This window comes from Oncorhynchus clarkii, chromosome 24 (genome assembly GCF_045791955.1).
Source record: "Oncorhynchus clarkii lewisi isolate Uvic-CL-2024 chromosome 24, UVic_Ocla_1.0, whole genome shotgun sequence".
In the NCBI taxonomy this organism is placed as follows: domain Eukaryota; kingdom Metazoa; phylum Chordata; class Actinopteri; order Salmoniformes; family Salmonidae; genus Oncorhynchus; species Oncorhynchus clarkii.
In genome coordinates, this window is record NC_092170.1 from 28,267,648 (window position 1) to 28,411,826 (window position 144,179).

The 144,179-nt window shown below is 43.7% G+C and overlaps 6 protein-coding genes across 8 annotated transcripts in view; 3 read left to right on the forward strand and 3 right to left on the reverse strand.

Moving 5' to 3' along the window:
- The window catches only part of LOC139382876 (fatty acid CoA ligase Acsl3-like), a 43,758-nt gene extending 37,918 nt beyond the window's left edge, over window positions 1-5,840 (reverse strand). The window contains exon 1 of the mRNA XM_071127119.1: window positions 5,765-5,840. The gene's annotated coding sequence lies outside the window, so the exon portion shown is untranslated. The remainder of the gene's footprint in view (window positions 1-5,764) is intronic.
- A 3,635-nt stretch (window positions 5,841-9,475) lies between these two features.
- Window positions 9,476-19,129, reverse strand: LOC139383037 (2-acylglycerol O-acyltransferase 1-like). Of its 2 annotated transcripts, none has more exons than XM_071127330.1 (6): window positions 18,776-19,082; window positions 18,466-18,644; window positions 15,061-15,265; window positions 14,619-14,793; window positions 13,841-14,040; window positions 9,476-13,213 (listed from the first exon to the last, which is right to left on the reverse strand). In XM_071127330.1, exons 1-6 carry the CDS (start codon window positions 19,011-19,013, stop codon window positions 13,059-13,061), a joined length of 1,152 nt encoding a protein of 383 aa, XP_070983431.1. In that variant the 5' UTR covers window positions 19,014-19,082; the 3' UTR covers window positions 9,476-13,058. The 2 variants fall into 2 exon arrangements, with proteins under 2 accessions (XP_070983431.1, XP_070983432.1); XM_071127331.1 differs by having other exon boundaries at window positions 9,478-13,213; window positions 14,625-14,793; window positions 18,776-19,129.
- Window positions 19,130-28,693: 9,564 nt separating this feature from the next.
- Window positions 28,694-39,021, forward strand: LOC139383138 (phenylalanyl-tRNA synthetase subunit beta). Its single transcript, XM_071127493.1, has 16 exons — window positions 28,694-28,814; window positions 29,307-29,362; window positions 29,470-29,624; window positions 29,766-29,838; window positions 31,265-31,380; window positions 31,866-32,016; window positions 32,139-32,247; window positions 33,789-33,921; window positions 34,115-34,166; window positions 34,308-34,369; window positions 35,358-35,565; window positions 35,687-35,767; window positions 35,898-35,990; window positions 36,237-36,354; window positions 36,581-36,733; window positions 38,522-39,021. Exons 1-16 carry the CDS (start codon window positions 28,757-28,759, stop codon window positions 38,671-38,673), a joined length of 1,770 nt encoding a protein of 589 aa, XP_070983594.1. The 5' UTR covers window positions 28,694-28,756; the 3' UTR covers window positions 38,674-39,021.
- Window positions 39,022-40,221: 1,200 nt separating this feature from the next.
- On the reverse strand, window positions 40,222-57,518 carry LOC139383139 (sphingosine-1-phosphate phosphatase 2). Its single transcript, XM_071127494.1, has 5 exons — window positions 57,182-57,518; window positions 48,709-48,870; window positions 43,156-43,335; window positions 41,292-41,381; window positions 40,222-40,767 (listed from the first exon to the last, which is right to left on the reverse strand). The coding sequence occupies exons 1-5, from the start codon at window positions 57,431-57,433 to the stop codon at window positions 40,222-40,224; spliced, it is 1,230 nt and encodes a 409-aa protein (XP_070983595.1). The 5' UTR covers window positions 57,434-57,518.
- A 2,214-nt stretch (window positions 57,519-59,732) lies between these two features.
- LOC139382737 (RING finger protein 228-like) lies at window positions 59,733-63,033 on the forward strand. The gene has a single exon (XM_071126848.1). It carries the CDS (start codon window positions 60,388-60,390, stop codon window positions 61,147-61,149), a length of 762 nt encoding a protein of 253 aa, XP_070982949.1. The 5' UTR covers window positions 59,733-60,387; the 3' UTR covers window positions 61,150-63,033.
- Window positions 63,034-67,952: 4,919 nt separating this feature from the next.
- Window positions 67,953-113,772, forward strand: LOC139382318 (paired box protein Pax-3-like). Of its 2 annotated transcripts, none has more exons than XM_071126234.1 (9): window positions 67,953-68,430; window positions 69,180-69,415; window positions 69,661-69,790; window positions 70,248-70,391; window positions 96,678-96,877; window positions 105,991-106,156; window positions 106,362-106,573; window positions 109,967-110,249; window positions 111,627-113,772. In XM_071126234.1, the coding sequence occupies exons 1-9, from the start codon at window positions 68,346-68,348 to the stop codon at window positions 111,659-111,661; spliced, it is 1,491 nt and encodes a 496-aa protein (XP_070982335.1). In that variant the 5' UTR covers window positions 67,953-68,345; the 3' UTR covers window positions 111,662-113,772. The 2 variants fall into 2 exon arrangements, with proteins under 2 accessions (XP_070982335.1, XP_070982334.1); XM_071126233.1 differs by having other exon boundaries at window positions 67,957-68,430; window positions 109,967-110,254.
- Window positions 113,773-144,179: the final 30,407 nt, after the last annotated feature.

A 144,179-nucleotide genomic window follows, 5' to 3' on the forward strand; every position in this document is an offset into this window, starting at 1 on the left:
TGAGGAGACCTAGGGAAGGAGGCCATGAGGAGACCTGGTGAAGGAGGCCTTGAGGAGACCTGGTGAAGGAGGCCATGAGGAGACCTGGTGAAGGAGGCCTTGAGGAGACCTGGTGAAGGAGGCCTTGAGGAGACCTGGAGAAGGAGGCCATGAGGAGACCTGGTGAAGGAGGCCATGAGGAGACCTGGTGAAGGAGGCCTTGAGGAGACCTGGTGAAGGAGGCCATAAGGAGACCTGGTGAAGGAGGCCTGACTAACAAGTCAAACCTCTCTCTCTCTCTTCCACTCTATTTCCCCTCTCTCCAGCAGACGGGCGAGGCTGCAGGTCACGAGCCTTGTTTTGGAACTCACACTTGCGATAGGAGCAGGCACGACAGGCTAAAATGACAATTTTGCATGTACTTATCAATTTTGAGATTTGTAGGTATTTTGGTCCATTAATATCAGTATTATCCAAAATGTCAAAATGTCAAAAAGTTATGAAAATGTATATATTCGTTTGTTTATCAAAATGGTGAAAAAGTTATGAAGCGGAACCCCTCGACAACATTCTGCTGAAAAGGCAGTGCGCGAAATTCTAAAATATTTTTTTGAAAAATTTAACTTTCATAAATTCACAAGTGCTATACACCAAATTAAAGATAAACTTCTTTGCAACTGCTGTGTCAGATTTTTTAAAAACTTTACGGAAAAAGCAAACCATGCAACAATCTGAGTACGGCGCTCAGACAACAAATCAAGCCATACAGATATCCACCGTATTGGAGTCAACAGAAGTCAGAAATAGTGTTATAAATACTCACTTACCTTTGATGATCTTCATCAAAATGCACTCCCAGGAAACCCAGTTCCACAATAAATGTTTGATTTGTTCGATAAAGTCCATCATTTATGTCCAAATACCTCCCTTTGTTAGCGCGTTCAGTTCACAAATCCAAACTCACGACGCGCGGGCAGGTCCAGGCGAAAGTTCAGAAAATCATATTACAGTTCATAGAAACATGTCAAACAATGTATAGAATCAATCTTTAGGATGTTTTTATCATAAATCTTCAATAATGTTCCAACCGGAGAATTCCTTTGTCTTCAGAAATGCAATGGAACGCAAGCTAACTCTCACGTGAAGGTGCGTGATCAGCTCATGCCACTCTGGCAGACCTCTGACTCATTCAGCTCCCATTCCCCCCTCCTTCACAGTAGAAGCATCAAACAAGGTTCTAAAGACTGTTGACATCTAGTGGAAGCTAGATAGTTGATAGGCAATGAGATGAATAACTACAAACCTCAGATTTCCCACTTCCTGGTTGGATTTTTCTCAGGTTTTTGCCTGCCATATGTGCTCTGTTATACTCACAGACATCATTCAAACAGTTTTCAAAACTTCAGAGTGTTTTCTATCCAATACTAATAATAATATGCATATATTATCAACTGGGCCTGAGTAGCAGGCAGTTTACTCTGGGCACGCTTTTCATCCAAACGTGAAAATGCTGCCCCTATCCCAAACAGGTTTTAATATCAGTATTTTCCAAAATGTCAAAATGTCAAAAAGTTATGAAAATGTATATATTCGTTAGTTTATCAAAATGGTGAATTGTAACCACTTTAAATGGACATACATCCATAATTTCAAAGCTCACTACATTGAATTACACATAATTTAAAAGGCTATTTCAAAGAGAATGTTGTCCAAATAGATGTTTGTCATTTGTCTTTAACTGCCATTTCCCAACTGTATTTTCAAACTCATTTTTCTCAGCTTCAGAAGCATCTGCATTCACAAGATGTTGTGCGGTTATCCTTAAATGTATTTTCCAGACTTATACATAGGGAACTGTTGACAGGTTGTCAAATGTTTATTCTAGATGACATTTCCTTCTGAAAAATGCACCAAAAATACATTTTACATACCTTTCTTTAGTGTTTTACTGATAGAAAAATATATATATTTCTTCACAATCGGTGAAGTCCTGTCCTGGAGTGTCTTATCAAAATGAAACCAAGATATTTAGGCTGACCTGTTCCTGTGTCCAGAAAAAAGGATTTGATGATATGCTAATATTTAATGAGATATCACATAATTTGCATATTTTAATGAACTATTTCTGGCAGAATTATACAAAAAAATTGTTTTATTTGTGTCCACATTCAAGTTGATTGTGATATGATTAAGGGGGGATACCCTACTAGGGAGTGGTGCCTGGCCTTAAGTCCATTATAAAGCTTCAACCAATAGAACAATCAAAAGAACATCAAGAATGAATCGGGGGGGGGGGGGGGAAACAATTGGTCAATAATTGAGCTTTGTGTAACAGGGCAGAAGCTTTGGAAATGAAGTACGACCATAACACAGTGGATTAATTCAGTAATATCTTGCCATCCCTCCTCCCATAGTTGGTGGACAGGCAGGCAGGCCGCAGTAAGAGTGAATCACTGCTTCCTTAAAGGATTGTGAATGGGGCCTTTTGTGTGACCAACGCCACCCTCTCCTCTCGCCTCCGCAGGCAGTCCTCCTGGAGAAAGCTCAAAGTCACCATTGTGCCAGTAGCCCAGCACACCACACAGTGCCACATCTAGGACCGCCACTGGAGGGGTCAGACTGTGTGTGTGTGTGTGTGTGTGTGTGTGTGTGTGTGTGTGTGTGTGTGTGTGTGCGTGCGTGCGTGCGTGCGTGCGTGCGTGCATGCGTGCGTGCGTGCGTATGCAGACATCTCCAAATAATGGCGTAAGCATACTTGAAAAGCTTTGAGTAAGCATGATTTCACTGAAAGTGATAAGACAACACACAATGGAATGGATATGTGACTCAGACTACAGCCTTTCTTCTTAAGGTCTGAGAGGTAGCAGAAGCAAGCAACCAGACAGTAAACATACCAGACAACCACCAAAACAACTAGCCTAATCTGAAACTAAAGGTTCTCTATGATATCTTCCTTTCTCTGCCATCTCCCACACTGCTGAGTGTAGGATACATTAGCCTGGATGCAGGGGTGCAGACCATGACATTTAGCCTATATATGCCATGCTGACAAACTTCTGGTTCAACCGATAGATATAACCATACCCTCTGGTGAATGATATAGGCCTTTGACCAACCCTCTGAAACATATTACATAAGAAGAATGCTCCACAGAAGAATGCTCCACAGAAGAATGCTCCACAGAAGAATGCTCCACAGAAGAATGCTCCACAGAAGAAAGCTACTGCAGACAGAAACATGGCATAAGAGAGGAGGGCGTAAAACTGTGCATCTGTGTGCACATATCCCATCGGACCATCCCTGGCAGACAATAGACGCTCTGTGTATAAGTACAAGCGCTCTCCAATAGACCAGCCTGATTTGATTGTAGTTGCTACAAGCCAAGTAAATGACTTCAGCAGTACAAACAAGCTTAACAGTGGACAAGATATTCACAACTTGAGTGCACAACATTTGTCAATGGTACAGTTCAAACTCTGTCAACCAAAATGTTGATTATGGTCTCCATACTAGGGTTGGGGATATTACAATATAATCGTAGATCAACGATGTTTGACAGAAATCGTCCATGATATTGTGATGTGACAGACGATAGTTTTCTATGTTTGTATGTTTTTACAGACAATAGTTTATTTGAACATGACTGACACCGCTGGAGTCGGGCAGCGCACAACACTGCACCTCACATGCCAAATGACCTATTCTATTTGCCATAGACTTTCTCAATAGATATGTAGGTAGACTTAGCCTAATAGTAACATAATGCAAGAGCAGGCCTACAATGTACACTCTAATAATTAGGGCTTATACAACGGTTCTTCTAAGATCCTTAAAGTTTTTCAAAGAACCTTAGGGTTCTTAGCACTGAAAATTGCCCCCAAAAAGTTCTTCCAAGAACCCCATAGGAGGTGGGGTTCATCGCGGAACCTCCTTAGTTGGAGGGGGTTCTTACAGGAACCCCTGTAAGGGGTTAAGTGCCCAACTGAAGTGCCCAACTGAAACATTTGGATTTGAATGTGAAAGGACAGCAGGTGCAGGCACTTACTGAAAAATGTAAAGACATCCGCAATTTAAGGTAAGATTTTCCCTTGTATGAACTAAATTGATATTGTTTTATGGTGATACCATCTACTCTTTCATATTTGCGCAGATCTTTCTAAAACAGAAAATGGACACAAATCAATTAATATCAATCTAAAGGTAAGAATATGTAGGCTATTAGAATATGTTGAAGGCTACGGTAGCTGTATTGGGTGCAGATGACTGAACTGCTCACTTTTGTGTCTGTGTCTGCAGGTATACAGACAAGGAGGCATACAAAGGTATGTCAATTGGTATTGGTATGTTATGCAGATCCCATTTACCATCCTCCTCCCTTCCCTTGTCAATGAATATCCCATAGGCTTCTACATTATGGACGAGGTATGTGTATGAAAACCATTATCAAAACAGTTTTTTTTTTCATTCACATTCACCAAAAAAAGGTATGAATACTGTTGTGTGGATATTTTGTTAATCATCTGTATAATGATTATTTTGGGGATTCACAGACTTCACCCTCCCTACACCTCTGATGAATATAACAGGAAACCTGTTTGATCACCATGCACTGCAAAACCATTCTGTCTTTGGGTCAACATGCCAGATGCCCATTGGACTAGGGGCTCTGCTGGGAGTTTCTCATATTTAGATTTTTTTATACTGCTTTGCCACTAAAATCATAATAAACACTGAGAACTAAAATAGTGTGTAATTGTTATTGTTATGAGTATTATTATTAATATTATTACAAATAATAATATTAATAACAGGGGTGGGAGTTTAAAAAAAAGTACCCCAAAAGGTTATTCGAAGATCCATTAAAAGGGGTTCTTTGAAGAATCCTGTTAGATCACATTTATCTCGCTCACCTCTCGAATGTCTGATGATCATGAGCCTTTTGCAGTGGACACTCCGTTGTCTGGCTTGTTTTAAAAGCTTAATTTCCCTTTTTATTTTAACGTCACTTGTTGGTCTAAGCATAGTTTTCATGTTCAAGTTTCAAATGAATCCAGGAGGCCAGTAACATAGATCTATCTCAGATACTTGTTTGTGAATAGCTTAAATAAAAAAAACTTGATATTGTAATAATGAAAGAGAACCAACAATTGCTAAATATAATAATCGAATGGGAAGTTTAAACAAATCTTATACGTTTCTGGCCTCCACTTGACCAAAGCTTTAGGAAAAACAGATTGTGTACACCAGAAAATCCTTGCAAAACAAACATCCAATAATATAATATACACTGAATAAAAATGTAATTCAATACAATTTGCAGTAAACATTTGGATTCTGTTCTATTCTATAATGAACAAAGGCACATCAGCAAGTAATTATTTATGGAATTATTCATTAAAATCAATGTGAAACATATTTGACCATTTGAAGTCAATGGGCTCACTGCTGACAAATGTTATCTGCAAGGTGTGCCATTTTTGTACACTCAACCAGCATGCATGCAACGGGGATAATGAAAATCATTTAAAAATGGGGTGAAATTGGTTGAGCAGAGAAGATACAGGCTGGTCAAAAAGTCATTATCTCCTATCTGGAATATATATCTGTAGCCTACAGATAACAATTTACTCTAGGTGACCGGGACGCTCAGTCTTCCATCCTCTGCTCTGCCCCGTAGCCTACCGCGCGCAGCAACTGGCTGGATGCACAGAATCAAACACATCTGGACCTCGCCGGCTGCCGCTAAGCGCATCACCGAGAAATAATAGTTTATCAAGACACTTACCTTGAATCAAACACCTGGTGTATCAGCGACGAAAGGGAAAGCGTTATTTTATTGCACGAATTGCAATTGAATTCCCTGTCTGATGATATTGGTCGCTGCTCTCAGCCCAGAAGTGACAGACGCGTCGTCATGGTATTATTGCACAGGAGGCATTCCCTGGCTTTTGATTGGACTCGTTGAGGTGGCGCGTGCTGAGGGCCGGTAGATGATGGAAATGAAGGGTTACTCTAAATCAGAACGCACTGAGTGGAAGCTGAGATGTGATTCAGACAGTAGTCTACTGTCATAATAAAACGTATTAGACAAACTACGCATAGGTTTGTCAATGGTTGGGTTTTTGTACCGCAGAGTGGTCATACATATGTGCATGATGCTGCTTTGGGGACACCTGTTGGATTAGATTAACCTTCAAATTCAATCAAACTGGTCAGCAGGGATGTCACCACAGTTTCAGAAAATGTGGTGCTTAGCAACTGAGGTATAGGGCTCAGCCCATTGTCTCATGATAGATGGCTTCACTCCTGCAATAGCTCGTCCCTCAACTGATCTGTCTTGTAGGAGGTGGAATTAATCTCTAAAAATCGCGATTTTGCTAATCTGCCTAAAACTAGTTCCCACTGGCTACTAGTACTATGGCAAAACATGCTCGATCAACTAAGCAAACTTCTGTAGCTAGCAGCCTAGTGCAAGCTTGTTTGAATGGCCATAGAATAGCTTCTGCTAATGGTCTTTACCATTCAGCCATCAGATTTTCCACCAATGCTCCTTATAGGACACATCACTGCACTCTATACTCCTCTGTAAACTGGTCGTCTCTGTATACCCGCTGCAAGACCCACTGATTGATTCTTATTTATAAAACCCTTTTAGGCCTCACTCCCCCCTATCTGAGATACCTACTGCAGCCCCCATCCTCCACATACAACACCCGTTCTGCCAGTCGCATTCTCTTAAAGGTCCCCAAAGCACACACATCCCTGGGTCACTCCTCTTTTCAGTTCGCTGCAGCTAGCGACTGGAACTTGCGGCAACAAACACTCAAACTGGACAGTTTTATCTCAATCTCTTCATTCAAAGACTCAGCCATGGACACTCTTACTGACAGTTGTGGCTGCTTTGTATGATGTATTGTTGTCTCTACCTTCTTGCCCTTTGTGCTTATGTCATGCAATAAAATGCAAATTATTTACTTAAAAATCATAAAATGTGATTTTCTGAATTACCAGACCTCTACATGCTTTGTAAGTAGGAAAACCTGCAAAATCGGCAGTGTATCAAATACTTGTTCTCCCCACTGTAGTTTCGCTCCGCCAGGCTGAGCTTCTTTGAAAAGAAAGCACAGGGGTGGAGCTTTGGTGGCGTGTCCAAGCACTGAGTGAGCACGGCTCCTATCACAGCCTCGGACACGTCCACCTCCACTATGAACGCCAAAGAGGGATCAGGATGAGCCAGCACGGGAGCTGAGGTAAACAGAGCCTTCAAGTGACCAAAAGCCCTGTCCGCCTCAGCCGACCACTGCAGCCTCACCGGTTCCCCCTTCAGCAGTGAGGTAATGGGAGCTGCTTCCTGACCAAAACCCAGGATAAACCGCTGCACTTCCTTTACCATGGTGGGAGTCAGCCAATTACGCAGTGCTGAAATGCGGTAACTCTCCATCTCCACCCCTGACTTGGAAATGCTGTACCCTAGGAAGGAGATGGACTGTTGGAAGAACAGACATTTCTCAGCCTTGATGTACAGGTCATGCTCCAACAGTTGACCAAGCACCCTGCACATCAGGGACACATGCTCGGCGCGTGTAGCGGAGTATACACATGTCGTAGATATACACCACTACACCCTCCCAGAAAATCTCCTCAACAAAGGCCTGGAAGACTGATGGAGCATTCATCAACTCGTTTGGCATGACGAGGTACTCATAGTGCCCTGAGGTGGTACTAAATGCAGTCTTCCACTGGTCCCCCTCCCGGATACGCACCAGGTTGCAAGCGCTCCTGAGATCCAATTTTGTGAAGAAGCGCGCCCCTTCCATTGACTCGATCGCACTGGCGATGAGAGGCAGCGGGTAGCTGTACCTCACAGTGATCTGATTGATACCTTGATAGTCAATACACGGGCGCAGACCCCCATCCTTCTTCTTCACAAAAAATAAACTCGAGGAGGCAGGTGAAGTGGAGGTCCGAATGTATCCCTGCCTCAGGGATTTGGAGACACATGTTTCCATAGCCGCGTCTCCTCCTGTGACAGAGGATACATGTGACACCTGGGAAGTGCTGCGTCTACCAGGAGATTTATCGCACATTCCCCCCGTCGATGGGGTGGTAATTGAGTCGGCTTCTTCTTACAGATTCAGCATATTCTGAGGGGATGCGCACGTGGGGACCTGGTATGGACTTTCCACCGTAGTCTCACCGATGGAAACCCCCACACACCTCCCTGAGCACTCTCCTGACCACCCCTTGAGAGCCCTCTGTTGCCATGAAATAGTGGGATCATGACAGGCCAGCCAGGGTAGGCCCAGCACCACGGGAAACACAGGATAATCAATAAGGAAGAGACTGATTCTCTCCTTGTGACCCTCCTGCGTAACCATGCTTAGTGGAGCGGTGGCCTCCCTAATCAGCCCTGACCCTAATGGTCGACTATCTAGGGCGTGCCCATATCCACAGGAATAAGGGGAATCCCTAAACTATGGGCAAATGAACGGTCAATAAAATTCACAGCTGCGCCTGAATCTACGAGCACCTTATGCTGGGAATGCGGGGAAAACTCAGAACATTTGATAAACACATACATGTGGGCAACAGTATGGGTAAGCTTGGTGCCGACTCACCTAGGGTGACACGATAGTGCCCTGCCTGCTGCCTCGACTCCCTGAGGAACCTCCCCAGCACCGACCAGCAGTGTGCCCTCTGCGGCCACAGATGGTGCAGGGAATGGCCATAAGCGCAGCACCTCCCAGCTCCATGGGCATCGGAGCGGAGGTGCTGGGGGATGGAACTGACAGGCCCCGATCTGGACGTCCGCGGGTAGCCAGCAGGTTGTCCAGCCGGATGGACAGGTCCACCAGCTGGTCCAACGTGAGGGTGGTGTCTCGACAGGCCAACTCCCGACGGACATCCTCGCGTAGACTACACTGGTAGTGATCGATCAGGGCCCTGTCGTTCCATCCCGCGCTGGCAGCCAGGGTCCGGAAGTCCAAAGCGAAATCCTGCTCGCTCCTCATCCCCTGCATCAAGTGAAACAGACATTTCTCTGCATTTCTCTGAACTCTGAGTAATGGTCCAATGCCACGTCTCCTTCACTCCATACGGCGTTGGCCCACCCAAGGGCTTTGCCTGAGAGGCAGGAGACGAGGGCGGACACGCTCTCACGTCCCGAAGGAACCGGGTGGACGGTCGCCAAGTAGAGCTCCAGCTGGCATCCGGCAGCTGTCCCATCATACTCCCTTGGGAGCACGAGCCAAATCCCGCTGGGACCGGGTGAAGGAGAGGTGGACAGTGGGGCCTGCTGTAGTGGGGCTGGTGGAGGCGCTGGACGACCTCCTCCTCTCTCCCAGCAGCACGCGATCCATGGCGGTGCCCAGACATTGCAACATTGCGTGCTGCTGGACGAGCTCCTCTACGTCCTGCTAACTCCATTCTTGATGAGTAATTCTGTAATGTTGTCTGTGTGTAGCTGGTATAGAGGAGTCAGGCGCAGGACAGCAGATATGAGTAAATAAACATACTTTACTCAACATATATGAATGCAATACAAAAAAAGAGGGCCCACATTAACGGATCGTACTACATACAAACAATTACTCACAAACTGACATGGGGGAACAGAGGTTTAAATAATGAACAAGTAATTGGGGAATTGAAACCAGGTGTGTAAGACAAAGACAAAACAAATGGAAAATGAAAAGTGGATCGGCGATGGCTAGAAGGCCGGTGACGTCGACCGCCGAATGTTGCCCGAACAAGGAGAGGGACCGACTTTGGCAGAAGTCATGACACATAGTCAATGATGTGTTGAATCGAATAATGTATTGAAGAGTTGTTAAAGGCCTAATGCAGACATTTTTATATCAATATCAAATCATTTCTGAGTATGAAGTGCCTTACTAAAATAGATTTCCATTAAAATGGGCAAAAATAGCTTTTTAGCAAAAAACTATTTCTCAAGCAAGGATTTTGCTACGACTGTCTGGGAGTGGTCCGAGTGGAGGGGAAACTGAAAATGTACCGGCAGAAGGTTTGGGAAATCATTGTTATTGGTCTATTAACCAATTAACCGAATGGTGATGTCACCATGGAAAGCAGAATCTCCCGCCTTTGCAAACCTGCTGATTAGAAGGTCCTGTGTAGAGTGTATTTTCAACCAGCGACTATCAGGAAATAACACTAATATAAACAAAACCACACTTTTATTGTTAGTTTGTTCAGCTGTTGTATAATGTGATACAAAACACAGGAAAACAGAATTTTGACTTCACTGGGCCTTTAAAGGTTTAAGTAAAGAAAATATGTTATGAGTAAATAGATTACAAGAGGACAACTCAAAATCTGACAACAGTATTTGTGTATTTATACAAAATGAATAACATTTGGACTTTAAAACACAGTTATGCACACATCAGCCCTACATTAGTTTATTCACACATCTAGAAATATATTAGCCAATCCATGTCTTGGGAATTTAGTAATATCTTTGAGAGAGTAACCACCTATGATGTCTACACTTTCCACAGAATTCTGTCCATGTCATGATCCACTGAGTCAAAGATCCCCCCCCCCTACATGTTCTAAATGTCAAATCCAAATCCCATTGCTCAATGTTCAATCCCTTACAATGCAATCCTGACCTGATTCCCTTTCCAATCTGTATTTCATGCCATTAATTAACAAAATCTCGCATTACCTGCGATCTTTCAACCTATATGTGGCACTGTCTATTTATCATACAGGTTTAAGACAATGGCATAGCAGAGGTTCATCTTGGCAGCATCTCTGTGCAGTAGCTCAGACAGTGTGGTCTAAATTGAACGCTAAAGTCATGTGACATGAATGTCTGCTCTATTTTAGAATTGCTGCCTGCTCCCCTCAGGCAGAAAGAAAGAGAGACTGGGAGTAGAGAAAAGCACGACACACTCCCCAGAACCGCAGAGAGACTAGCACGCAAACATCACCTATGAAGCCCTGTATGCATTCCCTTGGTGCAGCAAACACAACCTGACATGCCCCATTTGTGTCTTGAGGTTAGCAGGAGGAAAGAGCTGGTCATGAATAGAGTGGGATATCAAATGATTTTCACCCAACTGTACAATATTTCTCTACACTATATACCTATGCTGACTGTATAAGAGAGCGAAGGATCAGAGTGATGGCCGTTTGACTGTGTTTATATGTGTGCAGACAGTGCATTTGGTATTCAGACCCCTTGACTTTTTCCACATTTTGTTACGGTTGAGTCTTATTCTAAAACTTTAAAAAATCCCCCTCATCAATCTACACACAATACCCAAAAATGACAAAGCAAAAACAGTTTTTTAGCCCTTTACTCAGTACTTTGTTGAAGCACCTTTGGCAGCGACTACAGCCTCGAGTCTTCTTGGGTATGAAGAGCTCTACAAGCTTGGTACACTTGTATTTAGGAAGTTTATTCCATACTTCTCTGCAGATCCTCTCTAGTTCTGTCAGATTAGATGGGGAGCGTCGCTGCACAGCTATTTTCAGGTCTCTCCAGAGATGTTCGATCGGGTTCAACTCCGGTCTCTGGCTGGGCCACTCAAGGACATTCAGGGACTTGACCCGAAGCCACCCCTGTGTTATCTTGGCTGTGTGCTTAGGGTCGTTGTCCTGTTGGAAGGTGAACTTGTGAGGTGTGGAAACACTTTGTTGCTTTTATGGATTTTGTCTTGTTGCTTTTTGTGCTATGTTCTCTGTTTGTCTGCTAAATCTTGCTTGTCCTATGTTGCTCTGCGTGTGCTCACTGATCATTGATTGTCTGTATTGTTAATGTAATTGTTTTTAATAACCTGCCCATGGACCGCGGTTGAAAATTAGTTGGCTGGCTAAAACCAGCACTTTAACTGAAACGTTGGTTAATGTACACTGTCCCTGTACATTTTTTTTTACTAAAACAAACTCAAATTTTCTTTCCCTCGATCCTGACTAGACTCCCAGTCCCTACCGCGGAAAAGCATCCCCACAGCAGGATGCTGCCACCACCATGCTTTACCTTAGGGATGGTGCCAGGTTTCCTCCAGACGTGACGCTTGGCATTCAGGCCAAAGAGTTCAATCTTGGTTTCATCAGACCAGAGAATGTTGTTTCTCATGGTCTGAGAGTCCTTTAGGTGCCTTTTGGCAAACTCCAAGCAGGCTGTCATGTGCCTTTTACTTAGGAGTGGTTTCTGTCTGGCCACTACCATAAAGGTCTGTTTGGTGGAGTGCTGCAGATATGGTTGTACTTCTGGAAGGTTCTCCCATTTCCACAGAGGAACTGGAGCTCTGTCAGGGTGACCATCGGGTTCTTGCTCACCTCCCTGACCAAGGCCCTTCTCCCCCGATTGCTCAGTTTGGCCGGGCAGCCAGCTCTAGGAAGAGTCTTGGTGATTCCAAACATCTTCCATTTAAGAATGATGGAGGCCACTGTATTGTTGGGGACCTTCAATGCTGCAGAAATGTTTTGGTACCTCTCCCCAGATCTGTGCCTCGACACAATCTTGTCTCGGAGCTCTACGGACAATTCCTTCGACCTCATGGCTTGGTTTTTGCTCTGACATGCACTGTCAACTGTGGGACCTTATATAGACAGGTGTGTGCCTATCCAAATCATGTCCAATCAATTAAATTCACCACAGGTGGGCTACAATCAAGATGTTGAAACATCTCATGGATGATCAATGGGAACAGGATGCACCTGAGCTCAATTTCGAGTCTCATAGCAAAGGGTCTGAATAGGTGTGCTTTTATTTTTAATATATTTGCAAATATTTCTAAAAAACTGTTTTCGCTTTGACAATATGGTGTGTTATGTGTAGATTGATGAGGAAAAACACCTATTTAATCAATTTTAGAATAAGGCTGTAAAGTCACAAAATGTGGAAAAGGTCAAGGGGTCTGAGTACTTTCTGAATGCGCTGCACAATATGTGTGTGCAAGTATGCATGTGTCCATTTTCTGTGTGTGCTTATATGCATGTTTGCATTATGTTTGTTTGAATGTCTGTATCAGTGTTTATGGGTCAGGAGCTGGTTGAATGGTCCAATCCTACAGTGCGGTGCTATCTGAGCTTATCTGGTCTGATCAGGTGAAGATGAGGTGCTGGTTCTCTAGGATCCCGTATTCAGCCTTGTGCTGCTCAAACAGCTTAGCCAGCGCCCCCAGGTAACAGCCATGCAGCCTGTCCACCTCATCAGACGAGGGGCTCACGTTCCTTTCCACCACTATGGGCTCTCCCACTGAGATAGAGGGAGGAAGGGAAGGGGGTGAGATGGAGAGAAGTAAGGAGGGAAAGATAGAGTAGAAATAGAGAGGGTATTCAGTGAGAGAAGAAAATGAAAGGCAGAGGAATTATAGAATGTTAAATAAAATGTAGTGACTCAGAGGAGGAACTGGAGAGAAAGGGAGAGGAAGGATAAAGGAAGTGGAACAGAGGGCAAGACTGAGGACAAAACACATGAGGTTACAGCTCTAAGGTAATTTGATTGGCTGTAGCCCAGTGACCCTTCACCGTGGGTGGCTCTGTTCCAGCTGGTCATGATGTCCTGGCTGACTACAGCTGCTGCCACAGTTACTGTTACCCATAACACAGTCACCTATGAACCAGCTTACCAATTTGTCATATGTCGGCTGTTCTCTCAGTGAGCTTTTATTTGACCATCTGGGTGATGACTAGCTGACTAGAGGAATTCATACAATCAGAGCACTGGGACTGCACATTGTTTCTGAATGTTGTTTGTAAATAGTTTCCGGAATATGTTTCCCCATAGACAGAAATGGATCATATTTTAGTCTCTATTCCCTCTCGTCACCCATCTCTTCCCGTCACTTTCCACCCACATTATCCCCCATTCCCCACCACTCACCGATGGTGTAAATGGGTTGTCTGAAGGGCATGAAGCCCAAGCTGTACTGGAAGACCCCCCGGGCATGAAACAGAGGCAAACTGAAGCCCAGGGTCTTCCTCATGCACTCCTGGATGGTACGGACCAGGGAGCCCTTTGGGTTCTTCAGCTGATTAAACAGATCATTCTCCCCAAAGGAGAACACTGGCACCAGATGAGCTCTGCACGCAGGAGAGGGTGAGAGAAGTCGGAATTTTTACCAGCGGCATAATTTCACGTTTGACTACAACCTTGCAATTTTACATTTGTGATTGTTTGCAAAAATCTATGTATTTTAATGTGATCTGATCCTTTTTGGATGTTTTGTTATTAAAAAATATATATGTTCCTGTCATTATTGCGCTAACTCCAAAGTCATCTTCGGCTCACACCAATCTATCTGAAGTGGAATGTGGAGTGCCTACCCATAATCCTCCTGACCCGAGTGTATCTTAGTTCCGTTTTTAACAACTAAATGCCCAGTCAAATGAACGATTCTCTCAATCCTCTGAGCGGAGGCGTAAATCTGTTATTTTAGCAGGTGTGTGTGCTGTAAATATTACAGTGCATTTCCTTTCACCTCAACACATCTGTCATTAAAAGCCCTGAGGTTAAGATTAATGGTTCACTTCATGGCCTACAGTACATTCAGTAATGGCCCTTACGGAGGAGGTTTCAGTCAACATGAACATTTCTAATACTTGATTATAAACGAGACGGTTATAGATGAGGAGTAGTTGATAGGAAATAAGGCACTCACCCACACCTGAGAGCAATCTTGACGAAGCCCTTCCTGTTGAGGGCCTCCAGGACGAGGCTCCCAGGCCTGGCCTCCAGGGACTCTGCCGCCCCACCAATCACTATGATTGACACGTTTCCCCCTCCCTTCTGGCTCAACACGTGGGTAAGACTCTTCTTGGAACAAGAGACAACCCCTTAGGGGAAGTTCAGCACAGTATATTTAGAACAAATGTGGGCCAGGATTTTTTTTTTCACAGGACAGGTTTTATTAGAAAAAACTTCTAATATCCCCAATATGAAGAAAGAATTGTTGACAAACTAAAACTGCACTACAGTGTGCACACACTATGTTTGAACCTTTAAATGTAATTTACCAAACCTTAAAAACCTATTGATAGTGTTTAAATCTGAAAAAAACAGAAGCATTGTGGTGGAATAAATAAATCCCTAATAAGGTTCACCTGAGGACATGAGATACTCCCGGAAGAATGGGAAGCTGAACCAGATGCCGAGGGTATGCAGGTAAGGAGTCATTCCTGGATAGAGCTCCCGGAAGCCTGTGTATTCAGTACAGAAATTCCCAAATGCTCCGGCGACCAGGATTCCGTGAGGATGGAAACCCATCAGGTAGTTCCTCTCTGGGTCTAGGTCACATGTCTTAATCAGCTGACCACAGACAAGACATGAATAGTGAGAGGATAATGGATAAGACACAGGTTGAGTTCCTGCCCGACTAGATGTACAACCAATGGTTGTGTGCCACGTCATCGACTGAGCAGTCGGGCATCAGATGGTTATGTCATATGATGTGGTTAGCTAATATGTTAAATACATAACCAGGCCTTGTAAGATCAGTGGAGGCTCCTCAGAGGAGGAAGGGGAGGACCATCCTCCTCAGTGAATTTCATTTAAGAAAGTGATCGTTTTAGATAAAATTATACTAAATATATTCACTTCACCAAATAATTGATTAAAACACACCGTTTTTCAATGAAGGTCTACAGTAACCCCAACAGCACTCTAGGGGCATTTAGCTTCCGTCCTCTGGGTATATTGACTTCAATACAAAACCTAGGCGGCTCATGGTTTTCACCCTCTCCCATAGACTTAAGCAGTAATTATGACAACTTCCGGAGGACATCTTCCAACCTATCAGAGCTCTTGCATCATGAACTGACATGTTGTCTCCACAATCAAATGATTCAAGAATTAATCTAGTACTGAATGCATAAGCTACAGTTAGCTAGCACTGCAGTGCATACAATGTGGTAACTAGTAGACTCAAAGAGAGAGAAGGAACAAATTAATTTCTTCCAAAATGAGGAAAAGCAAGAGATCCGTTTTTTTTCTCAGTTTCACCTACAGTGCCTTGCGAAAGTATTCGGCCCCCTTGAACTTTGCGACCTTTTGCCACATTTCAGGCTTCAAACATAAAGATATAAAACTGTATTTTTTTGTGAAGAATCAACAACAAGTGAGACACAATCATGAAGTGGAACGACATTTATTGGATATTTCAAACTTTTTTAACAAATCAAAAACTGAAAAATTGTGTGTGCAAAATTATTCAGCCCCTTTACTTTCAGTGCAGCAAACTCTCTCCAGAAGTTCAGTGAGGATCTCTGAATGATCCAATGTTGACCTAAATGACTAATGATGATAAATACAATCCACCTGTGCGTAATCAAGTCTTCGTATGAATGCACCTGCACTGTGATAGTCTCAGAGGTCCGTTAAAAGCGCAGAGAGCATCATGAAGAACAAGGAACACACCAGGCAGGTCCGAGATACTGTTGTGAAGAAGTTTAAAGCCGGATTTGGATACAAAAAGATTTCCCAAGCTTTAAACATCCCAAGGAGCACTGTGCAAGCAATAATATTGAAATGGAAGGAGTATCAGACCTGCAAATCTACCAAGACCTGGCCGTCCCTCTAAACTTTCAGCTCATACAAGGAGAAGACTGATCAGAGATGCAGCCAAGAGGCCCATGATTACTCTGGATGAACTGCAGAGATCTACAGCTGAGGTGGGAGACTCTGTCCATAGGTCAACAATCAGTCGTATATTGTACAAATCTGGCCTTTATGGAAGAGTGGCAAGAAGAAAGCCATTTCTTAAAGATATCCATAAAAAGTGTTGTTTAAAGTTTGCCACAAGCCACCTGGGATACACACCAAACATGTGGAAGAAGGTGCTCTGGTCAGATGAAACCAAAATTGAACTTTTTGGCAACAATGCAAAACGTTATGTTTGGCGTAAAGCAACACACCATCCCCACTGTCAAACATGGTGGTGGCAGCATCATGGTTTGGGCCTGCTTTTTTTCAGCAGGGACAGGGAAGATGGTTAAAATTGATGGGAAGATGGATGGATACAAATACAGGACCATTCTGGAAGAAAACCTGATGGAGTCTGCAAAAGACCTGAGACTGGGACAGAGATTTGTCTTCCAACAAGACAATGATCCAAAACATAAAGCAAAATCTACAATGGAATGGTTCAAAAATAAACATATCCAGGTGTTAGAATGGCCAAGTCAAAGTCCAGACCTGAATCCAATCGAGAATCTGTGGAAAGAACTGAAAACTGCTGTTCACAAATGCTCTCCATCCAACCTCACTGAGCTTGAGCTGTTTTGCAAGGAGGAATGGGAAAAAAATGTCAGTCTCTCGATGTGCAAAACTGATAGAGACATACCCCAAGCGACTTACAGCTGTAATCGCAGCAAAAGGTGGCGCTACAAAGTATTAACTTAAGGGGGCTGAATAATTTTGCACGCCCAATTTTTCAGTTTTTGATTTGTTAAAAAAGTTTGAAATATCCAATAAATGTCGTTCCACTTCATGATTGTGTCCCACTTGTTGTTGATTCTTCACAAAAAAATACAGTTTATATCTTTATGTTTGAAGCCTGAAATGTGGCAAAAGGTCGCAAAGTTCAAGGGGGCAGAATACTTTCGCAAGGCACTGTACTTAGCTATCAAATGCAGCTAGCTAGTTTAGGCTTGGAAAGGTTTTTTCACCTGGTCACATATGCCTGGTCACATCAAATGTTGTGCATTGAAGTCCACAAGTGAACGGAAAGGGTAAGAGGAGGGGAGCGCATAGATGCGAGAAGGAATACAATGTGACTGCTATGAAAGTGAACTGTGTTTACGTGTGATCAGGGGTGTATTCATTCCGCCAATTCTGTTAAAAAACGTTTCTTAAACAGAACGAAACGGGGATAAACATACCTGGTTTTGTCCATTAGAAACTTTCATTTGCAACTGTTGGACTAATGATTACACCCTAGATCAGCTAGGTGCAGGCAAGAGTGTGCAAGGCGGTATTTATTGTGTCACTGTCTGTCCATGTGTCACTGTCAGTCACCTCAAATGTTTTTACACTGCAATGTAGTCAGGCAGGAACTCAACCACAGAATGGCTGGATGTGACAGGGGGCTGGGACTTTAGCCATGGAAATACCATGATGTACTGGCCAATGACCTCTTTACAATGGCTTTGACCTATTTGAGCTATTAATACACCAAAGGGCAGTGGATAAAGAGTAGGTTGGCAGTCATGCTTGCTTTGAGACAAACGTCCTCAATTATATTTTCATCAGTCAGTTAATCGGCATTTGTATACAAGTTGTGTTATTGTTGTATACAAGTTGTGTTATTGTTGTATACAAATTGTGTTATTATTAATCCAACATGGAATTCAATAAGGAATTCTGAGTGTCTTTACACACCGTCTAAATTATGCAAAGAATGGTGTAATAACCTATTACTGTTGATAATAATGAGGCTTTATATTAATTGGCGTCCATGCATCATAAAATGCATAGGCTAAACACCCAGAAAACGTCCTAAGCCTACTTACATGGATGGGGAAATAGTCTCCGAAGTGTTTCCACACGGTCCAGTGGCGTACCCAGTCAGACCTGCGGCCCCCAGCCTGAGGTGTGTCCCAGTCCAGGTAGAGCCACAGGGCATACAGAGCAGCCACGTGCCAGTATCCATTCAACACGATCACAACGTACACACAAAAACAACACTGCGCTAGACAGATGGATGTGCAGAAAAATATGGGCATCACATAAGCAAGCACTGACTTGAATTGACCCCATCCCTGGGCCACTATGGTTATGATTTGCTGAAGGTGAAGAAGTGCGCAGTAGCCTACCAGTTACCTCCAAAGAGAAAGCAGAAGACCCATTGAAGAACTGCAGCTGTCTGGAAACGTCGGTTGAGCGGGATATTCAAGGGTGCAAACTCAATCTTCACCATGTCTGCGGTTCCCACTCCCGGTTCTAAAATGATATCAGGGGAACAGAGCAGAGGAAGGGTCACTATCTTATGCCCCTGTCCTTGCCAAAATCTTTTTATACTTAGCAGCTCTAACAAGGCAGTCGTCCAAGTTCGTGGCATTTTGACGAGACTTCAGGCGCAGGACTATTCAAGTCAAATACAAATGATAGGCTATACTCATTCTTGTGTGCCTGAGTGCTTACAATACACTTTACTTTATCAACTTCCAAAACACTGCTCTAAATGTGATTGCTAGCCTGATCTGGTTTCTTTGTTCTAGCACCATCTTGTGGAAAATGTAAAGTACAAGCAAACAGTTTAATTAAGTACACCCAGAGAGGAAGAGGCGAAGCAAGGTTTTACTCTGCCTAAACTCTGTCTACAAAAATAAGCCCATGAATGTGGAATTTTTGAATGGAGGTCAATGAGAATGTGTCTAATTTGGTCTAGAAAAATGTAATTGCCAATTTGCTAGGGGAGTCTCATTTGATTGAATAGAATGGTTAGGTTGTTACGAATTTGTACCTGTTGTCATCATGGATATAAACCATTTTAGCATGGACAATGCCATTGAGGGCTTCCACCATTTTAAAGTAGTCAATTGGGTGGGGATTCCTATGAGTTGAGCGCATTCAGCCAAGGAAGAAGAAAATTGACTACATTAAAATGGAGGTAGCATCAATGGCGCTGACCATACTGTCACAGATGCTATAATGGCACAGACATAAAGATGAGTGTCAGCGATTAGGTGAATGGATAAGCGGAGTCAGGCGCAGGACACAGGTATGAGTAATAATCTGAATTTACTCTAAATGTAAGCAATGTTCCAACAAGGAAAAACACAAATATCCAGAGCACAAAGAACGAACCCACATGACAATGACAATCACTCACAAAACAGAAAGGGAAGCCAGAGGGTTAAATAAGGAACATTGATTATGGAATGGAAACCAGGTGTGTATAATGTAGACAAAACAAAACTCAAATTAAACATGGATCGGTGGTGACTAGAAAGCCGGCGACGTTGAACGCGGAAAGCCGCCCGCACAAGGAGAAGGACCAACTTTGGAGGAAGTCGTGACAATGAGTCCTCTATCAATTTAATTCAAATGGCTTTATTGGCATGGAAAACGTGTTTACATTGCCACAGCAAATGAAATAGATAATAAACAAAGGTGAAATAAACAATCAAAAATTAACAATCAGAAATTAACATTACACTCACAAAAGTTTCAAAAGATTAGTGACATTTCAAATGTTATATTATGGCTATGTACAGTGTTGCAACAACGTGCAAATAGTTGAAGTACAAAAGGGAAAATAAATAAACATAAATATGGGTTGTATGTACAATGGTGTTCATTGGTTGCCCTTCTCTTGTGGCAACAGGTCACAAATCTTGATGCTGGGATGCCACACGGTGGTATTTCACCTAATAGATATGGAAATTAATCCAAATTGGATTTAGTTTCTAGTCATTTGTGGGTTTGTATAATCTGAGGGAGATCTCTGTCTCTGTCACACCTACTCCCGCTCCCTCTCTCCCCCCATCATTACTCACACCTGGACTTCATCATCACCTTGATTACCTTCATCAGGCAGTATTGGTTTGTTTTCATGTTCAGTACACATCCCCTGTTTTTGTCACGCCTGCTCCTGCTCCCCCTCTCTGGCAGGCTGCCCATCATTACACCCACCTGTCACCATCATTACGCGCATCAGCGCTTCATTGGACTCGCCTGGACTCCACCACTTTAGTGATTGCCCCCTCTATATCTGTCTGTTCCTCAGTTTGATCCCCTTGTCAGCATTATTGTTGTTATGTTTTCCTTGTCCAGATGCTGTCCATGTTTCATTTCATAGCCATTATACATTAAATGTTCACTCCCTGTACTTGCTTCTCAAATCCCAGTGTCTGTCCTCACATTTTTGTTAATTTGCCTTGCATCATTGTCACTAAACTCTCCTTCTGCACCTACTTCCTGACTCCCTGTGTGACAGTCTCTAATATGGTCATACATTTGGCAGGAGGTTAGGAGGTGTAGCTTAGTTTTCCCCTCATTTTGTGGGCAGTGTGCACATAGCCTGTTTTCTCTCGAGAGCCAGATCTGCCTGCGGCGGCCTCTCTCAATGGCGATGCTATGCTCACTGAGTCTGTACATAGTCAAAGCTTTCCTTAATTTTGGGTCAGTCACAGTGGTGGGCAGGTGCAGGTTCCGTACACAGGGCCTGCTGTATGTCGGCATCCATGTCCCACACCACTAGCACGATGATACGGAACGGAGGGATGATGGAGGTCTCCTCTCCCTGCCTCTCCTCTGCATCATAGAGGTGAGACAGGGCGTCCGCCTTCACGTTCTTCGAGCCTGGTCTATAGGAAAGCTTAAATTGGAACCTGGCGAAGAATAGACCCCACCTGGACTGTATCGGGTTTAGCCTCTTTGCTGCCCTGATGTACTCCAGGTTTCGGTGGTCCGTCCACACCAGGAAAGGGTATTTGGACCCCTCCAGCAAGTGCCTCCATGCCTTCAGAGCCTTCTTAAACGACAAGAGTTCCCGGTCCCCTACGTCGTAGTTCCTCTGGGCGGGGCTCAGCTGCTTGGAGTAAAAGGTGCAGGATTGCAGCTTTGGAGGGGTTCTGGTGAGCTGGGACAGCCCTACCCCGACTCCTACCTTGACGATGAAGGGGAGTTAGGGGTCGGGACTTGCCAGCATGGGAGCAATGGAGGCACTTGCTGGAGGGGTCCAAACACCCTTTCCTGGTGTGGACGGACCACCGAAACCTGGAGTACATCAGGGCAGCAAAGAGGCTAAACCCGAGACAATCCAGGTGGGATCTATTCTTCGCCAGCGTCTAGAACGCTCTCTCTGCCTCCGCCGTCCAATGAAGCCACGGGGGACCTCCTCTCAGCAGGGAGGTAAGAGGCACGACCACTGAGCTGAAGCCCTGGATGAACCTCTGGAAATAGTTGGCGAACCCCAGGAAACGCTGGACTGCTTTCACAGAGTTGGGGATGAGCCATGACCTGACTGCGTTGACGGGTTGCTCCTCCATCTCCACTCCCTCCGTGGATATGAGGTAGCCCAAAAAGGACACGGGCCGCTGGAAAAACAAACATTTTTCTTGTTTAACATATGCAGTTGAAGTCTGAAGTTTACGTACACCTTAGCCAAATACATTTCAACTCAGTTTTTCACAATTCATGACATTTAATCCTACTAAAAAAAATCCTGTTTTAGGGAAGTTAGGATCACCACTTTATTTTAAGAATGTGAAATGTCAGAATAATAGTAGAGAGAATGATTTATTTCAGCTTTTATTTCTTTCATCACATTCCCAGTGGGTCAGAAGTTTACATACACTCAATTAGTATTTGGTAGCATTGCCTTTAAATTGTTCAACTTGGGTAAAACGTTGCAGGTAGCCTTCTACAAGCTTCCCACAATAAGTTGGGTGAATTTTGGCCCATTCCTCCTGACAGAGCTGGTGTAACTGAGTCAGGTTTGTAGGCCTCCTTGCTCGCACGCCCTTATTCAGTTCTGCCCACACATTTTCTATATGATTGAGGTCAAGGCTTTGTGATGGCCACTCCAATACCTTGACTTTGTTGTCCTTATGCAAGTTTGCCACAACTTTGGAAGTATGCTTGGGGCCATTGTACATTTGGAAGACCCATTTGCATTTGGTCATTGTCCATTTGCGACCAAGATTTAACTTCCTGACTGATGTCTTGAGATGTTGCTTCAATATATCCACATAATGTTCCTCCTACTGATGCCATCTATTTTGTGAAGTGCACCAGTCCCTCCTGCAGCAAAGCACCCCCACAACATGATGCTGCCACCCCCGTGCTTCACGGTTGGGATGGTGTTCTTTGGCTTGCAAGCCTCCCCCTTTTTCCTCCAAACATAACGATGGTCATTATGGCCAAACAGTTCTATTTTTGATTCATCAGACCAGAGGACATTTCTCCAAAAAGTATGATCTTTGCCCCCATGTGCAGTTGCAAACCGTAGTCTGTCTTTTTATGGAGGTTTTGGAGCAGTGGCTTCTTCCTTGCTGAGCGGCCTTTCAGGTTACGTCGATATAGGACTCGTTTTACTGTGGATATAGATACTTTTGTACCTGTTTCCTCCAGCATCTTCACAAGGTCCTTTGCTGTTGTTCTGGGATTGATTTGCACTTTTCACACCAAAGTACATTCATCTCTAGGAGACAGAACGCATCTCATTCCTGAGCAGTATGACGGCTGCGTGGTCTCATGGTGTTTATACTTGCGTACTATTGTTTGTACAGATGAACGTGGTACCTTCAGGCATTTGGAAATTGCTCCCAAGGATGAGCCAGACTTGTGGAGGTCTTTTCATGAGGGCTTGGCTGATTTCTTTTGATGTTCCCATGATGTCAAGCAAAGAGACACTGAGTTTGAACGTAGGCCTTGAAATACATCCACAGGTACACCTCCAATTGACTCAAATGATGTCAGTTAGCCTATCAGAAGCTTCTAAAGCCATGACATAATTTTCTGGATTTTTCAAAGCTGTTTAAAGACACAGTCAATTTAGTGTATGTAAACTTCTGACCCACTGGAATTGTGATACAGTGAATTCTAAGTGAAATAATCTGTCTGTAAACAATTGTTGGAAAAATTATAAGCTTCTATCTCAAGGCCATCAGACTGTTAAACAGCCACCACTAACATTGAGTGGCTGCTGCCAACACATTGACTCAACTCCAGCCACTTTAATAATGGGAATTGATGTAAAATATATCACTAGCCACTTTAAACAATGCTACTTAATATAATGTTTACATACCCTACATTATTCATCTCATATGTATATGTATATACTGTACTCTATATCATCTACTGCATCTTTATGTAATACATGTATCACTAGCCACTTTAAACTATGCCACTTTGTTTACATACCATCACTCATTCATATCTTTATGTACATATTCTTTATCCCTTTACACTTGTGTGTATAAGGTAGTAGTTTTGGAATTGTTAGGTTAGATTACTAGATTACGTATTACTGCATTGTCGGAACTAGAAGCACAAGCATTTTGCTACACTTGCATTAACATCTGCTAACCATGTGTATGTGACAAATACATTTGATTTGATTTGATTTTAGATGTCCTAACTGACTTGCCAAAACTATAGTTTGTGGTTGAAAAACAAGTTTTAATGACTCTAACCTAAGTGTATGTAAACTTCCGACTACAACTGTAGATTATGCTCCAACATTCTTCCCAGCACAGACCTGACTAAGAGACATGCTGGGCGCGGTCAGCAGAATAGACCAAAATATTCTCTATATAAACCACTATGCCCCATCTCAGCATGTCCCGAAACACTTCGTTAATAAAGGCCTGGAAGACTGAAGGAAGACAGAAGGAGCACTAGACAGGCCAAAGGGCATTAAGAGATACTGGTAATGCCCCGTGGTCGTGGAGAAGGCCGTTTTACATTTGTCGCCTACACAAATGCGCATCAGATTGTTGGCGCCGCTCAAGTCCAGTTTCGTGAAGTGCTGTGCCACATGCATTTGTTTGATGATGGTTGGGATGAGGGGTAAAGGATAGCTGAACTTCACGGTGTCTTCAGTGTTCGATAGGTAATGCAGGGGCGCAGTCCCCCATCTTTCTTCTTAACAAAAAAGAAGCTTGAGGAGGCTGGTGACGTAGAGGGCCGGATAACACCTTTCTGGAGGCTCTCCTGTATGTAGATCTCCATGGCCTCGGTCTCCACATTTGAGAGGGGATAGACGTGTCCTCTTGGGAGGCCTGCGTCAGACAGCAGGTCAATGGCACAGTCCCAGGGGCGATGAGGAGGCAGGGCGTGAAGCCTGGGTCTTAGAGAAAATCCGGTGCAGATCCTGGTGTTCCTCCAGTAAATCCACTTGAGGGGCGTGGTCTGGAATTTCCACCGTAGTGGTGTTGACAGACACCGCAAGACACCTCCCCTGACACTCCTGCGACCAACCCAGCAGTCTCCTCTAGGACCAGGAAATAACAGGGTTATGCCAACTCAACCAGGGGAGACCTAAAACAATGGGGTGTGTGAGGGTGTCTCTAAAGGTGACCTGTTCTAAATGAGTGTCATGGGTCAGCAGAGAAATGGGAACAGTGATGTGATGTACGAGCCCTGCCCCTATTGGACGATTATCCAGGGCTCGAACCGGAATGTTAGACTGTAGGGGAACCAAAGGAATGTGTAATGCAGTGGCCAGTGCGCTGTCTAAAAGATTCCCGGCAGTACTGGAATCAATCAGAGCTAACGAGAGTGAGAGGCTAGGGTATTCAGGGAATTTAATTGGGAAACACACTAGTTTAGTTGACAGAAAAGGAGAGGAGATCTTGCCTCCTATCTGGTTTGGAGTAGGGGAATTCCCTGGTTTGTCACCTCCTCGCCTATTATTGGTTAGAGGGCAGGTAGGGGAGAAATGACCCATTTTTCCACAATAGGAGCAGAGGCCCAGATTCCTCCTTCTCCTACGCTCTACCTCGGGCAAACGTGCAGAGCCCACCTCCATCTGCTTTGACTACAGAGCACGTGTAGCCATGGGCTCCGGATTCCTGTGTAGGTCTTTGTCGGACCGCAGGAGGTTGTCCAACCGGATCACCATGCTGAAGAGCTGGTCAAGTGACACATGGTCATCACGGCAGGCTTACTCCATCTGTACCTCCTCCCGCAGTCCGCTGGGGGAAACGGTGACCAGAGCCGACTCGTTCCTTCCAGTGGAGGCCGCGATTGTCCGGAACTCCAGGGCGAACTCTGAGGCGGTCCTAGATTCCTGGCATAGTCGGAGTAGGCGCTCACCCCCCTCTCGGCCCTCCACAGGATGATCAAACACCGAGCGGAAGAGGAGAGTGAAGCGCTCATAGGACTCAACCTCGGGTCCACCCGTCTTCCAAAACGCGGCATCACAGTCCAGGGCCCGTCCTGTCAGTGCCGAGATGACGGTGGCAACCCTGTCTCTCCTAGAGACAGCCTTAGCGTAGCGAGCGAGGTACAGGTCGCCTTGCAGAAGGAATCCCTTGTATCTCGCTGGCGCGCCGTCAAAGCGCTCAGGGGTATTCCGCAAACCAGCTCAGATGGGACAGGGGCAGGTAGTGGTGGTGTGGAGGTTGGTACCAGAACCAGTGCTGGAGACTAGTGGGACTGTACATTCCCCTCCAAACGCAGGATGGTTGCCAGCACGCTGTCCATATCGCTGCCGAGTCTGGAGAGACAGTCCTCGTGATGCTGGACTGTCCCTACGATGGTCGCCAGCACTGACTTTCCCGCTGTCTCCATTTATAATGGGTCGATTATTCTGTCGCGTTGCATAAGGATGGTAGACAGGCGCAGGAATAAGTTAGTTTTTTAAAAGTCTTTACCTAAAACAAAAGAGCTATGTGTAAACCTCTAAATAATTCACAGAACGAGATCCGTAATAACAAGTGCACAAAATACACGTAACACCAAAAACCCAAATAAAACAGAGCACGGGTACTCACAAGACCAACAGGCATAGGACAATGATCGACAAGGACAATTGGGAACAGAGGGCACATATATACACACACTAATCAGGGGGAATGGGAACCAGGTGTGCATAATGAGACAAGACAGTTCGGGGTTGGTGGTAATGATCAAGTTCAGTGACGCCTAGAAGGCTGATGACGTAGACCTCCGGAGCTGGTGAACGGAATGAACAGCAGTAACGGGGGGATCCATGACAGTTGGGGACAGATGCACCAGATCAGCAAACAGTAGACATTTGACTTCAGATTCTAGTAGGGTGAGGCCAGGTGCTGCAGACTATTCTAGTGCCCTTGCCAATTTGTTGACTTAGCTATATGTTGAAGAGGGTGGGGCTCAAGCTGCATCCCTGTCTCACCCCACGGCCCTGTGGGAAGAAATGTGTGTTTTCCCAATTTTAACTACACACTTGTTTGTGTACATGGATTTTATAATGTTGTATATTTTTCCCCTAACACTGCTTTAAATCAGTTTATATAGCAGACCCCCATGCCAAAGCATGAGAAGAATGAGCTTTTATTTTGGTTTATTTGTTTGTCTATCTATCTCTATGCCCTGTTGTTCACACGTATCTGCCGTCTCATTAGCTAGAATGGTCCCACCTGACCTCACCTCGTCCTGCCTGACTTCCATCTTTGAGGACATGCGTTTCCATTGATAGAGCAGTCACTCAAATATCTTGTCAAAATAATAGACAATCTTTTGTACATCGCACAACTTTTCAGCAAATAGGTGGGGTGTACTATGGTAATAGGGGCCTTGGTCACGCCTACAATCTTTGACACCAGCCTCCACTGGTCTTCAATAGGGCATAATCTAACCGCTTTTACTATCACAGTCTGATGAATTAGGCTAGGCATAATCCAGTGTGATTGTGGATTAAGAAGCCTAACATTTGTTAGCCTATGACAATTGTATAACATCAAATATGTTCAAAATACCCGTAGCAATACTTGGCTTTTGTTATGAACTGTTCGTTGTAACTGTGTTAGCCCTACATTTCCACAGTCGGCCTATTTATAGCCCAGTTTAGAACCTAGTGGGACTCTGATCTATCCTTATAACACCACCTTGAGTTATTTACCGACCCTTGCCTCTGCATGTTTTCCCACCTTCGAAGATATATCTGTCATAAGTAGAAGGTTCTGATTAGGAGGTTGTCAATTACTTCGCTGAGTGGGTGCCCAGCAAATAAATAAATACAATTGTTAGATGCTACCACCTCCCTCCAAATCAAAACCAAACATGGATTCCATGTTGTGTTTTTACTTTGCGTACACACACCTGTCTGTCCTAGCTAATCAGCCTCACAATACGAGCACCATGCTACTGCGGACAGGAAGCAGAGAAGAAGTAGAATGAAGCGTGTGCGTGCAAACATTGACTTCCATGGCTGCTTTCAATATGAAAAAATGTACAGCAATGTTCAACGGAATTAAACGGAAACAGTGCGGTTCTGTACGAACAGTTGAAAAACAGGTAGATTTTGGGAACGCTCTGCTGCCCTTTAAATAGGTTGCTCTGCTGCCCTTTAAATAGGTTGCTCATTGCGTCAAGCTACACCCTACCACATCCATGTTTCTGTCTGTTCAATAATGTTTTTGGGGAAACTTGTCATATGGGGATGATTTCTGTATTTTGAAAGTTACATAACTTGAAAACTTGATTGCTGACAAGCAAAACATTTTGGGACTATGTCAACAATGGACTGATGAAACAAAAACCAAAATATAGTTTTTGGCAGCCCCCACACCTCTCTGATTCAGAGGGGTTTGATTAAATGTGAAAGACATTTCAGTTGAATGCATTCCGTTCTGCAACTGACTAGTGCCACGTTCAAAAGAACTGGGAACTCGGAAATCTTCAACGTCCGACTTGAGTGCATTTAAGACAACTGGAACATCGGAAAAAAACGAGCTCTGACTGGGAAGCATCTTTGAAACGGTCATGTGGCTCGGAATTCCAACTCGGGAAGTCAGGCCTCTTTCTAGAGCTCCGACTTCCCGACCTGAAAATCACTGACGTCATGATTGGACCTATCACCTTACCCTTCCCACCTGGCACTGGCAGACCAACAAAGGTGCGTTCACAATACATCAACGGTTCTACACTGTTATACTTGGTCTTTGATAATCCAGTGTGACTGTGAATTAACTATTTGAAATTGCCATTTAATTCGATACCAAATGTTAATATGAGTCTTTTGGTACGAGTAGTACTTTATACTAATAATTCAGACTGGCATTGTCCCGGACAGCTAAAGCTGGTTTCGGTGGGTCCTTCAGTCTTGGAGGAAAGATTAGTAGCTAATAGTTAGCCGTGGTCAACATGCCGACTGTCAGTGTCAAAAGGGATCTTCTGTTTCATGCCTTGGGCAGAACATACAGTAAGAAATGTTACTTACCTTTTTAAGTAATATATATATTCAGTAAATTGTAGAATTACAAATTTTAACTAGTTTCGGCGTTGTATTTTCAGACAAACGGTGAGATAGCTGCCTAAGTTAGCTACTGTGGCTACCTAGCTAAGACGGTGGCTGATGCCGTGGCAATAACAGCATCTCACGTTTTTTTTTGTGGGTTGTTTAACAACATATCACATATGTTACATACAAAACGGCATATACTCTGTTTCTACTGAATAGTGATTGAAAACATGATTTGATAGTTGACAGAACTGATGATGCTTGTTATTTCACGACGATTGCATCATTTCCCTACCCAGACCTATCCTACCTTGCTAAGTTACTGTACTGAACGCCACATAGCTACGTCCATTTAACTAGTCAAATCTGATTTAAATGAAGAATGGAGGTGGGACCATAATATACGAATTATTCCAACATATTAAAATGCTTTTCTCTTTCCCTTCATTTCAGCTGATGAAGAATTTGATGAGTTGTGTTTTGAGTTTGGGCTGGAGCTCGATGAGATTGTGAGTAGAAGACAGTGAGGATAAACTTCAGCCATATCCACTTGTTTGTGTGATAACCAATGTATTGTTTTTGGGCTAACTATTCTCCCCCTAACCCTGTCCTTCAGACCTCAGAGAAGGACATCATCAGTCGTGAGCAGGGGGACACCAAGGCAGAGGGGGCGTCTGATGTGATTCTGTATAAGATCGATGTCCCAGCTAACCGCTATGACCTTCTGTGTCTGGAAGGGCTGGTCAGGGGCCTGCAGGTCTTCAAGCAGAAGTATGTAAACACATCTATATGGAGAATTGTGTGCTTAAACATTACTTTTACATTGCCAAAGTACTTCAGCTTGTGCTGCTTTATCGTGTGTGTTGTGTCTTCAGCTGTGTATTGACATGTCCATGTGTGTCTGCACTCCAGGATGGAAGCCCCTCGCTACAGGCGTGTGAGTCCAGCCAGCAGTGAGCCTCAGAGGCTGGTCATCACAGAGGAGGTGGGTGGAAAACACGGACCAGAGTCTCTGTTTAATGACCTGGGTTTGGGGCAGAGTGTAGGGTTGGGTCATTTGGTCATCACAGAGGAAGGGAGGGAACATCAAATCAAACTTTATTTGTCACATGCACCGAATGCAAAGCAGTGTGACAAAAACAACACAGAGTTACACATAAACAAACGTACAGTCAATAACACAAAAGAAAATAAAAATATAAAAATCTATGTACAGTGTGTGCAAATATAGAAGATTAGGGAGGTAGGCAAGAATAACAAGGCTATATACAGGGGTTACCGGTACTGAGTCAGTGTGCGGGGGTACAGGCTAGTTGAGGTACTCTGTACATGTAGGTGGTGGCGAAGTGACTATGCATAGGTAACAAACGAACAGCGAGTAGTAGCAGTGTACAAAAGGGGAGGGCGGTCATTGTAAATTGCCCAGGGCGATTTTATGAATTGTTCAGCAGTCTTATGGCTTGGGGGTAGAAGCTGTTGAGGAGCCTTTTGGGCCTAGACTTGGCGTGCGGTAGCAGAGAACACTCTAACTTGGGTGACTGGAGTCTCTGACAATTTTATGGGCTTTCCTCTGACACTGCTTATTATATAGGTCCTGGATGTCAGGAAGCTTGGCCCCAGTGATGTACTAGGCCGCTCACACTACCCTCTGTAGCGCCTTGTGGTCAGATGCCGAGCAGTTGCCATACTAGGTGGTGATGCAACCGGTCAGGATGCTCTTGATGGTGCAGCTGTCGAACCTTTTGAGGATCTGGGGACCCATGCCAAATATTTTCAGTCTCCTGAGGGGGTACTGAAAAGGTTTTGTCGTGCCCTCTTCATGACTGTCTTGGTATGTTTGGACCATGAGAGTTCCTTGGTGATGTGGACACCAAGGAACTTGAAACTCTCGACCCGCTCCACTACAGCCCTGTCAGTGTTAATGGGTGCCTTAATTGCTCACATTGGAGCAGACTCTCTGTTTACTGACCTGGGTTTGGGGCAGAGTGTAGGGTTGGGTTAATTTGGTCGTGGGGGAGGGGGAAACATGGAGCAGACTCTGTTTCCTGGGTTGGGGCAGAGTGTAGGTTTGGTTCATTTGCTCATCACGGAGGAGGGGGAAACATGGAGCGGACTGTTTACTGACCTGGGTTTGGGGCAGAGTGTAGGGTTGGGTTCATTTGGTCGTGGGGGAGGGGGAAACATGGAGCAGACTCTGTTTACTGACCTGGGTTTGGGGCAGAGCGTAAGGTTGGGTCATACATCTTGTCTTTGACAAGTTGATGAATTAAGATATTGAGCTGTTGATTAATTCCTCTACATTTGTTGAGGCTGTGCAAAGGAGGGTTTGTGTTGGAAGCAATATATAGTTTTTAGAGATGAATGAGAGAATCCTGACCGACTGTGGGTGCCCCTGTTTGTGCCTGTCGTAGACAACTGCTGTGCGACCCCACGCTGTGGCTGCAGTCCTGAGGAATATCACCTTCACACAGGAACGCTACGACAGCTTTATCGAACTACAGGAGAAACTCCATCAGAATGTCTGTAGGTTAGTAAGACACCTAACACATCTCTACCTTCACAGAAAAATATATACAACACACACACACAAGTTTGACCAACTCAGTGGCCTTGAGGTTAGTGTCTGCCCTTAGATTGGAATGTTGGTGGTTCGGTCCTTGTTTGAGTCATACCAAAGACTCTGATGGCTCTATGCTTGGATTGTGGGTAAGGCCCTGCGACAGTTTAGCATCCAATTGGTGTACTTGTACATCAAGCTGCCTTGCTCTACAAAAAACAGGAGATAGGCTCCTGGTCCTATGGGCCATTCTGGCTCGGACAAGGCTTACTTATTACACACACAATTTCACCTCTGCATATTTATTGTCAATGTTTTGGTCAGAGACCTTTTTCAATACCATGCCTCATACTTCAGTGATGCCTTTCAATGTGTTCTTCTCTGGTAGTTTGAGATATTGGCTCAGTGGATGTTGTGACTGTGTGTGTGAATTGACTGTAATCTGTGCTCTGTAGGAAAAGGACTCTGGTTGCCATCGGCACCCATGACCTGGACACCATTTCAGGCCCCTTCACCTACACAGCCAAACCACCTGGTGACATCCGCTTCAAACCTCTCAACCAGGCCAAGGAGTACACCGCACAGGAACTCATGAGCCTCTACAAGGTGAGCAGGGATTGGCTACAGAGATCATGAGCCTCTGTAACATGAGTTGTGATTGGGTATGGCTAGAGATCTTTTATTTCTGTCATCCAATCTTTCAATTTGTTTGTATTTCTCCCTCTCAGACAGACAGCCACTTGCGACACTATCTGCACATCATTGAAGACGAGGCTGTATATCCTGTCATCTATGACAGCAACGGCATTGTACTGTCTATGCCTCCAATCATCAATGGTGAGGACACACATACAGGGCATTTGGAAAGTATTCAAACCCCTTGACTTTTTACCCATTTTGTTATGTTATAGCCTTTTTCTAAAATTGATTCAATTGTTTGTTTTCTCACATCAATCTACACACAATACCCCATAATGACAAAGCAAAAACAGATTTTTAGAAATGTTAGCAAATTTATGAAAAATAAAAAACCTAAATCACATTTACATTTACATAAGTATTCAGACCCTTTACTCAGTAGTTTGTTGAAGCACCTTTGGCAGCGACGACAGCCTTGAGTCTTCTTGGGTATGACTCTACAAGCTTGGTACACCTGTATTTGGGGAGTTTCTTCCATACTTCTCTACAGATCCTCTCTAGTTCTGTCAGGTTAGATGGGGAGCGTCGCTACACAGCGATTTTCAGGTGTCTCCAGAGATGCTTGGTCGGGTTCAAGTCCGGGCTCTGGCTGGGCCACTGAAGGACATTCAGAGACTTGTCCCGAAGCCACTCCTGCGTTGTCTTGGCTGTGTGCTTAGGGTCGTTGTCCTGTTGGAAGGTGAACCTTCGCCCCAGTCTGAGGTCCTGAGTGCTCTGGAGCAGGTTTTTATCAAGGATCTCTCTGTACTTAACTCTTTTAGTCTTTCCCTCAATCCTGACTAGTCTCCCAGTCCCTGCCTCTGAAAAACATCCCCACAGCATGATGCTGCCACCACCATGCTTCACCTTAGGGATGGTGCCACGTTTTCTCCAGGCGTGACGCTTGGCATTCAGGCCAAAGAGTTCAATCTTGTTTTCATCAGACCAGAGGATCTTGTTTTTCAATATCTGAGTGCTTTAGGTGCCTTTTGGCAAAGTGAACATTGGGTTTGTTGTCACCTCCCTGACCAAGGCCGTTCTCCCCCGATTGCTCAGTTTGGCTGGGCAGCCATCTCTAGGAAGAGTCTTAGTGGTTCCAAACGTCTTCCATTTAAAAATGATGAAGGCCGCTCTCTTCTTGGACCTTCAATGGTAGCCTTCCCCAGATCTGTGCCTGGACACAATCCTGTCTCTGGGGTCTACAGACAATTCCTTTGACCTCATGGCTTGGTTTTTGCTCTGACATGCACTATCAACTGTGGGACTTTATATAGACAGGTGTGTGCCCTTCTAAACCATGCCCAATTAATTGAATTTACAACAGGTGGACTTCAATCAAGTTGCAGAAACATCTCAAGTATGATCAATGGAGACAGAATGCACTTGAGCTCCATTTTGAGTCTCATACCCAAGGGTCTGAATACTTATGTAAATAAGTTATTTTTGTTTATTTTTAATACATTATCAAAAATGTCTTGACCTGTTTTTGCTTTGTCATTATGGGGTATTGTGTGTAGATTGACGAGGAAAAACAATTGAATAGATTTTAGAATAAAGCTGTAATGTAATAAAATGTGGAAAAGTCAAGGGGTCTGAATACTTTCCGTATGGACTGTATATGCCAAAATTTAACCTCGTGGACTTCCAATATTGATTTACCCATGGTATGCTGTAGATACTGTTCTGTGTCTATTTTTCAGGGGACCATTCCAAAATCTCCTTGAATACAAAGAATGTTTTTATCGAGTGCACAGCCACTGACCTTACCAAGGCAAAAATTGTGTTGGACATGATGGTGACGATGTTCTGCGAGTATTGTGAAGAGCCTTTCACGTGAGTCCAGGCAACAGCTGTTTAGATTTCTATGATTAAAATTAAATGGCTAATAGTTTAACCTAATATGTTAGTGTGTAAAATAAGACCATGGATTAGTAGGAATCTGTCATAGTAATAAGAAGTTCCTTTGCCCTACCCCACTTTAAAAGACTCCTCTTGACCTATCTCACGTTCTGTCGCTCTCTCTCAGGGTAGAGGAGGCTGAGGTGGTGTACCCAGATGGAAGGACCTGTCAGTACCCGGTACTGTATCCCCTCACCATCACCCTGCAGTCTTTCCTTTTGTGGGAAAATATATTAGAACCCACTGGTCAATATGTACATTCTGATTATCCCCATTCTATTTGTAACCCTCAACCTTTCTGCTATACCATGTGACCTCAGGAGCTGGCTTACAGGAAGGAAACTCTGTCAGCCGACTTCATCAACCGTAAAGTTGGCATCAGGTAACAAAGCGGCTTGAAATAATACCCAACCCTGTTCCTGTAGAGCTACCCTCCTGTAGGTTTCAACTCTAACCCTGTCCCTGTAGAGCTACCCTCCTGTAGGTTTCAACTCTAACCCTGTTCCTGTAGAGCTACCCTCCTGTAGGTTTCAACTCTAACCCTGTTCCTGGAGAGCTACCCTCCTGTAGGTTTCAACTCTAACCCTGTTCCTGGAGAGCTACCCTCCTGTAGGTTTCAACTCTAACCCTGTTCCTGTAAAGCTACCCTCTTGTAGGTTTCAACTCTAACCCTGTTCCTGTAGAGCTACCCTCCTGTAGGTTTCAACTCCAACCCTAATCTAGTGCATCTGATTAGCTTGTTGATAAGCTGAATCAGGTTATTTACAACTGGGGTTTGAGTTGAAACCTACAGGAGGGTAGCTCTACAGGAACAGGGTTAGAGTTGAAACCTACAGGAGGGTAGCTCTACAGGAACAGGGTTAGAGTTGAAACCTACAGGAGGGTAGCTCTCCAGGAACAGGGTTAGAGTTAAACCCTACAGGAGGGTAGCTCTACAGGAACAGGGTTAGCGTTATAACCTACAGGAGGGTAACTCTCCAGGAACAGGGTTAGCGTTATAACCTACAGGAGGGTAACTCTAGGAACAGGGTTAGTGTTATAACATACAGGAGGGTAGCTCTACAGGAACTGCGTTAGCGTTGAAACCTACAGGAGGGTAGCTCTCCAGGAACAGGGTTGGAGACCTCTCCTCTATATGCTAAGCAGAATGCTACCAATATCCTTTCATTTACATGACTCTCTTATCCAGAGAGTCAGTCTTACATGAGCAATTAGGGTTAAGTGCTTTCTCAATCATTTTTTAAAATAATCACCAAGTCGGCTTTGGGATTCAAACCATCGACCTTTCAGCTACTGACCCAATGTTCTTAACCGCTAGGCTACCTGCCGATGTTTAACGTTTGTAATGCTTTAATGTTTGTAATCCCCAGTGAGTCGACTGAGCATATCGCTCAACTGTTGACCAAGATGTGCTTGCGCTCAGAGGTCATGAGTGACGGCGAACAGATCGAGGTGGAGATCCCGCCCACGCGCTCTGACGTCATCCACGCCTGTGACATCATGGAGGACGCCGCCATGGCGTACGGTTTCAACAATATTCCCCGCACCACGCCGCGCACATATACCATAGCCAATCAGGTGAGGGTTTCTTCAGCTGGTTATTCATTAATGAAGTTGATTGGTTGTTGACTGGAGCTGCTAGTTGGGTGCTATTAAGTGGTGAGGTATTATATTTCCCTCATGACTGTTGTGTTTTTAGCTCCCACTGAATAAGCTGTCAGAGCTACTGAGACAGGACCTGGCTGCTGCTGGATTCACGGAGGCCCTCACCTTCGCCCTGGTAATGACCACACTCTTTACCTTTGTGGACCCCAAGAAGAGTACCTGCTTCTTCTGCAAAATCTAATGGGGATCCAAATAAATAAACACACACACACATTTTCATGTGTTGTATCTGTCTTCCTGTGCAGTGTTCTCAGGAGGACATAGCTGACAAGCTGTTGAAGAACATCTCAGAGACCAGAGCATGTCGCATCTCCAACCCCAAGACAGCTGAGTTCCAGGTGGACCACCATTACTGTGGATTAATCATGTCTCTCTGATAACATTATGATCTGTCCCCCTTTGGTCTTTGAATGATCTCGTACAGTTGCTTTACACTACAGCAATTTTGAAGTTAAACAGTTGACTGGATTCTTTCACCCTCTATTGATGTGAGGGTTTTTCTCCACTAGAGGGTGCTGTGTGACTGGGTGGGTGTATCAGAGGCTGGTGGTGGTGTTAACAGCAGTGCTCGTCTTTTCCACCAGGTGGCGCGCACCACCCTGCTCTCAGGCCTGCTGAAGACTGTGGCTGCCAACAGGAAGATGCCTCTGCCTCTGAGGCTGTTTGAGATTTCAGACGTGGTGCTCAAGGATGAATCCAAAGGTCTGTTTGTGTGCGGGTGTGACCTCCGTATTCATAATAGACAGTATTCATGGATATGTGATTAAGTAATGTCATTGTATGCCTGCCTTTCCAAATTCTTTATTAGGACAAACATGAATTTACATATTGATTCCCTCATACTCAAGTATACACACAGTCATTATCTGTTTTTAAAGACATCCTACAGTATATCCTGATGCCTACGTTGTCCTCTGCTCTCCCTCAGACGTGGGGGCCAGGAACAACCGTCGCCTGTGTGCTGTCTACTACAACAAGAGTCCGGGGTTTGAGGTGATCCACGGTCTGATGGACAGGGTTATGCAGCTGCTGGAGATCAAACCAGGCCAGGGCAATGGCTACCACATCCAGGCTGCCGACGGTAAGACAACCAGGGAGCCATCTCAGTGGTTTAAACTGGACTCCGTTTCTGTCATTGGCAACTGATTGGTGAAAGCTCTGGATAGGTTTTCAGTTTTCACCATGGTGCTTTCAACTGACGTGTCAAACCGGTCCAACTAGCCTCCCGAGTGGAGCAGCGGTCTAAGGCACTGCATCGCAGTGTTGTGGCGTCACTACAGCCTGGGGTTCGATCTTGTGGCTGGTCATCTGCAAGCTGATTTCGGTCATCAGTTGAACAGCGTTTCCTCAGACACATTGGTGCGGCTGGCTTCCGGGTTAAGCAGACAGGTGTTAAGCAGCGCAGGTGGGTCATGTTTTGAAGGACGCATGACTCGACCTTCACTTCTCCCGAGCCTGTTGGAGAGTTGCAGTGATGAGACGATCGCAATTGGATATCATGAATTTGGGGAGAAAAAAATTCAAGACAAGCTTGTCCAAGTCAGTGGTCATAAAGGAAAGGAAGCAAGGAAAGGAAGTGGTATAAAACTAAAACCCATATCATGGTTTCACAGTTCACACCTATCCTCAACCTACAGTACAGCTGTGGCTGTATTTCCAGTGGAAATGATTTTAGGGGATATTTTGTCCACTAGTGAAGTGAATGTTTTCCCATTGCACTCATGAAACTTGTTCCACAAATCACTGTTTTTATGAGCTGTGGGTTCTGCAGGGCTCAATTAGCTCCAATCCCTCCCATCTCTGTGTCTCTCTCACTCCACCTCACTCACTCACCACAGGATGTGTGTCTCCTGTCACAATCTGTGGGGAAATGGATGGGCTCAAGGACCACAAAGAGGGATGAGGAGGGGGTGAAGAGGGAGTGCAGGGGTGTGGAGGATAGAGAAATGGGGAGGTGGAGGGTAAGCGAGCGTGTCGTCAGCAGTGGGAGTCAGACTGCATGTGAGTCACGTCTGCTGCTGCAGTGCGCCTCCCTGGGTTTACAGGGAGATCCATGGGCATTTAGACTGCCTGAAACACACACACAGCTACAGAAAACACGTAGACTGTCACATTTACACACTATTATGCAGAGAGCGCGAGAGCGGTCAGTTGTCTCACTCATAGCCATGCGGTGTAGGGCTGAGTGGTTAGGGAGTTAGCTGAAGGAGAGCCTCTTAAGTGAAACGTGGGCATCTGCTCCTTAACTGTCAAATTCAGCCCTTCCCATTCACTGTTAAAGGCATGCTGTACCATCCTGACTGTCTGGTTAGTGTTGACCTTGGCTCAGTGAGAATGAATCTGAAGAGGGTTTTCAGGGTTGGTAGAATAGGTTGTCACTTGTCAGGCTGGCTGTCTGGCTATTAGTGTAGCATTTTTAATGACTGGGTGTCATGGTGATGTCCTGGAAGACACACGCAGATCATTCAGAGATTTTTCTGTTGCTAGTTATGAGTAAGTATCTGAACGGTGGCTCAGGAGTACATTAGCTTTTAGGAGCAAAGCAGTGTGGGAAGACCTGAAGCACCATGGAGAAGAGAACAGAACAGTGTAGGAACGTAACATGCCTGTGGAACTGGAGTCATGGCAACCCTGAGCCTAGCTGGTCTCTTCCTTGAACAGGCTCTAGCGGTCAGTGTTTTAAACAAATCAATAAGTTGTCTCATCTGAGAATAGTTCAAGCCAAAATGAGACGGATCTTAGGTGTCTTGTCTGTGTAGAAACATTTATTCAGAGACTACATTTCTTATGTTTATTTTCAGTGGACCACAGATCCTCTTCACCTTCCCTTCCTTCCCAACCCCCCTCTGTTTCCCCTCTTTTCTTTCAGATTCCACCTTCTTCCCTGGTCGCTGTGCTGAGATCTTTGCGTGCGGGAAGAGCATAGGACGCCTCGGGGTCCTTCACCCTGATGTCATCAACCGCTTTGAGCTCACCATGCCATGCTCCGCCCTGGACATCGACATTGAGCACTTCCTGTGATGTCACACGCAGACACATGCCTGAACCTGTAACACCACCAAACTCACCTACTCATGCTCAGTCCATCTCAACACAGGCTTTCCCAGCTCCAGCAGAGTACAGTCCAACCTGCCACAGCTGAGCTCACATTTTCACGCAAATCTCCCATTGACATCACATTGCGAGCTTGAGATATGTGCGAAAGTAAGGATTCGGCCCCAAATAAATTGTTCAGTTTATATCATGCTGGTTTTTCTGTTGACAAATGTACAACAGTGTATGAAGTAACCATAGAAATTGTAGGCTGGTATATACAAAGGATGTGGCTGTATTTTTATCTCTGTGGTAATTAAAGTGAATGAGCTGTCAGCCTGTGACTCAGTCCTGTGTTTCTGAATTAATCTCAGTCCTGCTTCATTTGAGCTTTAACCAATATGCTGTATAATACAATGTAAAGACATTGCTCTGAGCAATTGTATCGATTCAGGTCATTTACATTTTAAAGGTTTGTCATACAGCATATAGGCCTGTATGAGTGTAAATAACAGGAAGCCACAAAGCTGTGGTTAAACAGGTTTCCTTGTGGTGTGTCCAACTGGTATGGTCTTGTTAGGTGAGTTAATGGTCCTGGGTGGAGCTTCATCTACTTGATACAACAGGACATGAACTCGGTGACATACGATACAGTACTGTAACTGCAGGTGTTGCTTAGGTCTGTTTTCGTGTGATGGTGAGGAAGTCAGAAATAACTAAGGCAAGTAAACATTAAATAAGATCATTGAGTCTTTTCATTTGTCTTCAGTCTTTCAAAGATTCACAATGTGTGAAAAATATAGAATCAATGTCGGATGTATGGAAAAAAAATGTAAATGTCAGAACATTCTTACACAACACTTGAATGATGACAGGGTCCTAGAATGTTTTATATTTACACTACTGTTCAACAGTTTGGGGTCACTCTGAAATGTCCTTGTTTTTTAAAGTAGAGCACATTTTTTGTCCATTACAATAACATCAAATTGATCAGAAATACAGTGTAGACATTGTTCATGGTGTAAATGACTATTGTAGATGGAAACGGCAGATTTTTTAAATGGAATATCTACATAGGCGTACAGAGGCCCATTATCAACAACCATCACTCCTGTGTTCCAATGGCACGTTGTGGCAGCTAATCCAAGTTTATCATTTTAAAAAGCTAATTGATCATTATAAAATCATTTTGCAATTATGTTAGCACAGTTCAAAACTGTTGTGCTGATTTAAAGAAGCAATTAAACTGGCCTTTAGACTAGTTGAGTATCTGGAGCATCAGTATTTGTGGGTTTGATTACAGGCTCAAAATTGCTAGAAACAAAGACCTTTCTTCTGAAACTCGTCAGTCTATTCTTGTTCTGAGAAATAAAGGTTATTCCATGTGAGAAATTGCCAAGAAACTGAAGATCTCGTACAACGCTGTGTACTACTCCCTTCACAGAAACTGTGTTTGATACTGTTTTCTAATTTCTAAGTGACCCCAAACTTTTGAATGGTAGTTTATATATTTTAACAGTTCATTAAAGCATTGGGTCATAGCAGTCCCAGTACTATGAACAGTCTATTGACCAGAATAGAGTGGACCAGGCCTATAGAAGTATAGGTGGTGAATTTATATGGCACCTCGATCTCCTTCCTTCTCCTGGCGTCTATGTCGTTGACTGACACTCCATACCAGGAGCACAGCACCCACAGACTGGCTGTCTTCATTATCTGTCGAGTTGCCACCAACGCCACGACACCCACCACAAAGCGGGAGCTGGCCAGGGCTAAGCCACCCAGTGTCAGTGCTGGCAGGGGTATGGGTAGCACCCCCTGGGGCTCAAACGTCTCCCCCAGCCTCTCATTTACCCAGTAGCCCACAGAACAGCCTGCACCCACCCCCAGGATGGTGGTGGTGTCCCCCCGCGTGGTGGTGTAATGGTCCAGCTCAGGGTAGGTGTAGCTCAGGAAGAGAGCCAGTACCAATGCCCCGATGGGGGAGAGTGGGGAGGTGAGCTGGAGCCGGTCGAAGGTTTCCCAGTATGGATAGGTGACCAACATTAATGTGGCTGAGATTAGAGCACCACAGATCACGTCCTGAAACCAGCAGGGAGTGGGAGTATATACATACATGTATGTTATACATTTTTGTAACTGCTTAGACAGATATATTCATAATTGATTGAAGGGTGATGTGGTCTTTATGGTGATGAAGTGCTAGTCTGAGTCAGAGGAGGCTGGTGGGAATAGCAATAAGAGGACAGCCTCATTGTAACGGCTGGAATGGAATTAATGGAACAGAGTCATACATGTGGTTTCTATATGTTTGACACCATTCCATTTCTTTCTTTCCAGACATGTCCTCCTATAGCTCCTCTCACCAGCTTCCTCTGGTCAGAGTGTTGCTCTGGAACCTCCGTTATCTCATATTTACTCCAAAAACTCTTTACAGGTCATAATGAACTACGTATTCTTATGTAAAGGCATGATGAGTGTCAAAGTGAAAGGCAGGTCCCCCTAGCTGAGAGTGCCAGCCAGACATACAGTATGAATAATACATCCTGCATTGGGTCTGAATGTTTTATACAGTACTGTCGGGCAGAGCAGCAGAAGAGACTTACCAGAGCAGAATGCATGCCTGTGTACAGACGACTCAGACACACCAACACAGACAGCACCACCGCCACAAGCAGACCCACTTCAAACTGGAACTGTGGACAGAAAATAGAGGTACACACAAATCACACTCTGACAACAGGAGGTTGGTGGCACCTTAATCAGGGAGGACAGGCTTGTGGTAATGGCTGGAGTGGAATGGTATCAAACACGGTTTCTATGTTTCTGATAATATTCCATTCTCTCCATTCTTCCCCTCAGCAGCCTCCACTGACTCAGACGTGGGTACACACGTGTGAGTGCACACACTCAAACACACACACTACTCCAAAATACACAACATTCTGATAAAAGACATTCTCTGATACTCTGATAAATTATGGATATGATCTGAAAACCTCTTTAGCTTGAGACTGTCAGACTATGATGGTGGAAGCAAGAAACTCCCATCATCCCCCTAAGACAACTACAGTACATCTTCTGTCATCCATCTACATCCCCCTAAGACAACTACATCTTCTATCTGTCATAGATCTACATCCCACCAAAGACAATTACATCTTCTATCTGTCAACCATCTACATCCCCATAAGACAAATACATCTTCTATCTGTCATCCATCTATTCTGCCACTTTGACTTATGGACTGCCTTAAAGACATCCTCTGTTTTTGCTCAACTGTCTCTGTCTATCTCCCCTTCCCTCTCCACCCTTTTAAAAAATTTGCCCCATTTGTGTTTTTGTTTCCCTCCATTTCAATGACAGTGAAGAGAGCCTATGTCATGTATATTCATTGACCTCCTTTTCTCCTTTTCCCCTCCTTCCCTCCCTGCTTCTCTCTCTCTTTCCTGTGTCTGTTCCTTTCCCTTGCAGTTGGGGGGCTTTCAGAAGAAGTTAATGAAGAATGGACTCTGAATGGACACAAAGGATGTTGGGATGGAGGGGCCACTGTGATTGACTGTCCTGACCTTTCACCCCTCAGAACCTAAGAGATCGCCTCAGGCCATTCAGACCACTAAACATCTATAGCTATGTACCCTCTCAGAAACAGAAACTAAGTCACCACATGCATAGCTATGCATGCTCTCTCAGAATCAATGTCACCACTGCAGTACACTACCACTGTATCTGAGGCTGGTGTTGTTTGAGTAGCTGGTTGATTGATTGTTCTGGGTGAGACAGAGAGAGAATAGAGAGAGAGAGAGCAGAAAGAGAGAGAGAGAGTAGAGAGAGAGAGAGCAGAGAGAGTGAAGAGAGTGAAAAGAGATTGACAGTCATTTACTCTAGTCTATCAGAGGAACAAAGCAGCTGTGTGGGTGTGTCTGATGGTGACTGTTGGTGCCTGATGGTGAATGATGGTGACTGTTGGTGCCTGATGGCACCAGCACATTGCCAGGAAGGGCAGTCAGGGTCAGGACTCAGGGACTCAGGAGAGACAAGCCCCCTGAACAGAGATGCGTAAACCTATTTGAGGTCCTTCAAATCTGCATACACTGAAGGTCTAGAGGCAAGTCAGGGTTTTTCCAGACAAGGCTGTACAGAGTCCGGCAAACTACACTGAACAAACATATAAATACAACATTAAAGGTCCCATGTTTTATGAGCTGAAATAAAAAATCCCTGACATTTTCCACACTCACAAAAAGCTTATTTGTCTCAAATATTGTGCACAAATGTGTTTACATCCCTGTTAGTGAGCATTGTAGGGAATAACTATGTTGGCACCAAACTCTCCATATTTATTTTACATCTATAGTTCTGTACAGGCCTTGTCCCAGGGGAGTGAGCAAGTGATGAGTCTCCCCCAAGACTGAGTAGCAGAAGCTTGGCAGGGGACCCAAGAGGCTCAGGGTGCTGCATGGGCCTCACTTGAACCCTGGAAGGGGCGCTGAGGAGTAGGGTGAAGAAGATGGCGGTGGTGGCCATGACGTGGGTGGAGGGAAGGCCATACTCAGCATCCACACGCTTCTCCAGCTTCACCACTGGGGGCGATAGAGGGCGTGGCAGCTTCAGCACATCCTTCAGGGCCTGGCCGATGTACATCACCATCTGGAGGAGAGGAGAGAATGAGAAGAGAGAAGAGGAGGAGAAAATAAGGGCAGAGGACAGGAAAAGAGGAGGCGGAGAGGAGGGTAAATCTTAATAATGGCTTTACAAATACATTTCATTGATTGGATGGAACTCTACACTTTTACTGTGAAATAATACATCAAAAACATTCTAATGTATGAAGCTGATTGTTCAATGCTCCATTAAGAATGGCCACACAGTATCCTATAAATAAGTAATCATTCAGTGTGTAGCAACCAGTTTGCAAGAAGATGCAAGACACACTTCTATAAACGGAGCACAGTCTGCAGTTGCCCAGTAACACAATCTACTTTAAGAATCAAATACAGGCATGTGCTGCTGACAAAGTGTCTTCAGTTGATGGTGACTGTCTCTATACCTACAGGAACACAGACACACTCCACTTAGGCCCTCTACACACTCAGATTCTCTGACAATGGTTGTGAAACAACTGATATTTTAGTGATACAGAGTTTGTGCAGAAAAAAATATGTTGTATTACAACCTTTGTGTGAGAGAGAGACACAGAGACACAGAGAGAGACAGAGAGAGAGAGGGTAGGAAGAGAGAGAGAGAGGGTAGGAAGAGAGAGAGAGAGAGAGAGAGAGAGAGAGAGAGAGAGAGAGGGTAGGAAGAGAGAGAGAGAGGGTAGGAAGAGAGAGAGAGAGAGAGAGAGAGAGAGAGAGAGAGAGAGAGAGAGAGGGTAGGAAGAGAGAGAGAGGGGGTAGGAAGAGAGAGAGAGAGAGAGAGAGAGAGAGAGAGAGAGAGGGTAGGAAGAGAGAGAGAGAGGGTAGGGAGAGAGAGAGAGAGAGAGAGAGAGAGAGGGGTAGGAAGAGAGAGAGAGAGGGTAGGAAGAGAGAGAGAGAGAGAGAGAGAGAGAGAGAGAGAGAGAGAGAGAGAGAGAGAGAGAAGAGAGAGAGAGAGAGAGAGAGAGAGAGAGAGAGAGAGAGAGAGAGAGAGAGAGAGAGAGAGAGAGAGAGAGAGAGAGAGAGAGAGAGAGAGAGAGAGAGAGAGAGAGAGAGAGAGAGAGAAGAGAGAGAGAGAGAGAAAGAGAGAGAAAGAGAGAGGGTAGGAAGGAGTATGCGAGCGACAGAAAGAAAGATATAGAGGTGGTGACTATTCCTATTCACAGGATGGAGACACTATAATCAGTGAGTGTTTCAGTAACCATGGTCTATGAGAGATAAAACTGCCTACAGGCTTCTTATCCGCATGGTTAATATAGCAACCAGAGATTAATACTGAAAGTGAGAGGGAATAGAAGAGGAAGAGGGAGGGAGGGAGGGAAGAGAGTCACTATCACTTTAGCAATCAGCCACTTGTTCCCTCGGAAGAAATACTGTCCCTGATGCTACTGCCTCCAAGACCTGGGCACCATTTACTCTGCCTCCACCCCAATGGACATTTATTTATTCATCACTGCTACAGTTATGAAATGTATAGTGCTATTTCTGTTTATATTGTTGTTGTTTTTTATGACCATTTTTATTATTTGATTTCACTTGGTCCTGCATGTTGGAGCTTGAAGCCTAATATTTTCACTGTACTCTGCAATCACACCTGCAACTCTGCACATGTGACTATTAAACACTCTGAATCTGAATCTGAATAATATCGTACCCTGCCCTTGTTAACAGACCACCGATCATATCAATCTCACTGGTACTGTCCTCAGATCAACCTATACAGTGGGCCAACACATTAGGCTCTTTGTGTGGGCCACATCAAAGGACTGGCAAGGCACCATCACATGAAGAGATGAGTTACAGATGATCCAGGTCATGAACAGATAGTAGCAGTGCAGATTTAGCTGAATGAATGAGAGTATTGATCGGACCCAATGTCACTCTGGACTTTGATCAACATGGGAGGGTCGTGGGAAAGGAGAAATGGGCTGTTTCCCTTCTAAATCTGATATATTATGCATGAAAGTATATACAGTGCCTTGCGAAAGTATTCGGCCCCCTTGAACTTTGCGACCTTTTGCCACATTTCAGGCTTCAAACATAAAGATATAAAACTGTATTTTTTTGTGAAGAATCAACAACAAGTGGGACACAATCATGAAGTGGAACGACATTTATTGGATATTTCAAACTTTTTTAACAAATCAAAAACTGAAAAATTGGGAGTGCAAAATTATTCAGCCCCTTTACTTTCAGTGCAGCAAACTCTCTCCAGAAGTTCAGTGAGGATCTCTGAATGATCCAATGTTGACCTAAATGACTAATGATGATAAATACAATCCACCTGTGTGTAATCAAGTCTCCGTATAAATGCACCTGCACTGTGATAGTCTCAGAGGTCCGTTAAAAGCGCAGAGAGCATCATGAAGAACAAGGAACACACCAGGCAGGTCCGAGATACTGTTGTGAAGAAGTTTAAAGCCGGATTTGGATACAAAAATAATTCCCAAGCTTTAAACATCCCAAGGAGCACTGTGCAAGCGATAATACTGAAATGGAAGGAGTATCAGACCACTGCAAATCTACCAAGACCTGGCCGTCCCTCTAAACTTTCAGCTCATACAAGGAGAAGACTGATCAGAGATGCAGCCAAGAGGCCCATGATCACTCTGGATGAACTGCAGAGATCTACAGCTGAGGTGGGACACTCTGTCCATAGGACAACAATCAGTCGTATATTGTACAAATCTGGCCTTTATGGAAGAGTGGCAAGAAGAAAGTCATTTCTTAAAGATATCCATAAAAAGTGTCGTTTAAAGTTTGCCACAAGCCACCTGGGAGACACACCAAACATGTGGAAGAAGGTGCTCTGGTCAGATGAAACCAAAATTGAACTTTTTGGCAACAATGCAAAACGTTATGTTTGGCGTAAAAGCAACACAGCTGAACACACCATCCCCACTGTCAAACATGGTGGTGGCAGCATCATGGTTTGGGCCTGCTTTTCTTCAGCAGGGACAGGGAAGATGGTTAAAATTGATGGGAAGATGGATGGAGCCAAATACAGGACCATTCTGGAAGAAAACCTGATGGAGTCTGCAAAAGACCTGAGACTGGGACGGAGATTTGTCTTCCAACAAGACAATGATCCAAAACATAAAGCAAAATCTACAATGGAATGGTTCAAAAATAAACATATCCAGGTGTTAGAATGGCCAAGTCAAAGTCCAGACCTGAATCCAATCGAGAATCTGTGGAAAGAACTGAAAACTGCTGTTCACAAATGCTCTCCATCCAACCTCACTGAGCTCGAGCTGTTTTGCAAGGAGGAATGGGAAAAAAATGTCAGTCTCTCGATGTGCAAAACTGATAGAGACATACCCCAAGCGACTTACAGCTGTAATCGCAGCAAAAGGTGGCGCTACAAAGTATTAACTTAAGGGGGCTGAATAATTTTGCACGCCCAATTTTTCAGTTTTTGATTTGTTAAAAAAGTTTGAAATATCCAATAAATGTCGTTCCACTTCATGATTGTGTCCCACTTGTTGTTGATTCTTCACAAAAAAATACAGTTTTATATCTTTATGTTTGAAGCCTGAAATGTGGCAAAAGGTCGCAAAGTTCAAGGGGGCCGAATACTTTCGCAAGGCACTGTATTTATTCATGCCGCGCAGTTACATGGTTAAGACAGAAACCACTCAAAGGGTAACAGTTTAGGCATTGATTATGAGGGGTTGAGGTCAGGGCTATGGTTTGGCTTGCCAGAGCATTGTAAACTTGGTGGTGCAGTTGTCTAAGCAGTGTACTCCATGTCTGAGTGCATGGGCAATTGTTTTTTTTTGGGGGGGGGGGGGGGGGGGGGTCGCTGAGGAAGGCATATCAACATTCTGGGGACCTTTTCAAATGTCCGAAATCGAGGTTTATTTCTAGTGATCAGACTGGTTACAGGGGGAGAATGTAATAGAGTATATGTAATAGTATGTAATTGAGTATGTAATAAATGCTATGGTAAGTCCTGTCAATACAGCATGCTTCAAGAAGAGGACCAGAGTGGAGAGGGTCACAGTCTGTAATTCATTGGTGTTAGTTATGATCATTAAGAAAAGATGTGTGTTACCCTGTAATAAGGTGTGTGTTGTGATCAACTAGAGGAGAGTGTGTGTGTGTGTGTGTGTGTGTGTGTGCGCGTGCATGAACAAGCAAGCAAGCATGTGTGTTGGTGTTTACAGGTGGCTGGGGGTTCTCCCCTGGGGAAGAACATGGGCAGGTCGCTCAGAGGGCATACACCTGCACTGGAGGAAAGGACACACAGTGCACACAAACTTACTGACACTCAAATCAGAGTGTGTATGTGTGCGTGCATGTGTGTGTTTGAGCTTCATGGTCAAAGCATACCTAGATGCAGGGACATAGATGATCTATGAGTATTAACAATTAATTATTAGATGTTTATAACTCAGTAATAAACAGTTATAACACTGGTTGAAATTGTGGGATTGTTAATTGGTGCTTGCCAAATACTGAGTAATTTAAGGACCCTCCTGTTCTGTTCTATTGCCTGTCCCATCACCCTATAGCACCAGTCCACCTGGCCCCTGTGGTCCCTGTGGCCCCTGTGGTCCCTGTGGTCCCTGTGGCCTGGGGACATAGTGGTGTCAGAGGGGGGTAAGGAGGACAGGGATGAAAGCCTAGGTCAGAGAGGGGTAAGGGGGACAGGGATGGAAGCCTGGGTCAGAGAGGGGTAAGGGGGACAGGGATGAAAGCCTGGGTCAGAGAGGGGTAAGGAGGACAGGGATGAAAGCCTGGGTCAGAGAGGGGTAAGGGGGACAGGGATGAAAGCCTGGGTCAAAGAGGGGTAAGGGGGACAGGGATGAAAGCCTGGGTCAAAGAGGGGTAAGGGGGACAGGGATGAAAGCCTGGGTCAGAGAGGGGTAAGGGGTGAGAGGAGGTGAGGGAGAAGGAAAAGAAGAGCTTCATTGTCTCACACACTCTCTCTCTTACACACATGATAAACATGAGATGGTATGGGATGTTCAAGCAAGGCGTCTGTGACACTGCTTTGGTATACCATATCGGTGTAGGTATTTCCAGTTAAACATTTATTTTCTGTAATCAAACCGCAGGTGTGAATTTAATAGGTAGCAGTGGAAGAGAGAGAGAAAATATTTATGTCTGGGAGGATGGTTTGAAGAGCAGAGAAGACTGTCTGCATCGGAAATGGCACCCTAATCTCTATATAGTGGGCCTTATGGGCCCTGGTCAAAATAAGTGGACTATATAGGCCCCTACTTTTGACCAGGGCCCATAAGGCCCACTATATAGGCCCCTACTTTTGACCAGGTCACATTGGGCCCACTATATATGGAATATGGTTCCATTTGGTACCTTCTCTCTTCTCTCAACTCACATAGATATTTTCTCTCTTTTGCAACCACAGGTGACTTACGGTCCAGATGTTGACAAGGCGTCTGCAGAGGAAGGGGTCCAGGTTCCAGTGTAAGCAAGGAGGGAAGGTGATGTAGAAGACCTCGTGACCCAGCCCGGCCGACACCAGGAACAGGAAGTATAGCAGCCGGTTCCTCACCTCATACTGGGGCCTAGCAGACACCTGTGGGTTGGTACAGTTAGTAGTCTCTCTAGACAAACAGGTTGCCTCCCACAATGTAAGATCAGGGATATCTGAGACTAGAAAAAGCGGGAAACATTATTAATTACAGTAAATGGTTTTTGACACTCATTCACAGTGTAAAAGCAGAGTAGCCTACAGTATAATAACAAAAAGGAGGCTCATTGCAGGTCATTGTCATTCCAATCATTTTCACTCCTCTGTAACCATATTCTGAACAAGATAAAACCACTTGTAGCCTCAAATGAACATATAGTGAAATTAACTATTTGTATATGGCCTCGGCTCGACCTGTACAACTTGTACAAGTTAGCAGGAGCAGACTCTCAATAGACCATGGAGCATTGTTATCAATTCCAGCTTTTGGACAGCGTTGTCAGTTGAAGTCTTTATCTTACGAGTCACATGGATAGCCAATGAAATGCAATGAATGGCAGTTTACTTCTGATTTCAATTTAGAAAAATACTTTGTCTTTTGGAAAATAATTTGACAAACATGTTTTAGGCACTTCCATTTCCAGGAGTCACCATCAGGACCGCCAATGTGTGATGGAGGGAAAAGAGAAACAGAAGCACGTCTGATCCAGTTGTGACATCATCCTCATCCGCGCCAGCTTCATCATGATGGTGCTGACAGAGATGGCAGCATAGCGAATAGCTCTGAAGCAACTCTGCACTATTTTGGTTGTTTATGTACTATTTTTTACATTATTAGCTCAAGAATTGTTTTGTGTCATACACACAGCCGGGAAGAACTTTTGGATATTAGAGTGGCGTTAACTCACCAGAACTTCCAGCATTACAACCCGGATTACGGCTTCTCTGGAGCAGATCCCTTGTTTGCTCTCCATAGAGCAATCTAACTGATTCCGGATGCTGACCCAAAACCACGCCGAAGAAGGAGAGGTACTCGAGGCGGTCTTCTGGTCTGACTTAAGAAGCATGCACACCACCCACCGCTCCTGAGTATTTTACTCGCTAATGTCCAATCTCTGGATAATAAAATTGATGAGCTCAAGGCGAGAGTTTCTTTTCAGAGAGACACCAGGGATTGTAACGTACTCTACTGCACGAAAACATGTCTTTCTCAAGATATACTGTCTGACACGGTAAAACCAGTTGGTTTATCAGTACATCGCGCCGACAGGAACAAACATCTCTCTGGGAAGCAGAAGGGTGGAGGTATATGTTTTATGATTAATCACTTATGGTGTAACTGTTCTGTTCACCTGATCTAGAATATCTCACAATTAAATGCAGACCATACAATCTCCTGAGAGAATTTTTGTCAATAATAGCAACAGCGGTCTATATCCTCTCCAAGCGGATACCACAAAGGCCCTCAAAGATCTTCACTGGACTTTATGCAAACTGGAATCCATATATCCTGAGGCTGCATTGTCACGTTCGCTGGAATAATTATCGGACCAAGCTGCAGCGCGATATGGTTTCCACATATTATTTATTAGAAATGCACAAAACAACAAAGAAAGAATGAAACAAACAACGAACTGTAATAATAACGTGTAACATACACTAACTCAAAACAATATCCCATAAAACAGGTGTAAAAATGCTACTTAAATATGATCCCCAATTAGAGACAACGATAGGTCATGTTACTGTATGATATTTGTTTGTGCTCAGATTGAAGGTTTGTCTATTTGAGTGTCAGGCTTTTACATTTTGTTTTTATCAGAGTTGTATTTACTGTTTACACCTGCCTGTAATTGGGAATCATACCAAATACCAACATAGAAAAAATAAACTAGAACCCCACATAGAAAATAATAAGTAGAAAACCCCCCAGTCACGCCTTGACCTACTCTACCATAGAAAATAAGGGCTCTCTTTGGTCAGGACGTGGCATGCATTTATTGTAGCTTGGGATTTGAACAAAGCACATTTTTGGAAAAGGGTCCCGAAATTCTATCAACATATTGATTGTTGTACTCGCGCTGCTAAAACCCTCGACCATTGTTATACTACCTTCCAGAATGCATATAAGGCCCTCCCTCACCCTTCATTCATCAAATCGGACCACAATTCCATCTTGCTCCTCCCCTCCTATAAGCAGAAACTCAAACAGGAAGCACCTGTGGTGAGGACTATTCAATGCTTCCCAAGAAGACTGGGAATATGGAGGAATACACACAGTGTAGTTATTTCCTCCAAAAAGCCATCAAGCAGGCTAAACGTCGGTATAGGGACAAAGTTGAGTCCCAGTTCAAAGGCTCAGACACGAGACGTATGTGGCAGGTTCTACAGACAATCACAGATTATAAAGGGAAAACCAACCACGTCGCGGACACCGACGTATTGCTTCCGGACAGGCGGAACACCTTCTTCGCTCGATAATACAGTGCCACCGACGCAGCCCGCTATCAGGACTGTGGACTTGTCTTCTCTGTGGCCGACGTGAGTAAGACATTTAAGCGTGTCAACCCTTGCAAGGCTGATGGTATCCCTTGCCGTGTCCTCAGAGCATGCGCAGACCAGCTGTCTGGTGTGTTCACAGATATATTCAATCTCTCCCTATCCCAGTCTGTTGTCCCCACATGCTTCAAGATGACCACCATAGTCTCTGTACCTAAGAAAGCAAAGGTAACTGAACTAAATGACTATCGCCCAGTAGCACTCACCTCTGTCATCATTAAGTGCTTTGAGAGACTAGTCAAGGATCATATCACCTCCACCTTACCTGCCACTCTAGACCCTCTTCAATTTGCTTACCGCCCCAACAGATCCACAGACAATGCAATTGCCACCACACTGCACACTGCCCTGTCCCATCTGGACAAGAGGCATACATATGTAAGAATGCTGTTCATTGACTATAGCTCAGCATTCAACACCATAGTACCCTCCAAGCTCATCATCAAGCTCGAGGCCCTGGGTCTGAACCCCACCCTGTGCAACTGGATCCTGGACTGGTGGTGAAGGTAGGAAACCACACCTCCTCTTCGCTGATCCTCAAAACTGGGGCCCCACAAGGGTGCATGCTCAGCCCCCTCCTGCACTCCCTGTTCACCCATGACTGCGTGGCCAAGCACGCCTCCAACTCAATCATCAAATTTGCAGACGACAGAACAGTAGTAGGCTTGATTACCAACAATGATGAGACAGCCTGTAGGGAGGAGGTGAGGGCTCTGGGAGTGTGGTGCCAGGAAAATAACCTCTCACTCAATGTCAACAAAACTAAGGAGATGATTGTGAACTTCAGGAAACAGCAGAGGGAGCACCCCCCTATCCACATCAATGGGACCACAGTGGAGAAGGTGGAAAGCTTCAAGTTCCTTCGCGTACACATCACTGACAAACTGAAATGGTCCACCCACACAGACAGTGTGGTGAAGAAGGCGCAACAGTGCCTCTTTAACCTCAGGAGGCTAAAGAAATGTGGCTTAAAACCTAAAACCCTTACAAACTTTTACAGATGCACAACAAAGAGACTGAAATACAGCTTCTATCTCAAGGCCATCAGACTGCTAAACAGCCATCACTAGCACATCAGGAGTGGCTACCTATAGACATAGATTAGGAATCACTGGCCACTTTTAGAAATTGATCACTAGCCACAGTAATAATGTTCCATATCTAGCATTGCTCATCTCATATGTATAAACTGCACTCCACACTATTCTATAGTGTCTTAGTCATTTTTGAATTGTGTTTACATATTGCATCATCCATTTCATATGTATATACTGTATTGTATTCTATATTACACCACTGACTGTTAAACAGCCATCTCCAGCACATCAGAGGCTGCTGCCTATAGACATAGATTAGGAATCACTGGCCACTTTAAGGAAATGAAACACTAGCCACTTTAATAATGTCTCCGTATCTTGCATTGCTCATCTCATATGTGTAAACTGTATTCTATACTATTCTACGGTTTCTTAGTCACTTTAATTGTTTGTAAATATTGCATCCCCCATCTCATATGTATATACTGTATTCTATACTATGTCACTGTATCTTAGTCCAATGCTGCTCTGACATATATGTATAGATATTCTTAATCCATTCTTTACGTAGATTTACGTGTTTTTTGGGATATATGTTGTGAAACTGTTAGATATTACTGCACTGTCGGCGCTAGAAGCACAAGCATTTCGCTACACCCGCAATAACATCTGCTAAACATGTGTATGTGACCAATAAAATCTGATTTGATTTGAAGGCCTTCAGCGGTCCTCATCAGGTTGGAACTACTTTCGATATTGAATGTCTGTTGTATCTAAGTTTAAAGTAGCTTAAACAAAATAATAGCCTAGGCTAAATGCTCAAGTCAGGTCATAGGCTATGTAGCCTATGTTATGTCACATTTGAATAGCCTAACAAACACCCCAAAACAAACACCGATGTTGGGTTGTTTGTTTAGACTACTCATAGCCTACTTGGTTTCATTCTTCAAAACAAATGCAATGAATAAGACTGCAAAATACCTTTTGGCCATCGGATAATCAATCTGCAAGCAATCTCTACCTTCAATCAAAGAAGGGTGGACTAACAAGAAAAGCCTGTCGGAAGGTACAGGACCGCTGTCAGAACTGATCAGTTGGACGGGATTTTGATTTCCATAGGGGGCACGTATTTTTCATGGGCCAATTTTTTTTATGGGTTTTATAGTAAAGACATCTCCATTATTAAGAGTCTGTTGATACACCTGTGCATCAATCTAAATAACATCAAAATATGTCAGTTTAAGCTCCAGATATCTGCATGGGCTGAGTCTCAATCCACTGCATCTGTATATGTCGGCCTTCCACATCTGCAGTGGAAGGTGGCCGAGCTACAGCGGTGTTTGTCAGACCATGAGACATGTTCGAACGGTTACAAATTAATATGACCACTCTGTGGAAAGATGAGACTCTCACGAACAAGATGGCGATCTCCATTTTTCTCTATGACCCCCACAAGCTCCATGGACTCGTCTAAAGGTAACCCGGTACCAGTTAAAAAAGTGTATGAAAAAACATTAATATTTCCTGAGCTTTCTTATATCTCCTAGACATAGGACAGACACTTAAAAAAAACTAATTTCTTATGGTTTGTTTTTTGTATGGTATGTTTTGCCATTTATGAATGTGTTCTGTATTGCTTCCTATTGGCTATAATAGGAAAGGCAAAATTCAAAATTTTATACAATTATTTGTTAAAAACATTTTTTATACCTATAGGGGTCCTACAATTCTGAAAAAAATAGATAAAGGATTCACCATCTTAAAACAGTTCAATATATTAGCCTAGTAACGTGGCATGAACACAACAATCTGATTGTCAAACAAATCACTTCGTAGGCGGCACATCAATTTCAAGTTTGGGGAAGCTTACAATTTATTCTAACATTTCTACCAATCTGTGCGCCAGTTATGATTTTCATACATGCATTGTTGTTGATCGGGTTCATTTCAATAATAATGTTTTCATTTCTCAATATCATTATGACTTGGTTAATCATAAAATCTGAATTAATCTGAATTAATAAAGTTCAAATTTAACTACTGTGAGAGCACCAGCCCTTGCCACATGAACACATTGATTCAACCTCTCTTTCGTGTCATCTGAGATTCCCAAAGATTGGAATGCATCTGCGGTCATCCCCCTCTTCAAAGGGGGGGAACTCTTGACCCAAACTGCTACAGACCTATATCTATCCTACCCTGCCTTTCTAAGGTCTTCGAAAGCCAAGTCAACAAACAGATTACCGACCATTTCGAATCCCACCATACCTTCTCCGCTATGCAATCTGGTTTCAGAGCTAGTCATGGGTGCACCTCAGCCACGCTCAAGGTCCTAAACAATATCTTAACCGCCATCAATAAGAAACAATACTGTGCAGCCATATTCATTGACCTGGCCAAGGCTTTCAACTCTGTCAATCACCACATCCTCATCGGCAGCCTCGATAGCCTTGGTTTCTCAAATGATTGCCTCGTCTGGTTCACCAACTACTTCTCTGATAGAGTTCAGTGTGTCAAATCGGAGGGTCTGTTGTCCGGGCCTCTGGCAGTCTCTATGGGGGTGCCACAGGGTTCAATTCTTGGACCGACTCTCTTCTCTGTATACATCAATGATGTCGCTCTTGTTGCTGGTGAGTCTACGACCTCTACGCAGACAACACCATTCTGTATACTTTTGGCTCTTCTTTGGACACTGTGTTAACAACCCTCCAGACGAGCTTCAATGAAATACAACTCTCCTTCCGTGGCCTCCAATTGCTCTAAAATACAAGTAAAACTAAATGCATGCTCTTCAACCAATCACTGCCTGCACCTGCCCACCCAACCAGCATCACTACTCTGGACGGTTCTGACTTAGAATATGTGGACAACTACAAATACCTAGGTGTCTGGTTAGACTGTAAACTCTCCTCCCAGACTCACATCAAACATCTCCAATCCAAAGTTAAATCTAGAATTGGCTTCCTATTTCGCAACAAAGAACCTTTCACTCATGCTGCGAAACATACCCTCGTAAAACTGATCATCCTACCGATCCTCAACTTCGGCAATGTCATTTACAAAATAGCCTCCAATACCCTACTCAATAAATTGGATGCAGTCTATCACAGTGCCATCCGTTTCGTCACTATCCACCACTGCGACCTGTACGCTCTCGTTGGCTGGCCCTCGCTTCATACTCGTCGCCAAACCCACTGGCTCCAGGTCATCTACAAGACCCTGTTAGGTAAAGTCCCCCCTTATCTCAGCTCGCTGGTCACCATAGCAGCACCCACCTGTAGCATGCGCTCCAGCAGGTATATCTCCTGGTCACTCCAAAAACCAATTCTTCCTTTGGCCGCCTCTCCTTCCAGTTCTCTGCTGCCAATGACTGGAACGAACTACATAAATCTCAAACTGGAAACACTTATCTCCCTCACTAGCTTTAAGCACCAGTTGTCAGAGCAGCTCACAGATTACTGCACCTGTACATAGCCCTGCTATAATTTAGCCCAAACAACTACCCCTACTGTATTTATTTATTTATTTATTTTGCTCCTTTGCACCCCATTATTTCTATCTCTACTTTGCACATTCTTCCACTGCAAATCTACCATTCCAGTGTTTTACTTGCTATATTGTATTTACTTCGCCACCATGGCCTTTTTTTTTGCCTTTTCCTCCCTCATCTCACCTCATTTGCTCACATTGTATATAGACTTATTTTTCTACTGTATTATTGACTGTATGTTTGTTTTACTCCATGTGTAACTCTGTGTTGTTGTATGTGTCGAACTGCTTTGCTTTATCTTGGCCAGGTCGCAATTGTAAATGAGAACTTGTTCTCAACTTGCCTACCTGCTTAAATAAAGGTGAAATACAAATAAATAAATAAAATGTATACACTGTGATCCATTGGCAGCTAAAGAAATGAGTGCATGCATGGAACTCAGAGATAGCCTATAGACCAATGTAGCAGTGGGCCTATAACTTCCATGGTCAACAAAATAAAAATACATAAACCATTTAAAAAAAATCGCATTCATCTCTCTACTCCAGCTGTCTGCCTCCCTTTTCATCTTTCTTGACTTGAACTATCCCTAGCGAAGTACAACATTGTATCAAATCAATCAACTGGGTCCTGCCCACCAGCAAACTTGCAACATTGTATCAACTAGCCTATTCCGGGCACTCAAAAATGTCCAGTGAGTTCAAGACAGACAGCTGTTTTAGGAAAGGTTTTCAGGTATTTTAAGAGCTTTCCACTGAATATATGGGTTCATCAGATCATGATATTTTGCCCACTGGGCACATACATCAATTCAAAATCTAGTTTTATTTTTAATTTGGTTAAGTTATCAACTAACGTGGATTAAAACGTAAAATCTACAAAATAATGACCATGTCATTGGATTTACAGTAGGTTAAGAGTTAGGTGAAAAAAATACCAAATTATCTTACATTGATTACTTTTTGCAAATCCAATCAATTTTCCACGTTGATTCAACGTCATCGCATTAAATGTTGGGGTTGAAATTACCTGGAAACAACATTTTTTAAAATGTATTTATTTGACCTTTATTTAACTAGGCAAGTAAGTTAAGAACAAATTCTTATTTTCAATGGGTTAACTGCCTGTTCAGGGGCAGAACGACAGATTTGTTCCTTGTCAGCTCGGGGATTTGACCTTGCAACTTCTCGGTTACCAGTCCAACACTCTAACCACTAGGCTACCCTGCCGAAACAACATTGATCCAACCAGTTTTTGCCCAGTGGGAGCCTACCTTCTTCTGTTTCTTCAACTCAATAACTCAAACTCTCATAGAAAAGTTTACACTTACACTAACACTGTATCCATTTTCCTTGTGTTTGTCATTTGAGTTGCTGTCCTTTTCATTGGTAATAACGTGTCCATTACCGCACCGAAGTCGAGCAAGTTGGTGAGGTGCTTCTGCGTCTATGAGCGGCGTCTCCCGCGGAGGGTGCACCCAGTTTCCGTTCTGATGCGCGGCTTCGATGAGGAACAGACCGCATGCCCTCTGGAACTTGGACACAAGCTCCGAACCATGCAGATATTTAAGCAGTTTGAGCATCGCAACTCTCTCAATAGTAGCCTATGAGGTGTATGAGAACAGACAGACAGGTACAGACTAAGACAGAGCGCATTACCCACCCTTGGGCTCATCCCACACAGAGGTGTGTTTTCTGTGCGTGCAGGTGCGGTTTGACAGGTGTGTGTGGGATACGCCAGGAGCACCGAACTGTCATAAAGCCAGACAAATTCACCGACCTTTAGACTACGTGAAAAGATCAACCACTATTTTTGAAACCCTTATATTAACTCAATTTATTTTATTTTATCAATGTATTCTAATAGTCTATAACAATCGGCCTATAATTTTGAGATAACAATGTAGCCTGTGTTTATCTGCAGGTCCTGCGTGTGTGTTGTGTGTGTGCGCGCGCGTGTGTGCGCGTGTGTGTGCGCGTGTGTCTTTCTTTGTTTCTTATTTTTAAGTATTTTGTTCAACATATAGCCCAATGAGGCCAAATGGGCTTAAGGTTATGCTATATACCTTTATTCAATAAGTGATATTGAACCTGAAGACTTAATGGGTTAAATAAAATAAGTATCTACTTTAGGCCTTATACAGAATAATAAGTCTGCAATATTTCCAAAACGGGATAAGCTGCAAGGTGCAAATTGCCTATGTAGGTTTAGGTTATAGTCTTTGCTAGGTAAAGTCCCACATTATCTCAGCTCATTGGTCACCATAGCAACACCAACCCATAGCACGCTCTCCAGCAGGTATATTTCACTGGTCATCCCCAAAGCCAAAACCACCTTTGGCCACCATTCCTTCCAGTTCTCTGCTGCCAATGACAGGAACTAATTGTAAAAATCACTGAAGCTGGAGACTTATTCTCCCTCTCTAACTTTAAGCATCAGCTGTCAGAGCAGCTTACTGATCACTGTACCTGTACACAGCCAATCTGTAAATAGCGCACCTGACTACCTCATCCCCATATTGTTACTTATCTTTTTGTTATTTTGCACCCCAGTATCTCTACTTGCACATCATCATCTGCACATCTGTCACTCCAGTGTTAATGCTAAATTGTAATTATTTCGCTTTCTGTGGCCTATTTATTGCCTTACCTCCCTAATCTTCTACATTTGCACACACTGTACATAGATTTTTCTATTGTGTTATTGACTGTACCTTTGTTCATGTGTAACTCTGTGCTGTTATTTGTGTCGCACTGCTTTGCTTCATCTTGGCCAGGTCGCAGTTGTAAATGAGAACTTGTTCTCAACTGGCCTACCTGGTTAAATGAAGGTGGGGGAAAAAAACACAAAAAAAACGAATATTATAATATCCCCCTGAGACCCGACAAAAAAAGTTTGCGATTGTTTTAGCTTTTTTTACATGACATAAGTGTTTGGGGTGAAATAAAAACATGTTACCAAGAAAAAAACGTGAACAAATATTGTTATTTCTGTTTTATTGTAAGTGCAAAATTGTCCTCTGTAGTGGTCGTTAGGACATACGTTACATTACAACACAGTTTCTAAATCAAGAGGCGCAACATCGCGAGACTTCCGGAAATGCTTGGGAAACAGACCAAACAGAACAGGCCAGGGATTTGAGAAGTCAATGGGGGAAGCGGAACAATTCTTTCTTTGTTGTTAATTTTCTTGATCTCTAAAGGCACAACCTAGATTCGAGCCAATGTTTTAAGTAGTTGAACTCCAACATCGTGAATGTGACAAATTGACACGTTTTCATTTTCGTCAAAACAACTTTATATTGAAAGCGTGCCTTTGATTTGACTGTCTGCACAAGCGCAGTTTGGCGCCAGACGACCATTAGGATGAAGTGTTTCTACGCATGACGTCGCCTACAAGTGTGATCAGCCTATCTTCATACTGGACTGTCTTTGATTACAGTCAATAGGTACAGTAGATAAAACACATAGTTGTGGCATCTGGAAGTCCACTACAGAGGATATTTCTTGATAACCTCGTATTTAGCATTCTCATTTAATGTGCTTTTTTTTTTTACACAGTCCTGACACCTCAATTAACTGTTGCTGAGATATTCACTTAGGCCTACCAGAAACAATTTGAATATCAAACTCATAAAAAGTATCATTAATAATTAGCCCACACGCACTTATTTTCAAATGTCCATAACATGTGCTAATTTTAATGGCAGACAAGTTTTTTTTAGAACCAGGAAGTTAAAGTTTTCAAAGTCACACCCCCACACATACGATATCACTGAAAAGCCCAGAATGTCCTCTCAAAGGGACAACAGGACTTAATACAGTAGCTTGTATGGCCTCAGAGATGCGGACCAAGAACGGATGACCACTGGAGAGGACAAAAATGAAGGAGGATATTAAACAAAACAATAGGAGCACAGATTATATGAACACAGTTTATGTCACAGTGGACCTTTCAATTTAGCCTTTTTGAGTCTATCGTTTGAACTCATGAGATGTTTTGATTTAATTATGGCGCATCCCTTCTGTATGGCATGATGGCGGCGGATTTTGTTATCTCTACATCGCCTCTCGTTCTGACTCCCAGAGAGGGCTGAAAACGGTGTCTATTGTCCTCCCCTATCAACCCGGGCGGTTTCGACCAACCGAGAGGAAAGATAACAACCATGAACTGTGTGTCGATCGTCGCCTTACTGTCTCCTCTCTCTGCGGGCTGAGCATAGATCACTCCGGTGGATTAACCCCAACCCTCGCATCGAAGGGTCATCACGAGCATTACATCACCGATTCCCACACCCCGAAGCGTAAAATGATACCCATTTCATATTTAACGAGCGGATCTGAACACTGGTGATGACGGGTGACGCCTGGATTTATTTTTTTTGACGTCGTGGGGATTATCCAAATATATCAACAATATCAACGTAGGCTATACAATTCATCAGCGAGATGATGGCGCTTTTATGAACGGGAGATAGACGAACACTGTTATCTACATCTCTGCCTGTAGGCTCCTTTGTCTTCGTAGAGAATGTGAATGGCGAAAGATGACATGGCAGAGGTAGATTCAGCATCCAGTGGAGCGGAACCCACGCGCGGGCTGGAGATAGCGTTCCCATACGAGGAGTATGAATGCAAAATATGTTACAATTATTTCGACCTTGACCGTCGCGCACCCAAGATTTTAGAATGCTTGCACACATTTTGCGAGGAGTGCCTGAACACTCTCCATCTCCGCGAGGAGCGTCCATGGCGAATCAGCTGCCCTATATGTCGCCACAGGACGCCCGTGCCGGACTATCGGATACAAAACCTGCCCAATAATACCAAGGTAACGGAGGATTTCCCATTGTACATTGACTCTGACCCTCTGCCTCAGGATGCCTTGCCCCTCTACCCTCCTCCGTTGCACCCCGCACTCGTCGCCCTCAGGCGCGAGGAGGCATCGGGGGGGTCCACGAGCCAAGCTACCCCCTCCACTACCTTGTCCACCGCCACTACCCTCTCCCAGGACTCCGTGCGCTATGACAGCTGTCAGAGCTGCAAGCGGGTTGCCCTGACTACGGGCTGTGTGTGTGTGATATTCTCCTTTCTGTCCATGCTGGTTCTGCTCTTCATGGGCCTGATCTTCGTGCACAGTCACAGCAACCCGCCCTCGCCCGCGGGCCCCATCTGCCTGTCGGTGGCCAGCATCCTAGCCATGTTCTCGGTGGTCGTCACGTGGCTGATCTGCTGGTTAAAATATAGACCAGATCACGAGTCAGGCCGCTCGTCTGGAACGAATAGGAGGAACGCCTGATGATGAAGATGCTAATCATGATGATAATGTGATGTGTGTGTGATTACGTAAATACTGCTGTATACTAGCATAATGTCCCTCCCTCCCTTCACTTTTTGTTGTTGTTGAAATAAACATTGTCCAGAATGGCCTTTTAACAGTAGGATATAGCAAGCACCATGTAAACACCTTCATCTGCTTATTGAGTACTAAGCCTACAGTAGCCTACCATTGATAACATTCATACATGCACTTGTATGTCTACCTATGGCAGGTTTCTATGATGATGGGTAACCTTGCCTGAGACCTAAATGAACTGCCTGTCGCTCCCAGAATAGACTGGTTGATTGCTGGTTGATTGAGTTGAGGACTGTGGTTTGATAACAGTTTCCTGAAAAGTATACATCACTATGCCTCTCACTGCATGAAAACCTGTCCTCCCTCCCATCCACCTCAAGGACGCACCTGCCCATGTTATTGTAGTGTGGGCTATACAATTCCACATGAATAGGTTTGAGATTTTGTATCATGCCTATAACAGGCCCACTCATTTGAGAAGTCACTAATATATGTAATTGACAAGTCACTCATGTAAGATGTGTAAATAGTACAGTATCTGTGAAGATAGGAGAGGTGTCCTTACCGCTATTTAAATTGACATGGTGTTTAGGTTACCAAGAATAGGTCTAGAGAACAGGTGCCTGCTACATTCCTATTTTAAAAGGTCTCCGGTTTTAGGCCTACTGTACACTTGTGTACATCTCCCTGGCCTTTCTGCTGCCTGTGTAGTCAGATCATCATCATCTGCCAGGGCTCTGAAAGTATCCTCTTCCCTTCCTCCTGCCTGTCGACTGATCATCACCACCGGTCTGACAGACAGTGAAGGTGAAAGCAAGGTTCCTTCCCACCATATTGCTTTGAGTCTTGTTGTCATTCACTTCAGATCATTGATGAGAACCTTGAAGAAGGGAGGAGGCATTTCCTCCGTTTTCGATTGAGGCGCTAATTTACCCCTCTCTTTAGGTGGTTGAAGATGCACTCCAGGATCTAAAGCACAACAAATTCTTAACATATTGCACAAATGTGATTTGTAACAGTCACATGAAATAGATGACGTTCTACACAATTGGATGACGTAGTAGGCTACACAAAAAACAGATCTGTTTCGGCTGGTGAGCACCACTTTCAAAACTACTGGCTGAAATTATAGAAAAGCTCTGGAGTGCATCTTTAATTGCCATGTGCTTGACAGGTTTCCAAAGCAAACAGATTCCTCTGGCCTGTTGCCTGTGTAACCGATGTGAAATGGCTAGCTAGTTAGCAGGGTGCGCGCTAATAGCGTTTCAATCGGTGACGACACTCGCTCTGAGACCTTGAAGTAGTTCCCTTGCTCTGCAAGGGCCGCGGCTTTTGTGGGGCAATTGGGTAACGATGGGAGGCAGTTGTTGATGTGTGCAGAGGGTCCCTGGTTCGAGCCCAGGTAGGGGCAAGGAGAGGGACGGAAGCTAAACTGTTACACCTGTATGGTCGGGGATCATCAGGGGCATATTGAGAGAGTTGCCATGAGGATGGAGTAGGGTCCTCAAAGTCTGAGGCACAGTTTTTGCAATGCCTATGGAACTGAGAGACTAAAATGAGAGGGATTGGATTTGTCAATATTAGTCAATAGGCCAGGGGCATTGAAATCAGGGCCTGCTTTGCTGCACTGGTTTCCCTATAAGCAGAGACTGATTGTTGGACTCTCAGTACAATCAATGATATTAATCAAACACTTAACTACTATAGAAGGATAAATAATCCCAACAGTACTACTGTAGACCATAAGGCTTATATTTACACAGCCCTGAATCCATTTAGTTTTGTATTTACTTTCTACTGTATGTGCTCTGTGTAGAACAGACACTGTTGGGCCCTCTTCCTAAAGACGTGTCTTTTAGGATTCACATAAATAATATGCACATAGGAGATGGCTGGGATATACGCAAGTTATATCTAAGTACTTACTGCCCTAACAAATTCACTTTAACATTGCCTCACAACCAAACATGATTATGGGCCTGAGCTCTAAAGATGGCCACACCTGCTTCAATCAACCTGTTAGACTGTCAGTATAACCTTTAGAAGATGCACTTTCACCCTCTTATTTGACACAAGTAAAGGGTTTATATACTGTATGTGGTCTATTATTGTATTAATTAATTATGAATTTTAAAAAGAAAACTTGGATGTTTTTGAGTTTGTTGAAAATGTCGTTGTTGTTAAGGTACTAAAATGTATTTGCACAGATAAATGTTAGATATGTGCTGTTTAACACAGTTCAGTATTAAATAAAACAGTACTGTTTTGTGCAATGATCCTTTCTCGTAAAACTTTGAAATTAGACATGATGATAGGCATGTCAGTAAAGAATACATAAAGGGAAAGGTTAGAATTTTGGCAATGATGCCCTTTACCTACTTCCCCAGAATCAGACTTGTGGATACCATTTTTATGTCTGTATCCAGTATAAAGGAAGGTAGAGGTAGTTTTGTGAGCCAATGCTAACTAGCGTTAGCACAATGACTGGAGGTCAATGGGTATCTGCTAGCACTAGTAGATTTTGTATTTAACCTTTATTTAACTAGGCAAGTCAGTTAAGAGCAAATTATTATTTACAATGATGGCCTACCGGGGAACAGTGGGTTAACTGGTCTAGGAACAGTGGGTTACCTGCCTTGTTCAGAATAACAGGTTTTTACTTTGTCAGCTCAGGATTTGATCTTAGGGCAACAGCATGCTGTAACATTGGTTACATTGTCGGAGGCTAACAGACACCCTCTTATGGTAGACGCAACGTAGACTAGAAAAAGGGTTTCAAAAGGGTTTTTCGGCTGGACTCATAGGAGAACCCTTTTTGGTTCCAGGTAGAACTCTCTGTGGAAATGGTTCTACATAGAACGCAAACGAGTTCTACCTGGAACCAAAAAGGGTTATCCTATGGGGACAGCCAAATAATATTTTAAGTTATAGATTGCACATAGAGCATTCGCTGTATCAACATTCATACTGTCATTTTGACACTGCTGTTTTTGTAAATATTTTTGCAACTAAAAAAAATCCTGCAGGGCACCTCTACCGCCACCTCCTGGTGAACATGAGAGGGAGCGAGAGAGAGCGGGGGAGAGGGAGAGAGAGAGAGATTGGAGTTAGACGAGGGAGTTAGACGAGCTTCCCTATATCCATTCATTCTGCCCTTCCCTTGTTTTCCTTCCATCTTTCTTATTTTTACCATAATTTTCGCAGGTCAATTGACCTTTATGCATGGATGAAAAGCTGGTAGTATATGCGGCCCTGATCCAGAAGTTTGACACCCTTGTTTTACAGGATGTGGTGATAACATCTCAAAAGTTTTGGAATTTGCTAAAGCCCCCTCTGTCTCTTACCAACCAACAATCCTATTCCTCGCTCCGCATTTTCTGTTTGATTAAACATAATTTGCGTTCCCATATCCCCACTTGTCAGCGCAAGAAACGCACACCTGTTTAGACGAGGTGTTGGCTAGCGGAGTAGAACACTTGAAAAGGAGAAGGAGAGCCACACACTCTAGGAGCTCAGGTGCAATAATTGAATAACCCTGATGAAGACAGCTTGTCTTTGGAAACGTTGGTTTTTCGTTTATTAAATTATTGCATCTGAGCTCCTAGAGTGTGTGGCTCTCCTTCTCTTTTTTCAAGTGAACATAATTATAACATCCCCAAATTCCAGCATTTAGCATCAAATCAAACTAATTATGTGATAAATCATAATATGGTCACTTTATATTTCATATAAACATGTATTTCATGATAAACACTGTAAAACATCTAGAGACATAGTAAGGCATGCTTTTATATAGCTTTACTTTATAACCATCTCGGAGGTCAATCTTCTAGTTAGCCTATATGCATATCTTAATTCGATATCTTCATTCGATATGCATATCTTAATTTTTTTGTGTGAATTGTTGGTCTATAGCCTTAATAAATAAATAAATAAATAATGGTCAAATACGTTTTTATAGATTTGCCTCCGACTCTGTATACCTGATGCAACTCATTTACTTCTCATCAAGCGACATTTCTGACTTTGAATTTCATCCCCGGTAATGGATTAGACATGGAGATTCTGTGTTGCTTTCAAGAAGGCCGAGGTATGCATCATCGCTCTCTGTTTTCCTTCGTTCCTGTCACTTTTTTAGGGTACAATATCCAGTTTCAATAAATTGAATGACCCCCGAAATCGCAACGTTAGTAAATGTAAGACAAATGTTTTGCCAGAATGTCCAAGAGGGATGACACTATTATGTGTAAAGTAAAAAATCCTATCGTTTCACTAAAATGTGACTTTTTATGTTCTTAAACTAAAATATTTATAGTTAGGAAAATTGTCACAAATGATCGTTGTGCCTTTCATGCATCCAATCATCATCAATGTGATCATTGCATTCTTTATAATATGTTCTCACCAGCAACTTCATATTGGCATGTGCCAATATACATTTTCATCCCATAGAATTGATCTGTAAAAATGGTAGTTAAATACATAGGTTGTTTAGGTGAGTGAAGTATAAAGCAATACATCAATGGTTATTATAATATTTTTAGTCATCAATATTTGACCATTTCCCTTGTTCAAATAGGCTATTTAAATGTGAAGTCAATTGACAAAACTAATATTAATTTTATTGAATTGTTTTCCTCCTCCTAAGGGTTCAGTGAATGACAATAATCTGCTCTTTAGCACGTGAAATGACCCTCGTTTCCCCTGCCTATTTTCTCCCCCACGCGAAGCTATTGTCCACGCGCGTTCTAACAGAAAGACAACATTTTACGTGTATTTTCAAAGGTACGAAAGAGGCTAATGTTATTGAGGCCATCTAGTGGGATACATATTTTCTGCGTACATAAGAGAAGTATGATAGTGCTTACGTTCGATCTCCCCGCTGTGCCCTATTTTCTCCCAGGTGACTTTACGGGTTGGAGAGGTGGAGGTAAAGACATAAAGACTTGGAACATCAGGTGCCTTCCAACCAGTGGCTGTTGTCTTCAGGTAATACGTCACGTGGAGCGTGAAATCCTTCAAATACCGTTACAAGGGCACACGTTTCAGAATAATCTTTTCGTCATTAGAAAAAATAAAACAATCCTCAAAACAGTAGTCTAAATGCACATTTCCAAAATCCGGAGAGGAAGTAGCACGTCTTCAACATCAATTTGGTCAAAGCTCTTCTGTAGCTGTTATTAGCAAGGATACTGGCAGTAGCAGCAAGCATAGGCCTATTTGTTATTGATATTATCTAGGCTACATTATGCATATTATAAATATCACGGAGGCCCTAATAACAGTGTCAATATTTAATGTCCCTTTAGCCTGTAAATGTACAATATGCCCTCAGGTCCCGCTTCAAAGGTTCACCTCTTGCCACGGTGGGCGAGCTAATCCGGTTACAGCGCACCTTTGCACCTGAATGGGTAACGACCTCTGTGCTTCTGCACCGCACGCGCACCCACTTTATGTAGAACATATAAAACAGGTGATATGTGAAGAAAACGCTTACAAAACAATCAATTATACGCCTACATTATTCACCAAATAGACGAAGAGGGTGTTAATGTTACTCATTGAACTTGAAAATATCAGACAATAATAAAACAAGGCCATGGGATGAATGTATGACTAAAAAATGACATGCTTACTCCAACATCATCCAAATACCATTTCCATCCAAAAGACCATAAAAACACAACATTTTAATACGTGTGTGTTACTCTTTCTACTCTTGGGACTGAAGAAATTAAACTTAAAAGCAAACATGCCGCTAAGCAAGTAGAGTTGAGCTCCTTTAGATGAACAGTGGAGCGAAGAGGGGTTTTGTCTGAAGGTGGGGAATGAACCGTTGTTCCTTTAGATGGACAGTGGAGGGAAGAGGGGTTTTGTCTGAATTCAAAGGTGGGGAATGAACCTCTGTCCTTTTATTGATAGGGGAGCTCTAAAGAGCATGGTTACTTTGACTTCTACAATTCCCTGCACTGCAGCCAAACTTGGAGGGAGAGCGAGACAGATTTTAATTGAGAGAGAGAGAGAGAGAGAGAGAGAGAGAGAGAGAGAGAGAGAGAGAGAGAGAGAGAGAGAGAGAGAGAGAGAGAGAGAGAGAGAGAGAGAGAGAGAGAGAGAGAGACTGCAATGCCCATTCCTTGTGCGATTGCCTTACCAAGTGTCTTTTCAACTAGCAAGGCAACTATAAATAAATGCCCGACAACACAATAGTAACGTCTCTGTCAGCAGAGCAGACGTTCTTTACGGCTCTCCTGGCGTCGTACCCTGCTGGGGCGGCAGTCCCCGTCAGACGTCTCTCCTGTTGGTAGTGCGCAATCTAAAAGCGACAATAAATTCCTCGAGGTGCACTAACTTTTGCTGCATCTGTCTTATCTTCAGGCCATGGAGTGAGAACAAATGGGTGCTTGGTTCTAGGAAAATAATACCTTAAATGAAACACTGTTGTGTGTTGAGTGACGAATCAATACTGCAACATCTAAAACTACACGTATCTGTATAGTTAATCAATATCTGTGTGTGAACTTATGATCTGAAGTGATGTCACATCTGTCAATGGGATGATGAAAGACCGTTCCTCAGTTCTTTCCCAAGCAACGTCTCTGACAACAACTGAAGAAAGTTTCCTGCATTGTCAGCCAATCATTACGCACGTCCAAGAGCCGGGTCTGCCTCCTCTAAACCAATCATAGAGCCTGGATCACTGATGTGAAAGAAGTACAGCACAACTAATAAATGTTCCTCTGGGTTTTGACCATCTTCCCTCGCTCTGAACGTCTGTCAACAACAACAGCGACAACATCACTTGCATGATTCTTGATGACATCACAGATTCCACACGTATCCAAGTGCCTCTAGACTGGTAAAACATCAAGGCATAGGCGCACTCTTCAGAAGTCTACCTCCAGTTTTTCCTGGTTTGGTAACTTGGGCTCTTTTTTTCGGGAGTCGGGAGTGGTTTTTTTTCTGCCAGGACGCTGGTTCTTGTCTAGTCCAGTGGCTACGCTATCAAGGCTAACCTTCCACGAACTGGAATACAGTGCATTTTTACTCATAATTTCACCCACTGGTCAAGCTCCATCGTAGGCAGCTCCCGGTTCTCTTCTCTGGCGGGAGGTTAGCAGAAGGCATAGGGTTGTGGAGGTATGACTGCGTTGGCTGGGGCAATACCAAGAATGATGCGCCCCATGCTGGCGCAGAACTACCCCCACAGTGGCTTCCCAATGGAAGGTAAAATCAAAAGTCGAAACAACTTTTTGAGCACTGCTTGTGGGAAGATTTGGGCTTCGATGTGTAATAATTAAAGAGCGATTATTAATATAGGAAACTCTGTGAATTCAATATTGTAGCCTACACCATAGCCCAGCTCCTAAACAGAAACTTGATTGTATCCAATTGTAAAAAAAAATATTTAAACTTTCGGATTGACACTCAACATTGAGATGTAACACAATTAAATTGTAATGTTCTTTTCATGTTTCATGTTTCATTTTTCAATGTTCTTTTAATTTCGGTTATCGAATGCAAAGTGGATTGAACTGTTAACCTCGACGTTTTGATCTGGTTTATTTTGTAGTCGTTATTGACATAACTTTTTGTATTCATCTATTTGCTTGTCAACTTTTGAGGATGAAATTCTTAATTTTATAATTTCCTAATCTCTGAAAACAACGTTTTTGTTTATTTACAGAATATGTACAGGGTTATATAAGTAAGCTATACACCTCTCTATATTACATCTGAACATATCATTACTTAAGGAAACTTTTAAGGCCTTTTATTGTTACCAAACCTTTCAGTTTAAACAACTTTTATTTTTGTATTCGGCTATTATAATAATTGTTTTATTTAACATTATTTGTAGTAGCCTTGTGGTGTTATTAGTAGCCTGTGATGGAATCAATGTTAGTTGTTGTGTTGTGTCTATAGTTTATAATCATCAATCAATCTGTAGCCATTTTGTGTTTTCTTTTACGCAGTCTCTACCCCGTTAGGCCAAGGCAGAATGAACCAGCTCGGGGGAGTTTTCATAAATGGCAGACCTTTGCCCAACCATATCCGCCATAAGATCGTCGAAATGGCCCACCATGGCATCAGGCCATGCGTAATCTCCCGTCAGCTCCGCGTCTCTCACGGTTGCGTTTCTAAAATCCTCTGCCGGTACCAGGAGACCGGCTCTATTCGGCCCGGGGCCATCGGGGGAAGCAAACCCAAGGTGAGAGAGAGGGAGCACGAGTAGGTGAAAGTGTTCGGTTTTTTATTGTCATGCATTGTACTCTCCTTATAAAACTGTTTGTCTCAAGGTATGACATGTTGGGTTAAAATTTAACAAGCCACAGGTTGAAAAAGCATGTAAGAGGCGTATATTGTGTTGTTGAGTGTACGTAGACAGTGTAAGTAGATATAAGCTCTTTATTATGCCTTGATTAATTAACGATGATATGATTTGTCGTTTCTTAGCAGGGGACGACGCCTGATGTTGAGAAGAGAATAGAGGAGTACAAGCGGGACAACCCGGGTATGTTTAGCTGGGAGATTCGGGATAAATTACTGATGGATGGGATATGTGACCGGAACACCGTTCCATCAGGTAAAAGGAAATATCTGCATTCTGTCATAATTGCTGCCCATTTAAATGGGTGCAATCTTCACCTGCAGCCGTAGATTGTTCATCATCATCATGGTCACCATCATCACCATCATATATCACCGTCTTATTTATCATAATGGGCCTAATGTATTTTCCATCTCAATAACCACATTTTACCACAATAAAAATCAGTTCACTCTCTGAAAACAAAAACGTAAACAACTGCTGAAAATGATATAATTGCCATGTTGAGTTTAAGTTAAGATAAAATCATAAACATTTTTTGCAATGCAATTATTTACGCTAAAGTCAATATATGTTTCTATTTATTTGATGCTTTATCACGGTATATTAGAAGGAAAAATAAAAGCAAATGAGTGCAGATTGTTGAACTTTTATTTCGACTTTTCCAGTTTATTATGTATTAATCAGTGTTCTGTAATTTATTGTAACACAGTGAGCTCTATCAGTCGCATCATGAGGAGTAAATTCGGAGGGAAGGGAGATGACGATGATGATGAAGATGAAATCGAGAAAAAGGAATTAGAAGAACACGAACGGCGGGCCAAACACAGCATCGAGGGCATCTTAGGAGACCGATGTGAGTGCAATCATAAATAAATAAATACATTCATTAATGTTCTCTCTTCTATAGGTAACTTGTGTGAGGCAGTTACTTTTTGCATTTCGACGATCTTTTTGCCCGTCATATACAGGCCTAAATGCTTCCACAGTGCACTTTAATGTTCTTTGAAACGGTGAGGAAACCTCTCGTTTATTCAAAACTCAACAAAGATGGACAGATAAAGGTTTTCATCTTGTTTTGTGTAAGCTTATTGACTTCCATAAACCATTCTTGATAGGCTAGGCCTACATTTTCACCATGGGTGTCACCAGTCCTTACGGGTTGCCATTCATTTTTAGACTTTGTGAAGTAGATAGGCCTTGTCTGTCTCTTTAACTCTAAGTTTTAGTTGTTGTCAAGTTTTTGCTTTTCGATGCGATGGAAGCACAGGGAGTGTGTCTTCCTTTGTCGACCGTCAGAAAGTGCACTGGATAGTTTTTCATTATTTATCGACCATATCGCTCCTGCTAATGCTTGTCCCATGAGGCGTTAGGATAATTCAAACAGCAGGTGATAGATTTTGTGGGAAAGGGAGGATTGCCCCTTGTGTGTGTATGAATGTGTGTGTGTGCGCGCGTGTGTGTGTGTGTGTGTGCGTGCGTGCGTGCGTGCGTGCGTGTGTGAGTGTGTGTGAGAGAGAGAGAGAGAGAGAGAGAGAGAGAGAGAGAGCTAATGAAAAAATGAAAAAATAACGAATGTGTAACTAACTACACGTGCTTATACAAAGTGGGCAACACACGATATTTGTTACCGACAAAACATAAGATACAGGCCTCGAATCAGTCGAATGTTCTTCATAAAAAAGAATCCAATAGATTTAATCGAATAGCCTGTGCATATTCAACTTCTGCTACATATATTTATTTATATTGCATTTATTGAATTGTTTATGTTAGGCCACTTGCAGGCCTATTTACATTGTAGGACTATTTTAACATGTCTTCTTCATACTAATAACATGCATTTTCTTCGAGATGCAGATAGCCCATTTGTAATGTTTGAGGAAATACCCCTTATCAAAAGTATATCAAAAAGAACCAAAAACTTGTTCAATCCCTAATTGGCATGGTACATTCCAAAACAAAGAAATATCTTAACATCCCTTTTTACGGTTTCCTACGATTTATTATGACCAAATTCGCAGGCATTTTCCATCTTAATGCAGCTGCTCTCTGCTCTACTGTAAAATGCAGGCACAGTAAAACAAATTAGAGGAAAAGACAAAACGTCCAAATGAGTTGATCAAACATTTGTATAACAGTTCCATCCCTCACAAAGCCAGGCCTCGAGCACACAATCGGACACTTGGGGATGAACTTGGGAGACAAAGCCGCGAGAGTCCATTGAGACTGACGCTTCGGTTATGCATGGACAAAGCCTGGCTTCGCAGCAGCTTGGTCGCCATAAAAGAAGGCAACCTGTTTATAATTCAGTCAGAAAAGGAGAGGGAGCTTCCCAACAAAAGGCCGAGAAAATACATTATGAAACCGCAATGAAGGATGAATTATTCAAGTCCGTCAATAGCCGCTGCTCGGGCTAGGTCTAGAGACTGTTCACCATGGAGAAATGGCCGTTTTCACCTACAAAATGTTTCTTTTGGAGTCGTTTTAAGTCATATAAAGAAGCCGACTGCCATTCAGAACCCCTCAAGCCCCCTTTCACTCTCCCCCCCACCCCTCTCTCTCTCTCGCTCTCTCTTTCACACACACACACACACACACACACACACACACACACACACACACACACACACACACACACACACACACACACACACACACACACACACACAGTGTGTAGGCCTAACTGATATTTTAAAAACATAACTTTCAAATCAGTTTAACACGCTGATTTAATGGCGAGCTTAATTACATTTATTGATCATTTGGTACTTTTATTTTTGGACATTCAGAGCATTGCCGAGATAATAGTTTACGAAAATACAAACTGTTTGTGTATTATTATGTGCACTCGTGTTATACATTTTGTGCACAATCACATATTTTACACAATGTTTAAAAGTTGTTTACACAATGTTGAAACGTTTTTTTTTGTTGGTCCTTCTGGTTCCTGCTTTGGACACTTTTATATTAGCCTACGTTTTTTTTGTTAATGTCACCGAATAATTATTTAGGCATGTTACAAATTCCAATGCCACAAGATAATACATAATTTTTTTCTGTGTAGCAGCCTCATATCAACGACTTTGTATTATAGCTCATAAAATGACAAATATTTTCCAAAATATATGCATTTGCTACTTGATGGTTATTAATAATTTAACTCATAGGCCTAATAATTGTAGTCATTTTATTATTTTTATAAGTACAAATTGTTGCACAATATATTTTTCTTACCAATAAGGCCTAATGATATGCAATTGGCTCGTAACATGCCTCTCTGCATGGTCTATTATTAGGTCTTTGATGCCCTATTCTTGCACTCTTAAACATTAATAATGTCTTCTAAATGATTTGATATTGTGCTATGTCACATTTAATGATCGAGGGAGTGTATTAAAGACTCCTTTGGTGAATGGGGACCAATGTTCTCCCCGGAGAGGCGCGCTTGGCCTCGAGCGGTGGTCACAATGGAACATGCGCACTGCTGCAATCCTCACCCATCATGCTCTCACCCCCTTGCGCTCTCAAAATCTCTTCAAGCGGATTAAATCGATCCCTTTATTTTATTTTACTTTCATCCGGAGAGCGAACCCGCCCCTCTCCCTTGCTTTCCTACTATTTTTCTCTATGCCCGCGGCGCACATTCGTTTAATATCTATGGTTCATCTTCAGGAGTGCAATCGCTAACAAAAGAAAGTCAGTTCGTTGTAGAAAAGTCCCTAAAATGAAGTTATCCGTTAAGCCATTGACCCCTGTAATATTTGTCTTTATTTTTTGGGTTACCAATAAATGCTACATTGTTTTATTAATTCCAAAATGCAGGCTATAAGTTAATAATAATAAGCCTAATTTAGTAGCAGTTTCCGTTGTTTTGTGTCCACGTGCTCATTTGGGCTCGCTTTACCTCAGTCAGTTTGTTATCCTACTTCCATTCATACCAGTCAAATTATAATTTTAACCTAAGGGTTAACGAAAAATGTAAATTACATTTGCCACGACAGTGCTTTGACTTGAAACGGGAACACTTAACGTTTGCAGTAATATCAGTTGACTCTAACTAATGCATGGTTTAGGCTATTAAGCGTAGGTAATGAGAGTTATAATGAGGGGCATATTCCAAATAGGGTGGTGTTTTGACATGAGAACTAGGCTTTAGTGGCACTCTAGAGACTCACTTAGATGGGTATAGGGATGCCAGCAACGTAATTTCTCAATTTTTTTTAACGACTTTTAGTTTTATCGAGACCTGTGGTGTCTACTATTTTCGTGCGTTTTTTCTGTCTGGTCTCATTTGGAATTATGTTTTTACAGCCGCAATTACAATCTGAAAAATACTTTTTTTCAACGAAGCGGGTCAGACAGACATTGATGAAGTAGATGTTTGTTAAGACCATTGTTGTGCGAGGGAGGAGCACTAGTTGAGCCCCTGGTCGTTCAGAATTCATTATAATTTCCTTTAAGTGTCCACATCAAAGGCAGCTCGTTTGGATTTATTTGTCTGGGGAAAAAAACTACAGAAATGTGTTTCGAAAATCTCAAGCTCCCTAAATTGCAGCCTCGTGCATCACAGTGCCTAAAATGATACGCAAGCATATCCTCACGCGCCAAATGTGTTTGGAATAAATGCTTGTGCAGTTTGACTTGAAAGTAGATAGTAGGGCAGGCTATCTTTCTCAATTCATGTATCAGAGAAAATACTTTCCACTTAGAATTACAATAGTTGAACACATTCTGCCACTCTTCAGAAAATACTTGTCTAAATGTCCAGTCAGTGCTCCAGTCTCACTAAATGCCCCCTGCACATATTTTATATTTTGGCACAGTTCCTGCATACCATTAGCAGGGGTTGGACATAGTAGTTTCTCTGCCTTCCAGAATCTAACATTGAGTTAATTAACCCTAGAAATTGAGCTAATGACTGATAATGTACACATCGGCCCTCCCCTCTCTCCCCCTCTCTCATATTTCCAGTGTATCTTCTTAACCTTATTTGGCAAATTAAAATTACCCTGAGTAATGCTGATGATACATACAGAGGAGCCTTGTTGGTCCAGCACATTTCCATTTATACTCAGACACACACAAAATTCCCCATCTGAAAGACAAACAGTCAAAGAGGGATAACTTTATTTTGTGAAAGGGACTCCTGGAAAGGGCTAATTGAATAAGTCTGAGATCTTTGAAAACCTGCCATGGTGAGCGCAGTCATCGTGTCATAATTAGGTTTATTGAGGCACATTCCGCCAATCTGCTGCCATTCTCCCAGCCTCATTGTGCCCAGAGCCAGGCCAATAACTGCAGGACAAAAGGGAATCAAGAGCTGACAATACATGAAAGGGCCAAAAGATTTAGCTGCTTTTGTCACAGAAACTGAGCAGGACTTTGTTTGTGTAAATAAAGTTGACGAACTGCCCACTACTCAGGCTGGAGCATCTATACAATTTACTATGTGGGCACACACTGTATTAGTGCCAGGAGGAGAGAGCGGGAAGAGAGGGAGAGAGGAGGAGAGGCAGAGAGGAGGAGAGTGAGAAAGAGAGTGAGTGGGGAAGAGAGTGAGAGGGGAAGAGAGAATGGAGGGGACGGTAAATGAGAAGGCTTTGAGAGAGTATTAGGGGCTAGGTTTGTGTATTTAGTGAGAGTTTGCAGAGTTATGTTCTGCATGGTTCCTGATGTTGGATTTGTTATGTTCATCATTGTCTTACAGTGGTGCTGGAAGAGGGAGGCTGGTGAAGCGTGGAGAGATGAGGTTTTGCTATTGTGGGCATCTGGTTTGTGAAGCATAAGAGGCATTGAAGATGGAAACACATTACACACTATAGTGCAGCATAGATTCATGGTCAAGGTCCCATATCACGTTTCCATATACATCATGATGTTCCGGTTCTTATGTTTTAAGGTGTTAAAGATGCTCCCTGCTGAGAATCAGTTATCTTCACGGATTCAGTTACACTCCAAAGGCACTTTCCAAATAATGGCTGATGCAAGCATGTCACTGAAGCTTTCACACAAGTCATACGTTGGTATTTTGGAGTGAAAGTTCGAGTTGTATGTGCATTTCAAGTTAGGGAACAGAAGAATTAGGCTATAAGGAAACTCCGTAAGATGACCTGATTGATTCCGCTCCACTCATGGCACATTCCATGTACACTCCATGTACAACAGACTTCACACTTTAGTTCTTCTTTGTGATTTTCACCTTGTAAACACGATTTCACATGAAAATATCCAGCAGTAGATGATTCATACATTCATAAAGGTGGTTCATTAAAGAGAATGATAGAAAACTTGACAACCTTGACATCTTCGGTTCTTACATCTTGCGTTCTATACGAGAAGCTATGAATAATAGTCACTTCTGACACATTAATGGTTGTCGCTACGGTCTCTAGCAACGATCAAAGTAGGGCGAAGAATCTATATAGAAAATGTCCAATATGTTATTTTAAGACTTCAGAGAAACATAGAGTTAGACTGAGGTATATAGAGTTAGTGGCTATATAGAGTTTTACTGGGTCTATATAGAATTAGACTGAGCTTAAATAGATTTAGACTGAGGTTATATAGTTAAACTGAGGTTAAATAGAGTTAGTGGCAATATAGAGTTAGACTGGGTCTATATAGAGTTAGACTGAGGTTATATAGATTTAGACTGAGGTTATATAGATTTAGACTGAGGTTATATAGAGTTAGTGGCAATATAAAGTTAGACTGGGTCTATATTGAGTTAGACTGAGGTTATATAGATTTAGACTGAGGTTATCTAGAGTTAGTGGCAATGAAGAGTTAGACTGCCCTTAGACGTGGTAAAATGGCCATATACCACTGGTTACGAACGTAATTAGAACAGTAAAAATAAATGTCAGCCAATCAGCATTCAGGACTCAAACCACACAGATTGAAGTTAGGCTCAGGCTATGTAGAGTTATACTGAGGCTATGTAGAGTTATACTGAGGCTATGTAGAGTTATACTGAGGCTATGTAGAGTTATACTGAGCCTATGTAGAGTTAGACTCAGGCTATATAGAGTTATACTGAGGCTATGTAGAGTTATACTGAGGCTATGTAGAGTTATACTGAGGCTATGTAGAGTTATACTGAGCCTATGTGGAGTTATACTGAGGCTATGTAGAGTTATACTGAGGCTATGTAGAGTTTGACTCAGGCTATATAGAGTTATACTGAGGTTATGTAGAGTTATACTCAGGCTATATAGAGTTAGACTCAGGTTATGTAGAGTTATACTGAGGCTATGTAGAGTTAGACTCAGGCTATGTAGAGTATACTGAGGCTATGTAGATTTTTCCCAAAATAACATGAACATCTGATGACAGGGAATAACAGTCTGTCTGAGGAATGTGTCACTCAGTGTGTCACTGGGCACAAGGGCACAGGGGGCAAGGGGGAGCACCAAATCACTCTCACTAACCCTCGCCTCAGGCTCTCTCTTTCCCTCTCCTCTTCTCCTCTTCTACTCTCCTACTCCCTTACTCCTCCACCTCGCATAATTTTTTAAAAATAATGCCGTGCATGATGACGATCCAAGCGTTAAAACATAGTTATCTGCAACTGAATGGGGGCTCTATGCTTCATTAAAGCCTCGTTCTCCTTTCACACCCCTATTGTGACCCTCTGATATCAATTCAAAGGGCAATTAATGAATGCAGGCCAACTTTGAAGTGGGGGGATGGAGAATGAGTAGGGGCTCGGAGTTTCCCCCTTCAGCCCCTTCAGACCCTCTTGCACCCCCTTCACCCGTGATGGACTTGCCACATTCAGCCGAGCACGCCAAAAGACAGTTTGAAGTGAGTGAAAGGGTGAAAAGGCCTGTGAAGGTCAAGGAGAATGGCTGCCATAGAATAAGACCTGTCTTTATCTGATGGAAGTATTCCACCAAACAACAGCTAGAGAAAGAGAGAGAGAGAAGGGGGTGAGATATTGTTTTTACAAGAGTGTGTGAGTGTGTGTGCATGTGCAGAGGAGGGATTGGGGGTGACAGAGATGTGGAACGCAGGGCTAAGGCAACTGAATGCAGTGGTTGAACAAGGAAAGGCAGACAGGGAGTTGTCAATCACTTGACTGAGGTAGGGGCATAAGGCTCTGGACAGGGCAAGGGTAGGGGCATAAGGTTCTGGACAGGGCAAGGGTAGGGGTATAAGGTTCTGGACAGGGCAAGGGTAGGGGCATAAGGCTCTGGACAGGTAGAGGCATAAGGCCCTGGATAGGGCATGGGTATACGGTTCTGGACAGGGCAAGGGTAGGGGCATAAGGCTCTGGACAGGGCAAGGGTAGGGGCATAAGGCTCTGGACAGGGCAAGGGTAGGGGCATAAGGCTCTGGACAGGGCAAGGGTAGGCGTATAAGGTTCTGGACAGGGCAAGGGTAGGGGCATAATGCTCTGGACAGGGCAAGGGTAGGGGCATAAGGCTCTGGACAGGGCAAGGGTAGGGGCATAAGGCTCTGGACAGGGCAAGGGTAGGGGCATAGGGCTCTGGACAGGGCAAGGGTAGGGGCATAAGGCTCTGGGACAGGGCAGGGGCAGTGGTATAAGGCTCTGGACAGGGCAGGGCAAGCTGGGAGGGAGGGAGTTCACCTTGCTCTCTATAGTAGAATCTAGAAACTGCAATTTCATATTTTTTAGGAACTATAACTTGTTGTTACTATACTATTACCTTGTTATTAACATTTCATTACATGGCGTAATGTAAAGCGCTACCAACAGTCAAAGATAACAGAGCTTAACTGAGTCGTATTGAGTTAACTCCCCAGTGGTCAGTCAGTGCCTAGCTCTCTCTGCTTGTCAGACCAGGCTAAGTGGGGTCAGAGGTCAACATAGTATCATTCTACATCATCCCTACAGGAAATAGGGTTACAATCATATTTGGTTCAACATGGCAGGTAACAGCTTCCTGTTGTCCTGCCACAGCACAGACTCTCATAACTCTTATTGCTGTCTACAAGTTTTCTGTGTAGAGGTTTTCTGTTCAGAGATTTTCTGCGGAGGTTTTCTGTGTAGAGCTTTTCTGTCCAGAGGTTTTCTCTGTAGAGGTTTTCTCTGTTTAGGTTTTCTGTCTAGAGATTTTCTGTCCAGAGGTTTTCTGTCCAGAGGTTTTCTGTGTGTAGGTTTTCTGTCCAGAGGTTTTCTGTCTAGAGATTTTCTGTCCAGAGGTTTTCTGTCCAGAGGTTTTCTGTCCAGAGGTTTTCTGTCTAGAGATTTTCTGTCTAGAGGTTTCCAATGTAGAGATTTCCTGTGTATAGGTTTTCTGTCTAGAGGTTTCTGTCTAGAGGTTTTCTGTGTGGAGATTTTGTGTCTAGAGGTTTTTTGTCTAGAAGTTTTCTGTCCAGAGGTTTTCTTTGTAGAGGTTTTCTGTGTATAGGTGTTCTGTCTAGAGGTTTTCTCTGTAGAGGTTTTCTCTGTTTAGGTTTTCTGTCTAGAGATTTTCTGTCCAGAGGTTTTCTGTGTGTAGGTTTTCTGTCCAGAGGTTTTCTGTCTAGAGATTTTCTGTCTAGAGATTTTCTGTCTAGAGGTTTCCTGTGTAGAGGTTTCCTGTGTATAGGTTTTCTGTCTAGAGGTTTCTGTCTAGAGGTTTTCTGTGTGGAGATTTTGTGGTTCCCAAACTTTTATAGTTCCGTACCCCTTCAAACATTCAACTTCCAGCTGCACCACGGTCAGCGCACTGTGAAATGTTGTTTTTTTGCCATCATTGTAAGCCTGCCACACACACTATACAATACATTTATTAAACATAAGAATGAGTGTGAGTTTTTGTCACAACCCGGCTCGTGGGAAGTGACAAAGAGCTCTTATAGGACCAAGGCACAAATTATAATATAATAATAATCAATAATTTTACTCTTTTATTTAGCCATCTTACATATAAAACCTTATTTGTTAATCGAAAATTGTGAATAGCTCACAACAGGTTAATGAGAAGGGTGTGCTTGAAAGGATGCACATACAGTGGGGCAAAAAAGTATTTAGTCAGCCACCAATTGTGCAAGTTCTCCCACTTAAAAAGATGAGAGAGGCCTGTGATTTTAATCATAGGTACACTTCAACTATGACAGACAAAATGAGGAAAAAAAATCCAGAAAATCACATTGTAGGATTTTTAATGAATTTATTTGCAAATTATGGTGGAAAATAAGTATTTGGTCAATAACAAAAGTTTATCTCAGTACTTTGTTATATACCCTTTGTTGGCAATGACAGAGGTCAAATGTTTTCTGTAAGTCTTCACAAGGTTTTCACACACTGTTGCTGGTATTTTGGCCCATTCTTCCGTACAGATCTCCTCTAGATCAGTGATGTTTTGGGGCTGTTGCTGGGCAACACGGACTTTCAACTCCCTCCAAAGATTTTCTATGGGGTTGAGATCTGGAGACTAGCTAGGCCACTCCAGGACCTTGAAATGCTTCTGACGAAGCCACTCCTTCGTTGCCCGGGCGGTGTGTTTGGGATCATTGTCATGCTGAAAGACCCAGCCACGTTTCATCTTCAATGCCCTTGCTGATGGAAGGAGGTTTTCACTTAAAATCTCACGATACATGGCCTCATTCATTCTTTCCTTTACATGGATCAGTCGTCCTGGTCCCTTTGCAGAAAAACAGCCCCAAAGCATGATATTTCCACCCCCATGCTTCACAGTAGGTATGGTGTTCTTTGGATGCAACTCAGCATTCTTTGTCCTCCAAACACGACGAGTTGAGTTTTTACCAAAAAGTTATATTTTGGTTTCATCTGACCATATGACATTTTCCCAATCTTCTTCTGGATCATCCAAATGCTCTCTAGTAAACTTCAGACGGGCTTGGACATGTACTGGCTTAAGCAGGGGGACACGTCTGGCACTGCAGGATTTGAGTCCCTGGCGGCGTAGTGTGTTACTGATGGTAGGCTTTGTTACTTTGGTCCCAGCTCTCTGCAAGTCATTCACTAGGTCCCCCCGTGTGGTTCTGGGATTTTTGCTCACTGTTCTTGTGAGTAAACCTCTAGACAAAAAACCTCTTGACAGAAAACCTCTAGACAGATTAATGAGAGAGAGAGAGAGAGAGAGAGAGAGAGAGAGAGAGAGAGAGAGAGAGAGAGAGAGAGAAAAATACTACTTGCACAATTGGTGGCTGACTAAATACTTTTTTGCCCCACTGTAACTCTGCAATGTTGGGTTGTATTGGAGAGAGTCTCAGTCTTAAATAATTTCCACACACAGTCTGTGCCTGTATTTAGTTTTAATGCTAATGAGGGCCCAGAATCCACTCTCACATAGGTATGTTGTTGCAAAGGGCATCAGCGTCTTAACAGCTCAATTTGCCAAGGCAAGAAACTCTGAGCGCAGCCCAATCCAGAAATATGGCAGTGGCTTCTGATTAAATTACATTTTCACAGAACCGCTTGCTGCAATTTTGATGAGGCTCTCTTGTTCAGTAAGTGGACTGGAGGCAGGGCATGAAAGGGATAACGAATCCAGTTGTTTGTGTTATTCGTTTCGGGAAAGTACCTGTGTAATTGCGCACCCAGATCATTCAGTTGCTTCGCTATATCACTTTTGACATTGTCCGTAACCTTGAGTTCATTTGCACACAAAACATCATACAATGATGAAAAGACCTGTGTGCTGTCCTTGTTAATGCAGACAGAGAAGAGCTCCAACTTCTTAATCATAGCCTCAATTTTGTCCCGCACATTGAATATAGTTGCAGAGAGTCCCTGTAATCCTAGATTCAGATCATTCAGGTGAGAAAAAACATCACCCAGATAGGCCAGTCGCGTGAGAAACTCGTCATCATGCCAGCGGTCAGACAAGTGAAAATGATGGTCAGTAAAGAAAACTTTAAGCTCATCTCTCAATTCAAAAAATGTGTCAATACTTTGCCCCTTGATAACCAGCGCACTTCAACTGTATGTTGTAAAAGCGTTACATGGTCGCTGCCCATATCCTTGCATAATGCAGAAAATACACAAGAGTTCAGGGGCCTTGCTTTAACAAAGTTAACCATTTTCACTGTAGTGTCCAAAACGTCTTTCAAGCTGTCAGGCATTCCTTGGCAGCAAGAGCCTCTCGTTGGATGCTGCAGTGTACCCAAGTGGCATCGGAGAAACTGCTTGCATGAGCGTTACCACTTTTAAGCCATCACTACAGATACCAACACATCTTGATCTTCAAGTCCATTTGATGTCACAAAGCTGTCCAGTACTTTAAAAATATCCTCTCCTGTTGTCCTGGTTTCCAGAAGAGGATGTCTTCCTTATTGCCCCCCGATAAACATAACGGACATATACCAGGAGCTGTGCCAGGGCCGTCATGTCCGTTGACTCATCCAGCTGTAATTCACTGGCTTGTATGCGAAGCAGTAATTGTTTCAGAACATCTCCTGTCATGTCACTGATGCGTTGTGAAACAGTGTTGTTTGATGAAGGCATTGTCTGTATATTATTTTGGGCCTTTCCCCCCAGCATTGTTCCAGCCATATCCGTGGCAGCAGGAAGAATTAAGTATTCCACAATAGTTTGGAGCTTGCCTGTCCTAGACACTCGGTAGCTCACCATATAAGACGCTTCTAGACCCTTCTTATTAATGGTATCTGTTACTTTTATACATGTCTTACTACTCGAAAGTCGTCTTTATTCTGGATCAAAAAACTCCCGTGGCTTATTTTTCAAATTGACATGTTTCGTTTCTAAATGTCTGCGCAAGAGTGAAGGTTTCCAGCGAGAGAGTAACGGTGAATGTGATTGGATGTTAATTATTTGACTAGGCTACCTGTATTTGACATTGTGTTGTTATTTCACTGATCACTAGAACACTCTGAACACACATTTTATTTTTGGCAGTGAAACGAGGCTTCTCAGGCGACAGAAAAAAAACCTCACCCAAATGTATAGCTCCGTTGGAAAATATAAATGTACTGTTTGAAAATGTGAAGATTTTTATAATGTGATTCACAATTTTATTCGGTGTAACCCCAATGGCATTGTGCGTACCCCTACCTCAGTTTGGGAATACCTGGTCGAGAGGTCTCTTGAGGTTTTCTCTCTCTCAAGTTTTTCTGTCTAGAGGTTTTCCTTCTAGAGGTTTTATGTCTTGAGGTTTTCTGTCTAGAGATTTTCTGTCAAGAGGTTTTCTATCTAGAGGTTTGCTCTCTTGAGGATTTCTGTCTGTCTCCCCCCCCCCCCCCCCTCTCTCTCTCTCTCTCTCTCTCTCTCTCTCTCCCTCTCTCTCTCTCCCCCTCTCTCTCTCTCTCTCTCTCTCTCTCTCTCTCTCTCTCTCTCTCTCTCTCATTAATCTGTCTAGAGGTTTTCTGTCAAGAGATTTTTTGTCTAGAGGTTTACTCTCTAGAGGTTCTCTCTATATAGGTTTTCATCGTTTGAGGAGAGCTTGGTCGCTTTGTCTTCTTCACTCTTTCTTTTTGTGATGCTTGATGAGGTTATGATTTATTAGTTATTCATCTCTCTCTCTTTTTCTCACGCACACACTCTCTCTCGCTCTCTCTCTCTCACACACACACACACACACACACACACACACACACACACACACACACACACACACACACACACACACACACACACACACACACACACACACACACACACACACACACACACACACACACACACACACGTTGACAGTGCAGACAAACACACAGCGCTCTTCACACACTCTCAATTACAGGGCAGCTGTAGAGGTCGGGGCTCCTCCTTAGCAAGTCAAGTGAGCACCCCCCACCTTCTTTAACAACATGGTAGAGGCGCAGATGGGCCCATAAGCTGTCGGTTAACCATTATCCTTCAGTCCTTCAGGCATCTGCCCAGTCTTCTATGTACTGTTTAATGCAGTTGGGCAGTCACTTAGTCCCCCGGCCCCTGAAAAGGACCAGCGTCACTCCCCGCCCAAATAAATGCTTCATTTGTTTCCTCTGCCTTTTGTTTTGTTTCGGAGGGGGGCACATGTCACTGACTCAGTTACCCTCTTCATTTACCAACCACCCCAAGAGAACTTCCATGGCTGTACCCGCCATCCGTCCATTAACCACCATGAGAAGGTTGTGTAAATAGAAACCCATATGGTCAGCCACCCCACCCATCCACCAACCCACCATGCCCAAAACTGAGCTCCATGCACTCAGAGCACCCCTCCTCCATCTGTGGACATTTTAAAGCCTTTTTGTCCCCATTCGCAGTCCCCACAAAACCAAGCCGATTTCCAGGAGCACAGTCTGTTTCAGTTAAATCCTCTATTCTTTACCAACCACGGGAATGGAGGGGGGGGGGGGGGGCTCAGGTTGTTTAGGCTCAGGCTGCTATCTGCTGTGTGCCTCTCAGGTTGTTTTGGCTCAGGCTGCTATCTGCTGTGTGCCTCTCAGGTTGTTTTGGCTCAGGCTGCTATGTGCTGTGTGCCTCTCAGGTTGTTTTGGCTCAGGCTGCTATGTGCTGCGTGCCTCTCAGGTTGTTTTGGCTCAGTCTGCTATGTGCTGTGTGCCTCTCAGGTTGTTTTGGCTCAGGCTGCTATGTGCTGCGGGCCTCTCAGGTTGTTTTGGCTCAGTCTGCTATGTGCTGCGTGCCTCTCAGGTTGTTTTGGCTCAGTCTGCTATGTGCTGTGTGCCTCTCAGGTTGTTTTGGCTCAGGCTGCTATGTGCTGTGTGTCTCTCAGGTTGTTCTGGCTCAGGCTGCTATGTGCTGTGTGCCTCTGTACTGTGTGCCTGCTCCGGAGGTCCCAGTCCAAGCCAGGCTTCTTCTCTGGGTCTCTGAAATTCAGATAGCTTTACCCTTTTAAGGATTGCACTGTGTTTTGGGGTTTTACAAACTGGCAAGTCTACAGGTCCAATCCCACACATACTGTAAACCACTCCCCTCACAGTTGAAGTCAAAATAAATGGAAAAGTAAGTTTGAGAGTTTAGCTAGAGTATATACATTTTAAGACACAGTTTAAGTATACATAGATATGTGTGGTTGGTGGATAATTTGATTGCAAAGGCTATTCAGCAGTGCCATATAAAACACATTCATCCTGTTATACAATTCTTTATTTTTTAATTATGTTGGTATGTTGCTTTAAATATGTTGGTATGCATTTGTTTGTAATGTTCAATGTGAGTGTATGAGTGAGAGAGTGTATGAGTGAGTAAGTGAGTGAGTGTAGGAGTGAGTAAGGGTGTGAGTGTATGAGTGAGTGAGTGAGGGAGGGAGGGAGGGAGGGAGGGAGCGAGTGAGGGAGTGTATGAGTGAGTAAGTGAGTGAGTGTATGAGTGAGTAAGGATCTGAGTGTATGACTGAGTGAGTGTATGAGTGAGTGAGTGTATGAGTGAGGGAGTGTATGAGTGAGGGTGTGTATGAATGAGTGAGTGTATGAGTGAGGGAGTGTATGAGTGAGGGAGTGTATGAGTGAGTAAGTGAGTGAGTATATGAGTGAGTAAGTGAGTGAGTGTATGAGTGAGTAAGTGCATGAGTGTATGAGTGAGTGAGTGTGTGTATGAGTGAGTGTATGAGTGTATGAGTGTGTGAGTGCATGATTGTATAAGTGTATGAGTGAGTGTATGAGTGAGTGTGAGTATATGAGTGTATGAGTGAGTAAGTATGAGTGTGTGAGTGCATGATTGTATAAGTGTATGAGTGAGTGAGTGAGTGAGTGTATGAGTGAGGGAGTGTATGAGTGAGGGAGTGAGTGAGTGTATGAGTGCGTAAGGGTGTGAGTGTATGAGTGAGTGAGTGTATAAGTGAGTGAGTGTATGAGTGAGGGAGTGTATGAGTGAGGGAGGGAGGGAGGGAGGGAGTGAGGGAGTGTATGAGTGAGTAAGTGAGTGAGTGTATGAGTGAGTGAGTGTGTGTGTATGAGTGAGTGTATGAGTGTATGAGTGTGTGAGTGCATGATTGTATAAGTGTATGAGCGAGTGTATGAGTGAGTGTGAGTGTATGAGTGAGGGAGTGTATGAGTGAGGGAATGTATGAGTGAGTAAGTGAGTGAGTGTATGAGTGAGTAAGTGAGTGAGTGTATGAGTGACTAAGTGCGTGAGTGTATGAGTGAGTAAGTGAGTGAGTGTATGAGTGAGTGAGTGAGTGAGTGTATGAGTGAGTAAGTGAGTGAGTGTATGAGTGAGTGAGTGTGTGTGTATGAGTGAGTGTATGAGTGTATGAGTGTGTGAGTGCATTATTGTATAAGTGTATGAGTGAGTGTATGAGTGAGTGTGAGTGTATGAGTGTATTAGTGAGTAAGTGTGAGTGTATGAGTGTGTGAGTGTATGAGTGTGTGAGTGCATGATTGTATAAGTGTATGAGTTAGTGTGAGTGTATGTGTGCATGAGTGAGTAAGTGTGAGTGTATGAGTGTATGAGTGAGTAAGTGTGAGTGAGTGTATGAGTGTTTGAGTGAGTGAGTGATTGAGTGAGTGAGTGAGGGTGTGTATGAGTGAGTGAGTGTATGAGTGAGGGAGTGTATGAGTGAGGGAATGTATGAGTGAGTAAGTGAGTGAGTATATGAGTGAGTAAGTGAGTGAGTGTATGAGTGAGTAAGTGCATGAGTGTATGAGTGAGTGAGTGTGTGTATGAGTGAGTGTATGAGTGTATGAGTGTGTGAGTGCATGATTGTATAAGTGTATGAGTGAGTGTATGAGTGAGTGTGAGTATATGAGTGTATGAGTGAGTAAGTATGAGTGTGTGAGTGCATGATTGTATAAGTGTATGAGTGAGTGTATGAGTGAGGGAGTGTATGAGTGAGGGAGTGAGTGAGTGTATGAGTGCGTAAGGGTGTGAGTGTATGAGTGAGTGAGTGTATAAGTGAGTGAGTGTATGAGTGAGGGAGTGTATGAGTGAGGGAGGGAGGGAGGGAGTGAGGGAGTGTATGAGTGAGTAAGTGAGTGAGTATATGAGTGAGTAGGTGCGTGAGTGTATGAGTGAGTGAGTGTGTGTGTATGAGTGAGTGTATGAGTGTATGAGTGTGTGAGTGCATGATTGTATAAGTGTATGAGCGAGTGTATGAGTGAGTGTGAGTGTATGAGTGAGTGTATGAGTGTATGAGTGCATGATTGTATAAGTGTATGAGTGAGTGAGTGAGTGAGTGTATGAATGAGTGCATGAGTGAGTGAGTGTGTGAGTGAGGGAGTGTATGAGTGAGTAAGTGAGTGAGTATATGAGTGAGTAAGTGAGGGAGTGTATGAGTGAGTAAGTGCGTGAGTGTATGAGTGAGTGAGTATGTGTATGAGTGAGTGTATGAGTGTATGAGGGTATGAGTGTGTGAGTGGATTGTATAAGTGTATGAGTGAGTGTATGAGTTAGTGTGAGTGTATGAGAGTATGAGTGAGTAACTGTGAGTGTATGAGTGTATGAGTGTATGAGTGTGTGAGTGCATGATTGTATAAGTGTATGAGTGAGTGTATGAGTGAGTGTGAGTGTATGAGTGTATGAGTGAGTAAGTGTGAGTGAGTGTATAAGTGTATGAGTGAGTGAGTGTATGAGTGTATGAGTGCGTGAGTGATTGAGTGAGTGAGTGAGTGTATGAGTGAGTGAGTGTATGAGTGAGGGAGTGTATGAGTGAGGGAGTGTATGAGTGAGTAAGTGAGTGAGTGTATGAGTGAGTAAGTGAGTGAGTGTATGAGTGAGTGAGTGTGTGTGTATGAGTGAGTGAGTGTGTGTGTGTAGGAGTGAGTGTATGAGTGTATGAGTGTGTGAGTGCATGATTGTATAAGTGTATGAGTGAGTGTATGAGTGAGTGTGAGTGTATGAGTATATGAGTGTATGAGTGAGTAAGTGTGAGGTCCAATCCCACACATACCGTAGACCATTCCCCTCACAGTTGAGGTGAATTCAAAATACATGGGAAATTAAGTATGAGAGTTTAGCTAGAGTATGAATAATACATTTTAAGACACAGTTTAAGTATACATAGATATGTGTGGTTGGTGGATAATTTGATTGCAAAGGCTATTCAGCAGTGCCATATAAAACACATTCATCCTGTTATACAATTCTTTATTTTTTAATTTTTTACCTGGAACGATTTTTAACTCATGAGTAATGACCAAAGTAGTGTCAGGGAAAATGGTAAACTCATTGCTGTGTGCTTTAAATATGTTGGTATGCATTTGGTTGTAATGTCCAATGTGCAAAATACAGAATATCTATGTCAAAATTAAAATGCACTGAAAACTTTATGAGTGAGTGAGTCAGTGAGTGAGTGAGTGAGTGAGTGAGAGAGAGAGTGAGTGTATGAGTGAGTGAGTGAGTGAGTGTATGAGTGAGTGAGTGTATGAGTGAGGGAGTGTATGAGTGAGTAAGTGAGTGTATGAGTGTATGAGTGAGTAAGGGTGTGAGTGTATGTATGAGTGAGTGAGTGTATGAGTGAGTGAGTGTATGAGTGAGTGAGTGTATGAGTGAGGGAGTGTATGAGTGAGTGTATGAGTGAGTAAGTGAGTGAGTGAGTGTATGAGTGAGTAAGGGTGTGAGTGTATGAGTGAGTGAGTGAGTGAGTTAGGGAGGGAGAGTATGAGTAAGTGAGTGAGTGTATGAGCGAGTAAGGATGTGAGTGTATGACTGAGTGAGTGTATGAGTGAGTGAGTGTATGAGTGAGGGAGTGTATGAGTGAGTGAGTGTATGAGTGAGGGAGTGTATGAGTGAGGGAATATATGAGTGAGTAAGTGAGTGAGTGTATGAGTGAGTAAGTGAGTGAGTGTATGAGTGACTAAGTGAGTGAGTGTATGAGTGAGTAAGTGAGTGAGTGTATGAGTGAGTGAGTGAGTGAGTGTATGAGTGAGTAAGTGCGTGAGTGTATGAGTGAGTGAGTGTGTGTGTATGAGTGAGTGTATGAGTGAGTGAGTGTATGAGTGAGTGAGTGTATGAGTGAGGGAGTGTATGAGTGAGTGAGTGTATGAGTGAGGGAGTGTATGAGTGAGTGTATGAGTGAGTAAGTGAGTGAGTGAGTGTATGAGTGAGTAAGTGAGTGAGTGAGTGTATGAGCGAGTAAGGATGTGAGTGTATGACTGAGTGAGTGTATGAGTGAGTGAGTGTATGAGTGAGGGAGTGTATGAGTGAGTGAGTGTATGAGTGAGGGAGTGTATGAGTGAGGGAATGTATGAGTGAGTAAGTGAGTGAGTGTATGAGTGAGTAAGTGAGTGAGTGTATGAGTGACTAAGTGAGTGAGTGTATGAGTGAGTAAGTGAGTGAGTGTATGAGTGAGTGAGTGAGTGAGTGTATGAGTGAGTAAGTGCGTGAGTGTATGAGTGAGTGAGTGTGTGTGTATGAGTGAGTGTATGAGTGTATGAGTGTGTGAGTGCATTATTGTATAAGTGTATGAGTGAGTGTATGAGTGAGTGTGAGTGTGAGTGTATGAGTGTATTAGTGAGTAAGTGTGAGTGTATGAGTGTGTGAGTGTATGAGTGTGTGAGTGCATGATTGTATAAGTGTATGAGTTAGTGTGAGTGTATGAGTGCATGAGTGAGTAAGTGTGAGTATATGAGTGTATGAGTGAGTAAGTGTGAGTGAGTGTATGAGTGTTTGAGTGAGTGAGTGATTGAGTGAGTGAGGGAGTGAGTGTATGAGTGAGTGAGTGTATGAGTGAGGGAGTGTATGAGTGAGGGAGTGTATGAGTGAGTAAGTGAGTGAGTGTATGAGTGAGTAAGTGAGTGAGTGTATGAGTGAGTGAGTGTGTGTGTATGAATGAGTGAGTGTGTGTGTAGGAGTGAGTGTATGAGTGTATGAGTATATGAGTGTATGAGTGTATGAGTAAGTAAGTGTGAGTGAGTGTATGAGTGTATGAGTATATGAGTGTATGAGTGTATGAGTGAGTAAGTGTGAGTGTATGAGTGTATGCGTGAGTAAGTGTGAGTGAGTGTATGAGTGTATGAGTGAGTGTGTATCTTCACACCACCAGAGTTGCCGTAGGGCTGACAAGGCTCATTAACCTACAAGCAGAAGGATGGCTTATGTAATGTACTGTCGGTACCAATTCTCACAGTCTACAGAAGCCTAGGCGCTTGTGTGCGTGTGTGTGTGTGTGTGTGTGTGTGTGTGTTGCTCTGAAGCAGAGTACTGAGAGCAGTGGGAGTTAACAGGTGGCAGGGGACGTATCACCAGGTACACCTTTGTCACTTCAACCCCCTACTGTGTGTGCTACGCCACTTGGTGACCTCGCTCTCTCTGTGTCTCTCTGTGTCTCTCTGTGTCTCTCTGTGTCTCTCTGTGTGTCTCTCTCTCTCTCTCTCTCTAAAACACACTGACACACACAACAACAACAACACTAATGCCTTTGTAAGACCCGCACTCTCACAAACACACTGACACACGCAACAACAACAACATCAGCAACACAAATGCACAGTCATAGAAGCCTGATTGTGGTAGCCTACATTTGAATAGGAGAACAACAAAGGCCTCCTCCTTCCTCTAACCCTCAGGTGCTCCCATGGTCCCCTCCAGGCTGCCGAGGAAGGTTTTGGGGAGCCCCCCAGCTGTGCCCCCCCTTGCCCCTTTCTGGCCCTCTTTGTGCCCCCCGCTCCCCCGTGGGGCAGGTGACAGGCCCCTCTGTGCGGGTCGAGGCAGCCATGACGGATTCCACAGATGGAGCGTGCAAATCGCCAGCAAAGACCTCAGCCTTAGAGCAACAAAGAGAGAGAAAGAGAGAGAGATGGTAACAGAAAGAGAGAGACAGAGTAGGCAGAGAGAGAGGTGGGGACGAGGAGAGAGGGACAAAGTAGGCAGAGAGAGAGGTGGGGATGAGGAGAGAGGGTCAAAGTAGGCAGAGAGAGAGAGATGGTAACAGAAAGAGAGGGTCAAAGTAGGCAGAGAGAGAGATGGTAACAGAAAAAAGGGGCAAAGTAGGCAGAGAGAGAGATGGTAACAGAAAAAAAGGACACAGTAGGCAGAGAGAGAGATGGTAACAGAAAAAAGGGACAAAGTAGGCAGAGAGAGAGATGGTAACATAAAAAAGGGACAAAGTAGGCAGAGAGAGAGATGGTAACAGAAAAAAGGGACACAGTAGGCAGAGAGAGAGATGGGGGAGAGAAAGAGAGAGACAGAGTAGGCAGAGAGAGAGAGATGGGGACAAGGAGAGAGACAGAGTAGGCAGAGAGAGAGATGGGGAGAGAAAGAGAGAGACAGAGTAGGCAGAGAGAGAGAGATGGGGGAGAGAAAGAGAGTATGCGGAGAGAGATGGGAGAGAGAGAGAGATGGGGGAGAGAAAGAGATGGGGAGAGAAAGAGATGGGGGAGAGAAAGAGATGGGGAAGCGAGAGAGATGGGGGAGAGAAAGAGATGGGGGAGAGAAAGAGATGGGTGAGAGAAATAGATGGGGAGAGAGAGAGCTGGGGAGAGAATGAGATGGGGGAGAGAAAGAGATGGGGAGAGAAAGAGATGGGGGAGAGAAAGAGATGGGGGAGAGAAAGAGATGGGGAGAGAGAGAGCTGGGGAGAGAAAAAGATGGGGAGAGAAAGAGATGGGGGAGAGAAAGAGAGAGACAGAGTAGGCAGAGAGAGAGATGGGGGAGAGAAAGAGATGGGGAGAGAGAGCTGGGGAGAGAAAGAGATGGGGGAGAGAAAGAGATGGGGAGAGAGAGCTGGGGAGAGAAAGAGATGGGGGAGAGAAAGAGATGGGGGAGAGAAAGAGATGGGGGAGAGAGAGAGATGGGGGAGAGAAAGAGATGGGGAGAGAGAGAGCTGGGGAGAGAAAGAGATGGGGAGAGAAAGAGATGGGGAAGAGAAAGAGATGGGGGAGAGAAAGAGATGGGTAGAGAGAGAGCTGGGGAGAGAAAGAGATGGGGGAGAGAAAGAGATGGGGAGAGAGAGAGACCTGGGGAGAGAAAGAGATGGGGGAGAGAGAGAGATGGGGGAGAGTATAAATAGTCTTGTCACATGAGAGTATATCAAGACGGGACTGCAAACCTCCAAGAGATGCCATACTGACACTTTGTTTGAAAGACGTTCCCTAGGATCCCCAAAGCAGACTGGTCATAACCGATAGGTAATTCCAAAGTAATTAAGGATTTTTATAACAACTCGGCATTCCCAGATTCTAAATCCCTGTGAAATTCTTTGGAACGCTGTTGCATGCTGGTAACTGTGGGGAAACTAAGCATTCCCTATGAGCCTCCAGGAACTGAAGCTACAAAGGCTCCTCTCTGTTTTTCACCAGCAATTCTGTTTCAAATAATGCCCCCACTCCAACTCCTCCACACCCCAAATTCCTACCCCACCAGCCACTACCACCACCTAAAAGAAATCCACCCGCCCCTTGGTTCCTCTTCTCAATAATATGTCTTTGCATTTGTTGTTTGGTTAGGTATGTGGCTTGAGGATGTTATGAAGTCAGGAATTAAAAGATTTGTTATACTAGAAGCTCAGAGAGTGAAAAATTCACTAGGCTGTTAGAGGTAATACATTAGTAGTTTCTCGCTTGATTCATTGTAATAATGGTCTTAACCACAACAGGTAGCCATTTTACATCTTGGTTCTGTCTAGTGTGGATGGGAGCAGATGAATGGCCTGTATCTGTGAATGTAAACAGAAATAGAAAGTGGTAGCATTCTGATAAAGTGCAAAATAGAATATTCTCCCCAAATACCCAATGGCAACATCTCTCCCAACCCCTACCCTTTCTCTTTCTCTCTCCCCCTCTCTCACATTGTTTAATATTTCTTTACCAATTTGCTCTTAATGCATCCTACTGCCATGGGTGTTGAGAATGGAAAGCACTGAGGGGGGAGTGGATCAGTTTCACATGAGGAGCCCCAAGCTATTTGGGTTTTCTTGTATTTTATTGTTGCTTCTGAGGGGGAACTAATACAGTGTTGCACAAAAACTTCCCCTCCGCTCCAGGGAATTCATTAAGTGTAACACAAAGTCGGCGCGCCAGCCTCAATGAACTTCTGTTCTGAAGTAGCTAAAGGCCTACTAGAACTGCCTGGTAGGAAACCAGCCCACACGCTTCAGAACAGAGTACACAGTAGTATTACAACTGATCTTACTTTAACTTGAATAGTAGACATACAAAAGCTGTCAAGTCTCATATCACACCATCTCAATCAAGCTGGAGCTTCTACTCATTGACCACTTCAATGTCTGTCTGAGAGAGAGAGAGAGAGAGAGAGAGAGAGAGAGAGAGAGTGTGTGTGTGTGTGTGTGTGTGTGTGTGTGTACAAAGCAGAGCTGAGACGACAAACTGAAAATTATCAACAGCGACCATTCCAATCACTTATCGCAGGCATTTTGCTGATGTCGTTCATTATGATAAGTAGCCTAAACTAGAGAAATGTGAAGTCTGAAATGAAATAAGTTTGCTAATATGGGGGCTTGTTAATAGGACAATTGATGGTGGTACAACCATCAAACTAGTAGTAGTAGTTTAAGGCCCAGTGCAGTCAAAAACGTGATTTTACTGTGGTTTATATATACAGTGTTAAGGGTGTGTACTGGAGGCGAAGTCAGGTGCAGGAGAGCAGAGTGTAGTGAACAGGCACACTTTTTATTCCGGTCCAACGAAAGCACAAAAGTACATAAATGTGCCCAAACACAGAACAATAGACAAAAGTATGACGCGTAACAATACCCACATAACATAAATACAATTTCACACAAAGACATGGAGGGAAACAGAGGGATAAATACATGCAGTGTGATTAGGGAGTGAAAAGCAGGTGTGTATGGAACAAGACAAAACAAATGGAAATATGAAAAATGGAGCGGCGATGGCTAGAAAGCCGGTGAAGGAGAGGAGCCGACTTTGGCGGAAGTCGTGACATACAGTGCATTAGGAAAGTATTCAGACCCCTTGGACCCCTTTTTCACATTTTGTTACGTGACAGCCTTATTCTAAAATTTATTAAATAGCTTTTTTCCCCTCATCAGTCTACACACAATACCCCATAATGACAAAGCAAAAACAGGTTTTTAGAAATTGTTGCAAATTTATTACAAACAAAATCTGGATATATTCAGACCCTTTACTCAGTATTTTGTTGAAGCACCTTTGGCAGCAATTACAGCCTTGAGTCTTCTTAGGTATGATGCTACAAGCTTGGCACACCTGTATTTGGGAAGTTTCTCTCATTCTTTTCTGCAGATCATCTCAAGCTCTGTCAGGTTGGATGGGGAGCGTCCAACCTGGACTGGTTGGACGGGCTCAAGTCCAACTGGTTCAAGTCCGGGCTCTGACTTGGCTGCTCAAGGACATTCAGAGACTTGTCACGAAGCCACTCCTGCGTTGTCTTGGCTGTGTGCTTAGGGTCGTTGTCCTGTTGGAAGGTGAACCTTTGCCCCAGTCTGAGGTCCTGAGCACTCCGGAGCAGGTTTTCATCAAGGATCTCTCTGTACTTTGTTCTGTTAATCTTTCCCTCGATCCTGACTAGTCTCCCAGTCCCTGCAGCTGAAAAACATTCACAAAACATTCACACAGCATGATGCTGCCACCACCATGCTTCACGGTATGGATAGTGCCAGGTTTCCTCCAGACGTGATGCTTGGCATTCAGGCCAAAGAGTTCAAGCTTGGTTTCATCAGACCATAGAATCTTGTTCCGCATGGTCTGAGCATCTTTAGGTGCCTTTTGGCAAACTCCAAGCGGGCTGTCATGTGCCTTTTATTGAGGAGTGGCTTCCATCTGGCCACTCTACCATAAAGATCTGATTGGTGGAGGCTGCAGCTATGATTGTCCTTCTAGAAGGTTCTCTCATCTCCACGGAGGAACTCTAGAGCTCTGTCAGAGTGACCATAAGGTTCTTGGTCACTTCCCTGACCAAGGCCCTTCTCCCCCGATTGCTCAGTTTGGCTGGGCGGCCATCTCTAAGAAGAGTTTTGGTGGTTTAAGAATGATGGAGGTCACTGTGTTCTTGGGGACCTTAAATGCCGCAGACATGTTTTGGTACCCTTCCCCAGATCTGTGCCTTGACACAATCCTGTCTCGACGCTCTACATACATTTCCTTCAACCTCATGGCTTGGTTGTTGCTCTGACATGCATTGTCAACTGTTGGACTTTATATAGACAGGTGTGTGCCTTTCCAAATCATGTCTAGTCATTTGAATTTACCACAGGTGGACTCCAATCACGTTGTTGAAACATCTCATGGATGATCAATGGAGACAGGATGCACTTGAGCTCAATTTCGAGTCTCAACAATTGAGGCTGAGTCTCAAAAATGGAATCCTTATGTACCTTTAATTTTTAATAAATTCAGCTCAGGTGCATCCTGTTTCCATTGATCATCTTTGAGATGTTTCTACAACTTGATTGGAGTCCACCTGCGGTAAATTCAATTGATTGCCATTATGGGGTAATGTGTGTAGATTGCTGAGGATTTTTTTAAATCAATCCATTTTAGAATAAGGCTGTGTCAACAGGCCAATTAAAAAGGTTCTTTATTGTAAACAAACTATTAACTTTAAACTAAGAAAAATGAATGAGGTGTGGAAGTATCATAATGTAAGGTGTATGTAAAGTGCATGGATGCATGAATCTGTGTGTGTGAATGACTGAGTGAAAACTATGCAAAACTACAACAGAACAAACAAAACAGGTTCATACCTGGAGGAGCGGAGAGAGAGAGAGAGAAGTGATTAGTGACACAGTTTAAATACTTAGAGCCCAGGTGACTCCAATCACTAACGACCCTCCTCTGCCTGCAGGAGGAACCGCCCCTGCACTGCAGAGGAGGAGCTGTGACAGCTGTAACATAACAACATTTGGAAAATGTCAAGGGGTCTCAATATTTCCCGAAGGCACTGTATATATTTTCTCACTATGAGGTTGGAATATTACTTTTACTGTTGGAGCTGTTAGAAAAGATTGCAGGACATTTCAGTCTGTTTTGGTGGGCTGAAGTTGAACCTGTCTACCAATAACAGCTAGACCACTCCCAGACAGGCTTAAGAAGCAATTTTTGTATATTTTTGACCATTTTAAATTAAAACAATTGCGGTAAGGTACTTAATTGTTACTCAGAAATGATTTGAAATTGTGGTATGAAAACGGCTTTGAAGGATAATAAAAAAAACTGTGGTGCACATTAATGTTATAAACGTATCTTTCTATTTATCAATATTGCCTCAATTTGGCCAATTCAGGCAAGGATTTTTGTCCATATGGCCCAGCTCTAGTACAAATGTGCATGCCTTTGCATGCTTTATGCACAGTGACAGACGCAAGGACACTGAGGGACATAGGAAAGCTGGCTGTTGGACACTGGCCTGAGGAGAGTCTCTGATGTCTGGGTCTCCCTGCCCTTGGGTCTGTCTGTTTGTCTGGCTTGGCCCTGCCCTAGGTTACCACTGCGTTACCACTGTGTTACCACTGGGCCGTAGCTTTAGAGAGCCTCGTCAATTCACTGCCTCTTCTGCTGAATTAGCTTTTAAAGCGCCAGCGTTTCTCTCTGAGCAAACAAGACCAGCATGCACCTGCAAGTGGTGTGGAGGGGGGTGTATGGGGGGCTGCTGCTCAGTCCCTCTCTCCATCCCCAACTGTTACTGGGGCTCCAGGAAGACTGCAACTGTAGACAATGCAGGTTCCCCCCGACACTCTCTCTCTAGCCGTCACTGACCCCCCTTTCCCCCCTTAAAAAACGAATGGTCCCTGGATCAAAATTAGGCCTTTGTGTGGCGCTTAGTCCTCTCAATCCCACTGCCGCCACGCCTCGGGAACCTTGTCCTGTGGGATTATTTATAAAAGCACACAGAATTCCCCTATGAATGGAAGTCTGTTGGTGCACAAGACAAGAGGGAACATTGGGAGAGATGGGGAGCGTTGGGAGGGGTGGTGGTGGCCCCTCTGAAGAGGTTTATGTAAACAGATAGCATGTGGCAAAAAAGAAAGCAAACAAGTTCACACTTCAAGTGGATGGATGGATTCATCCTTCTGTTCTTCACTCTCACTCTGAATCACTACACTTCTTTTTCTAGACGGCTCTCCCTATTGGTCTCCCTGCATTCTATTTGATCACTGTAGTCAGGAGAATAAGAAACTGAAAATGTGTTTTCAAGACTGATTTATTTATTTTTGTACTTTTCTATAAACCAGTCCAGTCAGTTATGAACACATTATTAATTACAACGATGGACTTGACTAATGGAATCTAGTTCTAAAAACCATCAGTAACTGTTAACTGTGATAATGATACTGTACTAACACCATGAGAGCCCTAACTGTGCATCTCCTGTCTGTTGGAGCAGCGAGCCACTCAGATGAGGGGTCGGATGTGGAGTCTGAACCAGACCTGCCTCTGAAGAGGAAGCAGCGCCGCAGTAGAACCACCTTCACGGCCGAACAGCTGGATGAGCTGGAGAGAGCCTTTGAACGAACACACTACCCTGACATCTACACGAGGGAAGAGCTAGCTCAGAGGGCCAAACTCACAGAGGCCAGAGTTCAGGTAGACAACACATACATCACACACACACTCTTTATCACGCATCACACACATCCACACGCACTGCACACACACACACACACACACACACACACACACACACACACACACACACACACACACACACACACACACACACACACACACACACACACACACACACACACACACACACACACACACACACACACATACACACACACACACGCGCGCGCACACACACACGCGCGCACACACACACACATTTCTGGCCTGCCCCTTCATCCTGTGTTCCCAGGGGTCCAATATGCAGGCCCAGCTCTGATCTACGGCCCAGAAAATTCCCCACAACAGCTCCCGTATGGAGGCTGTACTGGGCCCAGCATGGGGCTATTACATATGGAATCAGCATGAGTTCCGCCAGTCACACAACACCGACTCTCAGCAGTAGCAGCCAACCACATCCCCCCCATACTGTTCAGAGGAGAAGGGGGCCTGTTGAGTTAAATGTTAATTTATTGATATGGATGGGTTCATTTATCCTCTCTGTCCCTGTGAATGGATAAGCCAGGTCACACGTGATACAAGTCACTATTTGACGTCCATCCATGTCTGAAGATGCTGGGAGATGATGTGGACCCGGCCACTAGGGACAACAACTGTTACGTTCAAGTAGGTTTCGGTTTTTCTAGGGTGTTGTGGACGGGGAGGCGGATGGATGTAAGCATCTGCCTCTTATTCCAAAAGTTGCAAGTTTGAATACAGCGATAGAAAGTTACTTTTTGTTTTAAGCCTTGCCCAAACCTTAACCCTGACCAAAACCATTCACAGTTAATGCCTAACCTTAAGATTTCAGTAGCGAGGCTATTTACAGGGGGTACCGGTACAGGGTCAATGTGCGGGGGCACAGGTTATTCGAGGTAATTGAGGCAATATGTACATGTAGGTAGAGATAAAGTGACTATGCATATAAACAGAGAGTTGTAGCTGCGTAAAAATGGGGGGGGGGCACATAGTCAGGGTAGCCATTTGATTAGCTGTTCAGGAGTCTTATGGCTTGGGGATAGAAGCTATTAAGAAGCATTTTGGACCTAGACTTGGCGCTCCGGTACTCCTTGCCTTGTGTTAGCAGAGAGAACAGTCTATGACTAGGGTGGCTGGAAACTTTGGCAATTTTTAGGGCCTTCCTCTGACACTGCCTGGTATAGAGGTCCTGGATGGCAGGAAGCTTGGTACCAGTAATGTACTGGGCCATACGCACTAGCCTCTGTAGTGCCTAGCAGGTCGGAGGCTGAGGAGTTGCCATACCAGGTGGTGATGCAACCAGTCAGGATGCTCTCGATGGTGCAGCTGTGTTTGAACCATAATAGTTCATTGGTGATGTGGACACCAAGGAACTTGAAGCTCTCAATCTGCTACACTACAGCCCCGTTGATGAGAATGGGGTTGTGCTCGGCCATCCTTTTCCTGTAGTCCACATAATCTCCTTTGTCAAGATCACATTGAGGGAGAGGTTGTTATCCTGGCAGCACACTGCCAGGTCTCTGACCTCCTCCCTATAGGCTGTCTCATTGTTGTCGGTGGTCAGGCCACTGTTGTGTTGTCGGCAAACTTAATGATGGTGTTGGGGTTGTGCTTGGCCATGCAGTCATGGGTGAACAGGGAGTTCAGGAGGGGACTGAGCACGCACCGCTGAGCGGCCTCGTGTTGAGGATCAGCGTGGCAGATGTGTTGTTACCTACCCTTACCACATGGGGGTGGCCCTTCAGGATGTCCAGGATCCAGTTGTAGAGGGAGGTGTTTAGTCCCAGGGTCCTTAGCTTAGTGATGAGCTTTGAGGGCACTATGGTTTTGAATGCTGAGCTGTAGCCAATGAACAGCATTCTCACGTAGGTGTTCCTTTTGTCCAGGTGGGAAAGGGCAGTGTGGAGTGCAATAGAGATCGCATCATCTGTGGATCTGTTGAGGCAGTATGCGATTTGGAGTGGGTCAGTGTCGCATGCCTCAAAGCGAGCATAGACGTCATTTAGCTCATTTTCTAGGCTTGTGTCACTGGGCAGCTCATGGTTGTGCTTCCCTTTATAGTCCATAATAGTTTGCAAGCCCTGCCACATCCAACGAGTGTCAGAGCCGGTGTTGTGGGATTCAATCTTAGTCTTGTATTGACACTTTGCCTGTTTGATGGTTTGTCGGAGGGCATAGCGGGATTTCCCATAAGTGGGCTATGCCCCTTTTTTCTCAATTTCCGCCTGAATGGCGTGCCCAAAGTAAACTGCCTGTAGCTCAGGCCCTGAAGACGGTATATGCATATAATTGGTACCATTGGAAAGACATTTTGAAGTTTGTAGAAATGTTAAAATAATATAGGAGAATATAACACAATATATATGCTAGGAGAAAATACAAAGAAAAACCAACCAGAATTTTTGTTTTTTGAGAGACCATCCTCTTAGAAATGCAAGAGAAAGGTCATGTTGTAAAATAGCTCCCTGGATGCAATTCCTATGGCTTCCACAGGGTGTCAGAAGTCTATGTACAAGGTTTCAGGCTTGTAACTTCAAAAACAAATAAGAAATAACATAATAATATGTTCAATAGGAAATCGATTTTAGCATCATGGTGCACAAAAACACGGATTTCCAAGACTGTGTCCTCTTATAAAAATTGTTCTTTCGCACCAAAGTACGTTCATCTCTAGGAGACAGAACACATCTCCTTCCTGAGCGGGATGACGGCTGCGTGGTCCCATGGTGTTTATACTTGCGTACTATTGTTTGTACAGATGAACGTGGTACCTTCAGGCGTTTGGAAATTGCTCCCAATGATGAACCAGACCTATGGAGGTCTAAAAAAAGAATTCTGAGGTCTTGGCTGATTTCTTATGATTTCCCCATGATGTCAAGCAAAGAGGCACTGAGTTTGAAGGTGGGCCTTGAAATACATCCACAGGTACACCTCCAATTGACTCAAATTATGTCAATTAGCCCATCAGAAGCTTCTAAAGCCATGACATCATTTTCTGGAATTTTCCAAGCTGTTCAAAGGCACAGTCAACTTAGTGTACGTAAACTTCTGACCCACTGGAATTGTGATACATTGAATTATAAGTGAAATAATCTGTCTGTAAACAATTGTTGGATTGGTGCGAAAAGTGCAAATCAATCCCAGAACAGCAGCAAAGGACCTTGTGAAGATGCTGGAGGAAACAGGTATAAAAGTATCCATATCCACAGTAAAACGAGTCCTATATCGACATAACCTGAAAGGCCGCTCAGCAAGGAAGAATCCACTGCTCCAAAACCGCCATAAAAAAGACAATGGTTTGCAACTGCACATGGAGACAAAGATCATACTTTTTGGAGAAATGTCCTCTGGTCTGATGAAACAAAAATAGAACTGTTTGGCCATAATCACCATTGTTATGTTTGGAGGATAAAGGGGGAGGTTTGCAAGCCAAAGAACACCATCCCAACCGTGAAGCATGGGGGTGGCGGCATCATGTTGTGGGGGTGCTTTGCTGCAGGAGGGACTGGTGCACTTTACAAAATAGATGGCTGCATGAGGAGGGACAACTATGTGAATATATTGAAGCAAGATCTCAAGACATCAGTCAGGAAGTTAAAGCTTGGTCGCAAATGGGTCTTCCAAATGGACAATGACCCCAAGCATACTTCCAAAAGTTGTGGTAAAATGGTCTAAGGACAACAAAGTCAAGGTATTGGAGTGGCCATCACAAAGTGTAAAGTCAAAGTCCACAAAGCCAAAATGGGTAGACCAAGGCGCAGCGTGATTTGGGTTCATCATAATTTATTTGAATGAGAACCAGCAACAAATACAAATAAGAGAAACAAACAAACGAACGTACAGCCTTGTAGGGCTCAAAAGCAACAATACAAAAACAAGATCCCACAAACAACAGGTGGGAAAAGGCTACCTAAATATGATCCCCCCCCCTCCCAAAGGTGTGGACTCCGGCCGCAAAACCTGAAACCAAAAGGGAGGGTTAGAGGGGGTGTCTAGTGTCGGTGGTGGTTCTGGTGCGGGACGAAGAACCCTCTCATCCCGCGGATCCTCCAGCATCGGAGGCGGCTCAGGTGCGGGACGAAGAACCCTCTCATCCCACAGATCCTCCAGCATCGGAGAACCCGCTCATCCCGTGAATCCAGCCATGGACCCGGGCTGGACACTGTGCATGGACTGGGCACCAACACAGAAGAAGACTCTGACCTTGGAGCTGGACTGGACGCCGTGCTTAGACTTGGCATCGGCGCAGAAGAAGGCTCCGGCCATGGAGCTGGAGGTTCCGGACCATGGACCATCGCAGAAGGTTCCGGACCGTGGACCGTCTCAGGAGGTTCCGGACCATGGACCGTCTCAGGAGGTTCCGGACCGTGGACCGTCGTTGGAGGTTCCGGACTTTGAAACGTCATCGGAAGCTCTGGACTGGGAACTGTCGCCGGAAGCTCTGGACTGGGAACTGTCGTCGGAAGCTCTGGACTGGGAACTGTCGCCGGAAGCTCTGGACTGTGGAGGCGCACTGGAGGCCTGATGCGTGGGACCGGTACAGGTGGCCCCGGGCTAATGACACGCACCTCAGGGCGAGTGGGGGAGGAGGCACAGGACGTACTGGAATGTGGAGGCGCACTGGAGGTCTAGAGCGTAGAGCTGGCACAACCCGTCCTGGCTGGATGCTCACTTTAGCCCGGCAAGTGCGGGGCGCTGACATAGGACGCACTGGGCTGTGAAGGCGCACTGGCGACACAGTGGGTAGAACCGGCGCAAGATATCCTGATTCGAGGAGGCGCACTGGAGACCAGGATCACTGAGCCAGCACAACCCATCCTGGCTGGATGCTCATTTTTACACGGCAAGTGCGGAGAGCTGGCACTGAGCGCACCGGGCTGTGAAGCCGCATAACATGGTGCCTGAACATGGTACCTGAAGGGTCACACGCTCCTCAAAGCGAGTGCGGGGAGTTGGCTCTGGTCTGAAACCTGGCTCCTCCAACCACCCCGTGTGCCTCTCGTGCTTGTGTCGTGGTTACGAACCCCGGAGTCGTTGTTGATGCTCCCTTGCTGCTTCCGTCTGCTCCCGTGGAAGGCGATCCTTTCCGGACATGATTTCTTCCATGTCCATGATGTCTGCTCCTCCTGGCCACGCTGCTTGGTCCGTTTGTGGTGGGATCTTCTGTGGGGGTTCATGATCCCTGAGTGGATTTATTTTTCCAGAGTAAAGTTCATCATTTTTTACTCAGTTCTGTGTCCTGCGCCTGACTCCGTTCTCACCTCTGCACAACTAACACCTGACACAAACCCTAACCTCATACCTATAGAACATTTGTGGGCAGAACTGAAAAAGCGTGTGCGAGCAAAGATGCCTTACAAACCTGACTCAGTTACACAAGCTCTGTCAGGAGGAATGGGCCAAAATTCACCCAACTTATTGTGGGAAGCTTGTGGAAGGCTACCTGAAATATTTGGCCCAAGTTAAACAATCAACAACTTAAAGGCAATGCCACCAAATACTAATTGAGTGTATGTAAACTTCTGACCCACTGGGAATGTGATGAAGGTGGATGTGATGAATTCCGCCCCCAGGTGGTGAGGGTAGGCAACAACATCTCCTCCCCGCTGATCCTCAACACTGGGGCCCCACAAGGGTGCGTTCTGAGCCCTCTCCTGTACTCCCTGTTCACCCACGACTGCGTGGCCACGCACGCCTCCAACTCAATCATCAAGTTTGCGGACGACACAACAGTGGTAGGCTTGATTACCAACAACGACGAGACGGCCTACAGGGAGGAGGTGAGGGCCCTCGGAGTGTGGTGTCAGGAAAATAACCTCACACTCAACGTCAACAAAACTAAGGAGATGATTGTGGACTTCAGGAAACAGCAGAGGGAACACCCCCCTATCCACATCGATGGAACAGTAGTGGAGAGGGTAGCAAGTTTTAAGTTCTTTGGCATACACATCACAGACAAACTGAATTGGTCCACTCTTCAACCTCAGGAGGCTGAAGAAATTTGGCTTGTCACCAAAAGCACTCACTAACTTCTACAGGTGCACAATCGAGAGCATCCTGGCGGGCTGTATCACCGCCTGGTACGGTAACTGCTCCGCCCTCAACCGTAAGGCTCTCCAGAGGGTAGTGAGGTCTGCACAACGCATCACCGGGGGCAAACTACCTGCCCTCCAGGACACCTACACCACCCGATGTCACAGGAAGGCCATAAAGATCATCAAGGACATCAACCACCCGAGCCACTGCCTGTTCACCCCGCTATCATCCAGAAGGCGAGGTCAGTACAGGTGCATCAAAGCTGGGACCGAGAGACTGAAAAACAGCTTCTATCTCAAGGCCATCAGACTGTTAAACAGCCACCACTAACATTGAGTGGCTGCTGCCAACACACTGACACTGACTCAACTCCAGCCACTTTAATAATGGGAATTGATGGGAAATGATGTAAATATATCACTAGCCACTTTAAACAATGCTACCTTATATAATGTTACTTACCCTACATTATTCATCTCATATGCATACGTATATACTGTACTCTATATCATCGACTGTATCCTTATGTAATACATGTATCACTAGCCACTTTAACTATGCCACTTTGTTTACATACTCATCTCATATGTATATACTGTACTCGATACCATCTACTGTATCTTGCCTATGCTGCTCTGTACCATCACTCATTCATATATCCTTATGTACATATTCTTTATCCCCTTACACTGTGTACAAGACAGTAGTTTTGGAATTGTTAGTTAGATTACTTGTTGGTTATTACTGCATTGTCGGAACTAGAAGCACAAGCATTTCGCTACACTCGCATTAACATCTGCTAACCATGTGTATGTGACAAATAAAATTTGATTTGATTTGATTTGAAAGAAATAAAAGCTGAAATTAATCATTCTCTCTACTATTATTCTGACATTTCACGTTCTTAAAATAAAGTGGTGATCCTAACTGACCTAAGACAGGGAATTTTTACTTGGTTTAAATGTCAATAAATAGTGAAAACTGAGTTTAAATGTATTTGGCCAAGGTGTATGTAGTCTTCCGACTTCAACTATAGATGAACGTTTAATCCTGAAGTGAGACTGTGAGAGTTAGTTGTAATAGATTAGTTTTGAGGCAAACACAGTCCTCACATACGATTTTCTTATTCTCATTAACTACAGTATTTGAAGCTTTGGGTGACTTTATGGCTATGGAACAGGACTGAAATAAGACCATCAGAGCTAATTTATAGTTAGAGGAATTTATAGGGGGGGAGGGGCCATGTAAATTGTGTTGTGTTGCTATGTTTAAATTATGTTCCTGTGGTGAGGCATGAGATGTGGAGATAGAGAGAGCCTTGTTGGCTGCAGCCAGGAGTCACATGGGCAGGTCTGGAGAGGAACACATGACCCCGACACACACACAAACACTCAGACAATAACACACAGGGTTTAGACATGCGCGCACACACACACACACACACACACACACACACACACACACACAATACCTGGAAATCAGAAACAAAAAAAATGCAGTCAGACAAAAACATATTGACTCACAGAGAGAGATATACACATATGCACAAATTACAGTCATTAACCATTAATACAGTGCCTTCCCAAAAGTATTCAGACCACCTGACTTTTTCCACATTTTGTTACATTACAGCCTTATTCTAAAATGTATAAAAAAATGTTTATCTCATCAATCTACACACAATTCCCAATAATGACAAAGCAAGAACAGTTTTTTTCTTTTTTTTTTCACATTTATAACTAAAAACCCACGGAAATATCACATTTATATAAGTATTCAGACCATTTACTCAGTACTTTGTTGAAGCGATTACAGCCTCTAGTCTTCTTAAGTATGACACTACAAGCTTGACACGTCTTTATTTGGGGAGTTTCTCCCATTCTTCTCTGCAGATCTTCTCAAGCTCTGTCAGGTTGGATGGGGAGCATTGCTGCACAGCTATTTTCAGGTCTCTCCAGAGATGTTAGATCCAGTTCAAGTCTGGGCTAGGCCACTCATGAACATTCAGAGACTTGTCCCGAAGCCACTCCTGCCTTGTCTTGTCTGTATGCTTAGAGTTGTTGTCCTGTTGGAAGGTGAACCTTTGCCCCAGTCGGAGGTCCTGAGTGCTCTGGAGCAGGTTTTCATCAAGAATCTCTGTACTTTGCTCCGTTCATCTTTCCCTTGATCCTGACTAGTCTCCCAGTCCCTGCTGCTGAAAAACATCCCCACAGCATGATGCTGTCACCACCGTGCTTCACAGTATGGATGGTGCCAGGTTTCCTCCAGACGTGACGCTTGGCATTCAGGCCAAAGAGTTCATCGGACCATAGAATCTTGTTTCTCATGGTCTGAGCATCTTTAGGTGCCTTTTGGAAGGTTCTCCCATCTCCACAGAGAAACTCTTGAGCTCTGTCAGAGTGACCATTGGGTTTTTGGTCACCTCCCTGACCAAGGCCCTTCTCCCCCGATTACTCAGTTTGGCTGGGCGCTCACTTATAGGAAGAGTCTTGGTGGTTCCAAACTTCCATTTAAGAATGATAGAGGCCACTGTGTTCTTGGGGACCTTCAATGCTGCAGAAGGTTTTTCGTACCCTTTTTTGTACCCTTCCCCAGATCTATACGGACAATTCCTTCGACCTTATGGCTTGGTTTTTTCTCTGACATGCATTGTCAACTGTGGGACCTTTTATAGACAGGTGTGTGCCATTCCAAATCATGTCCAATCAGTTGAATTTACCACAGGTGGACTCCAATCAAGTTGTAGAAACATCTCATGGATGATCAATGGAAACAGGATGCACCTGAGCTCAATTTCGAGTCTCATAGAAAGGGTCTGAATACTAATGTAAATAAGGTATTTCTGTTTTCATTTCATTCATTTGCACACATTTCTAAAAACCTGTTTTAGGTTTGTCATTATGAGGTATTCTGTCTTGATTGCTAAGGATTTTTTCCATTGAATTAATTTGAAATAAGGCTGTAACTTAACAAAATGTGGAAAATATAAAGGGGTCTGAATACTTTCCGAATGCACTGTATATATGGGAATGTATGTTTAAGACAATGTAAGATGTCATGTTTTCCTCTTTCCCCAGGTGTGGTTCAGTAACAGAAGAGCCCGGTGGAGGAAGCAGGCTGGAGCTAGTCAGCTCATGGCCTTCAATCACCTGATCCCTGGGGGCTTCCCGCCCTCTGCCATGTCCAGTCTCTCACCTTATCAGCTGTCTGACAGCCCGTATCCCCCTACATCCATATCACAAGGTGGGACACTCTGTAAACAAGGCCACAGGCTAAACAACTCCCTGTGTGTTTCACATATACAGCTATTGCTCTCAGAGTTCAGACCCTTGAGCTTGATTTGCAATGTCATGTACTGTTAAATATTGACTACATTGTAATAATCTGTCAATTGAGAGACAATATATGTAAATGGTAAGTTCTTCTTTTCTATTTGTCCTTCCCTTAGTGGTGTCGGAGCAGGCCAGCACGCTGCACCGGCCCCAGCCCCTGCCCCCGTCCTCAGGCCACCACCAGAGCTCAGGAGGGGGAGGACAGGATGGGGGGTCTGCCTACTGCCTGGCCTCTGGACGCCACAGCTTCTCAGGCTACTCCGACAGCTTCCTCTCGTCAGGAGGCCCTCCCATGAACCCTGCCATCAGCAATGGCCTCTCTTCACAGGTGAGTCAAACAGAGCTACGCACACGCACACACACACACACACACATACACACACACACACACACACACACACACACACACACACACACACACACACACACACACACACACACACACACACACACACACACACACACACACACACACGCACACGCACACGCACACACACACACACAGTTCATACTCTTTATCTATGTCAGGAGGTGGGGAGGGGTGGAGGAGGGTGTGAGGTGGAGTGAAAGGACTTGAAAAGGACAGAGGACAGACACGGGGGAGGACAAATGAATGAGGAGAAGATGAGACAAATTAAAACTGAAAAGACAATTATGGCCAATTATACAGGCATGAGGCTTGTCGTCCCTTTACCTAAACATTAAGGGCTGTCCTAACAAGCAGAAAATGAGATTTCAGTTGCTCAAAGTCAGATCCCCCCCCCCCCCCCCCCCCACACACACACACACACAGACACGTACGCACACACACACACACACACACACACACACACACACACACACACACACACACACCAGTGCTTCAGGGTCACTTTAGAGAGTGTGACAATATGGACATGAAGGATGAATGACTGGAGAGGCTGGCATGGTTAGACAGTATGCAAAAATAACATTTACACAGATCACATGATGGGAAAGGGAAACCTTTGAAATGTTTGATATTATTGATGAACGTTTAAAATACTTGTTGTCAATTTATGAGACATTTATTTTGTTCAGTTTAATCTACTGAAATGTGTTCAATTGATATAAATGACAATGAATAGGCTAAGTCATAAGGAGGGGAGATATCGTCTATCAATTTTTTTTAATTGTAGTCTCGTCATTTCTTACCAGTCATTGTAGAGGCACTAACTTCAACTCAGTTGGGTGTGAGGTGGAGTTGCTTTTTTTCATGAAAAACGTTTCCAAATACTAAATATTTTTAGACAATATTCAGTATTTTTCTGTTGCAGTAGGGCAAATATACTTTTGCTTCCAGTCTCTTTGTCATTGCCTCTGAATCTTCCCGTGCTTTAGCCCATCACCACTCGCATAAGATCCTTGTGCTTTGGCCCATCACCACTCACATAAGATCCTTGTGCTTTAGCCCATCACCACTCACATAAGATCCTTGTGCTTTGGCCCATCACCACTCGCATAAGATCCTTGTGCTTTGGCCCATCACCACTCGCATAAGATCCTTGTGCTTTGGCCCATCACCACTCACATAAGATCCTTGTGCTTTGGCACAGTAATAAATCAAGGCTCCAGTGTTCAAATGGATTACTACCGAATATAAATTGAATTATGTGTGTAATTTATGTAGATTACTTCCCATGTTTTGTTACCTATATAATTGGTGCAGGCTAGCTACATTTTGTTGGTACGTGTGTGGAATGTAGGAATGTATAGTACTTATTAGTTTAAATTATGAATTGACTTAAATTGGATGGGTCTTTAATTTATAAGATGGTTATGAAGACTGAATGTCGAAGACCAACTAGGCCTACTCTATGTAGAAACTAAGATGGATTGATACTTATTATTTGCATGCAAGATGTAGAGAACTTTTGATACATGTTGGCACAATACGCAATTCTACAAATCGAACACTCCTCATCTCCTCTCTCTCTCTCCCTGATAAATGGGGTGCCTGATCCTCACATGTTTTCCATTTGTAAGGAACACACCTCGTCCTCTTCAAGGGTGTTTGTCAAGATTCCACGGACAGGGCTTCTGTATGACAACCATAATGTATGTGTGCGAGTGTGTGTTTTAAGGTTCATGGGAAACTACCCCCTCCTTGAATCTCTGTTAAGACTTTCTTTCCATTTATCTACACCTCCCTCTCTTACGCAGTCCATACGCAGCTACCTTGGGAAATCAAGGAAACACACACACACACACACACACACACACACACACACACACACACACACACACACACACACACACACACACACACACACACACACACACACACACACACACACACACACACACACACACACACACACACACACACACGCACACAAACAAACCGTTAAGCCTCCAGGGAGGCTTCTCATGATTGCATTCTTGCCTCCACATTCCTCAGTATGAAAGTCAAGTCCTAATTTATTTGTACATACGTTATATTGTATGAGAGAAGCAGGAATGTCCTGTACGTCTCAGACTTCCTCCATTCTGACATTCTTCCCCGGCTCTCCTCTGCTGTCCGGCTTTTCCTGGACACACTGATTAGGGTCCGCTGGACACAGCAACGTTCCAACATGGAACACCCCGGCGAAGCCCAGCATGTCACGCTAAAAAGACAAGGATAGAAGAAAGAGAGAGAGATTGAGAAAGAGAAAGAAAGAGAGCAAGAAAGAGAGAGGTATAGCATTTTTGAAAGCTGTAGTTTCTTGGAGAGATCGACCACGCCATCTGTCCATATACTTTTTCTGTTTAACCAGAGTGTTCCAAAACGCAGGTAATTTTTTGGGAAAATGTTACTGGGGTCGAGAAACACAACTCCCCTCTCAAAATCAACATGGGCTCCTCTGTCCCCTGCCTGGGAAATGACTTAAGCGGGACCATCTGTGTGTGTGGATGTAGAATAATATGTCACTTATAGGGCCAGAAGAGCCCAACATGCAGCGAACCTGCGTTTCATTAGGACATGGACAGAGGCTACAGGTCTCTGTTTAGAGGGATTTGATGCATTTAGAGGTAGGGAGGTTTAAAGTGGGTTGGGTTGGGATATATCTTTTCAGTGAGATGATCTTGAGTCACAGCAATTATCTGTTTATTATATACTTTGTTGAACTTTCTTTCTTATCCATCCAGATAAAGTTAGTGAGGGTTTGTTATCGGCTCGTTCTGTCTGAACCTCCTCTATAACGATACCCTACGGCTCTTTTCCGTCCTTCGCTCGCCAAGAAATATTCCCCTAAATTCGATTATCGGGCAGCTAATCAATAACAGGTCAAATCCTAGCCTGTTTGTCTGCAGCTTGTCTGTTGTGGTCCAGAGGTTTTTCTCTCTGCTTCTAAAGGTCTACCATGTTATCTGTGTTGGGACATCTTTGGCGATAAGTCTTTATCTCATCCTTTGCTTTTTGGAGCGGCGACAGGAGGGAATTTCCAAATAAGTGGAGTTCTGAGACAAATTGGTTAATTCTTCCTCTGTGGAGTTATCTCTGCCTGTCTGGGAAGGCCTGGTGGAAGGGTTTTGATGTCAGTGGAGGATAACTTCCTGTCTGAGTTAGGCTGTGTTGGAATGTGTTATAGATGGGGGTTGGGATGATACCTAACACCAAGCTGTGCCAAAATCACTTAACCACCTATCTGAATGGAACGTCAATAACGTCACATCAATAACACTCATCCTCCCTTCCTCTCCCTCCCTCTCTCTCCAGGTGATGGGTCTGTTGAACCCAGGTGGGGTGCCCCACCAGCCCCAGAGTGACTATGCCCTCTCCCCCCTGACAGGAGGCCTGGAGCCCCCTGGGGGCATGGGGGCCAGCTGCTCCCAGCGTCTGGAGCACATCAAGGGTCTGGAGGGCCTGTCCAGTGTCCCCAACATCCCCAGTCTCCCCTCGCTGCCCAACTCCCAGTCCTACTGCCCGTCCTCCTACAGCGCTCCTGCCTACAGCGTGGACCCTGTGGCCTCCTACCAGTATGGGCAGTACCACGGACAAAGTAAGGTCAATATCGCTCACTTTTATTACCACTTAAACACTTAGGAAGATATCTCTCCAATCATATCAACTGTAGCTGCCTTAACCTTTCACCGCTCTTAAGTCTAATGCACCGATACATTTACAAAGAAAATGTGTTGATAGGATTCTAGCAGTGTTCACATGACGTGTTTCCATCCAATGAAAACAGCAGGGTTTCAGACAGGATAAGTTGTTTGATCCTATCTCTGAAGTAACACTGAGTATGTAGGAACATATCTATCCTTTAGTAGACTGTAGCTCACCTCGCCTGTCAGCAATTCAGTTCATTCCTATGAAACCGTACTAATACTGTAAGATAGTGTCTCCTGGATCGTTTCCTTATGGGAGGCTTGTTTAACAGTGAGGAGGCCCTTCAGTTCACATTAACATTACACTAAGGTTAACTCTGACATCAAACAAACCTTCATGTAACTCTCAAAAATCGACATCATCCACATGCGTTCAGCAGTGATTAGAGTACCCTGCAGTTTTCAATTTCCCTCTGTGGGTCACCCAATCAGGCCAGTCCCTCGACCTCGCAGCAACCTCACCCTTCAAAGCAAAGACACCAGTCCATGTAGATGGCTGCCACGGCTTTGAAAAGGACTGCAGGTATCGAGGGAATATTTAACCTAATATCCGAGAGAAATAAATGCTTAATGAAATATCTTTAAGAAATATGTAAGTGGACAGAAAAGACACACACACACACACACACACACACACACACACACACACACACACACACACACACACACACACACACACACACACACACACACACACACACACACACACACACACACACCCATCAGAGGGACTACATCTTGATGTCATTAATCACAGAGACTGGATACCCGTGTGTGGTTAGGTCTGTTAAATGGGAAAAGGTATTTTCTGGGGGGTGGAAGGATCCTAATATCCTCTGGCAGGGCGGCAATTAGAAACAGGTGCGTGGTGTGGGCCTGCTGAGGTCAACTGGGGAAGCAGTATTGAACTCTGTCCCAGATTCACTGGTACTAGGCCTCTAGTGTCAAGCCTAACCCAGTCTCAATGGGACTGATATCAAGTCTGCCCACTTCCCCTCTCTAGACCACACACACACACACGCGCACGCACGCACACACACACACACACACACACACACACACACACACACACACACACACACACACACACACACACACACACACACACACACACACACACTGCCGCTGCACTGTTAGACTGATCACCATGATAATGCTTCTCCCATGGTTCAAACCCTCTTTATCTCTGTCAGTGATCATCACCCTCTTTATGTTTAATTGAGGATAACTCATAACTTAGTCTCATTCTCTTCTGTTTTTCCTTTTAGGTGCCCTTCATTATCTGAGACCTGAGATCACCTGAGGATCTGCCCCTCTAAGTGACCCCCCACCACCTCCACCTTTGGCCCAACCCAGTCTCCACCTCTGGCCCAACCCAGTCTCCACCTTTGGCCCAACCCAGTCTCCACCTCTGGCCCAACCCAGTCTCCACCTCTGGCCCAGCCCAGTCTCCACCTCTGACCCAGCCCAGTCTCCACCTCTGACCCAGCCCAGTCTCCACCTCCGGTCCAGCCCAGTCTCCACCTCTGGCCCAGCCCAGTCTCCACCTCTGACCCAACCCAGGTTCCACCTCTGGCCCAGCCCAGTCTTCACCTCTGGCCCAGCCCAGTCTCCACCTCTGCAACAACCCAGTCTCCACCTCTGGCCCAGACCAGTCTCCACCTCCGGCCCAGCCCAGTCTCGGTTGAGGGACGTGTGTACTGCATTTGTTGAGACTGATGGGGCTCTTTATGTAATCTATTCCCTCAACAGTGATCTGTTCCTTCACACTTGATGATAATAATGGAAGAGAGATTATAGATAAAATGACATTGATAGAGAGGAATTTAAGGCCAAAACAAAGAAACACATGAACTTTGATTAATGTCTGTTGATGAATGACAGAGATGCCACTGGGTACATTCCCTTGCCTGTGATGTGGTCTACCCCACATTGGGCGCCAACTTTGATCAGGAGGACCGTGGAGGACTAGCCCACATAGACCCACAGCACAGCCCAGGAGCAGAGGCCTGGTTGGGGTAAAAAAATCCTCAAGTCAGGTCTATGGAAGAGCACAACCAGACTGTATAGTAACGGACTTACTAGCGGCCTTAAAGCTGTGAGTCTGTTGACATGTTTGCCGTAGGGCCAAATGAATACAGATTCATTCTATTTATCTCTGAATGAAAGCTACTTGATGGAAAAAATAACAGGCTTTTCTTGTGGATTTATTTGACGTTGCATTTATTTGATATGTTTTGTCCATGAACACAATATTCCAAACATAGACTGAGGAACAAATACATATGCCATTCAAAGAGGAAGCTTTGACATATCATCATAAACAGACCTGTAATGTATACTACAGCTGTTCTGTTCCCTTCATTATGTTAAATGCTCAGTGTTTTTAAACAATCCGTTGAACTCTCACTGTGTTCTGTTGATAACTCTGATCTCTTGTAGCTTTAGAGGGATTCCTAGGGGTCAGGGTTGACTTCTGGGAAAGTCCCAGGTGAAGGAGGAGGAGGAGGAGGGAGGGGGGACTCAGGGGTTCTGATGGGCGACAGGGCTGATCCATCCAGGGGTGCAGTTCCCCCTCATAGAGGCCTGTTAGGTCACGAGACTCACGACCAAGAGACACATGAGAAACCAGGACCACCTCACCACAGACCAACCCAGCTGACCAGAAGTGCAATATCACGTACCTCAGAGTCGACGACGCCATCAAACAGATGAATCAAATAAGATCTTGTGTCTTAAGAACATTCTGTATAAACATTTGAATCACGTTTGAGTATGTCCCTACGGATGCTTCCAGGTCCAAAACAAAGAAGCAACAGCAACAACAACCACCAACATCGTCAGTACTGCTATAATAGCAAAGCCACAGGGAAAGGTGGGACGCACATTGTGAACCATTGAAGTCATTCCAAGTCCATGTGGAGCAGATTGATTCAAGGGAAAAAATAAGTAAACAAAAAAACTTATGAAGAATTACAAAGCCAAATCATTTGTTGTTTTTTTGGTCTTTTGTCTTTTGGTTTTTCTTGTTGCGAAAACAGAAAGATCAATAGTGTGGTGTTTACGTCATTTCCTTATTTATTCTCTCTAAAGTATCTAAGCAATTCTGCAACATTATTCTTAAACTTTCTTCAATGTTTTAGTCAAGTTACTACATCACATACCTTATAGGAACACCGTGTCCGTCTGTTCACTAAATGGTAGCTGAATGTCTCAACAGATCCAAAGTTTGCTACAAGCACTCAGCGGTCAGTTGTACATTTGTCTGTAACAGAAAGAAAAGTGTTTTTTCTTTCCAATGGGTTCCTTAATTTTGATATGTTTTTCTGTATTTTTTGACAGAATGATATGACACAATGTCTTGTGTACAAGCACAGTATTATTACTATTTATAATAAAACAGTTTAAATACAATGACTAAAAATAGTTTTCATTTTGTCTAAAGTTATACTGTCATTTCAAGATCATTTTCATCTCAATGCAATCTTTGTGTATGAAATGTTTGTCATCAGTGGGCAGTAAATAATTGATAGTGACTCATTGCAATATAAAATACAAAAGAAGAGAGACAAGCATGTCGTTTTCAAATAAATGTATTTAAACCTCTAAGCCCTGTGTAAAAATAGAACCATAAAGAGAGGTTCCTGACATGGAGTTGAACTTGAACACAACAGCCTTTCTTAGAAATTCAAACATCTGCACAACTTAGTAATGCCCACTGGCCCTCGATACTGTAACAAACACACTTCTGTTTTACAAATTCTAAATGCGAACAACCCTCAGAGCGTTTGGACAAACAGAACACCCTCCTCCCCCTCACTCTTCAACCCCTCTTAGGCCTTGGTCATACACACAGGGCCCCTCTGTGTGTGTGTGTATGTGTGTGTGTGTGTGCGCGCCACCCTGAGGATATTAGCCCTAATTAAAACATTCGTCTGATTAATGGAGTCTCGTCTCAAGCCTTGGAGGGACCACACGCTTTATAAATAAAGATTATGTCAACAGAAATGCTGACCCACTTTGGATCAATCACACTGCTGACATTTTTATTTACTAATACAAAATAATTCGGCCAACATGAGAACAAACATAAACTTGCACGCACGCACGCCCGCACGCACACGCACACGCACACACACACACACACACACACACACACACACACACACACACACACACACACACACACACACACACACACACACACACACACACACACACACACACACACTGTTTGCTTTCCTAATCAGGCAGTACCATTAAAGATGAAGACAAATCGCTGTCGTTGTAAAAGTCCCAAGCAAAGCTGCGACCACAGAAATTAGTTTTACCAATGTACCCTCCTCTTGAGCTGAATACCCCCCTGAGTCTACTTAAAACCAAAACAAATTTAATGGATTTCATAACATGTAATGGAAGGAAAGAGATAAAGATGTATAACTTTCTTATTTAGCCAGTTCATTGCACCATTGGCTGTCAGTAGTGAATATGGCCATGTTAATGGTTACCAGGGGCCCTCTGTATCCCTCTGTCTGTCCAATAGGATTACACCCATCAGCACGTGATCCTGGAACTCACCTCATGGTCATTCCCCTCCCCTGTGTCATGTGAGCTGACCTGACCCAGAGATCACACTGGCAGCTGCTTCTGTCACTCCGACTCGATGTGTGTGTGGGTGTGTTTTTGCTTCTGAGTTTGTGTGCGTGTGCAACTACAGTATTAGTGTGTATCTGGGAGTGTATTCCTGCATTATACTATATTATTATTATTCTTTTTATTTGATTTATTTCACCTTTATTTAACCAGGTAGGCAAGTTGAGAACAAGTTCTCATTTACAATTGCGACCTGGCCAAGATAAAGCAAAACAGTTCGACATATACAACAACACAGAGTTACACATGGAGTAAAACAAACATACAGTCAATAATACATTAGAAAAATAAGTCTATATACAATGTGAGCAAATGAGGTGAGATAAGGGAGGTAAAGGCAAAAAAAGGCCATGGTGGCGAAGTAAATACAATATAGCAAGTAAAACACTGGAATGGTAGATTTGCAGTGGAAGAATGTGCAAAGTAGAGATATAAATAATGCGGTGCAAAGGAGTAAAATAAATAAATAAATACAGTAGGGAAAGAGGTAGTTGTTTGGGCTAAATTATAGATGGGCTATGTACAGGTGCAGTAATATGTGAGCTGCTCTGACAGCTGGTGCTTAAAGCTAGTGAGGGAGATAAGTGTTTCCAGTTTCAGAGAGCTCGTGCTACAGGTGGGTGCTGCTATGGTGACCAGCGAGCTGAGATAAGGGGGGACTTTACCTAGCAGGGTCTTGTAGATGACCTGGAGCCAGTGGGTTTGGTGACGAGTATGAAGCGAGGGCCAGCCAATGAGAGCGTACAGGTCGCAGTGGTGGGTAGTATATGGGGCTTTGGTGACGAAACGGATGGCACTGTGATAGACTGCATCCAATTTATTGAGTAGGGTATTGGAGGCTATTTTGTAAATGACATTGCCGAAGTTGAGGATTGGTAGGATGGTCAGTTTTGTGAGGGTATGTTTGGCAGCATGAGTGAAGGATGCTTTGTTGCAAAATAGGAAGCCAATTCTAGATTTAACTTTGAATTTGAGATGTTTGATGTGAGTCTGGAAGGAGAGTTTAGAGTCTAACCAGACACCTAAGTATTTGTAGTTGTCCACATATTCTAAGTCAGAGCCGTCCAGAGTAGTGATGTTGGACAGGCGGGCAGGTGCAGGCAGCGATCGGTTGAAGAGCATGCATTTAGTTTTACTTGCATTTAAGAGCAATTGGAGGCCATGGAAGGAGAGTTGTATGGCATTGAAGCTCGCCTGGAGGGTTGTTAACACAGTGTCCAAAGAAGGGCCAGACGTATACAGAATGGCGTCGTCTGCTTAGAGGTGGATCAGAGACTCACCAGCAGCAAGAGCGACATCATTGATGTATACAGAGAAGAGAGTCGGTCCAAAGAATTGAACTCTGTGGCACCCCCATAGAGACTGCCAGAGGCCCGGACAACAGACCCTCCGATTTGACACACTGAACTCTATCTGAGAAGTAGTTGGTGAACCAGGCGAGGCAATCATTTGAGAAACCAAGGCTATCGAGTCTGCCGATGAGGATGTGGTGATTGACAGAGTTGAAAGCATTGGCCAGGTCAATGAATACGGCTGCACAGTATTGTTTCTTATCGATGGCGGTTAAGATATTGTTTAGGACCTTGAGCGTGGCTGAGGTGCACCCATGACCAGCTCTGAAACCAGATTGCATAACGGAGAAGGTATGGTGGGATTCGAAATGGTCGGTAATCTGTTTGTTGACTTGGCTTTCGAAGACCTTAGAAAGGCAGGGTAGGATAGATATAGGTCTGTAGTAGTTTGGGGCAAGAGTGTCCCCCCTTTGAAGAGGGGGTTGACCGCAACTGCTTTACAATCTTTGTGAATCTCAGATGACACGAAAGAGAGGTTGAACAGGCTAGTAATAGGGGTGGCAACAATTTCGGCAGATCATTTTTAGAAAGAATGGGTCCAGATTGTCTAGCCAGGCTGATTTCTAGGGGTCCAGATTTTTCAGCTCTGTCAGAACATCAGCTGACTGGATTTGGGAGAAGGAGAAACGGGGAAGGCTTGGGCGAGTTGCTGTGGGGGGTGCAGTGCTGTTGCCCGGGGTAGGTGTAGCCAGGTGGAAAGCATGGCCAGCCGTAGAAAAATGCTTATTGAAATTCTCAAATATAGTGGATTTATCGGTGGCAGTGGGGCAGCTGGGAGGAGGTGTTCTTATTCTCCATGGACTTTACAGTGTCCCAGAACTTTTTTGAGTTTGTGTTGCAGGAAGCAAATTTCTGCTTGAAAAAGCTAGCCTTGGCTTTTCTAACTGCCTGTGTATATTGGTTTCTAGCTTCCCTGAAAAGTTACATATCATGTTTTTGTGTTGGTTAAAGGCAGTCCGGTCTGGAGAGAACCAAGGGCTATATCTGTTCCTGGTTCTTAATTTCTTGAATGGGGCATGCTTATTTAAGATGGTGAGGAAGGCATTTAAAAAAATAATCAAGCATTCTCTACTGACGGGATGAGATCAATATCCTTCCAGGATACCCCGGCCAGGTCAATTTGAAAGGCCTGCTCGCTGAAGTATTGCAGGGAGCGTTTGACAGTGATGAGTGGAGGTCGTTTGACCGCTGACCCACTACGGATGCAGGCAATGAGGCAGTGATCGCTTAGATCTTGGTTGAAAACAGCAGAGGTGTATTTAGAGGGCAAGTTGGTTAGGAAGATATCCATGAGGGTGCCCGTGTGTACGGCTTTGGGGTGGTACCTGGTAGGTTCATTGATAATTTGTGTGAGATTATACTATAACTATGTGTATAAATAAGTTCTGTATAATATCTCTGTTGTCAGCGGATGTGATTGTGTTTTTATGCCTCGGCAGCAACCCCACTGTCCAGGCACTTAACCCCTGACAGGCAGACAGTCTCTCATCGGGCCCATCCACTTGGCCTGACCTGGGCTCTCTTCGTTCCTCCCACACGCTGAGGACAACTTAACCCCACAAACTCCCGGAAATTAGTGCATGGAAAAACAGATCGGGAGGGTTGTGTGTGTGTGTGTGTGTGTGTGTGTGTGTGTGTGTGAGAGAGAGAGATACAGACAGACGAAACTGAAACCTTGCTTATACCTGGGGAAAACATGCGTCCTTTGTCCTGATTGTGCCAACATTGTAGCTGTTGCATCTACACATGGTAGTAAAATGTGCTTCTTATACGGCTACTGTTTATGCATTGTGACCCGATATCCTGACCCTCCTGATTTCCCTGTATGGAAATTATTTGACAGATATGTATTTATTTATTTTAAGGCACATATTGATGCCATAAGTCAATGGCGTCATCTGTCAATGATTTTAGAGGGCGGGATAATTATGGTTTAAATGTTTACACTGTCGAGATTCATCTACAGTTGTAAGATATCCAGACACAATATGTGCCTGACTACCTCCCGAGGTGGTCAGGAAGATCAGATCACAAAATTTAATCATCTACACCTGTCTAAAAATGTGAGCACAATCAGAATGTTGACAAGATCAGGACAAAGGACTCATGTTAGAACCAGGTATAAATGCTGATTGAGAGACCAAGACAGAGAAGAGAGAGCGAGAGAGAGAGAGAGAGAGAGAGAGAGAGAGAGAGAGAGAGAGAGAGAGAGAGAGAGAGAGAGAGAGAGAGAGAGCTAGAGAGCGCGAGAGAGAGAGAGAGAGGTAGAGAGAGAGAGAGAGAGAGAGAGAGAGAGAGAGAGAGAGGGAGATAGAGAGAGAGAGAGAGAGAGAGGGAGAGAGAGAGAGAGAGAGAGAGAGAGAGAGAGAGAGAGAGAGAGAGAGAGAGAGAGAGAGAGAGAGAGAAAGAGAGGAGGACCAGCCAGTAAAAACTAAGAGAGAGACCCTATCCTCTGTTTTAAGACTATTACAACAATGGCAGAGCTCTGAAAGAGAAAGAGGTTCTGGACGAGGTATCCCAGCAGCACATCATAGACTGCATGTGAGTTATCTGATCTAGACTGTTACAGCTGGGCTGGCTGGCTGATGGGACGGACGGCAGGCTGCTTTGATGAGGCAGTGCGTTGGCTTAGCGTCGGCAGGCAGAGATGTTTTGACAAACGTGGAGCCAGGCAAAATATCAATCTGCTGGAGCGGGGGTCACCTTGGTTCATTCCTTCCCTCATACATTGCACCAGAACACCCCTCACATGATCATGACAGTGCATGTGTGTGTGTGTGTGTGTGTGTGTGTGTGTGTGTGTGTGTGTGTGTGTGTGTGTGTGTGTGTGTGTGTGTGTGTGTGTGTGTGTGTGTGTGTGTGTGTCTGTGTGTGTGTGTGTGTGTGTGTGTGTGTGTGTGTGTGTGTGTGTGTGTGTGTGTGTGTGGAAAAAAGGCAGTGGAATGGGAGAAAATAGGGCAGAAGATAGTAAATACAACTATTTTCTTTGATATTCAAATACAGGTCTCAGAAAAACAAAGAATATTCTAAAGTATTTTGAGTAGCTCTCAGAAAACCAAATTATATTTGAGAGTATTTGAATGTATGCAAGCTATTTGAAAAACCCAAAATATTGATTTGATGGCTGCCAAATCGTTGATGAAGAACCAAAAACTACAACAGTTAGTTGAACTAGTCTAGATATATGATCATTAGCACATGGTTGGAGGGCTCTTAGGTATTCATTTTAATATAGCCTATAGCCTAGAACTAAGTACATGAGGGATGTGGAATCACCTCAACATTTGAGTCGACCACTTGTGCAGCTTCAAAATGACTAATACATATATTTTCATAATGATTGACGTAAGGTAATGCAGTAACACTTGACATCCAGTTCTTAAACATGTGAAGTAACTTTGTGACAATTACAATAGCAACATTGTTGTTACTAAGGATTTTGTAAATTGCTTTATAATTGCATCGCAATGGAGTTATTACATAAGTAGAATAAGGAACAGTCACTATTCCTCTTCTGTACAGTAATTACAAAAGCTCAGCTCATTGCTATGTAATTAAAATGCAATTGCCAAAGTATAAGGCAACAACCTGCAAATAAGCTTGTATTCTGAGTAAACTATCCCTTTAAAGATGGTAGAGTGTGTGTTTGAAACAAGAACACTTGCCCTCATATGGAGAAAGAGTCAAGGTTGTTTTTGCTAAGCATCCAACTTGCTGTTTGCGATGTTTGCAAATGGCTTTGAATTACTCTGCAGTATTTTCAGGTATCGTACAATTAACTGCAGCTTGCGACCTTTTCAGTGGCATGTTGAGTCACAGCAGTTGAGTGTCAACTTATTTATACATATCTGTACAAAATGTAATTGGCTAATTGGTTTGGGTTGATTATGTACACCTTGGCCAATGGAAATTCACTAGAAATGACATTTTTCAAAATCTTCAGATAGAAATGTATTGTGTGATCAAATATGACTGTCAGATAGATTGGAATATTATAGGAGATTGTGTGTGCTCTATTCATTTTATTTCTATCTTCAACATGCAGTTCCAGATACAGCCCTGCCAATCCAATAGTTTCAGAAAAGTAGTCACATCAGAGGTCTGTATTCAAATATATTTTTGCTTTCTCAGATCTGTATTCAAATAGTTTTAAAAAGTAGTCACTTTCTGAGAGCTGAATTCAAATAATTAAAAAAAAGAGTAGCGGTGCGTGAGTAAATTCACAGCGGAAGCCAAGCCAGAACCTACGGGTTGTGATAATTGAGTTGTTTGCATTATAACCTGTTGGTTCATATGCCTTGACACCGTGATATACTGTATAGGCCTAAGGCCGAGACAGTGGCAGAATAAACCTACTGTTCCTAGGCTTCATTGTAAATAAGAATTTGTTCTTAACTGACCTGCCTAGTTAAAAAAAAAAAATATTGCATGTAACAAACAGCTGCATGACCTACAGCAGGGATCATCAACTAGATTCAGCCGCAGGCCAATTTATCCTTGAGCAGATGGTCAAGGTGCATAATAAAACAAATGTATTTTAAGACTGCAAATTGACCACAAGAAGCCTAAACAGATGTAATATTTGACTAAAACATAATAATTTCAAACCTTGATTACATTTGGGAACATTGTCCTGCTTAGGGTGCCGTCTTTCGGACGGGACTTTCAAACAGGTGTCCTGACTCTCTGTGGTCATTTTAAATCATATGGCGCTTATTGTAAGAGTAGGGGTCTTCACCCCTGTCATGGCTAATTTCCCAACATGGCCACATTCCATCATGGCCACCTAATCATCCCCCTCAATCCTAATTGGCATACTTCACTCCTCACCTCTCCACCTGATAGATGATGTGTAGTGAGCGTTCTGGCACAAAAATGGTCACTGTGCATCACTGATGTGGGTGATACACATTTCCTCCTACTATGTAAAGCGCTTTGAGTACCTCAGTTGGTGGAAAAGTACTATATAAACCCAATAAATTATTATTAATTATTAATATTTGTATACGATCACATATTTTATTTTATTTTTTTTAACCTTTAATTAACTAGGCTAGGCAGTTAAAAACAAATTCATATTTACAATGATGGTCTGCCCCGGCAAAACCTTAACCCGGACGACGCTGGATCAATTGTGCGCCGCCCTATGGGACTCCCAATCACGGCCGGTTGCGATACAGCCTGGAATCGAACCAGGGTCTGTAGTAACACCTCTTGCACTGAGATGCAGTGCCTTAGACCGCTGCGCCTCTCTATTATGCGTGGGAATACTTGGGAGCAGATTTCCAAAATGAAGATCCCTTGGAGCTGACTTCCTGGTGAAATGCTGAAACAGGAAAGGGTGTTCCCCAAACTGAATCGTCAAGAAAAGGTTTTCTTCACATTTTCAAACAGTCCAATTATATTTTCCAATGGGGTTCTACATTTGGGTGAGGTTTTATTCTCGCCTGAGTAGCTTCGTTTCACTGCCCAAAATCAAATGAAACCATCTAGTCTTCAGCGAAATAACAACACAATGTCAAATACAGGTAGCCTAGTCAAATAATTAACATCCAATCACATTAACCGTTACTCTCTCGCGGGAATTCCACTAACGGTCTGTATGTAGCAAAATGTAGCTGCTGCTCATGTTGGTATCTGTACTGATGGCGCAAAAGCCATGACAGGGAGACAGAGTGGAGTGGTAATACGCATGCAAGCAGTTGCTCCCGAGCCACTTGGGTACACTACAGCATCCACCGAGAGGCTCTTGCTGCCAAGGAATGCCTGACAGCTTGAAAGACGTTTTGGACAATACAGTGAAAATGATTAACTTTGTTAAAGCAAGGCCCCTGAACTCTTGTGTATTTTCTGCACTGTGATATGGGCAGCGACCATGTAACCCTTCTACAACATACAGAAGTGCGCTAGTTATCAAGGGGAAAAGTATTGACACTTTTTTTAAATTGAGAGATGAGCTTAAAGTTTTCTTTACTGACCATCATTTTCACTTGTCTGACCGGTTGCACGATGACGAGTTTCTCACACGACTGGCCTTTCTGGGTGATGTTTTTTCTCACCTGAATGATCAGAATCTAGGATTACAGTGACTCTCCACAACTATATTCAATGTGTGGGACATAATTGAGGCTCTGATTAAGAAGTTGGAGCTCTTCTCTGTCTGCATTAACAAGGACAACACACAGGTCTTTCCATCATTGTATGATTTTTTTGTGTACAAATGAACTCAAGCTTACGGACAATGTCAAATGTGATATAGCGAAGCACCTGAGTGAGCTGGGTGCGCATTTACACAGGTACTTTCCAGAAACGGACGACACAAACAACTGGATTCATTATCCCATTCATGCCCTGCCTCCAGTGCACTGACCGATATCTGAAGAAAGAAATTGCAACAAGCGGTTCTGAGAAAATGGAATTTAATCAGAAGCCAGTGCCAGATTTCTGGTTTGGGCTGCGCTCAGAGTTTCTTGCCTTGACAAATCGCTCTGGCAAATCACACTGATGCTCTTTGCAACCACGCACCTATGTGAGAGTAGATTCTGGGCCCTCACTAGCATGAAAACTAAATACAGGCACAGACGGTGTGGAAAATTATTTAAGACTGAGACTCTCTCCAATACAACCCAGTATGTGCATCCTTTCAAGCACAACCTTCTCATTAACCTGTGGTGTTATTCACAATTTTCGATGAACAAATACGTTTTTTTTATGTAAGATGGCTAAATAAAGATCAAAATTATTGATTATTATTATATTATTATTTGTGCCCTGGTCCTATAAGAGCTCTTTGTCACTTCCCACGAGCCGCGTTGTGACAAAAATTCAGTCATTCTGTTTAATAAATGTATCATATAATGTGTGTGTGTGGCAGGCTTACAATGATGGCAAAAAACAACATTTGAAAGTGCGCTGACCCTGGTACCTGAGGGGGTTAAATGTGGAGGTTAAATGTTTGAAGGGGTACGGGACAATAAAACGTTTGGGAACCACTGGTCTAGAATGTCATGAGGTAGAGTAAATATTTCTCGTCTAAGGGGCCTAGCCCGAACCATGAAAAACATACCCAGACCAATATTCCTCCTCCACCAAACTTTACAGTTGGCACTCTGCATTCGGGCAGGATGCATTCTCCTGGCATCTGCCTAACCTAGATTTGTCCGTCAGACTGCCAGATGGTGAAGCGTGATTTATCACTCCAGAGAACGCATTTCCACTGCTCCAGAGTCCAATGGCGGCAAGCTATACACCACTCCAGCCGATGCATTGCGCATGGTTATCTTAGGCATGTGTTCTGCTGCTCGGACATGGAAACCCATTTCATGAAGCTCATGACGAACAGTTGTTGTGCTGAAGTTGCTTCCAGAGGCAGTTTGGAACTCGGTAGTGAGTGTTACAACCGAGGACAGACGATTTTTATGCGCTACGCGCTCCAGGACTCAACGGTCCCGTTCTGTGAGCTTGTGTGGCCTACCACTTTCCGGCTGAGCCAATGTTGCCCCTAGACGTTTCCACTTCACAATAACAGCAATTATAGTTGACCGGGGCAGCTCAAGCAGGGCAGAAATTTTGCGAACTGACTTGTTGGAAAGGTGGCATCCTATGATTGTGCCATGTTGAAAGTCACTGAGCTCCACAGTAAGGCCACTCTACTGCCAACATTTGTCTATGGAGATTGCATGGCTGTATGCTTAACTTTATACACCTGTCAGCAACGAGTGTGGCTGAAATATCACAATCCACTATTTTGAAGGGGTGTCCATATACTTTTGTATATACTGTCCACAGCATCTGCCTATGGCGTTCTTCTGCATCTGCGGTGGAAGGTGACCGAGCTACAGCGGTGTTTGTCAGACCATGAGACATTCCAAAAGTCTTCTTTTCAAAACGTCTGCAGCGTCTGTAGCGTCGTTTGAGCTACAAACTAATATGACCCCACCATGATCCATGGCATGACCATCTTAAAACAATTCCATATGTCAGCTTAGAACCCCCCCCCCCCCCCCCCCCCCGTCACCCGACGGCTTAAGCTTTTAGGAGTTTAAAATCTCCTATGCTTAATTTAATAGTGACAACTAAAAGACTCCAAAAACAATTTAGTCCAAATAATATAAGCTAAATATCATGTGGCTGTCCATGGTACTGATTTATTTGTGTGCGTGTGTGTGTGCATGTGTGTGTGCATGTGCGTGTGTGTGCGTGTGTGTGTGCGTGTGCATAAGTAGAAAAAACATGTTGACTCAACCAATTTGTTGACAAATGCCATCCTCCTCTCTTCTATGTTGCCGAAATGGTCTATAACTCTGTCATACAGAACACACTTTTGGTTGTTGTTGTCCTAGGCTACATGGCTAAAATGCTTGCTCGCTAGCCTAACTTCCTTTCATTGGAAATGATTAGTCTGCTAGTTGACATTAGCTTATTACATCTAGCTATACAGTGCATTCGGAAAGTATTTCAGACCCCTTGACTTTTTCCACATTTTGTGACGTTACAGTCTTATTCTAATGTATTAAATCATGTATTTTTCTCATCAATCTAACACAGTACCCCATAATGACAAAGCAGAAATTGATTGTTAGAAAATGTTTCTAATTTATAAAACCTAATAAACAGAAATAACTTATTTACAGACCCTTTGCTATGAGACTCGAAATGCAACCTGTTTCCATTGATCATCCTTGAGATGTTTCTGCAACTTGATTGTGGTAAATTCAATTGATTGGACATGATTTGGAAAGGCACACACCTGTCTATATTAAGTCCCACAGTTGACAGTGCATGTCATAGCAAAAACCAAGCCATGCAGCCGAAGGAATTGTCCATAGACCACCGAGACAGGCTTGTGTTGAGGCAAAGATCTGGGGAAGGGTACCACCAAGACTCTTCCTAGAGTTGGTTGCCCGGCCATAATTGAGCAATCGGATGAGAAGGTCCTTGGTCAGAGAGCTGAACAAGAACCTGATGGTCACTCTGACAGAGCTATGGTTCCTCTTTGGAGATGTCAGAACCTTCCAGAAAGACAAACATCTCTGCAGTCCTCCACCAATCAGGCCTTTATGGTAAAGTGACCAGTAAAAGGCACATGACAGCCTGCTTGGAGTTTGCCAAAAGGCACCTAAAGGACTCTCAGACCATGAGAAAGAAGATTCTCTGGTCTGATGGAATCAAGATTGAACTCTTTTACCTGAATGCCAAGCGTTACATCTGGAGGAAACCTGGCACCATCCCTACAGAGAAGCGTGGGGGTGGCAGCATCATGCAATTGGGGATGTTTTTCAGTGGCAGGGACTGGGAGACAGGATCAAAGGAAAGATGAACGGAGCAAAGTACAGAGATACACTTGATGGAAACCTGCTCTAGAGCGCTCAGGACCTCAGACTGTGGCAAAGGTTCACCTTCCAACAGGACAACGGCCCTAAGCACACAGCCAAGATCATGCCTGAGTGGCTTCGGGACAAGTCTCTGAATGTCCTTGAGTGGCCCAGCCAGAGCCCAGACTTCAACCCGATAGAACATCTCTGGAGAGACCTGAAAATAGCTGTGCAGCGACTGTCCCTATCCAACCTGACAGAGCTGGGGAGGATCTGTAAAGACCCCAAATACAGTTGTGCCAACCTTGTAGCGTCATACCAAAAAAGACTTGGGGGTATAATCACTGCCAAAGTACTTCAATAAAGCACTGAGTAAAGGGTCTGAATACTTATGTAAATGTGATCTATATACAGTACCAGTCAAAAGTTTACACACACCTACTCATTCAATGTTTTTTCTTTATTTTTAATATTTTCTACATTGTAGAATAATAGTGAAGACATCAAAACTATGAAACAACACATATGGAATCACGTAGTAACCAAAAAAGTGTTAAACAAATCAAAAAATATTTTATTGTTTAGATTCTTCAAAATAGCCACTCTTTGCCTTGATGACAGTTTTGCACACTCTTTAGCTAGCTAGCAATTGGTTGACAACAATAGAACAAGATGCAACAATTCAAGTTTTTTCTGTTGATGACGTTTGGCTTGATGTGATGTGATTGGTGTGAAGCCAAATCCAAACGGCCTTCCCTTTACCCTTTTTTTGTGTGCTCCAGGACCATTCACAGTTGAACTTACTTAGTTTAGTTTATTGGCTATTATTATATAAAAAAATATATCAAGGGACGCCAAATGCTCACTGGCTTCCCTTGCATTCACTGCTACGGGCGGCAACAATATCATACTCTTTTTGACCAGACAGCATCAGATAAATGGGCAGAGACAGAGGGGCACTGCTTCGCTGCCACAATGTTTTCTCCGGTGAGATATGTTCAGCCTCTTGCGAATTGAAGGAAAATTATGAAACACAGAGAGACCAAAGATAAATTAGTTTATATATTTTTATAAATTGTGGGAACTTCAAATTGACTATTTGTTCCCTCTGAAAAATAGTTGCTATCCACAAAGCATAGTTAAAATCAGGGGCGCAACTTTGGTTTTAGAAGTGGGGGGGACATATTATTTATTTACATTTTATTTATGTCTGATAAACACGCCAAACAGCCTACCCAACCTCTCTGAGGCGTCCGCATGGTCCTAAAGCACACTGACGCCTCATTTTGTGTCACATTCCAATGATGAAACTGGGGTAAGGGGGGGCAAAAATGCCATTTCAGAATGTGAGGGGGACATGTCCAGTGAAACTATGGTTATCCAGGTCTGGAATGCAGTGACACACATGCAAAATGGGAAGGATTTGTGAAGATGAGGTGGGGGTAGGGTATGGGTGTGAAGTGAATAGATACTTTACCAAAACAAGAGTAACATGACTTTTGAAAACAAAAAGCCCCCCGAAGTCATGCAGGTTGGCATTGTTTTGCTGAGAATTTGCTCCAGGATAATCACAAGTCTCCAATGCTCTCATGGTGTGGGCATCTATATTTTTTTTCATTGCGAAGGTGGCAACTGAGGTCTAGAAAGCTTCAATTTTTGTTTTTTTTGCAAACAAAGCTGGAGAAAATGTGTGATCTAGGGAGGGCTGACCAAACACAAGTAATAATTTACACTCACACCCACAAATACTCTTCAAAAAAGTAGAAACAGACATTATTTTTTTCCTCCATAGCCTTAACTTGTGACGAGCTCGTCTTACATTTAACGTTCAATACTGTGTGATATTTCATTGTATGTCTTTGTTGAGGGTCTGGCTTGTATAGAAATATAATGACATCATTGCCATAACTTGGTGACATAACAATCCGAGAATCATCACCATTGCAATGTCAGCAGAACATTGAAGAAGATATGAATCCTATCCATACTCAATGTGGCATTGTCAATATTCATTCATAATTCATAGTATTCATTGCTGTAAGTTCTAATGAGTTTCCTCTAATCATCTAGATGATTGACAGCTGAAGTTGTGTGAGTGTTTCATGGTGTAGCCGTAACACAATCAAGGCATGGGTCAACATCCTGCAGTATAGCCATGAGGATGTGCTGAAATCCTCTAACTTTTTTCCATGACAGAAAAGCAGAGATGAGAGGAGCGACAGGAAGTGAAGGATGTGAAGGATTGAGACTCAAGAGACAGAGATAATGAGAAACATACTGAACAAGGAACACTGAAAAAGGGTGAAGGTTAAAGTAGACGCAAATCACAAAATTTCTGGAAAAAGAGGAATATCAATGAGAGACAGACAGAGGGACTGGATACACAGCAGGTCTAGGACATGACTTACGGTAGATGAGTGAGAGAGACAGACAGAGGGACTGGATACACAGCAGGTCTAGGACATGACTTACGGTAGATGAGTGAGAGAGACAGACAGAGGGACTGGATACACAGCAGGTCTAGGACATGACTTACGGTAGATGAGTGAGAGAGACAGACAGAGGGACTGGAAGGTAACAGGGGAGGCTGCCAGATGAACAGGGACTTTGAGAGCTGTGGGAAGCAACCTCAACTGGGAAGAGACAGAGGCAGAGGGAGAGTCTGGGAAGGTATGTGGTGTTAAATGGTTGAAGTGGAATACCAGCTGAGGCCGAGCAGGTCCATGAATCAGGCTGAAGCACCATGAAGTAGCAGACATCACACAAGCCAGATGTGCCTGCTGTGAAACCCCAGTAATGGAACACACACACACACACTTCAATATTTATGAAATTAGTCTACAATATGAATCACAATAATAAAACAAAATGATATATCTAAAAGTTTTATAATAATTTAGTTTTTAGACCTATAGGAAGCAGTAATGCAGTCTAATTTTACAATTTCATTTATACAAGTTAGATTTGAAGAGAGGAATAGATCATAAAATAATGTATATAAAATAATATAATTTGGCAGTAAACTGCCCAATCAAAGACAATTTTTTTCTAAATAAGTAGCAAGTAATATGATAATTGCCCACGTTTTATCTACACATTAATTTGCCCTCAATACTGTATAATTGGCCCTTAAAGTGAGAGCTGTGTGGAGTAATGAATAGTTTCCCCAAACACAGCATAGCATCCCTGTCGACTTGAGTTACGTCATTTTAGACTGTGACTGATTTCAACCCTTGACCGAACCCATATGATCCTAGTTTACGACCAACAAAAATATTAAGCGAAAAAACATCTTAACTTGATGAAGTTGGATAATTGTACGTGATTGTCCACCAGAAAGTCGTTGGCACGTTTTTTTTCTTTGCCCTGGAAAGCAGTCTGCAGTTTCAGTGTCTCAACAAAAAGTAAGTCACTATATTTTTCCAGTTTAAACTGATATTATAATCTTGTCTTCGAAGTTTAAAAGACTAATTGCAGGAAGCCTGTAAATGAGCAACGTTACTTCTAGCTATACGATCTCAAATCAAATGTTACTTACAAGCTCTGGGTAGTTGGCTGGGGAATTTCTTATTTATGACAATAGAAAAGAAAACTAGTCATGTATTCCATAGTATTTTGTGGGCCTCCATAAGAAATAAATCATTTGGTGTGGGAAACAAACTGCTATCCAAGTAAATGACGGGAATCCAATGCCTACCTTGAATAAATTAATCATGACCACACTGAATTTGATTAAATATTTGTCGTTACATCTTTTGATTTTGTTATTTAGATTTCCAGCTTTCATGAGGCCACATCAAAGGGAAAAATGATCTTGACCAGACATGGATTGAACAAATACAAATGGAATCATTTGCCTCATTCTGCGCAGCTGCTCATATCAGTTATGTTCAGAAACATTTTCAAATAGCCTATTGGTTTAATCATACAAACCCAAAACAAAACGAAATTCCACTGTTTCATCCCATTTTTTTCCTCCCATAAAAAAAAAACATGAGAATGTTTGATCACATCATGAGCAATATGCTAATATTGCTATTTGAAATACATTACAATAATAGCTGCCCTTTTAAATGATTGAAAACATATAACAAAATATGTTTTCATATTTTCTTTTTATAAGAAACATGAATGTGTTGAAAATCCCAAATTGTTTGCATAGTCAATTTACACACGGCTCTGACACACACACTTACCCCACCTTTTCACAGTGCCAAATCCAGAACAAATTCAAGAAAACATACAGTATTATGTAGAACTCCGTTCCATCTCATATTGCTCAAATAAACAGCAAACCTGGTTTTAAAAAACAGATGAAGCAACACCTCACGGCACAACGCCTCTCCTCTATTTTACCTAGATTTTGTGTGTATGTATTGACATGTAGGCTACTTGTGCCTTTACATTTTGTTCATGTAGTTCTGTCCTTGAGCTATTCTTGTTTATTAATGTTCTGTATTATGTAATGTTTCATGTTTTGTGTGGATCCCAGGAAGAGTAGCTGCTGCTTTTGCAACAGACAGACTGACTCTCTTCCTTCACTGAAATAAAAACTCTGAGGTCTCTGACCCTAAACTCTTACCAAATGTAGCATGCATCCACGTGTATCAACATTCCATCCCATCTCTTCACTGTTAATGCTATACGGAATCATACCCTCACTTTAACTCATACCCCAACCTTAACAATAACCCTTTACTATAACCCTTAACTAACCCTAACCTTAACACTTACATTAATCGTTATAATCTTAAACTTCAATGGGTTGACGTCATCCCGTTTACATTTTAGCATTTAAAAAAAAATAATTGAGCACATGTATTTCCATTGTAAGATGTCAGCTCGGCTTTTTTTTCAATATACTTTGTCAACAGGCGATGAGAAAAATTCATGACTAAACACTGACCTCTGCTGACATGCTCGAGTTACTACACAACTACCTTTAATTTCCAGTTAGTGGCCGTGCCCGAAATCTGTCTTGCCTACTACTTAAACTAATCGTACCAGTGGCGGTCGGGACCCTTTACGATGAGGTAGGACGATTTTTAATTTTAATTTTAATTTTATTTTTTAATGTTTCATCATATTGGACAGTGGAGAATGCTGAAGGGAGAACGGTGCATAATAATGGCCGGAACGGAGCAAATGGAATGGCATCAAACACATGGAAACCATTATGATTGATGTATTTGACACCATTCCACTGATGGTGCAGTAACACATTCAATACCTCCTTGCATTCTCTTGCCTGCATTTAGCTGATCTAGGGTGTAATCATTAGTCCAACAGTTACAAACAAGAGTTTCTACTGGACAAATTCAGGTATGTTTATCCCCGTTTTGTTATTATTGCTTCCGTTTAAGAAACGTTTTTCAACAGAATTGTCCGAATGAATACACCCATAATCACAAGTAAACACAGTTCACTTTCATAGCAGCCACGTTGTATCGCATCCACGTTTATCCTCTTCTCACATTTTCCCTTCGTTTGTGGACTTCAATGCACAACATATCAGCTGTATGTGACCAGGCATAAAAACCTTTCCAAGCCAAACCATATCATATCCGCTACACATAGCCTACATCGTTGTCACTATATTAACTAAAGTGACGTCATAGTCAACCTACAATGCCTTTGGAAAGTATTCAGACCTATTGACATTTTCCACATTTTGTTACATTACAGCATTATTCTAAAATGTATTAAACTGTTTTCCCTCATCAATCTACACACAATACCCTATAACGACAAAGCCAAAACAGTCATTTTTGCACATGTAATTACATTTAAAAAAATCGAAATATGACATTTACATAAGTATTCAGACCCTTTACTCTGTACTTTGATGAAGCACCTTTAGCAGTGATTACAGTCTCAACTCTTCTTGAGTATGATGCTACAAGCTTGACACACCTGTATTTGTGCAGTTTCTCCCGTTACTCTCTGCAGATCCTTTCAAGCTCTGTCAGGATGGATGGGAAGGATTGCTACACAGCTATTTTCAGGTCTCTCCAGAGATGTTCGATTGGGTTTAAGACCTGTCTCTGGTTGGTTGCATTGTTGGCTGTGTGCGTAGGGTCGTTGTCCTGTTGGAAGGTGAACCTTCACCCCAGTCTGAAGACCTGGGCGCTCTGGAGCAGATTTTCTTCAAGGAACTCTCTGTACTTTGCTCCATTCATATTTTCCTCGATCCTGATTAGTCTCCCAGTCCCTGCCGCTGAGAAACATCCCACAGCATGATCTTGCCACCACCATGCTTCACCGTAGGGATGGTGTCAGGTTTCCTCCAGACGTGACGCTTGGCATTCAGGCCAAAAGTTAAATCTTGGTTTCATCAGAACAGAGAGAGTCTATAGGTGCCTTTTGGCAAACTCCAAGAGTGCTGTCATGTGTATTTTACTGAGGAGTGGCTTCGGTCTGGCCACTCTACCATAAAGGCCTGACTGTTGTAGTGCTGCAGAGATGGTTGTCCTTCTAGAAGGTTCTCCCATCTCTACAGAGGAACTCTAGAGTTCTGTCAGAGTGACCATCGGGTTCTTGGTCACCTCCCTGACCAAGGCCCTTCTCCCCTGATGCTCAGTTTGGTCAGGTGGCCAGCTCTAGGAAGAGTCTTGGTGGTTCTAAATTTCTTCCATTTAAGAATGATGGCCACTGTGTTCTTGGGGACTTTCAATGCTGATTCTTTTTTTTTGGTACCCATCCCCAGATCTGTGCCTCGACACAATCCTGTCTCGGAGTTCTATGGACAATTCCTTCGACCTCATGGCTTGGTTTTTGCTCTGACATGCACTATCAACTGTGGGACTTTATATAGACAGGTGTGTGCCTTTCCAAATAATTTCCAATCAATTTAATTTACCACAAATGGACTCCAATCAAGCTGTAGAAACATCTCATGGATGATCAATGAAAACAGGATGCAACTGAGCTAAAATTCGAGTCTAATAGCACATTTTTTTATCCATTTGCAAAAATGTCTAAAAACCTACTTTTTGAGGGCACTGTAGCTAATACAACTAACACGTTAGTAAACCAGCAGTGCAGTGTACAGTGTTGCAGTTACACTGGGGGCCCCAATAAATGAGACAAACCAAAAGCTTACCTTGACTTGGAAGAGTTCCAGTGTTGTGTTTGATAGTCATAGCCAGCTAGCTAACATAGCATCCCTCTGTTTGATCTGGGTGTTTGAGTAGGCTAAACTAGCTGCTGCATTTGCTAGCTAAGTAAGTGAAAGTGAAAAAGAAAGACAAAATCTCTCTCTCTCTCTCTCTCTCTCACTTCCCTTTCATTTTTGAACAAATTAATTTGTTCTAAACTCTTCAACTATTATCTTTCTCTTTCTTTGATTTAACTACTCACCACAATTTATGCACTGCAGTTCTTGCTAGCTGTAGTTGATGCTTTCAGTACTTGATTAATTCTCTGATCCTTTGATTGGGTGGACAACTTGTCAGTTCATGCTGCAAAGCTCTGATACACAACATGACCAAATGTATGTAGACACCTGCTCATTGAACATCACATTCCAAAATCATGAGCATTAATATGGCGTTCGTCCCCGCTTTCCTGCTATAACAGCCTCCACTCTCCTGGGAAGGCTTTCCACTAGATGTTGGAACATTGTTGCAGGGACTTGCTTCTATTCAGCCACAAGAGCATTAGTGAGGTTAGGAACTGATGTTGGGCAAATAGACCTGGCTCGCAGTCAGCATTTCAATTCATCCCAAAGGTATTCGATGGGGTTGAGGTCAGGACTCTGTGCAGGCCAGTCAACTTCTTCCACACCAATCTCAACAAAATATTTCTGTATGGATCTCACTTTGTGCCCATTGTCATTCTGAAACAGGAAGTGCCTTCCTAAAACGGTTGCCACAAAGTTTGAAGCACAGAAACGTCTACAATATCATTGTATGATGTAGCGTTAAGATTTCCCTTCACTGGAACTAAGGGGGAACTAAGGGGCCTAGCACGAACCATGAAAAACAGCCCCAGACCATTATTCCTCCTCCACTAAACTTTACAGTTTGTGCACTATGCATTCGGGCAGCTAGCGTTCTCCTAGCTGTCAATTAACTTCTGGGCCACATGATGGCAGCCCATTCTTGCATAATCAATGCTTGGAGTTTGTCAGAATTTGTGTGTTTTTGTTTGTCCACCCGCCTCTTGAGGATTGACCACAAATTGGGATTAAGGTCTGGGGAGTTTCCTGGCCATGGACCCAAAATATAGATGTTTTCTTCCTCGAGCCACTTAGTTATCACTTTTGCCTTATGGCAAGGTGCTCCATCATGCTGGAAAAGGCATTGTTCATCACCAAACTGTTCCTGGATGGTTGGGAGGAGTTGCTCTTGGAGGATGTGTTGGTACCATTCTTTATTCATGGCTGTGTTCTTAGGCACAATTGTGAGTGATCCCACTCCCTTGGCTGAGAAGCAACCCCACAAATGAATGGTCTCAGGATGCTTTACTGTTGACATGACACAGGACTGATGGTAGCGCTCACCTTGTCCTCTCCGGACAAGCTTTTTTCCGGATGCCCAAAACAATCGGAAAGGGGATTCATCAGAGAAAATGACTTTACCCCAGTCCTCAGCAGTCCAAACCCTGTACCTTTTGCAGAATATCAGTCTGTACCTGATGTTTTTCCTAGAGAGACACCAGGCCATCCTCCAAAAGTCTTCGCCTCACTTCGCTTACTGCCATTCCTGAGCAAGCTCTGTACTGGTGGTGCCCCGATCTCGCAGCTGAATCAACTTTAGGAGATGGTCCTGGCGTTTGCTGGACTTTCTTGGGTGCCCTGAAGCCTTCTTCACAACATCTGAACCGCTCTCCTTGAAGTTCTTGATGATCCGATAAATGGTTGATTTAGGTGCAATCTTATTGGTAGGAATATCCTTGCCTGTGAAGCCCTTTTTGTGCAAAGCAATGATGACGGCACGTGTTTCCTTGCAGGTAACCATGATTGACAGAGGAAGAACAATGATTCCAAGCACCACCTTTCTTTTGAAGCTTCCAGTCTGTTATTCGAACTCAATCAGCATGACAGAGTGATCTCCAGCCTTGTCCTCGTCAACACACACACCTGTGTTAACGATGTGATGTTAACGACATGATGTCAGCTGGTTCTTTTGTGGCAGGGCTGAAATGCACTGGACATTTTTGGGGGATTCAGTTCATCTGCATGGCGAAGAGGGACTTTGCAATTAATTGCAATTCATCTGATCACTTTTCATAACATTCTGGAGTATATGCAAATTGCCATCATACAAACTGAGGCAGCAGACTTTGTGAAAATTCATGTCATTCTCAAAACGTTTGGCCACGACTGTACATTTGTATGTATATTGTTGGTTAGAGGACGTCCTACAGAATTACTGTGTAAGTCTATGGAAGGTGGTGAGAACCATGAGCCTCTTTGTACCCAGAGGAGGACAGACGCGGTCCTCTGGCTACACCATGGTGCAGAGAACTGTTGAGGCTACTGTAGACCTTCATTGCAAAACAGTATGTTTTAATAAATTACTTGGTGACATTTTAATATATTTAGTATAGTTTAATAACTTTTTTAATATTTCACATTTTTTTTTTTTTTTATTCCCTGAGGAGGATGGTCCTCCCCTTCACCTCTGAGGAGCCCCCACTGAATCATATTAAGTAAAAATGAATGCAGAAAGCAACAAATAACAGCATTCTACTGAGAAGGCTTAATCTAATGCGCAAGTGCGTTGATTCCCGCCATTCGTTCATTTTGGTACAATGCGTCCCCTCAGTTTATTTTCAGCTGTTAATAAGCTCTTGTCAGACGAACGTGGGTTTTGAAATACTATCCTCTACCTCAGTAGTGTGCAGCGAATTCTACTAGAGGAAAAGCTGAAATGAGTATGACATCCTGGCATTTAAAACATACTACATTTGAGAAAATTCACATAGGCCTACTATAAAACATTTACAACACATGTAGCCTACTGGTATTTGGACACAGTCAATTTCTTTGAATATGCCATGTATAAACACTAGATGGGAGTAGGAGACTGCATATCATCCAGAGGCCCTCTACTTCACACCCGACCTCCCAATGTGAGAAGAACCTCAGATTCTCTTCAAAGGCAGATGGATGTCAGTTATGAGTTTAGTTTATGCTGTTGTATCTCCCATAAGGTATGAATACTGCAGTGAGTGGTATGAATACTGCAGTGAGTGGTATGTGGTGTTACGGTATGCGTCTGTGTTGTGTGTGGTATGATATGAAGTAGACAAAGAAAGAACAAAAGCCAGTCCTCCCAGCTGCATCTCTCTTTTCTCTCCACTCCCCCTCTCCACTCCACCTCCTCCTACCCCTTCAATCATCTCAGCCTGCACCTGTGTGTTGTTCTCCTCTCTCTCTCCTCTCCTCTTCCATCATTCCCTGCCTAGACTACTAATACCTGGTTGGTCCTCATCAGAATGTCCCGTTTGACTTGGGCCATCTGTGCCAACCGGTGCTCTCCCTGCCAGCCGTTTGATGTTGATTAGCTCTCAGACAGACGGCTGGCCACTGGTTGGTTGATCTTCACCCCCCGCCTGACAGACATAAAAGGGCCTTTTGCTTTGTAGTTTTGGGGGGGATAGCTGTGATCTGTTAGTCCTTGAAGCTTACATGGTGTTCCAAGTCCCAACCCTGTCCCGTCGTTTTGGGATGTAGGGTAAGTTGGAGACGTGTCTGGTGTCGGCGATTCAGACGTCTTGCTTACCTTGTCAGATGTTAGATGTCATTCGTACACAACACACACACAGTGCTGAGAAGTAAACAAAATATTATCATATAAAACAGGGGTGCCACAGAGGGCCCAGTGTTGGTTTTTCCTTTCAGTTAAGAACTAGACAACCAGGTGAGGGGAGTTCCTTACTAATTAGTGACCTTGATTCATCAATCAAGTACAAGGGTGGAGCGAAAACCTGCAGACACTCAGCCCTCCGTGGAATGAGTTTGACACATGATATAAACCATGGATGTGTGGTTTATGTGAGAGCTAACCATACTGTAATAAAGGGAGTGAGAGGGAGGCAGCACTTTAAACACTGTAATGGTTGGCTTTCCATTATGTTTTATCTCTTAAGGCCCAAAGCTTTAAGCGACACAGCGCTGATGCCCCACAGAAACATAGAACTGAATAAATCATTGACTTTCTCCCTCCTCTTCACTCTTCTTCTTCCTCTTCTACTCCATCTAACTTTCCCACCCATTCTCTTATCCTTTTTATCCTTCTGTAGTTCTCCACCTATTTTGCCTCCATCTCTCTTCCACCCCATTTGTCTCCCTTACCCACATTTTATCCCCATTTTCTTACCTACCCTTTCTTTTCTCTCCTACCCTTTCTTTTCTCTCCTACCCTTTCTTTTCTCTCCTACCCTTTCTTTTCTCTCCTACCCTTTCTTTTCTCTCCTACCCTTTCTTTTCTCTCCTACCCTTTCTTTTCTCTCCTACCCTTTCTTTTCTCTCCTACCCTTTCTTTTCTCTCCTACCCTTTCTTTTCTCTCCTACCCTTTCTTTTCTTCCTCCCTTTATCTCTGGTTAAGTCCTCCGTCTCTTCCTCTGTGTGTGTTGTGTGTCCAGTGGTGACCCAGTTTAGTTTAGCAGAGGGGGCATACACAGCCAGCTTTCTGCATGTGTCACATTGTGTCAGGGCTGAGGCTGGGGCTGGGGCTCCTCTACTTTCTCCTCTACTCTGCTCTCATGTCCCACGGTGCTGTTTAAGGTAAATATTTGTATAGCCCTGCTGATCACAAGGACTGCTGGGACAGCACCTCCCCCTGCAGGATGAAATATTAATATGACTTCCTCCTCGCCCTCTCTCCCTCTCTCGCTCTCCTTTACGCAACCTCTCTCTCCTTTACTAAACCTCTCTCTCCTTCACCCCTCTCTCTTTTACTTCCTCACTCTCACTCTCTCTCCTTCATAGTCCTCTGTCTCTCCTTCGTCCCTTTATTCCTCTCCTCTCTCTCCTCCATAGTCCTCGGTTTCTCCTTCACCCGTCTCTCCCTATTTCTAACCCTCTCCTTCATAGGTCTCTGTCTCTCCTTCGTCCCTACTTCACTCCCCCTCTCTCTCCTTCATAGTCCTCTGTCTCTCCTTCACCCATCTCTTCCACCCCTCTGCTCTCCTGCTACAGTTAATGTTGGTGTACTCTGCTCTCCCGCTACAGTTAATGTTGGTTGACTCTGCTCTCCTGCTACAGTTAATGTTGGTTTACTCTGCTCTCCTGCTACAGTTAATGTTGGTTTACTCTGCTCTCCTGCTACAGTTAATGTTGGTTTACTCTGCTCTCCCGCTACAGATAATGTTGGTTTACTCTGCTCTCCTGCTACAGTTAATGTTGGTTTACTCTGCTCTCCTGCTACAGTTAATGTTGGTTTACTCTGCTCACCTGCTACAGTTAATGTTGGTTTTCTCTGCTCACCAGCTACAGTTAATGTTGGTTGACTCTGCTCTCCTGCTACAGTTAATGTTGGTTTACTCTGCTCTCCTGCTAGAGTTAATGTTGGTTTACTCTGCTCTCCTGCTATAGTTAATGTTGGTTTTCTCTGCTCACCTGCTACAGTTAATGTTGTTTTACTCTGCTCTCCTGCTACAGTTAATGTTGCTCTGCTCTCCTGCTACAGCTAATGTTGGTTTACTCTGCTCTCCTGCTACAGTTAATGTTGGTTTACTCTGCTCTCCTGCTACAGCTAATGTTGGTTTACTCTGCTCTCCCGCTACAGTTAATGTTGGTTTGCTCTGCTCACCCGCTACAGTTAATGTTGGTTTACTCTGCTCTCCTGCTACATTTAATGTTGGTTTGCTCTCCTGCTACATTTAATGTTGCTCTGCTCTCCTGCTACATTTAATGTTGGTTTGCTCTCCTGCTACATTTAATGTTGGTTTACTCTGCTCTCCTGCTACAGTTAATGTTGGTTTACTCTGCTCTCCCGCTACAGTTAATGTTGGTTTGCTCTGCTTTCCTGCAACAGTTAATGTTGGTTTGCTCTTCTCTCCTGCTACAGTTAATGTTGGTTTGCTCTGCTCTCCTGCTACAGTTAATGTTGGTTTGCTCTGCTCTCCTGCTACAGTTAATGTTGGTTTGCTCTGCTCACCTGCTACAGTTAATGTTGGTTTGCTCTGCTCTCCTGCTACAGTTAATGTTGCTCTGCTCTCCTGCTACAGTTAATGTTGGTTTACTCTGCTCTCCTGCTACAGTAAATGTTGGTTTACTCTGCTCTCCTGCTACAGTTAATGTTGGTTTACTCTGCTCACCCGCTACAGTTAATGTTGGTTTACTCTGCTCTCCTGCTACATTTAATGTTGGTTTACTCTGCTCTCCTGCTACAGTTAATGATGGTTTACTCTGCTCTCCTGCTACAGGTAATGTTGCTCTGCTCTCCCGCTACATTTAATGTTGGTTTACTCAGCTCTCCTGCTACAGTTAATGTTGCTCTGCTCTCCTGCTACAGTTAATGTTGGTTTACTCTGCTCTCCTGCTACAGTTAATGTTGGTTGACTCTGCTCTCCTGCTACAGTTAATGTTGCTCTGCTCTCCTGCTACATTTAATGTTGGTTGACTCTGCTCTCCTGCTACAGTTAATGTTGGTTGACTCTGCTCTCCTGCTACAGTTAATGTTGGTTTACTCTGCTCTCCTGCTACAGTTAATGTTGGTTTACTCTGCTCTCCTGCTACAGTTAATGTTGGTTTACTCTGCTCTCCTGCTACAGTTAATGTTGGTTTGCTCTGCTCTCCTGCTACAGTTAATGTTGGTTGACTCTGTGCTCCTGCTACAGTTAATGTTGGTTTACTCTGCTCTCCTGCTACAGTTAATGTTGGTTTACTCTGCTATCCTGCTACAGTTAATGTTGGTTTACTCTGCTCACCTGCTACAGTTAATGTTGGTTTACTCTGCTCACCTGCTAGAGTTAACGTTGGTTTACTCTGCTCTCCCGCTACAGTTAATGTTGGTTTACTCTGCTCTCCCGCTACAGTTAATGTTGGTTTACTCTGCTCTCCTGCTAAAGTTAATGTTGGTTTACTCTGCTCTCCCGCTACAGTTAATGTTGGTTTACTCTGCTCTCCTGCTACAGTTAATGTTGGTTTACTCTGCTCTCCTGCTACAGTTAATGTTGGTTTACTCTGCTCACCTGCTCCAGTTAATGTTGGTTTGCTCTGCTCACCTGCTACAGTTAATGTTGGTTGACTCTGCTCTCCTGCTACAGTTAATGTTGGTTTACTCTGCTCTCCTGCTACAGTTAATGTTGGTTTACTCTGCTCTCCTGCTATAGTTAATGTTGGTTTTCTCTGCTCACCTGCTACAGTTAATGTTGTTTTACTCTGCTCTCCTGCTACAGTTATTGTTGCTCTGCTCTCCTGCTACAGCTAATGTTGGTTTACTCTGCTCTCCTGCTACAGTTAATGTTGGTTTACTCTGCTCACCCGCTACAGTTAATGTTGGTTTACTCTGCTCTCCTGCTACATTTAATGTTGGTTTACTCTGCTCTCCTGCTACAGTTAATGATGGTTTACTCTGCTCTCCTGCTACAGGTAATGTTGCTCTGCTCTCCCGCTACATTTAATGTTGGTTTACTCAGCTCTCCTGCTACAGTTAATGTTGCTCTGCTCTCCTGCTACAGTTAATGTTGGTTTACTCTGCTCTCCTGCTACAGTTAATGTTGGTTGACTCTGCTCTCCTATTACAGTTAATGTTGCTCTGCTCTCCTGCTACATTTAATGTTGGTTGACTCTGCTCTCCTGCTACAGTTAATGTTGGTTGACTCTGCTCTCCTGCTACAGTTAATGTTGGTTTACTCTGCTCTCCTGCTACAGTTAATGTTGGTTTACTCTGCTCTCCTGCTACAGTTAATGTTGGTTTACTCTGCTCTCCTGCTACAGTTAATGTTGGTTTGCTCTGCTCTCCTGCTACAGTTAATGTTGGTTGACTCTGTGCTCCTGCTACAGTTAATGTTGGTTTACTCTGCTCTCCTGCTACAGTTAATGTTGGTTTACTCTGAGATCCTGCTACAGTTAATGTTGGTTTACTCTGCTCACCTGCTACAGTTAATGTTGGTTTACTCTGCTCACCTGCTAGAGTTAACGTTGGTTTACTCTGCTCTCCCGCTACAGTTAATGTTGGTTTACTCTGCTCTTCCGCTACAGTTAATGTTGGTTTACTCTGCTCTCCTGCTACAGTTAATGTTGGTTTACTCTGCTCTCCCGCTACAGTTAATGTTGGTTTACTCTGCTCTCCTGCTACAGTTAATGTTGGTTTACTCTGCTCTCCTGCTACAGTTAATGTTGGTTTACTCTGCTCACCTGCTACAGTTAATGTTGGTTTTCTCTGCTCACCTGCTACAGTTAATGTTGGTTGACTCTGCTCTCCTGCTACAGTTAATGTTGGTTTACTCTGCTCTCCTGCTACAGTTAATGTTGGTTTACTCTGCTCTCCTGCTATAGTTAATGTTGGTTTTCTCTGCTCACCTGCTACAGTTAATGTTGTTTTACTCTGCTCTCCTGCTACAGTTATTGTTGCTCTGCTCTCCTGCTACAGCTAATGTTGGTTTACTCTGCTCTCCTGCTACAGTTAATGTTGGTTTACTCTGCTCTCCCGCTACAGTTAATGTTGGTTTGCTCTGCTCTCCCGCTACAGTTAATGTTGGTTGACTCTGCTCTCCTGCTACAGTTAATGTTGGTTTACTCTGCTCTCCTGCTACAGTTAATGTTGGTTTACTCTGCTCTCCTGCTACAGTTAATGTTGGTTTACTCTGCTCTCCCGCTACAGATAATGTTGGTTTACTCTGCTCTCCTGCTACAGTTAATGTTGGTTTACTCTGCTCTCCTGCTACAGTTAATGTTGGTTTACTCTGCTCACCTGCTACAGTTAATGTTGGTTTTCTCTGCTCACCAGCTACAGTTAATGTTGGTTGACTCTGCTCTCCTGCTACAGTTAATGTTGGTTTACTCTGCTCTCCTGCTGAGTTAATGTTGGTTTACTCTGCTCTCCTGCTATAGTTAATGTTGGTTTTCTCTGCTCACCTGCTACAGTTAATGTTGTTTTACTCTGCTCTCCTGCTACAGTTAATGTTGCTCTGCTCTCCTGCTACAGCTAATGTTGGTTTACTCTGCTCTCCTGCTACAGTTAATGTTGGTTTACTCTGCTCTCCTGCTACAGCTAATGTTGGTTTACTCTGCTCTCCCGCTACAGTTAATGTTGGTTTGCTCTGCTCACCCGCTACAGTTAATGTTGGTTTACTCTGCTCTCCTGCTACATTTAATGTTGGTTTGCTCTCCTGCTACATTTAATGTTGCTCTGCTCTCCTGCTACATTTAATGTTGGTTTGCTCTCCTGCTACATTTAATGTTGGTTTACTCTGCTCTCCTGCTACAGTTAATGTTGGTTTACTCTGCTCTCCCGCTACAGTTAATGTTGGTTTGCTCTGCTCTCCTGCTACAGTTAATGTTGGTTTGCTCTTCTCTCCTGCTACAGTTAATGTTGGTTTGCTCTGCTCTCCTGCTACAGTTAATGTTGGTTTGCTCTGCTCTCCTGCTACAGTTAATGTTGGTTTGCTCTGCTCACCTGCTACAGTTAATGTTGGTTTGCTCTGCTCTCCTGCTACAGTTAATGTTGCTCTGCTCTCCTGCTACAGTTAATGTTGGTTTACTCTGCTCTCCTGCTACAGTAAATGTTGGTTTACTCTGCTCTCCTGCTACAGTTAATGTTGGTTTACTCTGCTCACCCGCTACAGTTAATGTTGGTTTACTCTGCTCTCCTGCTACATTTAATGTTGGTTTACTCTGCTCTCCTGCTACAGTTAATGATGGTTTACTCTGCTCTCCTGCTACAGGTAATGTTGCTCTGCTCTCCCGCTACATTTAATGTTGGTTTACTCAGCTCTCCTGCTACAGTTAATGTTGCTCTGCTCTCCTGCTACAGTTAATGTTGGTTTACTCTGCTCTCCTGCTACAGTTAATGTTGGTTGACTCTGCTCTCCTGCTACAGTTAATGTTGCTCTGCTCTCCTGCTACATTTAATGTTGGTTGACTCTGCTCTCCTGCTACAGTTAATGTTGGTTGACTCTGCTCTCCTGCTACAGTTAATGTTGGTTTACTCTGCTCTCCTGCTACAGTTAATGTTGGTTTACTCTGCTCTCCTGCTACAGTTAATGTTGGTTTACTCTGCTCTCCTGCTACAGTTAATGTTGGTTTGCTCTGCTCTCCTGCTACAGTTAATGTTGGTTGACTCTGTGCTCCTGCTACAGTTAATGTTGGTTTACTCTGCTCTCCTGCTACAGTTAATGTTGGTTTACTCTGCTATCCTGCTACAGTTAATGTTGGTTTACTCTGCTCACCTGCTACAGTTAATGTTGGTTTACTCTGCTCACCTGCTAGAGTTAACGTTGGTTTACTCTGCTCTCCCGCTACAGTTAATGTTGGTTTACTCTGCTCTCCCGCTACAGTTAATGTTGGTTTACTCTGCTCTCCTGCTACAGTTAATGTTGGTTTACTCTGCTCTCCCGCTACAGTTAATGTTGGTTTACTCTGCTCTCCTGCTACAGTTAATGTTGGTTTACTCTGCTCTCCTGCTACAGTTAATGTTGGTTTACTCTGCTCACCTGCTACAGTTAATGTTGGTTTTCTCTGCTCACCTGCTACAGTTAATGTTGGTTGACTCTGCTCTCCTGCTACAGTTAATGTTGGTTTACTCTGCTCTCCTGCTACAGTTAATGTTGGTTTACTCTGCTCTCCTGCTATAGTTAATGTTGGTTTTCTCTGCTCACCTGCTACAGTTAATGTTGTTTTACTCTGCTCTCCTGCTACAGTTATTGTTGCTCTGCTCTCCTGCTACAGCTAATGTTGGTTTACTCTGCTCTCCTGCTACAGTTAATGTTGGTTTACTCTGCTCTCCCGCTACAGTTAATGTTGGTTTGCTCTGCTCACCCGCTACAGTTAATGTTGGTTTACTCTGCTCTCCTGCTACATTTAATGTTGGTTTGCTCTCCTGCTACATTTAATGTTGCTCTGCTCTCCTGCTACATTTAATGTTGGTTTGCTCTCCTGCTACATTTAATGTTTGTTTACTCTGCTCTCCTGCTACAGTTAATGTTGGTTTACTCTGCTCTCCCGCTACAGTTAATGTTGGTTTGCTCTGCTCTCCTGCTACAGTTAATGTTGGTTTGCTCTGCTCTCCTGCTACAGTTAATGTTGGCTTGCTCTGCTCTCCTGCTACAGTTAATGTTGGTTTGCTCTGCTCTCCTGCTACAGTTAATGTTGGTTTGCTCTGCTCACCTGCTACAGTTAATGTTGGTTTGCTCTGCTCTCCTGCTACAGTTAATGTTGCTCTGCTCTCCTGCTACAGTTAATGTTGGTTTACTCTGCTCTCCTGCTACAGTTAATGTTGGTTTACTCTGCTCTCCCGCTACAGTTAATGTTGGTTTACTCTGCTCACCCGCTACAGTTAATGTTGGTTTACTCTGCTCTCCTGCTACATTTAATGTTGGTTCACT

What these genes read in the sequence shown, in the direction of transcription:
- LOC139383037 (XM_071127330.1), bottom strand. Translation starts at nt 19,013, where the DNA reads ATGCCACGAACTTGGACGACTGCCTTGTTAGAGCTGCTAAGTATAAAA. An exon ending in CTTCTGCTTTCTCTTTGGAG is followed by an intron (nt 18,645 to 18,775) that starts GTAACTGGTAGG and finishes CCATCTGTCTAG; the next exon opens with CGCAGTGTTGTTTTTGTGTG. An exon ending in AAGATTGCTCTCAGGTGTGG is followed by an intron (nt 14,041 to 14,618) that starts GTGAGTGCCTTA and finishes TCCTGCGTGCAG; the next exon opens with AGCTCATCTGGTGCCAGTGT.
- LOC139383138 (XM_071127493.1), top strand. Translation starts at nt 28,757, where the DNA reads ATGCCGACTGTCAGTGTCAAAAGGGATCTTCTGTTTCATGCCTTGGGC. An exon ending in GGCTGGTCATCACAGAGGAG is followed by an intron (nt 29,839 to 31,264) that starts GTGGGTGGAAAA and finishes TGCCTGTCGTAG; the next exon opens with ACAACTGCTGTGCGACCCCA. An exon ending in GCTCAAGGATGAATCCAAAG is followed by an intron (nt 36,355 to 36,580) that starts GTCTGTTTGTGT and finishes GCTCTCCCTCAG; the next exon opens with ACGTGGGGGCCAGGAACAAC.
- LOC139383139 (XM_071127494.1), bottom strand. Translation starts at nt 57,433, where the DNA reads ATGCTCAAACTGCTTAAATATCTGCATGGTTCGGAGCTTGTGTCCAAG. An exon ending in AAAATGGATACAGTGTTAGT is followed by an intron (nt 48,871 to 57,181) that starts GTAAGTGTAAAC and finishes ACCAACCCACAG; the next exon opens with GTGTCTGCTAGGCCCCAGTA. An exon ending in CAGGCATGCATTCTGCTCTG is followed by an intron (nt 40,768 to 41,291) that starts GTAAGTCTCTTC and finishes TGCTGGTTTCAG; the next exon opens with GACGTGATCTGTGGTGCTCT.
- LOC139382737 (XM_071126848.1), top strand. Translation starts at nt 60,388, where the DNA reads ATGGCGAAAGATGACATGGCAGAGGTAGATTCAGCATCCAGTGGAGCG.
- LOC139382318 (XM_071126234.1), top strand. Translation starts at nt 68,346, where the DNA reads ATGACTGCGTTGGCTGGGGCAATACCAAGAATGATGCGCCCCATGCTG. An exon ending in CCGGAACACCGTTCCATCAG is followed by an intron (nt 69,791 to 70,247) that starts GTAAAAGGAAAT and finishes ATTGTAACACAG; the next exon opens with TGAGCTCTATCAGTCGCATC. An exon ending in GCAATGGCCTCTCTTCACAG is followed by an intron (nt 106,574 to 109,966) that starts GTGAGTCAAACA and finishes CTCTCTCTCCAG; the next exon opens with GTGATGGGTCTGTTGAACCC.